Source organism: Pongo pygmaeus, chromosome 5 (genome assembly GCF_028885625.2).
Source record: "Pongo pygmaeus isolate AG05252 chromosome 5, NHGRI_mPonPyg2-v2.0_pri, whole genome shotgun sequence".
Lineage (NCBI taxonomy): Eukaryota > Metazoa > Chordata > Mammalia > Primates > Hominidae > Pongo > Pongo pygmaeus.
Genome location: NC_072378.2, coordinates 75,017,259 through 75,139,154, shown reverse-complemented (window position 1 = coordinate 75,139,154; position 121,896 = coordinate 75,017,259). Strand labels below are relative to the sequence as shown.

Sequence of the window (121,896 nt, the reverse complement as noted above, 5' to 3'; positions counted from 1 at the left end):
GGTTGAATACAGTACTTTTACATGTAAAAAATAATTTACACTGAAAAACTCAAGCAAAAAGTCTGATACTTTATCAAAATAATAAGAACAAAATGAGCAATGAAAAAATAGCAAAAGCTTTACAAAAAAATAGTAAATTCCTATTTAAATTCCTGTGTTTACACAGATTAAAAATGCTTATCAATTAACTATATGACACAGATTGTAGCATACTTTAAGCTGTAATAGAGAAAGGTAACATGGGATATTTGAAATTCAAGCTGCACTTACCAAAATTGTTTTAACCTGAGTCTTTGATGTCTTCAAAAATGCATTTGATGATAATATATGCAAGAATAGTTATTTTTTAGTAGTATAAGGTTACTTTTTTGAATTGCTCTTAACACTCTTTCCTCTTAAATATTTGTGTAAAATTACAAGTATTTATTACATTTCTTGGGTTCACTGAACACAAGGCAGTATATGAATTGAAAGGCTGTTACTTTGTTCCTGTTACACAAGCATATAAAGATGCTTAGTTCAAAATATCTTAGATTTAATATTATTTTCACATTTTGACTTATTTTAGAACAAATATAAAGGGTCAAAATATTACCATAGATATTTGAATATTCCCATGAAATATGTCACACCCACTGAGGAATTAAACAAGTTCACTAAAGAATATCAAATTAATCATTTCCTCCTATAAATATTTTCTTTTTATTTGTGTTTAGAAGTTGCAATTTTAGGTACTATTAACAGAAAATACATAACAAAAGCTTCCTAACAAGTGAAAAAAATAATTATAAATGCTGGAAAAATTGGCCTCATTAACATATTTACAGACTTTTACTTAATACATATGCCTTTGGAAATTAATTATGTGACATTTATACAAGCATCAAAATTTCCAAATCACTGAGTAGTGAGCACTTCAGTTCTTTATTGTCTATACCCAAATTTGAAAGTCATTTAGTTTCTGAAGGTAGAAATGACAAGTAACAGAAATGGTCAGTCTGAGATACTATTGACATATTGTTCTGTTCCTTCGCCTAAAGGTGCTTCTGTTGAGTAAGTGTCCTTATGCTTTTTTTTCTCTTTGCTCTGATCTTCCTGTAGCTTCAGAATTATGTTTCGGATTTCTTCTCTTTTTGTTCTCATTCTTGGTGGAGGAAACCAGTTTGCCAAATTCATAGGTAGTTCAAAATTGAGAATTGGATTCTGAAAATAAAACAATTAAATGCATATTAGAAAACTGTAATAAATAACCTTTCATTTCAATCACAGAAACATTCCAAAGTTAAAAATAAGAAAACCCAACAACTCATTCAATATGTATTTGTGTATTATCTATCACATGCCAAGTACTGTGTTAGGTATTGGAGATACAAGACACAGTTTCTATCACAGATCTTATAGTCTAGATCAGGGTTTGCCAGTGGACCAAATTCTGCCCACCGCCTGTTTCTGTAATAAAGTTTTATTGGAACACAGCCATACTAACTCATTTACATACGGTCTGCAGATGCTTTCACTGGACCACAGCAGAACTAAGAGGCAACAGAGACTGTACAGTTGCAAAGCCTAATGTATTTACTACTTTATTAACAAGTTTGCCAGCTCCAGTTTAGAAAGACAGGTAATTCAACAATTAAAACAAGAAATATGGCAAGTATTATGACAGAAGTATAGAGTACTGTGAAAATACATATCTGGGGTTTTATGCAATTCCAAGAGGAAGTGATGTTTAGGCTAAGACCTGAAGAATGAATACATGTTAGACAGCCAAGGTATGACAGAAGCAACAAAAAAGTATTCCAGGTTAGGAAATATGAATCAAGGCCTAGAGGCAAGAAAGAACACGAAACAATGGCATTCAGGTAGCTGGCTGTTGTATTAAAGCTAGAGTGAAAATGGTGGGAAAATGAGGCTAGAAGCTTAAATAGGGGGTCAGATCACATAGGTGCTTGTCAGTCATGTGAAAGATTTTGGTCTGTAAATCAACAGCCACAGGAAGCCACTATAAGATTTAAAGCACGAAAGTAACAGGATTAGGTTTATGTTTTTGGAAAACAACCATGAAAAACAGAAGGCAGGAGGCATAGGAATCTGTTAGAGATTGGTATAGTAGTTCAGAATAGTGACACTCGAGGATAAAGAAGTAAATCTATCTGACATTAAATGACACAATTCACAGAACCTAGTGGTCATCCACTGTATGGTGGATGAAGATAGGAGTCAAGATCATTGTAAAGAATATCCAAGAGAGGTTATGTGTGGTACTGTACCTCTGAAGTCAAAGCAAGAGAGTGAGGAAGAAATGGTTGACACTGTCAAAGGGTGCTGGAAAGTCAAGAGCAATTTTAACATAAGGGTAAGGATAAAGTCAGATTTTAGAGATTTGAGAAGTAGAATCTGTAGAATTAGAGAGTGAATATAAACACTTCTTAAGAAATGTATCTATGAAGAGGAGAAAAGAGGATTAAAGAGGCAGTGTGAATCATGGGAGAGATTTCTTAAGGTGGAAAGAGCTAGTAGAGAGGGCAGGTTGATTGTTCAGTGATAGAATGAGCTCAACAAGCCTTGGATTTGATGAACTGTAAATATACTATTTTTATGCCTTGAAGGTTCTTCCATTTAGAAGTTTTTGCTCCATGGAATAATTTTTGAAACAATAATTTTGAAACTCTTTAAAATATTTGCTTATTGTGTTTTTTACTAAGGTAAAGTCAAATGCACTATTTTATTATTTATTATATCAGATCCAACAAATTGAAACCCACCTCAAAAAAGCTCTCTACATACTGCAATACATATACACCACAGTCACTGAAGTTGTTTTGCTGTGGTACTTTTGGATTAGAGCCCTTCATAACATCTTTGGAAAAACTTCTTTTGCTTCCTTTTTTAACTTCCCATTCCACTTCTAAATACCTGCAATAATTCATATATATTAAGAATACACACGTATATAAATATACATAGTTCTTCATCCCCATCAGAATACAAAATAAAGTGTGAACTTACTCTCTTAAAATTTTGACAACATTTGACCGAGAAGGGCCTCGGAGTGAGTCCATAAGTAGGATACAAGGTCTGCAGGGTAAAAATGACCAAAAGTCGAATACTTCATAATATTACAAAGGCATAAAAGGATTAAAAGTGGCATATTATAAACAACCAAATTTAAAACCTTCAAAATCCCCTTTGTATGACTCAGTACTACTGAGGGAAAAAAAATGAACCCTATAGACACATATGAACTTTATAATCTAATAATACTTAAATATCTATGGATATATTAAATATTGAATTATAGAATATTAACCGTACCTTAGCTATATTTTATACTAAAATTCTGTAGTTGGTTTCTAAAAGTACTTCAAAATTAGTAAAAAGTCAAAATAATTCTGAAAATTTGAACATCCCCATATTCCAAAATCAACAAAAGAAGGGCCATGAAAAAGTATAAAGAAAATAATCCCCCCAACCTCGGCCCATTTTTTTCAGGCAGGGTCTCACTCTGTCACCATGTGAAGCGGCGTAATAACAGCTCACTGCAGCCTTAATGTCCTGAGCGCAGGTGATCCTCCCACCTCAGCCTCCTGAGGAGCTGTAACTACAGGCATATGTGACCACGCTCAGCTAATTTTTGTATTTTTTTTGTAGAGATGGGTTTTTCCATGTTGCCCAGGCTGGTATAGAACTCCTGGGCTCAAGTTATCTGCCCACCTCAGCCTTCCAAAGTGCTCCCAGCCAAAAATCTCATTTTTAACTAAAACTTATTATAGATAACAAAACAGGTAATCATCACATGAAATAATTAGTTTAGAACATTTTTTTTTCAAGATTCCACTTCAGAACACTCTATAACACTCCGTATAACTCTGTATATAAATATTGATGGCTGAAGATTCAACTTTCAGTATTTTAATACTGTAAAGTTATGTTGTAAACTCAAGTAAGGAAGTCTAATGTAGAGCCCAAATTCCTCAAACGTTAAAAAAAATCTAGGTTATTTTTTAGCCACCACACTTGGCTATTTTTTTTTTTTTTTTTTTAACTTTTTCCAGAGATGGCATCTCACTGTGTTGCCCAAGCTGGTCTTGCACTCCTGGCCTCATGCGATCCTCCTGCTTCGGCCTTCAAAAGTGCTAGGATTACAAGTGTGACCCACTGTGTCTGGAAGTGATCTAGGTTCTTCCTGCTAAAATTTTATAAAGTTTGGAGCAGATTCTTTAACTACCCTAGGTCTCTATTTTTCTGTAGAATGATGCATTTTCAAAGTCTCTTAATAGAGTGTCTGTCAACATTTTCTATAAAAAAAGTCATAGGAGATTAAACCTAGAAATAGGTAATACTTCACCTAAGAAGTTCAGCATCTCAGAAGAAACATGTACTACTGAAAATCAAAACTGACTCACTCTTATTTGGAGTTCTCAGTTGGAAAATGTCTCTTACGTCTGCCTTGGGTTACTCTACAGCCTTCATAAAGTAGCTAAGGAATCAGTGTAAACTCCAACCCCATGTTACTGTTTTGATATATAGTGATTTCTGCTCCAAAACACTGTAGGTAAAAAGGAATAGTGGTTCACTATCAAAACTTGTGGCCGGGCGCGATGGGTCACGCCTGTAATCCCAGCACTTTGGGAGGCTGAGAGGGGCGGATCACTTGAGGCCAGGAGTTTGAGATCAGTCTTGCCAACATGGCAAAACCCCATCTCTACTAAAAATTCAAAACTTAGCCAGGCATGGTGGCACGCACCTGTAGTCCCAGCTATTCTTGAGGCCGAGGCATGAGAATCGCTTGAACCTGGGAGGCGGAGGTTGTGGTGAGCTGGGATCGTGCCACTGCACTCCAGCCTGGGCGACAGAGCAAGACTCTGTCTCAAAAAATATACACATAAAAAATTTAAACAAAACAAAAGATTTGTGTGTGGACATGTGCATGTAGAGGCTGGGGTAACTGGCAAATGGAGGACTGAAATGATTACCCATTCTTCCCATTTTAATCCCTAGATAGCATGCCTCAAGTTTCCTCACTGACTCTGACAGCACTTATGAGTTTTGCTTAAGTATTTATTTAAAAAAAAAAAACTGTCCTGTTATGTTTTATTTTATGAGCATACTTAAATAAAAATTATGTAGTTTGCAAGATACACAGTTAATGCTTACTGTTTACAGATAGTAGACTTTAAATGCCACTGTCCTATTTCTGAATTGCAGTTGTCATCAGCGAGGAATCCATCATCACTGCTATCATCCTATAAAAGACAGCCTACTGTTAATATTGAAAATACATAATCTAAATAACTAATAACCTAACAAAATAGCACACTGGAGACAAAAATATTTGTAATGATTGTCAAAACTTTTTCTCTATTTAGGTGATTAGACACTAGAGATGTGGTATGTTACTTAATTCCAATTATCTAATGCTACAACATTGACATTTTAAGGAAAATAAACTACCAGAGGTTTATAACAAATTGTTACATCTATTTCCTCAATCTAGAATAAATCTTTAAGACTGAATATATTATGACTGATTCTTCTCCCACCAAATATTACTGCTCTGATTTTAGTTTATTTTTACAAAAACTTAGTTTGTTGGCTAAGACAGCTATTTCACGATACGATATAAAATAACATGTTATTTTACATGAATAATGTTTTCACATCAGAAATATTTAAAGGGTTTTTGGAAACACTGTTTTCCTTGAGAAACCCACATATCCATCTCACTTGAGAGAAGCTAACTTAAGGACACTGAGTCCTTATTCTGTAGATTCTCTTGAATGTAAAATAAACAAGGCTTTTTTGGTCATTGGTGTTCTTTGAGAAAGCTTCTGGCAACGTTACGAATGGAATAATCAATAGTAGGAATAATAGTAATAATAAAGCAGTTACATTAGCTTGTTCACATCACAGGTAACTGCTATAACCAAAAGTACCTAAGTGCTCATTATAAATCATGAATGTAATTCCTACATATGTTGGATTGAAAAGTTATATTTAGCTGCCATACATTGTAAACCAAGAGATATCTTAAAATGCCTTTTGTTCACTGGAAGATTAAGCAAAAAGGAGAGATGGTACAGTATAAAGCCATCTTCACTACTATACAACTCAGTATGTCCTAACAATTAATGAAAGGTCAGAGAATTAACAAAATGGTATGCTGTTGGATTCTTATAAACTTTTCTCAATATAAAATCCTCTTTTAACAGAAGCTAAAAAGTAAAGTATTTTCACAGATATACTTTATTCTTGGTGTTCATACTGTTTATTAGGGCAAATGAGACTCTAAGGAAAAGTCAGAATTCATCTATATTAACTTTAATTAAATATTGTCTGCTTCTGCCATGACACATATAAATCAAATCAGGAAGGAGAAAAAAAAATAACTGGAAAAATGGGAAAACAATATAATATTTTTGGTACTCATGTACCATATAACTGAAGGTTTAAACATTTGCTTCTTGAATATCAAGTCAGGTTAAAGGTTAAGTATGACCCATAAACGCTTTGAAAGAGGAAGGTAGGTATTGGTGGTGGTGGCTGAGTTAGGGTGGGTTAATTAATATTACATTAAAGTTCAGTCCACACCACAGTAGCAGCAACAACAGCATGTATACATTTATCCTGGCAACTTCTGACTTGAAAGCTGAATTTGTTTTTTAAGATATGATCCAAATCCAGAAGCCACGATAAATTACTAGTTGAAGAAATTGCTTTACAAGACTTTATAAAGTAAGATTTTTTCTTTTTCCTTTTTTCATTTTTTTTTAAGAGATGGTGTTTCCTTATGTTGCCCAGGCTGAACTCAAACTCCTAGGCTCAAGAGATCTTTCTGCCTTAGCCTCCCAAGTCACTGGGACTACAGGTGTGCACCGCCATGTTCAGCAAGAAAAACTTTTCATTAGATAAAACATTAGAACTTTTTGCCAAGCATTAAGTTTTACCTGGTTATCCTGATCTGAGAAGTCGACGAGTTCATCTTCAAGCATTTTACCAGCTTCAGGTGATTCATCGCTATAGTTTAGTCTGATTTTGCTTAAGCCATCTGTATCAATAAGAAACATTACATAATAAAAAAGGCCATGTCTATCACTCATAGTATATGAGGCTGAAATTAATGCTAGTACTTAATTAATGATACATAGTCAAGAACACAAAACCTGCCTTAGTGTATAATATCACAAACATAAAGTAAGTTATTTTAAAAACCTGGATTGACATGTCAATTACAGTTGTTTCCACTACTCAGATGCTAAAATTCATTAAAATTTAAAAACTAGGTATCAGCTATATGATTAAGTATACATATACTTAAATACATATACATATGTATATGTGTAAACAAATAAGTACTTTTGTGTTAGGCAAGTCAGGTATCTTTAGTAATGAAAGCTATGACAGTCTGAAAATAACCTATGTCCAATAACAGAAACAGCAAGTCATAGAACATAAAAGAAAATGCAACTGCATAATTTTATAATTAAAATTTCAAAAACATGGAAAATTACATAATTCAGGGCAAAAATGAACATTAACTACAAGTAAGTAATCGGTCTGTTTTTAGACAAATAATAAGCAACTATTTTGCTGAAAGAAGCTAATCACAACATGTTTCAAAGAAATGTAAGATTTACTACCAATTTTTTATTTTATTTATTTATTTTTATTTTTTGAGATGGGGTCTTGCTCTGTTGCCCAGGCTGGAGTGCAGTGGCACAATCTCAGCTCACTGCAACCTCTGCCTCCCAGGTTCAAGTGATTTCTCCTGCCTCAGCCTACTGAGTAGCTGGGATTACAGGTACATACCACCATGCCTGGCATTTTTGTATTTTTAGTAGAAATGGGGTTTTGCCATGTTGACCAGGCTGGTCTTGAACTCCTGTCCTCAAGTGATCCACCTGCCTCGGCCTCCCAAAGTGCTGGGATTAAAGGCATGAGCCACCGTGCCTGGCCTCACTTATTTACTTTTTTAAGAGACAGGATTTCTCTCACTCTTTTGCCCAGGTGGAGTCCAGTGATGCAATCATAACTTGCTGTAACCTTGAACTCCTACGCTCAAGCCATCCTCCTGCTTTGGCCTCCCAAGAGTGCTGGGATTACAGGTGCACACCACTATGCCCAGCTGATTTTTATTTATTTTCCTTTCAAAAATTTGAAAAGCATGACTTTTAGGTATTGTAGACAGGATAAAATAAATTTTGGTATAAGTTACTAAAAAGGTGTTAAGATATTAATATAAACAAGATGGGATGAAAAGGAAGCAAAAAATCTGAAAAGATATATAATCCAGACTGGCTAACATGGTGAAACCCTGTCTCTACTAAAAATACAAAAACTAGCCGGGCATGGTGGCATGCACCTGTAATCCCAGCTACTTGAGAGGCTGAGACAGGAGAATTGCTTGAACCCGGGAAACAGAGGTTGCAGTAAGCCAAGACTGCGCCACTGTACTCCAACCTGGGTGACAGAGCAAGACTCTGTCTCAAAAAAGGAGAAGAGAAAAGATACGGAAATCTAACTGTTGTGTTCGGAAGCACACTATTTAAAATAACCAATAAACCAATGAAACACTATGGGGCAGGGTACAGTGGCCTAGCATCTGTAATCCTAGCTAGCACTTTGGGAGGCTGAGGCAGGAGGATCACTTGAGTTCAGAAGGATCATCTGGGCAACATAGTGAGACCCTGTCTCTACAAACAAAATAAAATAAAGAATCAGCCAGGTGTAGTGGTGTGCACCTGTGGTCCCAGTTACTCAGAAAGCTGAGGTGGGAGGATCACTTGAGCCTGGGAGGTTGAGACTGCAGTGAACTGTGATTGTATTGCTGTACTCTTCTATGAAAGTGAGACTCTGTCTCAAAAAAGAACAAAAATCCACCACCACAACAAAAAAAAGCACTATGGGCTGAGCGCAGTGGCTCACATCTGTAATCCCAACACTCTGGGAGGCTGAGATGGGAGGACTGCTTGAACACAGAAGTTTGAGACCAGCCTGGGCAACAAAGTGAGCCCCTGTCTCTACAGAAAATAAATTTTGCCGGGCAGGTGACACATGCCTATAGTCCCAGCTACTCAGGGGGTCGAGTTGGGAGGACTGCTTGAGTCCAGGAGGTAGCGGCTTCAGTGAGCTTTGATTGTGCCACTGCATTCCAGCCTGGGCAACAGAGTGAGACCCTATATCAAAAAAAAAAAAAAAGAAAGAAAAAAAATAATGACCTCTTCAATTTATCTTTTCCAAAAATCTGTATTTTTAAGTCTGTTTAAAGCTAAAACACCTATATTTGAATAACATTTGTCCAAAATCTTCAGGCAATTCAGAATCAGTCAGTTATAATCAGGTTACTTCTAGCAGCAAATCATTACCTATGTAAACTGTGGTCATATAAATATCTATCTACCTTACACAAACTAAACTAGAAATGCCTTTCAAAAACAGGAGAAAAATAACTTAAATGATGCAGTCAATTCCCCCATAAACAAGTGATCTGGAGTAAATTGAGAGGTGATGACTTGATCAGTGGTTCTCTCAATCAGTGTCAGTTCCTGAGAACTTCTCATATAAGGAGACCATGTGAAGATGTTGAGTGTGATTCTAGAGTTTAAGTGTACACATTTTTCATGCACCATGGCAAGTCAATATTTCATAAGGTGTCAAGTGAAAAAACAGCAAGTGAAAGTAGTGATTCCACACATTGTTATTTCCCTAGTTTACTGTAAAAACCTAATTTCCACTTATTTACTACAGCCTGTTATCTGACATACGTAGTCAACACTTGTTGCCTATATGTGAAATCACTGTATGTGATTTTTTTGTGAAACATTTGTTTCAGAGGAAGAGATAGTTGATATGGTATACACATATTAAAAACAAAACAAAAATGTACAAACTATAATTCAAAAATGAGTAAATGGGATAAACAAGTATTAAGAAGGCAAACTACATAAAACAAGTTATTTTTGGCTTTGGCCTCCATTAGGATTTTTTAGGCTATTTACTCAAATTTAACTGGCTTTTACTTGACCAGAAAATTAATTTGTAGGTGAGGGCACTAGAAATCTCTGGAGTTTGTGTATATGAAGCCCTAGGCTTTTGTCCCATTGCTTTAAGTCAAGTAACTTAATTCATTTGAATTCACATTAAAGTATGTAACATTATTGGTCAAAAGGAGACTGAAAAAAGCCACACTAAAATGTAATTCACATACCATATACAGCCATTTAAAGTATACAATCTAATGTTTTTTAGTATATGCACAGCCATCATCACAACCAATTTTTAAACCTTTTCATCATCTCAAAAAGAAACCCCATACCACTTAGCTATCACTCTCTTCCTTCATTCCCACCCACCTCACCTGCCCACCCCCAAAAGCCCCAAGCAGCCACTAATCTACTCCAGATTTTCCTGCTCAGGAGATTTCTTACAAGAGCTCAACAGGTCGGGTGAGGTGGTGCGCACCTGTAATCCCAGCTACTAGGGAGGCTGAGGCAAGAGAAGACAATCTCTTGAACCCGGGAAGGGGTGGTTGCAGTGAGACGAGATTACGCCACTGCACTCCAGCCTGGGTGATTAAGAAAGACTCCATCTCAAAAAAAAAAAAAAAAAAAAAAAAAAAAAAAAAAAAAAAAAAAGCTCAACGATAGCTTTCTGACTCACTAAAATAATATAAGCTGGTATAAGTACCAGGAGTATGTTCCATATTCACAGTTTTTGATAGGTTCTTTCTGAATTCACATAATTTATTCTATGTCCTATACCAATATTTTTCATCCAAAGAAAATTCATTAGTTCCATGAGCAAGATGTTAAAAAAAAGAAGAAAAATGTATTAGATCTATTCACAGTTTAAGAAGTTTGCAAGGCACACACTATAGCATGTTATGGGTTTTTATGGAGAGGATTATTTTACTTGTAGGTTGGAGAGGAAATTATACAATTGACTTGATATCAAATTTAAGAATTTGAACAGAAACTAGTATTTTATTTATTTATTTATTTTTGAGATGGAGTCTCGCTCTGTTGCCCAGACTGAAGTGCAGTGGCGCAATCCTGGCTCACTGCAACCTCCGCCCCCGGGTTCAAGTGATTCTCCTGCCTCAGCCTCCTGAGTAGCTAGGATTACAGGCAGGCACCACCACGTCCAGCTAATTTTTGTATTTTTAGTAGAGATGGGGTTTTACCACGTTGGTCAGGCTGGTCTCAAACTTCTGACCCTAGTGATCCACCCGCCTCAGCCTCCCAAAGTGCTGGGATTACAGGCGTGAGCCACCACACCTGGCCAAAACTAGATTTAACAGGTTCTACAACTACAGAACTGACTCAAGGACAAAAATCAATTTATTAGAGCTGAAGAGAGATTTAAACAAGCAGAGATTGGACCAGTGCTCCTCTTCCCACTGAAAACAGTGAAGGAGACTGAGGAATGAAGAACCAAGCTTTAATTGGAAGGTATAGGGAAAAGAAAGAGAGATCAGACCGTTACTGTGTCTATGTAGAAAGGGAAGACACAAGAAACTCCATTTTGGCCTGTACCCTGAACAAATGCTTTGCCCTGAGATGCTGTAACTTTGTCCCAACCACTTTGCCCTAACCTCTTTGCCCCAACCTTGAGCTCACAAAAACATGTGTTGTATGGAATCAAGGTTTAAGGGATCTAGGGCTGTGCAGGATGTGCTTTGTTAACAAAACGTTTACAAGCAGTATGCTTGGTAAAAGTCATCACCATTCTCTAGTCTCGATAAACCAGGGGCACAATGCGCTGCAGAAAGCCGCAGGGACCTCTGCCCTGGAAAGCCGGGTTATTGTCCAAGGTTTCTCCCCATATGATAGTCTGAAATATGGCCTCGTGGGATGGGAAAGACCTGACCATCCCCCAGCCCGACATCCGTGAAGGGTCTGTGCTGAGAAGGATTAGTAAAAGAGGAAAGCCTCTTGCAGTTGAGATAGAGGAAGGCCACTGTCTCCTGCCTGCTCCTGGGAACTGAATGTCTCGGTATAAAACCCGATTGTACATTTGTTCAATTCTGAGATAGGAGAAAAACTGCCCTATGGTGGGAGGCGAGACATGTTGGCAGCAATGCTCCTTTGTTATTCTCTACTCCACTGAGATGTTTGGGTGGAGAGAAACATAAATCTGGCCTACGTGCACATCCAGGCATAGTACCTCCCCTTGAACTTAATTGTGACACAGATTCCTTTGCTCACATGTTTTCTTGCTGACCTTCTCCCTATTATCACCTTGCTCTCCTACGGCATTCCTCTTGCTGAGATAGTGAAAATAGTAATCAATCAAAACTGAGAGAACTCAAAGACCGGTGCCGGTACAGGTCCTTGATATGTTGAGTGCCGTTCTCCTGGGCCCACTGTTCTTTCTCTATGCTTTGTCTCTGTGTCTTATTTCTTTCTCAGTCTCTCATCCCACCTGACGAGATAGACCCACAGGTGTGGAAGGGCAGGCCACCCCTTCAGGAATGTTCACAATTATTTTGAAGAGAAAGCTTTAATTTCTGCCTTGGGCTATTTGATCTCAATTTACCAATGTGTAAATTGAGATCTAATTTGTCTTATACATCTAAGACTGCACAACTACTGTTAATGCTGAATACTGTAAATTTCCTATGAAATAAAAATAAATCCAAGTTCCAATAAATGGAAAATGTAAACTTTGTACTACAATTTCAAAATTGCACCCTAGGGGTGACAGAAGAGACAGACTACAAAAAGGGCACAAGGGGATTTTTTTTTGAGTGATGGAAAGTTCTCAGTTTTTTTGTTTTTTAATTTTGAGATGGGGTTTCACTCTGTCACCCAGGCTGGACCGCAGTGGTGCGATCTTCACTCACTGCAACTTCAGCACCCTGAGCTCAAGCGATCCTCCCTCCTCAACCTCCTAAGTAGCTGGGACCACAGATGTGCACCACCACATCTGGCTAAGTTTTTGTATTTTTGGTAGAGACAGGGCTTTACCATGTTGCCCAGGCTATTTTCAAACTTCTGAGCTCAAGTGATCTGCCCATCTTGGCCTCTCAAAGTGCTGGGATTACAGTCGTGAACCACTGTGCCCTGATCAGGTTCTCAATTTTGATTGCAGTAGTGATTACATGACTCTATGTATATACATTTATCAAAGTTCATCAAGCTACACTCATAAAATGAGTGAATGTTATTATAATTATACCTCAGTATAAATTAAAAGTAAGTTGTGTTACTATATTGTTATAAGTAAATTCTTTAAAAATTTTCTATTTATTTTTTTTTTTGGAGATTGGGTCTTGCTATGTTGCCCAGGCTGGTTTCAAACTCCTGGCCTCAAGCGATCCTCCTGCCTTGGCCTCCCAAAGTGCTGGGATTATAAGCGTGAGCCACCACACCCAGCCATTAACCTGATTTTTTTAAAAACAGGATCTTAATCCTGTTTATTAAAAAATCCAGATTATTCTGAATTTTTTCATTCTTTCAAAACATTTAGATACATACCTGTATGATGTGTGGAACTTAAACCTTCATTCTGTAGGCCATTCTCACTTTTAGTCCTATCAGCAACTTTCTGGGATGTAGATTCTCCTTTATTGAATTCTTCATTTTCACTCGCAGTATGATTTATTTTTTTCACACTGTATTTTACACTGCATATGTTTCTCTTATAACGAGGGTCACTTTCTTCCTGCCCAGGATTGGAATCAATTACAGCTATGCAATGTTTTTTGTTTAGCATCTTCTTAATTACAGGCTTGGCAGAAGAGTTTTGCGAACAACTCTCCATTTCACTGGCTGAAGAAGAAATACAACTGTCCTCTACAGTTGAACATTTCTGTATGACAGCATTTTCATGGTAATGAGGATTAGGTTCATACTTTGGTTTTTCCAAACCGGGGAAACAAACAACAGCCAAAAACCAGTGTGCACTGCAAAAAACAAATGAAATGACTAAATATGTTATTAGAAAAGTTTATTGTATTTGGCAATACATATCAATTAAAATGTTTTTTTCTAAAGTTCTTGCCAATTAATTTATTTAAAATGCCTAATTCTGGCCGGGTGCAGTAGCTCACGCCAGTAATCCCAGCACTTTGGGAGGCTGAGGCGAGTGGATCACCTGAGGTCAGGAGTTCGAGACCAGCCTAGCCGACATGGTAAAACCCTGTCTCTACTAAAAATACAAAAATTAGCCAGGCGCAGTGGTGCGCACCTGTAATTCCAGCTACTCGGTAGGCTGAGGCAAGAGAATCACTTGCACCCAAGAGGCAGAGGTTGCAGTGAGCCGAGATTGTGCCACTGCACTCCAGCTTGGGGGTGACAGAGCAAGACTCCATCTCAAAAAAAAAAAAAAAAGCCTACTTTTTTTTAGTTCTCAAATTAATCTGCTTGTTTTATGTGATCACTGATTTAGTAACAGAACACAATGTCTTTTCAAAAATAACATAGTTTGTATTAAAATTATGTAGCCTGTATTTACTTTTGCAAACAATCCCTGAACCCTTTCTTGTTTTTGGAATGAAAAATTCATTGCTTTTTCTGGCAAGTAATGCCACTTTGCAACTCGTCATTCCCCTTTGCCTTCTCTTTATGTAAAAAGATGGAAAACTATCCATCTTAAAGATTAAACTGTCGGCCAGGTGTGGTGGCTCACGCGTGTAATCCTAGCACTTCGGGAGGCCGAGGCGGGTGGATTGCCTGAGTTCAGGAGTTCAAGAACAGCCTGGGCAACACGGTGAAACCCCGTCTCTACTAAAATACAGAAAATTAGCTGGGCGTGGCAGTGTGCGCCTGTAGTCCCAGCTACTCGGGAGGCTGAGGCAGGAGAATTGCTTGAACCCGGGAGGCGGAGGTTGCAGTGAGCCGAGATTGTGCCACTGCACTCCACCCTGGGCGACAGAGTGAAAGACTCCGTCTCCAGAAAAAAAAAAAAAAAAAAAAGATTAAACTGTCTTCAACAGTCTAATTAGGTCATATGATTTTTCAACATTCTCTAAGAATTGCATATATTGTTTTGTTCTTTTTACTGTTACTGTATGTTATTAAGATAGGAAACGCTTAATATCAAAAATATGTATATAAGTAATATTTTATCTCATGCTATATTGAAATTTAATACATTAAAAAGAAATAACATATCTAACCTAGTCCTTGCACAAAAATTTAAGTATTAGTAGCGAGTTCTAGCTATCAAGTAGGTGCTTATAATTCAGGTATCACTGTTCCCAACAGTAGAGTATAGAACACAAGCAAGAAGCTGTACAGTCCTGGCTAATACTCATTTTTTGCTAGACACAGCGCTGTGTTGGGATACAATGAACAGGCTATAGATGTCAGGGAGCTTATTGGTCAAGCACAATAATATTTGTCCTATGGTAGGGTGTTCAATAAATATTTGCTGGATGAAAAACAAATTATCTTGCCATGGATAAAAATTATTCCACTTTCTCATTTTTGTAGAATATTAGAGTACCCAAGTTAGTACTAAGAAACAGCACTATCTATCTCTTCATCAAACAGCATTCAGTAGAAATGGCTGTCATAGGCTGGCTGGCTTCATCTTCAGTATTGCAAAGGCCAGATGGATGAAAGCTTGCTTCTCTCCTGTTCATTATTATTCCTTAGTACCCTATGGATTTAGATCAGGCTAACACACCAATCTCCTCATTTCATCACTTCTAACACATAGCTAATTTTATTTTATTTATAAAGTCACATCTCAACTTTAGACATTTTGCAATGTGAAAAAAATGTGTTTTAAAAATTGATGATGCCGGGCACGGTGGCTCACACCTGTAATCCCAACACTTTGGGAGGTTGAGGCAGGCATATCGCTTGAGCTCAGGAGTTGGAGACTGGCCTGGGCAACGTGGCAAAACCCCGTCTCTACCAAAAACACAAAATATTAGCTGGGTGTGATGGCACGTGCCTGTGGTCCAAGCTACTGGGGTTGGGAGCTGAGGTGGGAGGACAGCTTGAGCCTGGGAGGCGGAGGTTGCAGTGAGCCGAGATGGTGCCACTGCACTCCAGTCTGGGCGACAGAGTGAGACCCCATCTCAAAATAAATAAAATAAAATTGATGAAATATAGTATAATACAGTGACTCTCAACCTACAGCTGTAATAAAGCCTATCACAGTTCTTAACATTTCTTAGCTATGCCAATGTGGCTAAGCTACAAATTTCCTCACCTAAAAACTAGGAAAAATGCTTTTTGGCCTAAGAAGAGAAAGCTGAATCAGACAATTACTTCCATTAAGCCAGGGTTTTGCTGTTATGATTCCTTTTAATAACAGCTACATTAACTTTAACAGCAGGAGAGAGGGTAACACAGACTTTTGGCCAGGCGCAGTGGCTCATGCCTGTAATCCTGGTGCTAAGGGAGGCTGAGGTGGGGGAACTGCTTGAGGCCAGAAGTTTGAGACCAGTCTGGGCAACACAGCTAGACCTCGTCTCCAAAAAAAATTTAAAAAATTAGCTGGGACTGTGGCACGCGCCTGTAGTTTTAGGTACTCAGGAGGCTGAGGCAGGAGGATTTCTTAAGCCTAGGAGTTTGAAGCTTCAGTGAGCTATGATTGCACCACTGTACTCCAGCCTGGGCAACAGAATGAGACCCTGTCTCTAAAATACAAAACAAAACAAAAGAAAATACCTAGGCAATTTTACTTAAGATAGATTAGATCCACACATCAAATTTGTGTTTCTGGAAATTACTATAACAATTTTTAATAAACAGCTTAGAAACGTAAGAAAAAAATTAGGGCCAGGTACAGTGGCACATGCCTGTAATCCCAGCTCTTTGAGAGGCTAAGGCAGGTGGACCGCTTCGGCTCTGGAGTTTGAGACCAGCCTGGGCAGCATGGCAAAACCCCATCCTCTAAAAAATACAAAAATTAGCCGTGCGTGGTAGCTTGCACCTATAGTCCCAGCTACTCAGGAGGCTGAGGTCGGAGGATCACTTAAGCCTGGGAGGTTGAGGCTGCAGTAAGCTGACATCATGCTACTACATTCCAGCCTGGGTGACAGACAGAGATCCTATCTCGAGAAAAAAGAAAGAAAGAAAGAAAAAAAAAAAACTGGTACTACCAGAAAAAATAAAAACAAAACAGATGACAAATATATATGGCAGCCAATCTAACACATAATTGGCGTATAAGTATTTGTAGCTTTGTCTCTTAAAAAAAAAAAAAAAAGCAAAAACAAAAACAAGCTCTCTTGATTTATAGGCTATTTTTAAATCTACAAATGGTAGAGCCCTCTTACAGAGTTCATTTTCTACCTCTCACTAAAATGACTGGAAGCACTGATAATAACTTCCATGCAGAGGTATAGTGACTAAGAGGGATGTGCCTCTATTCCTAAATCGTGTATAATCAAATAATATTTCTATTTAAAATTTTTATAATTAACTTCTGACAAATGGCTTTCCTCCCTTTCACCTAGTAAGCTGTTCACATGTTACTTTACAAGACAAATTAGTACCCAGTCAAGAAACCTTCTTTTCTTTCTTTCTTTGTTTTTTTTTTGAGATGGAGTCTCACTCTGCTGCCCAGGCTGGAGAGCAGGGGCATGATCTTGGCTCACTGCAACCTCTGCCTCCCGGGTTCAGGAGATCCTCCCCTCAGCCTCCTGAGTAGCTGGGATTACAGGCACGCACCAACACGCCCAGCTAATTTTTGTATTTTCAACAGAGACGAGGTTTCGCCATGTTGGCCAGGTTGGTCTTGAATCCCTGACCTCAAGTAATCCGCCCACCTCAGCTTCTCAAAGTGCTGGGATTACAGGCGTGAGCCACCACGCCCAGCCAAAACCTTATTTTGAAGAGAATGAAGAAATTAACTAGTTTTAAATGTTATTTTAAATTTTACTATGATGATATGAATTTAAAAATATATAGCTTTGCTAGGAGCAGTGGCTCATGTCTATAATCCCAGCTACTTGGGAGGCTGAGGTGGGGGGATGGCTTGAGGCCAAGAGTTCAAGACCAGCCTGAGCAACACAGTGAGACCCTCACCTCTACAAAAGTTAAAAAAAAAAAAAAAAATTCAGAAGCTAGCTTGGCACAGCTAGGCTTATTAGACATAAACAAGCTCATAGAATACCAACTCCAGGAAAGCATATTCTGCAACCATGATAGAATGAGAAAGTAGGGCCATATCATAATTTGTCTAAGCAGAGAAAAACATAAGGTCACAGTTGGAAACCACAAAATAGCCAACATTCTTCTTCTTTATTAATGAGTGAATGCTACTTCTTTACCTAGGCAAACCACTACTACTTTAGACCCTCCCCCATATCACCCAAGGAAAGCCCAGATTCTGTCACAGGTTCTTTGAAACATCCTTTTATTGAGAGGTTCCAGAGTGTCCCATGGTGTGTGTTATTCCTTGATGCAAGTAATAAACCCAAGTTTTCCGACTACAAGTTTATTTCTGGTGTTCTTTGGATTGAGGGCATAGAAAAGCGAAAGAATATAAAATACAAAAAACTTTTAAGTCTCAATTGTAAAATACTACTATCTAGTCATTGGGAAAGAATAATAACAAATCTTTAAACACCTCCATTTACTCAGAAACTGCTTCAAGTAGTCCACATGGTTTTTAATTGAAAAATGGCATAAATCCAACCATCATTTCTCCTTTCTGGTTAAAAAAATAAGTGTATTTTAAACTTAAGATTCCAATTCCTTTATGTGACCTAATCATCTTTTTGTATAAAATAATACTTAGTTCTATAGGTTACTTGCTAGACAATAAGCACCATTTTTTTTCAATGGTATTATTTGACATTAATGAATAAAATGAGATTAGAAAGGTATCTGGTCTATTGTCTGTAAAATTCAATATCTTACATGATTCACTGTGAAACTGCATTAATTCTTGTAAAACAGGCAATACAAATATGAATATATACAAGAGATTTCAGAAAGATGTTTTAAAATGAATTCTTCACCTCATACTCATTATTTAAAAATTGCCATCATTTACATGATTTAAAGATTTTCCTTTAAAGGAAATTCTTACTCACGCTTCATTAAGGGGTACAAAAATAAAATCCTTCTCAAAAATATCTACGTGCCGGGTCCATGTTTTTACTCTACCATGTCGTTTTTGCTGTATTCTGTAAGAAAGAGATAAATTATAAGCTTCTGAAATATTTCTAGTGCTCCAGCTTATATGTAGTGATTTATAAATTAAGAAGATTCACATGTAATAGCTCAAACAGTTGCATAAAATGGTTTGACAAAGAGGGGAAAGAAAATAGAACTTGTTGGATGGAAACTAGGAAGGCATGGGACTACCCACTGTTGAATTTGGAGAAAGATATTTTACTCCTGTTACTCCATCTGAGGGGCAGAAGTTCTAGTGCTTATCTTGCCTAGACTTCTCTTTACTATTTTTATTACTGCAGAATTGGTAATGGCAACTATATTGAAAGGTGTAGCCAAGCACAACTTAGGGTAACTGGGGAGAAGACAGTAGGAAAAGTGAGCATTATCTGATGGTAGATGAAGCAATATAGCTATGAGCACTGGTCAAAACCAATGACTGTTATCACCTCTAAGATGCAACATTAAGAATTGCTGAAATAAGAGAAAATATTATTTATTATTAATTATTTATTATGCATAGCAGCCATCAATTCAAGACATGTAACACTAGTTTTAAATTTAAAAATGTACCAATTCTTAAGTGTATCTTTTGATCAATTACCAGCAAATTATCAGAGCTAGATGCCATCACTATTGGAGAGGAATTATAAAGAAAATAGGTGGGGCATGGTGGCTCACACCTGAAATCCCAGTGCTTTGGGGAGGCAGAGGTGAGCAGATTCCTTGAGCCCAGGAGTTTGAAACCAGCCTGGGAAACATGGTGAAACCCTGTCTCCACAAAAAATACAAAAATTAGCTGGGTGGGTGGCATGTGCCTTAGTCCCAGCTACTTGGGAGGCTGAGGTGGAAGGATCACTTGAGAGTGGGAGGTAGAGGTGGTGGTGAGACAAGATCGCACCAATGTCCTCCAGCCTGGGCGACAGAGTGAGATCCTGTCTTGAAAAAAAGAAAACAAATCAGGCCTACTATGTACAATAGTACTTCCTTAATTTGTCTGAGAAGAGTCACCCAAAGAGCTTATTAAGAGTATAGATTCACAGGTTCCTTTCTTAGATATTATGGATTATGGATAAACATCTAGGATAAAACAGAGTAATCTGTAGTTAGTAAGTATCTAAGTAATTTTAAAAAAACCTATTAGTCACATTTGGGAAACACTATTCTAGATATTTGACCCAGAACATTTATAAATTCCAGGTATTCTGAAAATATTAGAATATTATGAATTATATTAATTTTGTAAACTGATAAGAGAACTAAATGATATTGCCTCAATATAAATAAGTTGTTAAAAAAATTCCAAAACTAGCACAAAGTTAGTTTAAGGAAGGTGAATATGAACCCATGAAGAATGCAAATGGAACTGATTTATTTAGTGTGTCCTTTTCCTGGCTGGAGAATTTAAAAAGTAAGCAAGAGAACTGCAGAGATTTGTGTTTTCTTTCAAGTACATGATTTTTTACTTAGTTAAATGTGAGTGACTTACATCTGTTAAATATTTTCAGAGTTTGACTTACGACAGATTAGTTGTTTCATGATTTCTCCTCTCTCTCTGATTAAGGCGTTTATAGAAAAAAGAACTGAATATATGAATTCGGTCAGCGTCTTCTTTCTTCAGTTTTTCAAGCACCAAGTATCTATTTGATACAAAATAATTCAAATATAATTAATGTAACAGTTCACTTTATTTATTTATTTCTATTTTTTGAGACAGAGTCTCGCTCTGTTGCCCAGGCTGGAGTGCAGTGGTGTGATCTCAACTCACTGCAACCTCCGCCTCTGGGGTTCAGGTGATTCTCCTGCTTCAGCCTCCCAAGTAGCTGGGATTACAGGCACACACCACCACGCCCAGCTAATTTTTCTATTTTAGTAGAGATAGGGTTTCCCCATGTTGGTCAGGCTGGTCTCGAACTCCTGACCTCAAGTAATCCGCCCGCCTCAGCCTCCCAAAGTGCTGGGATTACAGGCGTGAGCCATTGCGCACAGCCACAGTTTGCTTTGTAATAAAAACTCAGTAAATCTTTTTTCTTTAGAACCATCAATCTCTCTTTAGAACCAAGGAGGTTATTAGCAAAGTTTGATAACTATCCGATTATCTTCAGGCAATGAAAATTGCTATTTGAAAATAAAATTATGACATAAAGATCTAATGTTTTAAAACAAGGAGACATTCTATGCAGTGAGCTGAAATTGAGCCACTGCACTCCAGCCTGAGAAACAGAGTGAGACTCTGTCACACACACAAAAAACCAAAAACCTTGTTAGGCTGCACACGGTGGCTCATGCCTGTAATGTCAGCACTTTGGGAGGCAGAGGTGAGCAGATCACCTGAGGTCGGGAGCTCGAGACCAGCCTGGCCAATATGATGAAACCCTGTCTCTACTAAAAATACAAAAAATTAGCCGGGCGTGGTGGCAAGTGCCTGTAATCCCAGCTACTTGGGAGACTGAGGCGGGAGAATCACTTGAACCTGTGAGGAAGAGGTTGCAGTAAGCCAAAATCACGCCACTACACTCCAGCCTGGGCATGACAGACCAAGACTTGGTCTCAAGAAAATAAAAATAAATTTAAAAAAACCAAGGGCACACTCTAAATCTAGAGTAGAGCATATGTCCCCAAATTATTCATAATAGCCCAAAAGCATAAGAAAAATGCTAACCAACTGACAAATGGAAAAATAAAGTGTTACATTTATACAATGAAATATCTGAAATAGAAATGAAGTGATAGTACATATGATATCATAGAAAATCCTTGAAAACATGCCAACTTAAAGAATCTACTCATAAAAACCACATATTTTATGGTTCTATTTGTACAAAATGTCCAGAATACAAAAAGCCAGAGACAGAGAAAAGACTGACAGTTGCATAGGGCTGGAGGAGGGATTGGAAGAAAACAGTGATTGCTAATGGGTACTAGGCTTCTTTATGGGGCAATGAAACACACTGAATTGTATACTTCAAATGGGTGAATTGTATGTTATATGTATTATATCTAAGTAAAGCTGTATTATCATTATGTATTGTTTATTTCATTTTAAACAGTTCAGTTAATAAACCACGAAGATCCAGCAGCATAGTATTTTTTATGAAAACAGAAAATAAAGAGAAAGAACTTGTACAGTGGTGAGGTGGTAACAATGACTCTGCAAAGTGATCTTACATTGGTTCTAATTTTTTTTGAGATAAGAGTTTCGCTCTTGTTGCCCAGGCAGGCTGGAGTGCAATGGCATGATCTCGGCTCACCACAACCTCCACCTCCCAGGTTCAAGCGATTCTCTTGCCTCAGCCTCCTGAGTAGTTGGGATTATAGGCATGCACCACCATGCCAGGCTAATTTTGTATTTTTAGTAGAGATGGGGTTTCTCTATGTTGGTCAGGCTGGTCTTGAACTCCCGACCTCAGATGATTCACCTGCCTCGGCCTCCCAAGGTGCTGGGATTACAGGCGTGAGCCACCGTGCCTGGCCTGGTTCTAATTTTTTATTGCCTTAGTTATTTTTTTATACATCTATAGCAAAACAAGTAACAACAGTCGTTTATATCACAAAGGGAAATTATGATATATTAAATTTATTTATGATCCAAACTTTCTCATAGGACTTATGCAAGTTCAAGCTTATGACCATATTAATATTATCAAAATGAGGACAGTCTGAAAGTCTTGTGAAATCTTACACAGAAAGAGCAAATGCTTAAAACATCTGGCCCCCTAGAGGGCATATTCTTGAGATCTGTTACTTTTATCACTAATATGCAATAATTCCAAAGCTCAAGCTTTAATGAAAATGACATAATTTAAAAGATTTCTTGCTTTCAGGCAACTCAGTGTGCCCCTACAGAAGATAATACAAGACAGTGAGTCAGATCAAGACACAGTTTATATTAATTGCTGAATTCTACAATAGTATCTTCAAAACACACTATGTAGATAAATAGCTATCAGTCCAGGGACTATACTGTAATGAGTGAACCATGAGACTTTTGCTGGCCCAAACTATAATGGCTACTTTGGATTTTTTTTTCCAGACCGAGTCTCACTCTGTCTCTCAGGCTGCAGTGCAGTGATGCAATCTTGGCTCACTGCAATCTCCACCTCCAGGTTCAAGTGATTCTCCTGCCTCAGCCTCCTGAGTAGCTAGCACTACAGGCACCCACCGCCACACCCAGCTAATTTCTGTATTTTTTTTAGTAGAGGCTGGGTTTCACCATGTTGACCAGGTTGGTCTTGAACTCTATCCCTCAAATGATCCTCCCACCCTGGCCTCCCAAAATGCTGGGATTACAGGCATGAGCCACTGTGCCTGGCCTACAATGGCTGTTTTATAAAACTTAACTGAATAAAAGGATATTCACCTTAAAAAAAGGAAATGTATTTGTGATATAAGAAAACTGAGCTGGACATAGTGGCTCACTGCAGCCTCTGCCTCCTGGGCTGAAGCCATCCTCCTACCTCTTCCTCCAGAGTAGCTGGGACTACAGGCATACACCACCACACCACCACACCCGGCTAACTTTGGTTTTTTTTTGGGGGGGTGGGTAAACATGGGGTTTCGCCATGTTGTCCAGGCTGATCTCGAACTCCTGGGCTCAGGTGGTCTGCTCGCCTTGGCGTCCCAAGTGCTAGGATTACAGATTTTTTTTTTTTGGCAGGGGAAGGGAAGGAGGAAGAGCCACAGCGCCAGGTGTGAGGGAGGAGTGGGATGCGGGGAGGATGGGGGGCGAGGGATGTGGGGCTCAGGCACTAGCCTGGGAAGCCTCCAGGATTACAGGTTTGAGCCACCACGCCCAGCCTGTGCTTTATTTCTTTCTTTGAGATAAAGTCTCACTCTCTCGCCCAGGCTGGAGTGCAGTGGCATGGTCACAGTTCACTGCAACCTCAAACTCCTGGGCTCAAGTGATCCCTCACTTCACTCTCCTGAGTAGCTAGGACCACAGGCCTGCACTACCATGCCCAAGTAATTTTTTTTTTTTTGTATGTTTTTTTAGAGACAAGGGTCTTGCTATATTGCCCAATATGGTCTTGAACTCCTTGCCTGAAGCAATCCTCCAGCATTGGCCTCCCAAAGTACTGGGATTATAGGTGTGAGTCACTGCACCTGGCCTAATTTATGCTTTTAAAGTAACTAGTTTCGTTTTTCTAATATGCACCCATAAGATTTCTGTGACTACAGTTCTAGATTTTTTAAGTGTACATGTGTTACAACTATTAACTTTAAAATAATAATCATATCTCTTATTTTAGAATTAAAGGGAAAACCCAAGCTTACTACAAAAACTTATGGGAGGCCAGGCACGGTGGCTCACGCCTGTAATCCCAGCACTTTGGGAGGCCGAGGCAGGCGGATCACCTCAGGTCGGGAGTTTGAGGCCAGCCTGACCAACACGGAGAAACCCCATCTCTACTAAAAATACAAAACTAGCCGGGTGTGGTAGCGCATGCCTGTAATCCCAGCTACTCAGGAGGCTGAGGCAGAATAGCTTGAACCCGGGAGGTGGACGTTGCAGTAAGCCGAGATCATGCCATTGCACTTCAGCCTGGACAACAAGAGTGAAACTCCATCTTAAAAAAAAACCAAAAAACAATGGGAGGCCGAGGCGGGCGGATCACGAGGTCAGGAGATCGAGACCATCCTGGCTAACACGGTGAAACCCCGTCTCTACTAAAAATACAAAAAATTAGCCAGGCATGGTGGTGGGCGCCTGTGGTCCCAGCTATTCGGAAGGCTGAGGCAGGAGAATGGCGTGAACCTGGGAGGCGGAGCTTGCAGTGAGCTGAGATTGCGCCACTGCACTCCAACCTGGGCGACAGAGCGAGACTCCGTCGCAAAAAAAAACAAAAAACAAAAAAACAAAACACAATAACAAAAAAAAACCTTATGGGAATTCCTATTTGGGTGCACCAATTTCTCTAAGTGCATATATCATTTAAATATTGAATGCTCGTGAAGCTGTTTAGTTGCTATTTCATAAAATGGAAAATCTAACAACATCAGAACTCCTTTAACTATACGATGAAGTTAAACAGTGATTTTAGGCTGGGCACAGTGGTGAGGGGATCCCCTGAGAATAGCCTGGGCAACACAGTAAGACCCTATATCTCCAAGAAAATTTTAAAAATTAGCAGAGTGTGGTAGCTCGCACATGTAGTCCCAGCTACTTGAGAGGCTGAGGCAGGAGGATCACTTGAGCCAGGGAGGTCTGGGCTTCAGTGAGTCATGATTGCATCACTGCTCTCCAACCTGAACGACAAAGTAAGAATCTGTCTTTGGAAAAAAAAAAAAAAAATTTTAGCTGGGCATGGTAATCGCCTGTAATTCCAGCACTTTGGAGGCCAAGGTGGGAGGATCGCTTGAGCCCAGAAATTTGAGACCAGCCTGGGCACACAGGGAGATCCTGCCTCTATGTAAAAAAAAAAAAAAAAAAAAAAAATTAGGCCAAGCACAGTGGCTCATTCCTGTAATCCCAGCACTTTGGGAAGCTGATGGGGGGTGGGGGGGATCACTTGAGGACAGAAGTTCGAGACCAGTATGGCCAACAAGGTGAAACCTCGTCTCTAATAAAAATACAAAACAATTAGCCAGGCGTGGTGGTGAGCGCCTGTAGTCCCAGCTACTCAGGAGGCTGAGGCAGGAGAATGGCGTGAACCTGGGAGGCGGAGCTTGCAGTGAGCCGAGATTGCACCACTGCGCTCCAGAGCCTGGGTGACAGAGAGAGATTCCCGTCTCAAAAAAAACAAAAAACAAAAAAAACCAAAACAAACATATAAAATTTATCATGTTAACCATTCTGAGTGTAGAATGTATATGCACTGAGCATAAAGTATATGCACAGTGTTAAAAACAGATCTCCAGTAACTTTCTCGTTTTGCAAAACTGAACATGTCTATTAAACAACTCCTTTTCCCCTTCCCCTCAAATCCCAGTAAACATCAATTCTATTTTCTGTTTCTATGAATTTGACTACTTTAGATACCTCATATAACAGAAATCATACTTTTGTGACTGACTTACTGTGCTTGGCACAAGGACCTCAAGGTTCATCTATGTTAAAGCAAGTAACAGTATTTCCTTCCTTTTTAAGGAAGGAAATGTATACATATTGCATTGTATGTATACACCACATTTGGTTTATCCGTTCATCAATGGACAGCAGGATTGTTTCTACCACTCAGCTATTATGAATGCTGCTATGAACATGGGTGTGCAAATATGTCTTCAAGACTCTGCTTTCTGGTTGGGAGCAGTGGTTTATTCCTGTAATCCCAGAACTTTGGGAAGCCAAGGTAGGAGGACTGCTTGAGGCCAGGAGCTCAAGACCTGCCTGGCCAACAAAGTGAGACACCATCTGTATAAAAGTGAAAAAATTAGCAGGGTGTGATGGTGTGCACCTGTAGTCCCAGCTACTTAGGAAGCTGAGGCAGGATGATCACTTGAACCCAGGAGGCTATCGTGAGCTGTGACTGTGATGCTGCACTCCATCGTGGGTGACAGAATGAGACTCTAACTCAAAAAGACGCTGCTTTCAGTTCTTTTGGACATCCAGTCACGCAGTGCTTAAGAATGGGGTTATGTTCTGAGAAAGGCATCATGAGGTAATTTGAAGTTGTGCATCATAGAGTGTACTTACACAATCCTAGGTGGCAGTGTCCTATACACCTAGGCTATATGGTATAACCTACTGCTTCTACACTATACACCTGTATAGTATGTTACTGTACTGAATACCGTAGGCAACTGTAACACAATGGAAACTATTTGTGTGCCCATAGAAAAGGTACAGTAAAAATGTTATTATAATCTTACGGGCTCACCATCACATATGGTCCATAATTGACTGAAACGTTATGTGGCACAAGACTGTATACCCATAAGTGGGATTGCTGGATCATATTGTAGTTCTATTTTTAATTTTTTGAGGGGCCTACACACTGTTTTCCACAGTGGCAGCACCATTTCATAACAGTTTCAATTTCTCCACATCCTCACCAACACTTATTTTCTGTTTTTGTTTTTTTTGTTTTTGTTTTAATAGTAGCCATCCTAATAGATGTGAGGTGACACTGTGTTATTGTTTTGATGCTGCATTTCTCTAATGATTACTGATGTTGAGCATCTTTCATATGCTTTTTGGCCACTTGTATGGATCACTTAAAAAAGAGATAACATCTTTTGACTTATCTATAAAGATTTTATTTTTTCCTTGGATATAGGGTCTTGCTCTGTCACCCAGGTTGGAGTACAGTGGTGTGTAATCATAGCTCACTGTAGCCTCAAACTCTTGTCATGGGCTCAAGTGATCCTCCCATCTCAGCCTCCTCAATAGCTAGGACTATAGGTGTGCACCACCATGCCCAGCTAAATTTTTTTTTTGAGACGGAGTTTCACTCTTGTTGCCCAGGCTGGAGTTCAATGGCGTGAACTCGGCTCCCCGCAACCTCCACCTCCCAGGTTCAAGTGATTCTCCTGCCTCAGCCTCCCGAGTAGCTGGGATTACAGGCATGCACTACCACACCTGGCTAATTTTGTATTTTTAGTAGAGATGGGGTTTCTCCATGTTGGTCAGGCTGGTTTCACCTCCCGACCTCAGATGATCCACCTGCCTCGGCTTCCCAAAGTGCTGGGACTATAGGCGTGAGCCACCATGCCTGGCCTGCCCAGCTAATTAAAATTTTTTTTTTTTTGTAGAGACAGGGCTTCATTATATTGCACAGGCTGGTCTCCAACTCTTGGCTTCAAGTGATCCTCCCACCTTGGTCTCCTAAAGCCCTGGGATTACAGGTATGAGCCACTGTGTCTGGTCAGCTATGAAGAACTCTGAAACACACCAAATGGAAAAATGGTATCCTTGAAATGGGGACACAGTTAAACTAAATAGAATATAATCCTGGGCTGGGGGGTGGGTGGGATGGCGGTTCCAAGATGGCCGAATAGGAACAGCTCCGGTCTGCAGCTCTCAGCATGACAGATGCAGAAGATGGGCGATTTCTGCATTTCCAACTGAGGTAACTGGTTCATCTCATTGGGACTGGTTGGACAGTGGATGCAGCCCATAGACGGCGAGCTGAAGCAGGGCAGGGCATCGCCTCACCCAGGAAGCGCAACAGGTTGGGGGATTTCCCTTTCCTAGCCAAGGGAAGCTGTGACAGACTACCTGGAAAAATGGGACACTCCTGCCCAAATAACTGTGCTTTTCCCAAGGTCTTAGCAACCGGCAGACAAGGTGATTCTCTCCCATGCCTGGCTCGGCGGCTCCCACGCCCATGGAGCCTTGCTCACTGCTAGCACAGAGGTCTGAGATCCATCTGTGAGACAGCAGCCTGACTGGGGGAGGGGCATCCGCCATTGCTGAGGCTTGAGTAGGTAAACAAAGCAGCCAGGAAGCTCGAACTGGGCAGAGGCCACTTTAGCTCAACAAGGCCTACTGCCTCTAGACTCCACCACTGTGGGCAGGGCATAGCTGAAAAAAAGGCAGCAGACAACTTCTGCAGACTTAAACATCCCTGTCTGACAGCTCTGAAGAGAGCAGTGGTTCTCCCAGCACGGCATCTGAGCTCTGAGAACAGACAGAATGCCTCCTCAAGTGGGTCCCTGACCCCTGTGTAGCCTAACTGGGAGACACCTCCCAGTAGGGGCCGACAGACACCTTGTATAAGCGGCTGCCCCGCTGGGACGAAGCTTCCAGAGGAAGGGTCAGGCAGCAATATTTGCTGTTCTACAATATTTGCTGTTCTGCAGCCTCTGCTGGTCTGGAGTGGAAGGAACTCCAGCAAACTCCAAAAGACCTACAGCTGAGGGACCTGACTGTTAGAAGGAAAACAGAAAGGAATAGCATCAACAAACAGAAAGGAATAGCATCAACATCAACAAAAAGGTCATCTACACCAAAACCCCATCTGTCGGTCACCAACATCAAAGACCAAAGGTAGATAAAATCACAAAGATGGAGAGAAACCAGAGAAGAAAAGCTGAAAATTCTAAATATCAGAGCGCCTCTTCTCTAAAGGATCGCAGCTCCTTGCCAGCAACGGAACAAAGCTGGACGGAGAATGACTTTGACGAGTTGACAGAAGCAGGCTTCAGGAGGTCAGTAATAACAAACTTCTCCGAGCTAAAGGAGGATGTTCGAACCCATCGCAAGGAAACTAAACACCATGAAAAAAGATTAGATGAATAGCTAACTAGAATAAAGAGTGTAGAGAAGACCTTAAATGACCTGATGGAGCTGATAACCACTGCACAAGAACTTCATGACATATGCACAAGCTTCAATAGCCAATTCGATCAAGAGGAACAGAGAGTATTAGTGACTGAAGATCAAATTAATGAAATAAAGTTAGAAGACAAGGTTAGAGAAAAAAGAGTAAAAAGAAACCAACAAAGCCTCCAAGAAATATGGGACTATGTGAAAAGACCAAATCTACGTTTGATTGGTGTACCTGAAAGTGACGGGGAGAATGGAACCAAGTTGGAAAACACTCTTCAGGATATTATCCATGAGAACTTCCCCAACCTAGCAAGGCAGGCCAATATTCAAATTCAGGAAATGCAGAGAACACCACAAAGACACTCCTTGAGAAGAGCAACTCCAAACCACATAATTGTCAGATTCCCCAAGGTTGAAATGAAGGAAAAAGTGTTAAGGGCAGCCAGAGAGAAAGGTTAAGTTACCCACAAAGGGAAGCCCATCAGACTAACAGCAGATCTCTCAGCAGAAACCCTACAAGCCAGAAGAGAATGGGGGTCAATATTCAACATACTTAAAGGAAAGAATTTTCAACCCAGAATTTCATATCTAGCCAAACTAAGCCTCATAAGTGAAGGAGAAATAAAATACTTTACAGACAAGCAAAGAGAGATTTTGTCACCACCAGGCCTGCCTTATAAGAGCTCCTGAAAGAAGCACTAAACGTGGAAAGAAACAACCAGTACCAGCCACTGCAAAAACAGGCCAAATTGTAAAGACCATTGATGCTAGGAAGAAACTGCATCAATTAATGGGCAAAATAACCAGCTAGCAACATAATGACAGGATCAAATTCACACATAACAATATTAACCTTAAATGTAAATGGGCTAAATGCCCCAATTAAAAGACACAGACTGGCAAATTGGATAAAGAGTCAAGACCCATCAGTGTGCTGTATTCAGGAAACCCATCTCACATGCAGAGACACACATAGGCTCAAAATAAACGGATGGAGGAAGATCTACCAAGCAAATGGAAAACAAAAAAAGGCAGGGGTGGCAATCCTAGTCTCGGATAAAACAGACTTTAAACCAACAGAGATCAAAAGAGACAAAGAAGGCCATTACATAATGGTAAAGGGATCAATTCAACAAGAAAAACTAACTACCCTAAATATATATGCACCCAATACAGTAGCACCCAGATTCATAAAGCAAGTTCTGAGAGACCTACAAAGAGACTTAGACTCCCACACAATAATAATGGGAGACTTTAACACCCCATTGTCAATATTAGACAGATCAACGAGACAGGTTAACAAGGATATCCAGAATCTGAACTCAGCTCTGCAACGAGCAGACCTAACAGACATCTACAGAACTCTCCACCCCAAATCAACAGAATATACATTCTTCTCAGCACCACATCGCACTTATTCAAAAATTGACCACATAATTGGAAGTAAAGCACTCCTCAGCAAATGTAAAAGAATAGAAATCACAACAAACTTTTCTCAGACCACAGTGCAATCAAATTAGAACTCAGGATTAAGAGACTCACTCAAAACTGCACAACTACATGGAAACTGAACAACTTGCTCCTGAACGACTTCTGGGTAAACAACGAAATGAAGACAGAAATAAAGATGTTCTTTGAAACCAGTGAGAACAAAGACACAACGTACCAGAATCTCTTGGACACATTTAAATCACCTTAATTTAAAGCAGTGTGTAGAGGGAAATTTATAGCACTAAATGCCCACAAGAGAAAGCAGGAAAGATCTAAAATTGACACCCTAACATCACAATTTAAAAAACTAGAGAAGCAAGAGCAAACAAATCCAAAAGCTAGCAGAAGGCAAGAAATAACTAAGATCAAAGCAGAACTGAAGGAGATAGAGACACAAAAAACCCTTCAAAAAAATCAATGAATCCAGGAGCTGGTTTTTTGAAAAGATCAACAAAATTGATAGACTGCTAGCAAGACTAATAAAGAAGAAAAGAGAGAAGAATCAAATAGACACAATAAAAAATGATAAAGGGAATATCACCATTGATCCCACAGAAGTACAAACTACAGAAGTACAAACTACGCAAATAATCTAGAAAATCTAGAAAAATCTAGAAAAAAATGGATAAATTCCTGGACACATACACCCTCCCAAGACTAAACCAGGAAGAAGTTAAATCTCTAAATAGACCAGTAACAGGCTCTGAAATTGAGGCAATAATTAATAGTCTACCAACCAAAAAAAGTCCAGGACCAGATGGATTCACAGCCTAATTCTACCAGAGGTACAAGGAGGAGCTGGTATCATTCCTTCTGACACTATTTCAATCAACAGAAAAAGAGGAAATCCTCTCTAACTCATTTTATGAGGCCAGCATCATCCTGATACCAAAGCCTGGGAGAGACACAACAAAAAAAGAGAATTTCAGATCAATATCCCTGATGAACATTGAGATGTGAAAATCCTCAATAAAACACTGGCAAACCAAGTCCAGCAGCACATCAAAAAGCTTATCCACCATGTTCAAGTGGGCTTCATCCCTGGGATGCAAGGCTGGCTCAACATATGCAAATCAATAAACGTAATCCATCCTATAAACAGAACCAGTGACAAAAACCACATGATTACCTCAATAGATGCAGACAAGGCCTTCAATAAATTTCAACAGCTCTTCATGCTAAAAACTCTCAATAAACTAGGTATTGATGGAAAATATCTCAAAATAATAAGAGCTATTTATGACAAACCCACTGCCAATATCATACTGAATGGGCAAAAACTGGAAGCATTCCGTTTGAAAACCAGCACAAGACAAGGATGCCCTCTCTCACCACTCCTATTCAACATAGTGTTGGAAGTTCTGGCCAGGGCAATCGGGCAAGAGAAAGAAATAAAGGGTATTCAATTAGGAAATGAGGAAGTCAAATCGTCCCTGTTTGCAGATGACGTGATTGTGTATTTGGAAAACCCCATCATCTCAGCCCAAAATCTCCTTATGCTGATAAGCAACTTCAGCAAAGTCTCAGGATACAAAATCAATGTGCAAAAATCACAAGCATTCCTATACACCATTAACAGATAAACAGCCAAATCATGAATGAACTCTCATTCACAGTTGCTACAAAGAGAATAAAATACCTAAGAATCCAACTTACAAGGGATGTGAAGGACCTCTTCAAGGACAATTACAAACCACTGCTCAATGAAATAAAAGAGGACACAAACAAATGGAAGAATATTCCATTCTCATGGATAGGAAGAATCAATATCGTGAAAATGGCCATACTGCCCAAAGTAATTTATAGATTCAATGTCATCCCCATTAAGCTACCAGTGACTTTCTTCACAGAATTAGAAAAAACTACTTTAAAGTTCATGTGGAACCAAAAAAAAGCCCGCATTGCCAAGACAATCCTAAGCAAAAACAACAAAGCTGGAGGCATCACGCTACCTGACTTCAAACTATACTACAAAGCTACAGTAACCAAATCAGCATGGTACTGGTACCAAAACAGAGATATAGACCAATGGAACAGAACAGAGGCCTCAGAAATAATACCACACATCTACAACCATCTGATCTTTGACAAACCTGACAAAAACAAGAAATGGGGAAAGGATTCCCTATTTAATAAATGGTGCTGGGAAAACCGGCTAGCCATATGCAGAAAGCTGAAACTGGATCCCTTCCTTACACCTTATACAAAAACTAATTCAAGATGGATTAAAGACTTAAATGTTAGACCTAAAACCATAAAAACCCTAGAAGAAAACCTAGGCAATACCATTCAGGACATAGGCATGGGCAAGTACTTCATGACTAAAACACCAAAAGCAATGGCAACAAAAGCCAAAATTGACAAATGGGATCTAATTAAACTAAAGAACTTCCACACGGCAAAAGAAACTATCATCAGAGTGAACAGGCAACCTACAGAATGGGAGAAAATTTTTGCAATCTACCCATCTGACAAAGGGCCAATATCCAGAATCTACAAAGAACTCAAACAAGTTTACAAGAAAAAAAAAACCCATCAAAAAATGGGCAAAGGATATGAACAGACACTTCTCTAAAGAAGACATCTATACAGCGAACAGACACATGAAAAAATGCTCATCATCACTGGTCATCAGAGAAATGCAAATCAAAAACCACAATGAGATACCATCTCATGCCAGTTAGAATGGCAATCTTTAAAAAGTCAGGAAACAACAGATGCTGGAGACGATGTGGAGAAATAGGAATGCTTTTACACTGTTGGTGGGAGTGTAAATTAGTTCAACCATTGTGGAAGACAGTGTGGCGATTCCTCAAGGATCTAGAACTAGAATTACCATTTGACCCAGCAATCCCATTAACTGGTATATACCCAAAGGATTATAAATCATGTTGCTATAAAGACACATCCACATATATGTTTATTGCGGCACTATTCACAATAGCAAAGACTTGAAACCAACCCAAAAGTCCATCAATGATAGACTGGATTAAGGAAACGTGGCACATATACACCATGGAATACTATGCAGCCATAAAAAAGGATGAGTTCATGTCCTTTGCAGGGACATGGATGAAGCTGGAAACCATCATTCTCAGCAAACTATCACAAGGACAGAAAACCAAACACAGCATGTTCTCATTCATAGGTGGGAATTGAACAATGAGATCACTTGGACACAGGGCGGGGAACATCACACACCAGGGCCTGTTGTGGGATGGAGGGCTGGGGGAGGGATAGCATTAGGAGAAATACCTAATATAAATGATGAGTTGATGGGTACAGCAAACCAACATGTCACATGTATACCTATGTATCAAACCTGCATGTTGTACACATGTACCCTAGAACTTAAAGTATAATTAAAAAAAAAAAAAAGAATATAACAATCCTGATGTTGAGTAGATCCTGCTGGTTGATGGTGTTGTCGAGTTCTTCTATATCCTTGTTGATTTTCTTTCTAGTTGTTCTATCAATTGTTGAGAGGAGGTACTAACATCTCCAATTTTATTTGTGGATCTGTCTGTTTCTCCTTTCAGGTCTATCAGTTTTCGCTTCACACATTTTACAGCTCTGTTGTTTAGTACACAGGATTAGTATGTTTTCTTGGTGGATCACTCCTTTATCATTACATAACATCCTTCTTGATCCCTGGTAATTTTCTTTCCTCAGAAGTTTATTTGTCAGACTCTGCTTTCTTGTGTTCAATGTTTGTATGGTATATCTTTTCCATCCTTTTTCTTTCAACCTATTTAATATCATTACTTTGACATTCCTTGTAGACAGTTCATTGATTCCTTCCTCTGTCTTTTCCATTCTGCTATTGAGCCCAGCCCCTGAAGTCATTATTTCAGTTTTGTATTTTGACTTCTAAAATTTCCATTTGTTTCTTCCTTGTTTTTTATATTTTTGTTTTTTTGTAGAGATGAGTATTTTGCTATGTTGCCCAGGCTGGTCTCAAACTCCTGGCCTCAAGTGATCCTCCCACCTTGGCCTCCAAAATTGCTAGGATTACAGGCATGACCCATCCATTTGTTTCTTCTTTATATTGTTTTGAGTTTTCATTTGTTTCAAGAGTTGTCATCATGTTCATTAAAACATTTTTATGATGGATGCTGTATCAGTCCGTTCTCTCACTGCTCTTAAAGAACCACCTGAAATTAGCTGGGTGTGGTGGTGAGTGCCTGTAATCCCAGCTACTTGGGAAGCTGAGGTGGAAGGACTGCTTGAATGTAGAAGGCAAAGGCTGCCGTGGGCCGAGATCGTGCCACTGCACTGTAGACTGGGTGACAGAGCAAGACTCCATCTCCACAAAAAAAAAGATAAGAAAAGAAAAGAAATACCTGAGACTGGGTAATTTATAAAGAAAAGAGGTTTAATTGACTACAGATCCACAGGCTGTACAGGAAGCGTAGCTGTGGAGGCCTCAGAACTTGGAATCATGAGGGAAGGTGAAGAGGAAGGACGTACATTTTACATGGCCGGAGCAGGAGTAAGAGAGAACAAAGGGGGAGGTGCTACACACTTTTATAAACAACCAGAACTTGTGAGAACTTACTCAATATAACCAGGATAGAAAGGGGGAAATCTGCCCCCAGAATCCAATCACCTCCCACAAGGCCTCTCTTCCAACATTGGGGATTACAAATGGACATGAGATTTGGGCGGGGACACAAACCTCAACTGTATCAGATGCTTTAAAATCTTTGTCAAATAATTCTGACATTTGTGTCTTCTTGGTGTTAATGTGTATTGATATTCTTTTCTCATTCAGTTTGAGATCTTCCTGATTCTGGGCAAGGCAAATGATTTTCATTTTGAAATCTGGACATTTTGAGTATTATGGTTTTTGTTTTTGCTGGCAAGTATGTAGAGCAATATAATTCTTGTGTTTTAGCAGACTTCCTCTAGCACCACACTCCAGTGGGTAGTAGGGTGTTACCTCATTATTGTGAGACAGGACTAAAAGTACATGTTCTCTACTAGACCTCCACTGATACCAGAGAGCTCCCTGTTACTGATGGATGGGGGTGGGAGGCCTCCAATAGGCCTCCACTGATACCATCTCTAATGGAGTTCAGGGGTAACTTGTTACCCCTGGGACTGGGGTGCAAGTCCAGGCTGTATAGTTAACTTAATTACCTTGGGGTCATTGTAAACTCAAAATTATATTTAGCCCTTATCTGCCCTGATCTCTGCTATATTGTTAACACTGAGTATAATCTCCTTTAAAGCTCTCACTTCCCTTCAATTTCTCTTCTTACTTCTTCAACAGCTTTGGAAATTATTCATGGGAGCCTTTTTATTCCCGGTCTATCTCTTAAAATGTAATCTCCAGGATCTGTCCATATACTCTTTTTCTCATTCTATATCCCTACCTAAGCAATTTCATTCATTCTCACAATTAAACAACATCTTACCATCTCTGTTGGTCAGAACTCAACCAAACTCTAGCACCATTTGCTCAACTGCTTATTGGCACTGTCCTTTTGTTATATCACAGACATCTAAAAGGGAACTTATCCCCTCCTAACCCAAGCCTGCTCTGCTTCTGCATTCACTGCTTTAGTGCCAACATCATTTAGCAGGTCTTTTGAGCCAGAAAACTAGGAGCTACCTGGTACCCTTTTCTCTCCTCCTTAATATCCACTTAATTAGTCCTGGAGTACTACTAATTCTATATACTAAACAATTCTACCTCATAAAACATCTCATCATTTCAACTAAAATATCTTAATTAGGCTTCTTAAATAATCTTAATTAAATTTCCTTAAATCACCTCTCATCTAGACTTCCACAATATCATGCCTATCAAAATGGTCTTACAGAAATTCAATTATGATATCATTTCTCTCATCAAAACTTTGCTCTTTATAACAATGTGTTTTCCCACCAAACTGAGTTGCAACCACCAACAGGCTATAAAATCAATTCAGCAGATTCCAGCATCAATTTTTAAAAGTTTTGTTTTGTTTAATGAAACACAGTATTAAGAAACTAGAAAATATTACAGAGAACTATGCATACTGATGCTAAGTTCTGTTTTATTTCATATACATGTCCATTTTATATCACAAACCAGTAAAAACATACAAACTGATACATGTATAAACATATTGCACATAGGCGTATACATGTGTATGTTGGGTCATGATGTATATTGGGTCATAATATAAGCTCTTCCAGGAAAGCTTCCTGGTCCCTCATATCTCTCAACCTCCAAAGATAATGAAGCATTCTCTCATCTGCTAGGTCTGTACCATGTTGATGCTTCTATCATTGCTTTAATTCTGTATTTGTGCTTCCTACAAGACCATAGACTTCTAACACTGTACTAGGCATTTTTCCTACTACTTGATATGTACGATCTCATTTAATTCTCACAACTCCTGTTTTGGGGGGTGGGTGTGAGGGTAGAGTTTGGCTTTGTTGACCAGGCTGGAGTGCAGTGGCGCCATCATGGCTCACTGCAACTTCGAACTCATGGGCTCAGGTAATCTTCCTGCCTGAGCCTCCCAAGTGGCTGGGACTATAGGTATATGCCTGGCTAATTTTTAAATTTTTTGTGAAGACAAGGTCTCACTTTGTTTCCCAGGCTGGTCCTGAACTCTTGGGCTCAAGCGATCCTCCCACCTTGACCTCCCGAAGTGTCAGGATTATAGACATAAGCCATCTCCCTGGCCCAATTTTCACAACTCTTTAGATAGAATTCTCATTTTTAAAATGTGCAAAGACAGAAACAGATTAAATAACTCCCCAAATGTCACATAGTAAGTGGCAGAAATGGAATTTAAAACTCAAAAAGCCTGACTCTGGAAAACAAAGACATAAGATATGACGGAATGTTAAAGATTTAATAAAAGATCAGTGGAAAATTAACTTACTTCAAATAAAAGTCTATAATAACATCATTTAAAAATTCTCCTTCATTTAGACAGTGCAGGTCCTCATTGGTAACAGAGATGCCTCCCTTAGCTGGAGGTGGTGGATATACTATCAACCTGTAACAAAATTAGAAGGCAAGCAAATAAACAAATCTATATATATATACACAACTGAAATGTAATAAAACAGAGAAAGACATTTAGGATCATTGCAAATATAAAGGAATTCTCTCACTTTTCTACTGGGCCAACGAAGATGGTGTGGTTTTCTCCAGTTTCTTCTTCTTCATCAAAAAACTGAAATTCTTGTTTGCTTCTAAGTTGTATTTTAGATTCAAATGATACCTGGTAAAGGAAATTAAATTAGCAATTTACAGTCAATTAGGAAAAGTTTCAATAAAAAGGGTAAGCACAAGGCAAGAGTGCTTTTCAATGCAAAAGGATTAAAAATATGGAACTAAAAAGTATGCATGATACTTAACAATTAAAAACAAGAAACAGGCAAAACTAGGGGCCACTTTCTTATTATCTGTAGCTTCTAGATAGTGACTCTCCCAACTTATTTAACAGTAATTTTTCAGTAACTTACTTCTCTAAGATCTCTACTATCTACATTAAATTAGATAATGCTGGTAAAATTCAAATAACCTTTCAAAAAAACCAAAGTGGTTTTTGCCTCTTAGTTCAATGGCTAGGCAATCTATAAGATGTAGGGGCAGAGGCTCAGGGAACACAGTCTAATGAGTTTCAGCCCTCCATAAAGCTAAGTGAAACAGGTTCCTCGGAGGAAAGAACCTTCCTCTGAAGTTTGAGTCCATCCCAGTGGCATTATGCTGCTCTTTTCTTCCTCTGGCACTGTCTCCCATGCAAACTATGCAAAAGAAAGAGAACCATTTCCCTTTCTTCTTTTGTTCTTTTCTCAACCCACTTAACTATATTTACGGCTCTTCTCTGCGGAGTCCTTGCTCAACTATCACCAAGATTGTGCTATGGATAGCCATATTTCCAAGTTTGTAGGCAGTATGAGAGATTTGTTCCCAATAAATTAGGTCAGCAAAGCTAAGCTGTTGTAATAGGAAATAAACTTAGAGTTTTAAAATTATGTTTGTATTATTTACCATTATACTATGTGTTATAGTAGTATTGTGGCCTTCGCTTCAGGTGGCTTCAGAGTTACCTAGCTATATGAATAGTTATTTTAGTACTAGATACATGTTTTGACAATAAAGATCAAATAGCATGTATTCTTCATTTCTCAAATTTTCAACCACATATGCCTATATTACATACAAATGTACACCACAGACCACAATTTCTTCAAACCTAAGACACAGGGTAACCAATCCATTTGAATGTAGCAGTGTGTGCATATATATGTTGGAAGTAGGGTATAAAGAAAAAAGGATGACAGAAAAAATGATGATGAAAAGTAAAGATAAGGATAGAATGTGGAGGAACCAAAAATGCTTCTGAGACCTGTATCAAGTGCTATTTGGCACCTACCCACCACTGTTTTGTCACAAGGTAGTTTACAAATCACACATAAAAGCAAGTAATTCTGAAATAAAATTAAAAAGATTTAACATTGAAATGAACAGTATTAAAATAAAACATATTTCCCTTTAAAACTACCCACAATTTAAGAATATTTTTAAATTAAAAAACATAATTACAGTTTTAATTTTGTTTTCCTTTTGCCCACAACTTCCTTTGATGCTCTCTTCAAAGGTTCTTGTACAGGCAACAAGTCTGCCATTAGCTTCTTCAAAGGGAATTTTCGCAAAAAAATTGGAGATGTTATTCTTTATACCAATTTCATTAATGATACTTTCAAATACCATATTTGCCTGAGGATCAAGGCCATTTTGAAAAATTAAAATTATATATTGTTCTTCTAAATCTGAAAAGAAATAAATATAACTTTAAGTCCAAAACAACAAAAGAAGTAAATAGATACTTTTAAAAGGAGTAATTATTAATTCTTTCCAGGAGGATAATCAGAAATCCCAGTATAAAGGTCCACAACAATGTCTGACATACAGTGGATACAGAACAATCACTGCAAAGACCAGTATGTGTTACATGCCAAGGTCACCTAAGTTATCGGAAGGAACCAGAATACATTACTCTAACAACAGTTCAAGAACAAATCTATTCACGTATGTAACTAATTTACTTCATCTAATAAATCTAAATCTATAGTCTTAAAGATATGTTAACATTTTTGTCAAACACAAGTAGAAAATTGCCATGTGAACTGGTAGTATCTCAAGAGAATCTAACTGCAAAACAGCTTTTCACTAATGTGCCAACTCTTGCAGATTTAGTGGTAGCTAACATTTTTTCATAATTAAGCTGAAGCAGCAATTACTGCTGAAATGTGTGTATCTTCTAAGCAGTCAAACCATGCTTTAAGTGTTAAAGGTAAAGGAAAAAAACCTGGAGAACCACATCCATGTATTATAAAGACTTAAAGCCCATTTTAGGAACTTAACAACTTCCTATTCAGGCCAAGTTTCAAGATTTCCAGATTTATATGGCTGATTTATATTTAATATTCCTATCAGTTAAAAAATTTTATTTTACTCAGATTACAGTGTTAGTTAAGAGTGCAGATCTTTTGGGTTTTAATCCACTTAGAAACTTTCTAAATCAGTAAGTCTGGGTTTTATCGTCAGCCCTTCCACTTTCTGTGAGCTTTTCCTCATCTGTAAAATGGAGAAAGTAATATCTATTTCACAAGGTGGCTGTGACAATTGCAGATAACATACATCTAAGGCATCTGTCAACGTGCACTCACATTTTGCTATTCAACAGATATTGTAAATACAATATCTATTATAATTATCTATTATAATCTGTTTTACACAACTTACTTGTTAATTTATTTATTCCTTTACAATCATTCCAAACTTTATCCTCCTTATTCATTTGCAGTTGCATGCTCAGCTTTTGATAAACGGCTGGAATTGCTTGAAGAAACACTACAGGTAATTTTCGGACATTACACCATTCACATTTAGTTAGATCAGAGGTATTTAAAATAATCTCTACAGGATCATGGTCTGGTTCTGGAGGAAAACAAATGAAATGGAAAAATAATTCTTAAGAGGGTAATAGCATGAATGAGGGAAATTGTGAGGAAATACAAGTTTAAATAAATGTAAGCACATATTTATTATGCTCTATAAATCATTACTCTTGTGGGTAATTAAAAAAATCTTTATAACTGCCTTAAAGAAGCTTTTTTATTTTTTCCAAATGAAAAGGGGTTTCTAAAAAGTTAGGCTCTGTGATATTTCTGAATGAAATTACACCAAGATATATGCCCTTTGATAAGAAGATATATGTAACAACTAACCATCTTAATAAATTCTATGAATATTATTTAATCTTTTATTCCTGTAAAGTGCTTTGGTGTAAAGAAAGCTTTGGTGAGTAAAAAGACATAAAATAGCTTACCGTCTAGCTGTATCTTGATAAAATCTAAACAAAACTAAAAAAAAAGATGAATTAGTATTGCTTTAGACTTACAAAGAAAGGCAGGCTTCACTTTTTTATTCAAATACTTAGAATGTTTCTTATATTACTCGTTTATCTCTTAAAATTCCACAGAGAAGTTGCTATAACATTATAATGAACATCTAAATATTGCTTACCTAAACTCACTAACTGTTAAACTGTTAACATCTTGCCACATCCCTTCCATCAGTCTTTCTTTCCTTTTTTTTTTTTTTAAACTTTTATTTTAGGTTCGGGGTACATGTGCAGGTTTGTTATATAGGTAAACTGCACATCATGCGGGTTTGACTTTCACTCAATGGTTTTCGCATCATTGAAGGTCCTTGCCTGAATTACTTATTACTGGTGGTTACAAAATGGTATTTTCTAACTAATTATTTCAATGTGGAAAAGACACATTAAGCCTATTATAGCCTGAATTAATTATTTTACAGAAGAGGGATTCAAAAAAGGAGGTAAGTACTTTGAAATGCATTAAAAAACAAGATAAATGAATATATACAAGGATGAATAGATATATGGAAAGCAAATACAATAAAATGCTAATAGTAAAATTTAGCTGGGATTTATATAAATGTTCACTGCAAAATTATTTCAACTTTTCAGTGTGAAGATTTTTATAATATAAAAAGAGAAAAGAAATATAAAATAAATTTAGCAATTACTACAATAATTAATTGCAAAGTCTAGAATGTCACTAAACACACTTTCTAAAGATTGCATCTGAAAGGAATGTGTTAACTGGTTTCTCTGGGAAGTAACAAATCATGTGGGGACATTAAGCATGGGTACCGGCAGGGAATGGTGGCTTTTAACTGTTATCCCAGCATTTTGGGAGGATCGCTTGAGCCCAAGAGTTTAAGACCAGCATGGCCAACATGGTGAAACCCCGTCTCTACTAAAACTATAAAAAATTAGCCAGGCATGGTAATGCATGCCTGTAATCCCAGCTACTCAGGAGGCTGAGGCAGGAGAATCGCTTGAACCCAGGAGGCAGAGGTTGCAATGAGCTGAGATTGTGCCACTGCACTCCAGTCTGGGCAAAAATAGTTGAGATACCATCTCAAAAAAAGAAAAACTTACCTGGGTATAGATGGCATGTGCCTATAGTCCCAACTACTCTGGGGCCTGAGGTGGAAGGATTGCTTGTGCCTAGGAGTTCAAGGTTACAGTTGGCTATGACTGCAGCACTGAACTCCAGCCTGGGCAACAAAGAGAGACCTCATCATTTAAAAAAAAAAAAAAAAAAAAAAAAAAGAGTACTGTAGCTTGCGAAACATTCTAGCATACGTGGATGTTGACATTATATGTTTTGGAAAAATGTTAGCTGATTCAAAAAGTGTCAATAAAGATGACATAAAGCATTCACTCATTCATTTATTTGAGAATGAGTCTCGCTCTGTCACCCGAGCTGGAAGGCAGTGGCACAATCTTGGCTCACTGCAACCTCCACCTCCCGGGTTCAAGTGATTCTTCTGCCTCAGCCTCCCTAGTAGCTGGGGTTACGGGTGCACGCCACCACACCCCCACTAATTTTTGTAGTCTTAGTAGAGATGGGGTTTAACCATGTTGACCAGGCTGGTCTGAAATTCCTGACTTCAAGTGATCCACCTGCCTCAGCCTCCCAAAGTGCTGGGATTACAGCCACCACACCTGGCTGACATAAAGGATTTAAATAAAATTGTTGCATAAGATAAAGGAATTGAAGGAAGTTATATCTAAATATTTGTCATTTAGAAATATCTAAGTAAGTCACACATTAATATTACAAGTAGACACTGGGCTGGGCGCGGTGGCTCACACCTGAAATCCCAGCACTTTGGGAAGCCAAGGTGGGTGGATCACCTGAGGTCAGGAGTTTGAGACCAGCCTGGCCAAGATGATGTAACACCATCTCTACTAAACATACAAAAATTAGCTAGGCATGGTGGCAGGCACCTGTAATCTCAGCTACTCAAGAGGCTGAGGTAGGAGAATTGCTGGAACCCGTGAGGTGGAGGCTGCAGTGAGCCGAGATTGCGCCACTGCACTCCAGCCTGGGCTGACAACAGTAAGACTCGGTCTCAAAAAAAAAATAAAGATAGACATTGGTCTATTTCATCTACATTGTGAAAGTTTCTAAATTTAAACTGAATGAAAACCTTGGTTTTATATCTTCTCATGTGAAAAATGAATTTGTGTATATGTGGTATTCCTAATAATATATGCCATTTTACTTCTTTAAAAAAGCACTTGCTTTTAAATAAAATGGACGCTTCTAAATAACGCCAATTGGCCGGGCACAGTGGCTCACACCTATAATCCCAGCACTTTGGGAGGCCGAGGCGGGTGGATCACGAGGTCAAGAGATCGAGACCATCATGGCTAACACAGTGAAACCCCCGTCTCTTCTAAAAATACAAAAAATTAGCTGGACGTGGTGGCCGGTGCCTGTAGTCCCAGCTATTCAGGAGGCTGAGGCAGGAGAATGGCATGAACCCAGGAGGCGGAGCTTGCAGTGAGCCGAGACTGTACCACTGCACTCCAGCCTGGGCAACAGAGTGAGACTCTGTCTCAAAATAAATAAATAAATAAATAAAAATAATAATGCCAATTATATCACTTAGCAAATTAAAATGATTAAATTATCTAATACTAAACAAGTGTCAAATTTTATAAAACATTAAATATAGTAAAAAATTTAAAACCTGTTTCTCAGATTAATCATAACTTGGCAGATAAATCATTTCACTACAAAACATAAGGAAGTTATGTTCAAGAAGAAGAAGAAAATATCAAATCATCTTTTTATTTACACAATCTGAAGAAGATACAGATCCACTAATTATTCTTCAATGAAGAATGCCCTTTGCGAAAAATCTCATGCTACAAGTAAGGTTAATATCACACTGCAAATTTCCACATTATATTTTTTGGCTGGAATATTTCATTTAGCATTATAATTTTTTAAACTGACACATTTTATGTTACATACACTGCCTTTTATTTTTTTAACTAAATTTACAAAGTTTTTCTTCACTGTAGCAAATATAACCTATTAGAAAAAATTCATCCAAATTTTAATGTAGTTCTTCATAAACAGCTTTAAGACTAAATATGCAACTTTCTAATTAAATGTCTAAATCACCAGGAAAACCTTACTCATCACACTGAAGAGTTATAAATAACAGCATTAATGTAGGAGAAAGCCATAAAAGTTACAGGGCACTCCTGAAAATTTTTGAGGTGCAAAGTGACACACAGTGACATTTTTGTTAATTGACAGAAACCAGGAAAGACAGTCTACAGTATGAGGGCTGTAACAAAACACAAATTTCATAAATCCCTAAAAACACTGAAATATGTTACAACATTATTGGGCAATAAAGGGTAGACAATTTATATGTAATTTGCTTTGAATCTCCAGGGTACTTCTGAAACTTTAGTTTTTAAATTGTGAGAAGCTTAGGGTTTTTGATGGAAAAGAAAAATTTGCTGGATTCCCATAGAGCTGTGCTCTGCTAAGAAATCAGGTTCACATTTCATTTTCTCCTATAAACAATTTTTTTCTTTTGATCATATTGTATCCTAGAACCATGAACCTTTACCAGAAAAGAAACAGTTATTATTCATTACGTTAGATAATAAAATACCTTACAACTTTCCTGCTGTGATATAATTATTTCTCTCTTTTTTTCTGTTTTTTGAGACAGTCTTGATCTGTCACCCAGGCTGGAGTACAGTGGCGCTGTCTCGGCTCACTGCAACCTCTGCCTCCCAGGTTCAAGCGATTCTCCTGCCTCAGCCTCCCGAGCAGCTGGGACTACAGGCACACGCCACTGCCCCTGGCTAATTTTTCTATTTTTAGTAGAGATGGGGTTTTAGCATATTAGCCAGGCTGGTCTCAAACCCCTGACCTCGTGATCCAGCCGCCTTGGCCTCCCAAAGTGCTGGGATTACAGGCGTGAGACATCGCGCCCGGCAATAAGTTCTGTTAAAGACAAGTGCTTTATGTAAAAAGGACAATATTAGTTTGAAAGAAGAGATGGAAACAAATAGGGACATCAAGTTAAGGCATTATAAAATAAAGGCTTACAGAACACATACAGTGCTTTACAATTAATCTAGCAACAATGTTTAGAATACATTAGAGAAAAAAATAATGACTAAGAAGGCTACTTAAGGAGATTATATTAAAATTTCAAACAAAACAAAAACCTGGATTGGTGGCAGAATAGTAAGTACACAGGTATGATGGATAAGATAAAGTACACAAAGTTCTTTGGGCAGCCATTATAGTACAATAATCTATTTCTAGGAGTCTTGGTGCTATAATACATTTTCCGGCAGACCCCAAAGCTTCTGGAATCTTCATTCACTCACCACAGTTCTTTAATATATTCTTTTCATGCACTTAGCTGGCATGATACTAAAACAGTAACATATTGGAAGGTTTTCTAACTCATTGAAAGTTTCATGCACTAAGCTGGCATGATAATAACATATTGGAAGGTTTTCTAACTCATTTTAATGGTGAGGAGCTACTATTTATATACTCTTAAAGCAATGTGAAATCTTGAACTAATTTTGATATTCTATTAAATATTTTAACTTATAAATTTTAAATATTATATATTAGCTTTACCAACGGAATTTTTAATGTTATAATTGGTATAGTAAAGAGCTTAAGAATGTACTTACAATTACAGGCTCTATTAACAGCCGGAAGAGTGTTCCTACTCGTATACTTCGACAGTTTAAAATGACACTGTCAAAGGAACTTTGGCAGCTTAAAGCTAAAGGACCTAGAGGTTCTTGAGAAAACACTTTACGACGTTTTAGAGGTGTGTTGATAATAGAATTGCCAAACTAAAAAGGAAAAGAAAATGTTCACTTAATAATTTACTAAAATAAGGCTGCACACTAAGTATAAACATATGCAAAGACCCAATATAAGAAATGTAAATATCACAACATAAAATGGATTTCCCTTCAACAGTGTTAGATAAAATTAAAATTCATGGTTTTTATATAACAGTAAATCCTTGTACCTTATTTAGCTATACTTTGGTTGTTATTTAAATTTGAGTAATAGTATGGCAGTCAGGAATAGTACTCTGGGAATCAGACTGCCTGGATTCAAACAGCCACACCACCTTTTAAAGATGTGATCTTGGCCGGGCGCAGTGGCTCACACCTATACTCCCAGCACTTTGGGAGGCCGAGATGGGCAGATCATCTGAGGTCAGGAGTTCGAGACTAGCCTGCCCAACACAGTGAAACCTCGTTTCTACTAAAAGTACAAAAAAATTAGCCGGGTGTGGTGGCAGGTGCCTGTAATCCCGGCCACTCAGGAGGCTGAAGCAGGAGAATTGCTTAAACCTGGGAGGTGGAGGTTGCAGTGAGCTGAGAACGTGCCACTGCACTCCAGCCTTGGCAACAAGATCGAAATTCCTTCTTAAAAAAAAAAAAAAAAAATCTGATCTTGTAAAACTTAACAACTTACGTAAGTTTTGGTTCCCTAAACTCTAAAATATGCAGAGTAGGAGTACCCACTCAACTGAGTTAATGCATAAAAAGCAGTTTAGCAGAGTGCTTCATGCACAGTAAAATGCTGCTAGTTATAGTGGCAGTGATACTTGAATTAAATCAGCAATTCTTTAGAAAGCAAGCAATTTAGGGGAATTGTTATTTGCATTACAAAATAACCCTTCCTTATATATTTACATATTTTAAACTATTTTCCTCTGTTAAATTATGATTCCAGTCACTTCCAAATAGAAATTAATCATAAACACTTCATATAGGTATGTAATTTTAATTAAAAGTAATTATATTAGTATCTTTATTATCATCACAAGAATAAAACAATATCTTGACAGAAAATAAGGGAAAAGAATGTCCACCATTCCCATTATCCTTCTAAAGGTATTTCTACCATCTATGTCACAGAAAAAAAATGTATTTTAAACAAAATATGATCATATATATGACATAAAATCATATATGATTTTGTAAACTGCTTTTTCAGGCTTATTAACAGATTTGTCATTAATATTTTCCATTATTATTATTTTTTGAGATGGAGTCTCGCTCTGTCGCACAGGCTGGAGTGCAGTGGCATGATCTCGGCTCACCGCAACCTCCACCTCCCTAGGCGGTTCAAGCAATCCTCCTGCCTCAGCCTCCCAAGTAGCTGGGATTATAGGCACACACCACCACGCCTGGCTACTTTTTTTGTATTTTTAGTAGAGACAGGGTTTCACCATGTTGGCCAGACTGGTCTTGAACTCCTGACCTCAGTCAATCTGCCCACCTCGGCCTCCCAAAGTGCTGGGATTACAGGCGTGAGCCACCGCATCCCGCCTATTTTCCCTTATTATTAAAGAAACCTGTTAGAGAGATTTAAAAGTGTTTTGTTTTGTTTTTAGCTGTAGAGTTATATCTTCAAATGAGAGGTTATTTAGCTCACTAATAAAACAGGAAAGAGCTGCTCCAGCTGAATCTACAGTAAAGGATTTAGTCTAGAATTTGTATGGTCCACACCCTCCATGGAGCATCATCAAAGACAGTACACACTGAGGTACCCTTATGATTCAGTGTGCCAGTCTGAAAACTGCTCATCTAAAAATTCCATTACATGGAAATTCATCATTAATTTAACTGAACTCATATGCTGGACATCTAAGTTCTTTCCAATCTCTTGTGATAGCAAACTATTCTTCAAAGAGCATTTTTGCAGTCCAGTCAGTTGTGGTACACATTTAGAATTACTGCCAAACTGCCCTCAACAGTTACACCAACTTATACACTCAACATTCCAGTTCTCCAAACACTGATCAAGATTGAGACAATATCATAGTTTTAAAATTTTCAGCAATCTGAAGTTCACAAAACGTATTTTAATTTCATTTTCACTACTTTGATTACGATGTGTTTTTGAATTCTATTCATTTCCTTTCCTTATTTCCCTATGGTTTGCCTCTATTTCTTGATTTTTTAAAAATTAAAAATATATAAAGGACCACTTTAAACTTTGTCACATAGCTTACTATTTTTCCATTTGCATCTACCTATCAAACTGTGTTTAGAGTGTTTTGCTACACTGTTCTACTTTTCATTTAATCAAATATATTCATCTTTTCATTTACTATTTTTGCTTGTGCTACCATGTGGGAAAGGCATTCTGTAAGATTATATAAAAATATTAATCCAGCCGGGTGCAGTGGCTTGCACCTGTAATCCCAGCCTGGGTGATACAGCAAGATCCCCCCCCTTTCAAATAAGTAAGTAAATAAATAAATTCATATATTTTTCTATTATCCTTATGATTGCTTTTGTTGTTTTTCATTTTTTAAGGTTCCCATCTTAATAACCAAGTATATATGTTCCCATATTTGTATCTGTACTCCTATGAACACTGACATGTATAAACACATATAGAATTTAACATACGTTTATTATTTTATAAAAATATTCATACCAAAGTAATATACACATATTTCTTTATTTTGGTATTCTCACATAACAGTACCATGCAGAAATCCTAAAAGTCACTGATATAAGTTCTAATTTTTATTTTCAATGGCTGCATCATATGGATATACCATAACTTCTTCAGCCATATCCATATGAACAGGCAACGATTTTGTTTGCCAATAATCATGTTTGCATATAAAGCTTACATACTGGGGAAGATGGAGTCTAAGGAATTAATTATTTGGTCAAATACTACACATTAAAAATTTTTTAATGGTCATTTTTACATTTCTTTCCCAAAAGATCATGGTAACTTTCTTTTCCATCAGCAAACTGGGAAAGTGTCCTTTCCCTTGGAGTCTTGACAACAGCACATATTAATTGATTTTGTAACAATTTTTAAAGTCCATTGAATACAATTATATTTTATTTTTCTTAATTTGCACTTTTCATGTGGTAGTTTACCACATGAATTTTCTATTTTTGTTCATTCTTATCCTTTGTTCATTTTGTTTTTATCCTGTAATTTTAAAGAGTTCTTAGTCTATTACAGACATTAAAATATTATGTCATCTGCATTACAAATAGTTGTTCTAGATACATTGTCTATTGACATCGTTCATATTACCTTTTTCCATGTGAACTTTTTGAAATTTTTATAGTAAAATATAAAACATAATATAATGAAACATAGTATTATAGTAAAATATATCTGTTAAAATGACTTCTCTCCTCTGCTAGATGTTATAAGAAGTTTTTGTACATACTGACATTTTATTGTAAGGTTGATACTGTGTTTTCTTGTTGAATTTTTTATACTTTAAGCCTTAAGTTTAATTGAAACTTATTTTTGTATATGGCTTAATGTTCTTCCAAATAATCTCTCATGTGGTATTTAAGCCCCACTTAATGAATAATCCATCATTTTCTCCTGGCACTACCAAACTGCCTTCTAAAAAAAATTTACACCCCAAAATGGAGGCATTAATCTGAACAAATGTCAACAAATGTGAAAAGTACCTGGTCTTTCATTCTTGCTTTTCTTGGCAATGTAACTGTATTTAACTCTGAGTCTTCTGGAATGCTTCGTAGTTCACGCTCTACTCTGCAAGTATTTTCATTTAGCGCTGCTTCTACTTTTCCAGTGGATGGTGCAGGGGAAGAACACGCTGAATCAGCAGGCTGAGGAGATACGCTTTCTCTTCTGTTAGTTCTGTCGTTGTCATCATCATCATCACTGGACAAAATGACTAAAAGTATTTTAATAATTTATAATTTATATTAAAACTATAGTTATAATTTTATATTTCATTTCTGTCCATTAAAAATGCAAATAAATTACCAAAGTGGAAAATATACTAAATTTGCTTTGGACCTCCTCCAGATCTAAAATTAATAAAAATGAATGAAGATACAATCCACTCTATCTGATAAAAAGTTAAATCTGAAGAAAGCATTAAGACTTGGTATCTTTTAAAAAATATGATACAAATATAAAATTTGATTTTACAGTCCATCACCACTCAACCAAACAGCAATATCAGCAAGTTACAAGAAGAACAGTAGGTCTATTTCAGAGTCCCAAAAAATTTAAGGTGTAAAAAATAATTTGCATACAACTTGTTCACAAAATAGCATGCATTGTAAATATGTGTGAAACTCCATGTAGTCAAGTATATATATATAAAATATATATGTAAAATATATATAATATATAAAATATAATATATATAAAATATATATAATATATAAAATATAATATATATAAAATATAAAATATATATAATATATAATATATATAAAACATATAAAATATATAATATAATATATATTATATATTATATATATTTTATATATTATATATTACATACTATATATTATATTATATATATTTATATATTATATATTATATATATTTTATATATTATGTATTATATATTATATATATTTTACATATTATATATTTTATATATATATGTTATATATATATATATACTTGACTACATGGAGTTTCACACATATTTACAATGCATGCTATTTTGTGAACAAGTTGTATGCAAATTATTTTTTACACCTTAAATTTTTTGGGACTCTGTAATAGACTTACTGTTCTTCTTGTAACTTGCTGATATTGCTGTTATATATATATATATTATATATAAAAAATATATAAAATATATTTTATATATATTATATATATACATATATATGAGATTCCATCTCAAAATATATATATATTATATATAAATATATATTTTTTATATATATATATATATTTTTTTTTTGAGATGGAATCTCATTCTGTCACCCAGGCTGGAGTACAGTGGCGCGATCTTGGCTCACTGCAACCTCCGCCTCCTGGGTTCAAGTGATTCTCCTGCCTCAGCCTCCCCAGTAGCTGAGATTACATGTGTGCACCACCACACCCAGCTAATTTTTGTATTTTTAGTAGAGATGGGGTTTCGCCATGTTGGCCAGGCTGGTCTCGAACTCCCGACCTCAGGTGATCCACCTGCCTCAGCCTCCCAAAATGTTGGGATTACACGCGTGAGCCACCGCACCCGGCTGTAGCCAAGTAATTTTATCTCACACAGGAAGTTACTAAAATCTTAACTGGTCCTTGGAAAAAATCTGGACCAGTGCCTAATGTTCAGTAAGTCTTGTTGAGTAAATGGACGTGAGCAAGAAAAGACACTATGATGGTAATTTGCTCTTATACCTTGTACTCATTATTGAATCCTAGCAAATCTATCTCTATATCTTAATTCCACAAAGCCACTCACATTGTATTTGAGTCAAATACAAACTCCTTGCTATAGTTTATAAATTTACATAATCTGGCCCCTGCCTATTTATCCAATTTTCTCATAATATTCTGTTTTTGTCTCTTTATCCTCCAGGCACACTAGCCAGTATTTCTGTCCCTGAAACACCACAAGCTTGCTCCTGCCTGAATTCTACTTCCCTCAATATTATGCATTTTGGCCACCAAGTATTAGTTTAAATATCACTTTTTTTTGGGGGGGACGGAGTCTCACTCTGTCACCCAGGCTGGAGCGCAGTGGTGCGATCTTGGCTCACTGCAAGCTCCACCTCCTGGGCTGATGCCATTCTCCTGCCTCAGCCTCCCAAGTAGCTGGGACTGCAGGCGCCCACCACCACGCCCAGCTAATTTTTTATATTTTTAGTAGAGACGGGGTTTCACCGTGTTAACCATGATAACCCAATAAAGTAAGCACACACACAGTCAAATTAATTGATTTAAATTTTCTGTTGTTCCTTGTTGCGGATGTTCACTTGCTTATCTGTTTCTCCCTGCTACACATAAAGTATAAGAGAGCAGGGACACTGTCTTGTTCACTGCTATATTCCCAGGCCTGAAACAGCCTGACACAGAAAAAGCATTCAAAAGTCATGCGTTGACTTTATTAGTATTTCAAACACAAATGCTTAATTTTTACTGAGTAATGTACATGTCCCAGAGAAGTATCATCTCAGTATTTCTCTACCTGTCTTTTTAATTTTACTGTCCAGTCTCAAGAACAAATATTGAGCATGGTTTCTCTTTCAACACTGGTCTTTTATTAGCAGAAAACCTAACAGGCCAGATTAGACGATCTAAACAGATTTACATATATAGCATTTGAGAGGTGGGGTTTTGCCACTTACTGGTTATTTGGCTCAATTTCTCTTCTCTGTAGAATTAGGGACAATAAGGGTATCTATTTCACAGATTGTTGCAAGAACAACTGGTATGTAAAATGCTTAGCACAGTACCTGACATATATAGATGTGTATATATATACACACATACAGATGTACGTGTGTACATGTATATAGATTTTTTAAAAAAGGCCCATGAACTATATTTTTAATGAAAAAGTACACAAGTATAGAGTATACACACTGTATACTCTAGTCAACCAGTTCCCAATAATTTCTAATCTTTTGCTATTTATTATAAACAAGGACTGCATGCCATACACATACACACAAGAGTAAAAAGACAGGATACAGATTTACGAACAAATGTGGTAAGGATACCGTATGTCAAATATTTTATTGGGCTATGCATATTTTATGTTATTTTAGCCCCCCCACCCCCCCAACAAAAAAAAAAAAACACTATCAGCAGGAAATATAACCATTTACAGACAGAAAGATTAAATTAACCTGGCCAAAGTCAGAATGCTGGTTATAACTGGCACTTCATCTAAGACCAGGGTCAAGTTCTGTGTGTGTGTTTTTTTTTTTTTTTTTAACTATTTAAGATGGACAGGATGAGAACAGGTTAGTTTTAAGCTCACACTTATATTAAAAATATATATGGGGTTGGGGAGAGTGGTTGTAAAAATATATCTGAAAAATACTGGATTGATATAAGCAATGTTAAAGGGAGTAAAATACTTACTTGGATCATTTAGGTCTGACAAACTTGTTTTCCTTTCTTTCAAGTTTGTGATTTTGGGTATTTTTGCCCCAGGTAAAATGACTTTTCCATTAGTCTGTAAATAAGTGTGTTTACTGTCATCACAATTCACAATAATATCAATTGGAACCTTTTCCACACTGTTGCCATAAAACTTCTTGGTTGTTAATCCTGTGTTTTGTGACTTCTGTCCTCCAGAATTCTGATGAATTGACGTTCTTAATAATGGTCCAGTAGACTCATTCAAAGTAATAGCTTGTCTGCAATTTCTTTGCAAATCCTTAGAAAAAAGAACACCACAACTTTGGCATTTGGTCTGATTTTCTTTTTCTTTTCCACATTTTGAACATTCACAGTGTTCAGAAACTTTATGTTCCAAAAGAACAAAAGAAATAAAAGATTTTGGCATTTTATTGCATCATTAAGGAATCCCCTCAAAGTCTCAAAATTAAGTCCCTCTCTTCCCCATCATTGCCATCATGGCTACCATGAGATCCTAAATAAGTAATGTTAGCTGGGATTTAATATCAAAATGCTGGAAGAAATTTTCAACACTATCTAGTCTAGCAGTCAGCTATATGTAAACTAACTCTGTCTCCAAGAATCTGAGGATATGATCAAGCTGAGTACTGACTGGCTCCATTACTTTAGTGTCCATAATAAAAGTAAAGAGGGCATATCTAAATGAAAAGAATTCCATGGAAAAGTGCTGTTTCCTCTCATAAAATTGATACTAAAACAGAAAAAACACATTCCAACTATTAAAATCCTCAATATTAAAATATGAAAGGAAGTATGTTCTGAGCTATTACCATATGCCTTCCATCAGCTAAGAAACATTTACCTTGGAACTCTGTGAGAATTAGTAAGAAAATGCAGATACACTACACTGAATAAGATAAAAAAAATTTTCATGATAAAAACTAGAGATTAACATTTTATTAACCTACTTCTCTAAAAATTAGAATCTCAATACTGCTCCGTTTTAGTAGCGAATACTGTAAAGTAATAAATTTTCATAAAAATTTTATGTTAAGTGTAGTTTCTTTTGGAAAACAAAAGCTGACTAAGCCTGGACATGGTGACTCAGGTCTGTAAGCCCAACACGTTGGGAGGCTGACACAGTAGGACTCTTTAGGGCCAAGAGTTCAAGACCAGCCTGGGCAATATAGTGACATCCAATCTCTCCAAACAAAAAAAATTGAAGAAAAAAAAAACTGATTAAAATCTCATTCCCTGCTTTGGTCAGTAGAAGTGCAAGGCTTTTTACAAAATTAAATAATTCCAAATTACATATCACGTACTATCTGCAAGACTCTACCCATAAATAACCAACTGCACTTAATAAGTCTTTGAGACTATGTCATTTTTATTAAATATCCTAAAGATGTTAATCCCATTAAATTCACAGATCTTGCTTTCTTTTTCTTTTATTATTATTATTTTATTTTTTTTTTTGAGAAGGAGATTCACTCTTGTTGCCCAGGCTGGAGTGCAATGGCACAATCTCAGCTCACTGCAACCTCTGCCTCCAGGGTTCAACAGATTCTCCCGCCTCGGCCTCCCAAGTAGCTGGGACTACAGGTGCCCACCACCATGCTCAGCTAATTTTTGTATTTTTAGTAGAGATGGGATTTCACCATATCGGCCAGACTGGTTTCAAACTCCTGACCTCAGGTGATCCACCACCTGCCTCGGCCTGCCAAAGTGCTGGGATTACAGGTGTGAGCCACTGCACCCGGCCCACAGATCTTGTTTTCTTACAAGTGGTACATAGTGTAGAATTTCAGAGACTATACGTGGAAAGAAAAAACCACTAACCTTGTCTAGGAATTAAAGATTACATAGAGGCTGGCTACAATTCTTTATCTCCACTAAGAAGAAAGTAAGAACAATTGGCATAGGAATAGAGTAAAAGAAGGAAGACTTCTATTAAAAAACAATTATTGCTGTGTTTAATACCTAGGTGATGTGATGATCTGTGCAGCAACCACCACGGCACACGTCTACCTATGTAACAAACCTGCACATCCTGTACATGTACCCCTGAACTTCAAAAACAAACAAACAAACTGAGGTTTTCAGTGGGCATGTCCAGTGGACGAAAGATGTTGTATTTAGGGAGGGGCTTTCCTCCTCCTTTACCTAGGCTAAGCAGTAGGTGGTATCAGCATGGCCCGAGCCAAACTTAGGTTGGCATGGCAGGACATTATCACATAAAGAAAAACTAAGCTAACAGGTAAATACACCAGGGGTGATGGGAGTCAGGTTAATCACTTCTGGAGAACGGAGTTACAAACATGCAACGTGGGAAAAATTAAATAAACTCGGTGTTGGACTGGAATTAGAGTTATCAGTGTGAACTTATGGATTCTAATATAGATTAAATATTAATACACACAAATGTATTTCTTAGCTTTGTCCACTGAGAAGGCCGAGAAACAATAATACCCATGTGAATGAACATAACTAGTGCCCAAATACGTTCCCTCCACTTAAAGGAGAAGATATTTCCTTCTCCTTGTATGCATGGCTCCTCGGAGAAATGAATGACTCTAGGGCTGAGACAGAAATACAAAATAATGGCCGGGCGCGGTGGCTCACGCCTGTGATCCCAGCACTTTGGAAGGCTGAGGTGGGTGGATCACGTGAGGTCAGGAGTTCAAGACCAGCCTGGCCAACATGGTGAAACCCCATCTCTATTAAAAATACAAAAATAAGCTGGGTATGGTGGCAGGTGCCTGTAGCCCCAGATACTCAGGAGACTGAGACAGAAGAACTGCCTGAATCGGGAGGTGGAGGCTACAGTGAGCCGAGATCGCTCCACTCAACTCCAGCCTGGGTGACAAAGCAAGACTCCATCTCGGGAAAAAAAAAAAGAAATACAAGATAAGTTAAGACCATCTTGTTATACTAAAAAGCAGAGAAGTGAATGTCATGAATGTCTTCAAAGAATGATAGGGACATGTCAGAAAAAACAGAGGCCAGCTTGAAGGGACTCACATGGAATCTGGGATAATTGAAGCATCAAGGTAAGTCATGAAACATCAGGAAAGTTACAGACTATAACCCTTTTGAGTAAAGTAACTATTCATATGTACATGCTGATATAAATGAATATATAAATGTGGGATAAGAAATACTTCTAGCTCATGTTAGAAATCTTATTAATGAATTAGTCAAAATACCTATTAACTGACATTGCAGTGAAGAAATCTAGACATCTCAACTAAGGTAAAATATCATTAATGTGAAAATCAACATCGTATGTCTCCTGATGTAATGCAGTAAGATTACAGCATCATTTCTGAAGCATTCTTGAAAACTACATACATCATTTACAAACATCAGACAAACCCAATTTGAGGCACAAAGTAAATGTCCTATACTCCTCATCAAATGCCAAGATTATGAAAGATGAGACTGTGAAATTATTTCTATTGAAAGACACTAAAGATTCACGGCAATTCAATGCAGCACATGACCCTGAATTCAATTCTATACCCATAAAGGACATTATTTAGGTGAAATTTGAACGGGACTTGTGCATTAAATGGTAATTTTAGATCAATGTTAATTTTGAGATTTTGACAGATGTATTCTGATTATAAAAAACCAAAAACACACATACTTAAGTATTAAATGGTAAATGGGCATCATGCTTGCAACTTCAACTCAAACAGTACAAAAAAATACTTATACACATGTTTATGGGTAGGCAGGAGGAAGGAGGGAAAAAGGCATAGAGAGTGAGGACAATAAAGCAAATGTGAACAACAAGCAATCTGGGAGACAAATATATAGATTTTCTTCTACTATTTTTTGTAACTTTTTGGCTTCTTAAAGTTATTTGAAAAAAATTCTGGCAGACAGCAATCATTTGAAGTATGTTGCAGGGAAGCATTGATAAATTCTTTACAGAAAAATAAATTCTATATTTTGAACAAGCATAAAAATGGTCTACTGAAGGCAGAAAAAGCTGCCTAAACTTTTCCAGGTCCCTTCTGGTCCTATGATAAAAGATCACCTAGAATTTAATAAGTACTGAAACTAATATTAATAAAAACACAATCTGATTAGCAACAAAGAATAATTTCTCTATTTACCTCTAAATGGGTTAAACATTTTTTTGAAGCAGGAGATAGAGGAGGAGTAGGCTGATAGGTACTACAGTGCCGTTTCTGTTGTACTTTCCTCTTAATTTCAGGTTCCACTTGTGATTCGGACTCTTCTGTTTTCTTCATTATGCGTTCTAAAGGAAGGAGAAAAAAATAAACTTTAAGTTTTAGTTAAAATAAGCTAGTGTTTCAGCAAAAAAATAATCAGAACATAAGACTAAACCAATAATTATATCCTGGCTTACTCTTCTCTTATTTATTTTTCACTCCTCAGCAGGATCTCCACAATGTGGGCCACTTCATCAAGTGTATCAATATCCTCTTCACTTTATTTTGTTCTACTAAGGTAACAGAAGCCCTTCCTGTGCCTAACCACTCACCCAGGCCGGAGTGCAGTGGCATGCTCATAGCTCACTCTAATCTCAAACACCTTAGCTCAAGTGATCTTCCCACCTCAGCCTCCAAACTAGCTGTGACTACAGGTACACGCCACCACACTCAGCTAATTTTTTTTATTATTTGTAGAGACAGGGTCTCCCTATGTTGCCCAGGCTGCTTTCCTTCTTTTTTTTCCAAGTCACTTATTCTAAGAGTAGTAATCAGAAAAATTTGAATTCAAACAGTACAACTGTTTGGGTAAACGAAACTAAACTAAGCCTGCCTCAAGTTAATTTTCTTTTTTAACTTCGGAACACACAAGAGAATTTTTCTCGATATTTTTTATGTAAATTTAATAATTTTCATTACAAATATAATTATAATGTTTAAATGATTTGATGAACTCCAAAACAGGCCAATTTAAAATTTACCATAATCTGACTTTATCAGCAAAGGATTAAGTATCCAAGAGGCCAAACATGTTTCTGAAACATAAGTGAAGAATCTGTAAACCAAAATAACCTGCACAAACATAGCTTTGTTAAATACTTCTAGTTTCCTATATTTAATATTCTTTTATCATTTGGTTTTTAAAAATAAGATTATGTAGACATAAAAATCAATATCATATAATATTTAGTTTGATATACAACACCATCTTAAGAAACCTATATAATTATTCTTGCTTAGTGCAATCACAAAAAGTTTCACTAAGTGATCATCATCCTCTCATTGTTTGCACGTCTATTTTCCTAGACACCAAAGCTAGAAATTTAAATAATCGATGACTACTCCTTGTCCCTTCATCTTTACTTCTAAATAGCTCTTAAGTTTACTCTGTCCTCTCCAAACCCACTGCCACTACATTTCTGATGCTTAACTCTTGCCTAAACTGATGTCCTCTATCCCAATTTTGCTCCCCTTAAATCCTTCCCCACTACTGCCAAAGTGATCTAGTTAAAAATTATGACTTTGTCATTCTAATACTCTAATTAAATTCCATCTCTTGGCAAGCAGAAGTTCCTGTTTCAATCTTACTTCCACTTAAACTTTACCTCACAAAGGTTCATTTCTTCATGTGTTCTCTCTTTCACCCTTACATATGCTGTTCTTTTCACAAGTGAAGCTCTGCCTATGTGGTGAATTCAAACTCTTCTTTGTTAAGAAGCTGCCTCTGCCCCACTCTAGGCACAATTAATCAATCCTTAGAGTTTTCACAGCTCTCATTTTATTGTTATTTGTACTTCTGTTCCCCCATTGTATTGCCAGCTCTGGGAAGAGCAGAAATTATGTTTTAGTCATGTGTTTTCCCAGCATCTAGAAACTACACAAGGGCTTAATAAATGTTTCCTGGATTAATGAATTACATGAGAAACATAAAACTATATGACACATAAAAAAATGAAATTACAGGGGTCGGAGGAAGAGACATTGTCACTATGTCATCTCTGAAAATGGCATTACCTTTGTGACATAGAGATAATGATTCATACACAGATATAGAACAATTAAGGACTTAGCCTCTGGCCAGAGAGTAACTAAAAAGTGCTTTTTTTCTCCCGATGTCTAAAATCTGAGGTTACAGAGCAGCTGCTCCAGTCCAGAGCATCCAGGTATTATTATTTTTATGAAGGCTAAGTTACTTTGTTGAAGAGCTATGATGTGACACTACAAAAAGAAGGCAGACATTTTGGAATTCGGAAAATAAACAGTTGTCTGAAACACACAACCAATTATTTGAAAAACTTAATTTACAGTAAAGCAGTCTTAAAACATAAGCCCCTACAAGCTTTTTTGGCCTTACTAAATTTGATAATGTACCCAAAGGAAAGCTTTTTCCTTATAAACATACTTCATTAATCTTTTTAAGCCACACAGTATCTTTGCACATTATTTTGCTCAAACATGTATCTAATTAGTTTTCTGCAGCATCCTGGAGACTGACATTTAAAAAAACAGTATCATTTCATCCTGATTATGTAATCACACTCTTCTCTTCACCCTACCTATATCATCATGTCTATGTCACATTTTCTCTACCATCATAACAAAGAGGGAAACAAATGTCCCAAGCTTTGATATAATTCAAAATTTTAACTGATAATAGGTAGAGAAAAATGACATTAAAATTCTGATCCCTTCCTAAATCAAGGTTATTTATAAGGCTCTGAAAGAAAGAGAAAAAAGGAAGGAATGACATAATTAAGAAGGTTAAGCTGAGACTTTTGAAACCAATGTCATGAGGAGAAATGGTAAATGATTGATAGTATTATAGGAAACTAGAGTAGATCTATAGAGAGTCAAGAAAAAAACACAAAAATGTTAGCCTCAGGGTTAAGAAATTCCATTAGGATTCCATTTTCTAGGGAAAGAAGAGAAAAACACTTGAGAAGATTTGGTAACTCAAGTAAAAATGAACTAGTCTAAAATTACAGCAGAAACATAAAATGGCAAAAAGCTTAAGATTGGACTGGTTCAAGGATGGCAAATACTTAGTAAGTGGCCTGTGAAAGTTTTACTAGCTAACTGATCACAGAAGTGATTTTTGCTAGGTTGATGTAGCCTCAAATTCTCAACAGATTACTCCAGAGAAGTACTTAAGATGAAAACCATGTGACATTATGCTTGAATCCCTCTTACAGGGATGAGAAAGAGAATAAAGAGTATTTACCAAAGACCCTGTGGTAGGAACATGAAGATTAGGATACTCCCTGCTAGATATCCTAGCTCAATGTGTATTCTTTTTTTTTTTTTTTGAGACGGAGTCTTGCTCTTGTCGCCCAGGCTGGAGTGCAGTGGCACAATCTCGGCTCACTCAACCTCTGCCTCCCAGGTTCAAGCAATTCTCCTGCCTCTGCCTCCTGAGTAGCCGGGATTACAGGCATGCGTCACCATGCCTGGCTAGTTTTTGTACTTTCAGTAGAGACAGGGTTTCACCACCTTGGCCAGGCTGCTCTTGAACTCCTGGCTTCAGGTGATCCACCCACCTCGGCCTCCCTAAGTGCTGGGATTACAGGCATGAACCACCACGCCCAGCCTAGCTCAATGTCTTTTTAAATACACTACACTATTTCCAGGTATGCACAAAAGGGGAGACTATGGAAGATATTACTGGGTAAGAGTGATCTATACATAGGTTGGATATAAATAGAAGACATTTAAAAAATCAAGTTGAAAAAAAAGATCCTTCATAAAAAGAATGTTCATTGCAGCTTTATTCTTAATAGACAAAAACTGGAAACAACCCAGGTGCTGTTTATCGATTATTTATATTATCGATTATCAGGAAAATCGATAAATAACTTGGTATACTCATACAATGCAATGTTAAAAAGAAACAAACTATTGATGCAAGCAACAGTATGGATGAGTCTCAAAATAAGATCCTGAATGAAAGAAGCCTCACATAAGAGTATATAGTGCATTACTCCATTTACATGAAGTCCTAGAACAGGTAAAATTAATCTGTGCTAGGAAAAATCAGAACAATGGTTACATTTGAGGGGGAAGAAGTAGGGACTAACTGTGAAAGAACATGAGGGAACTTTCTAAGGTGCTGATACCATTTCTACTATGTCTTCGTGGGGATTTTGGTTAGAAAGGGATATGTAGTTTTCAAATTTTATATACTTAAGACTTTTGTATTTAATTGTAGTAAATTTTATTTCAAAAGAAAGAAAGTGAGGGCGATCAGGCTGCGACATCTGTCACCCCGCTGATTGCCAGGGGTAACTGGGCTGATCTGGCTGGCTAGGTGGGTGTCCGCTTCCTCCCTCATCGCTCCATGCGCATCCCTTCCAAAGCTGCACACTGGGTGAAAGAGGACGACCATCCCCGCTAGAGGAGGACCGATCTTGGGTCAAGGGTATACAAGGAGCTGTGCTCCACTGCTAGAACCTCCAAACAAGCCCTCAAAAGAAAATAAACTGTAAACAAATATTGAACTCGTTAATAATATGACCACTGAAGTGTTTAGAAGTATACCAGGTGTCTGCAATCGACTTTAAAATGCATCAAAAAATAAGATGAATTAACGTATAAAGGGATGACTAGATGGACATGTGATAAAACAAGAACAGAAAAGTGTTAATTATATCTATCTACCACATAGATATACACATGTTCACTGTAGAAGTCTCAACTTTTCTGCATAAACATTTTCATAATAGAAGTTGTGGGAGAAACAGGGTGAGGAAGAGGCTTAACTTTCTTATGAGATTTTAGTTGTGATACTACTAATATGCTGAAAAATAAGTACCCAGAGGACAGTGATAGAATACAAACCGTTATCTTTATAATGGTTATGTATTTGCTTTTACATTATTTTTCATAATTTTTCAAGAGAGAAAGACAAACTAGAAAAATGGTTTTCTCCATCATGTAGATGCTACTGACTGATTTTCAATGTAAAATAAAACTAAAGTCATGTATCTATCACATTCTCATTATCTTCTTTAAAAATCACTTCTGGCTAAATACTATACTTCTGGCATACAGGATTTTGTAAAAACTCTTTAGCATGACAATCTACCTCTACCTACTTCTATGGGTTCAACTCTGGCTATCCTCTACCCATTCTCCAATCAAATACATTATTTGTTCAAATAAGATGAGACTCTTTCACCTGTTGTGCCTTTGCATTCCATACTCATTAGGTGCAAAGCTTTTCCTCCTCGACTTGGTATGCCAAACTCCAATGATTCAAAACTCAGCTTTACTTATGCTTTGTTTTTGAGATAGGGTCTCACTCTGTAGCCCAGGCTGGAGTGCAGAGGCGTGATCACAGTGCACTGCAGCCTCAACCTGTGCGCACTGCAGCCTTCACCTGACAGGCTCAAATGATCCCCTCACCTCTGCCTCTTGAGTAGCTGGGACTACAGGTGCTCATAACCACACCTGGCTAATTTTTCTATATTTTATAGAGACAGGGTCTCACTATGTTGGCCAGTCTGGTCTTGAATGCCTGGGCTCAAGCGATCCTCCCACCCTGGCCTCCCAAAGTGCTGGAATTACAGGTGTGAGCCACCATGCTTGGCCTCCTCTTTGTGTGTGAAGATTTAATTAAAACTCCAGAAAAGGGCAGTGACCACTCCTTTATGATGCCACATTTTAAATTGGCTTTTACATACTACTTTCTGACTCTACAACAGTATGTTTACAAGTTTGTAGTCTATCTATCCCTGGAGTTTCCCAACAACAGACACTGTCATTTTATAGGGGCACGAGGCAAGCTTGAATTAATAATCATACCTAACTTTAAGATACCAATGGAAAACTTACAAATATATTTGCAAAATAAACTAGTTAAAAAAAAAACCACAACATTCCAAAAACATGAGAAAAAATGTTGAAATTGATTCCTAGAGCAATTTATTAAACACTTCAGCAGGCATTCCTGACATTCACCCAAATGCATTGAGGGAAAACAAGGTTAATAAATAAAATAATGCTGTTAAATAAAAATGATTTACATGTAAAAACATCTAAATAAATAAAAATAAATCTACAAGGACTTTTGGAAAATAAAGGTGAATGTTTTTAAAATTCCAGGGTTGGAAAAGCTTTACTAAACACAATACTAAGGAAACCCAACTTCAGCAACAGATTCAACTATAATGTACTATTTGACAACATAAAGTAAGGCCAGGCACAGTGCCTCATGCCTGTAATCCTGGCACTTTGGCAGGCCAAGGCGGGGGGATCACCTCAGGTTGGGAGTTCGAGACCAAACTGACCAACATGGAGAAACCCCGTCTCCTCTAAAAAATACAAAATTAGCCAGGCAGAGTGGCCCAGGCCTGTAATCCCAGCTATTCGGGAGGGTGAGGCAGGAAAATCGCTTGGACCCGGGAGGTGGAGGTTGCGGTGAGCTGAGATTGCGCCATTGCACTCCAGCTTGGGCAACAAGAGCGAAACTCCGTCAAAAAAGAAAAAAAAGAAAAGAAAAAAGTAACAGAAAAACCACAAAATGGAAAGATATCTACATCAGAGCTAACAAAGAGTTGCTAAATAAGTAATAAATAGGCAAAGGACACATAAATAAATGGGCAGACATAAATAAAAGAAATTCAAATGGCCATTAATCCTGTAAGATATCTCACCAGTTATGAAGAAAATGTAAGAAAAACATTTTGATCAGACTGGCAAAGACTAAAAGAATGATAATAATCTAATGTTGCTGAAAAGCAGGAGAAAATAGGCCGACTCAAATAATACTGTGTTGGGAGCCAATCACCTTTACACAAGGCATTTTTTCTTTCTTTCTTTCTTTTTTTTTTTTTTTTTTTTTTTTGAGATTTTTAGTAGAGATGGGATTTCACCATGTTGGCCAGACTGGTTTCAAACTCCTGACCTCAAGCGATCTGCCTGCCTCGGCCTCCCAAAGTGCCAGGATTAGAGGCGTGAGCCACCGCCCCCGGCCACACAAGGCATTTTGGCATTAACATATCAAGTCTTAAAAATGTGTATATCATTTGTCCCCCAAATTTTATTTCTAGGGATTTGATGCAAAGAAATAGATCAAATATATAAAATGCATGTACCAGTACAGTAATAATATTTTAAATGTCAAAACATTGAAAACAAATTATGCCACATAAATATAGTGGGCCACAACACACTTACTTAAAAAAAAAAAAAAAAAGATTATAGAAACTTGGATATAAAAATTTGCAGCTGGGCGTGGTGGCTAATGCCTGTAATCCCAGCACTTTGGGAGGCTCAGACAGGCGGATCACGAGGTAAAAAAAAATTTGTAAGGAAGTCCTCCATAAATTTAAGAATCCACTTGATTCTTTTTATTTTTGTGAGATATGGTCTCACTCTGCTGCCCAGGTTGGAGTACAGTGGCGCGATTGTGGCTCACTGCAATCTCGACCTGCTGGGCTCAAGTGATCCTCCTGTCTCAGCCTCCCAAGCAGCTGGGACTACAGGCATGCGCCACTATACCCGGCTAATTTTTATATATTTTTGGAGAGTTAGGGTTTCACCATGTTGCCCAGGCTGGTCTCAAACTCCTGGGCTCAAGCGATCCTCCTGCCTTGGCCTCCCCAAATGCTGGAATTACAGGTGTGAACTACCATAGCTGGTGCATTTGATTCTTAAACTTTCATTAATTGTGTTTTCCATGCTGGTTCTATGTCTGTCATCTTTTAATGAGAGTGTAAAAACTAGATATCATAAAGTCAAAAAGCAAGTTACATACAGAACAATACAGACAGTATGAATATTGTGTATCAATTTAAAAATGAGTATATGTGCATAGAAAAGGTCTGGAAAATTATATATTAAAATGTTAACAACAGCTACCCTGACTGGTTGAAAGTTAGTATGTGACCAGAGCAGTGGCCCAAACCTGTAATCCCAGCACTTTGGGAGGCTGAGGCGAGCACATCGCTGGAGCCCAGAAGCCTGACAGCAGACTGGGCAACACGGTGAAACCTTATCTCTATAAAAAATACAAAAAATTAGCTGGATGTGGCAGCATGCACCTGCAGTCCCAGCTACTTGGTGGAGGTGGGAGAATGATGTAAGCCTAGGAGGTCGAGGCTGCAGTGAGCCATAATCATGGCACTGCACTCCAGCCTGGGTAATAGAGCAAGACCCTGTCTCAAAAACGAACAAAAAGCAAAAGTTAACGTGTGTTAAGCAGTGCTAAATTAGGTGACTGAGTTGTAATTATATAATGTAATTACATGAAGAATATAATTAAATGTACATTCAGGGACAATATATGTCTGTTCTCTCTAACAAGGAAAAAACACGCTGAAAAAAAAAAAGGGAGTTTAAGAAACAAATGAGAGTAGGTGGGGAGAAAAATGAGATCTTAACGGTTGTTATTCTGTATGTTTAGAAAAAATTTTTAAAGCAACTAAATAAAAAAGCAACAGGACATGTGGTCTGACCAAAAATTACACTTAATGGTTTACAAACTTTAATTTTATAGTAAAGAACTGCTTATCATGCTGGTAAGTACTGATATGTGGCTATAACTTATAAAAAAACATACTAAGTGCCTGAAATTCAAATTAAAGAAGGCAAAGAGAACAATAAAGAAAATCACCTTGAGTGTTAACTATAGAAAGACCATGATATCGTTTAGGAGAAAATTATGCTCAGTGTTATGCAAGTAATTAGTGATCCTGTGGTTTGAAATCTCAATGTTTTAAAAATTATCTCCAAAGGAAATCTTGAAATAAAATGCAATCTTCATATAACAATATATACAGTATTATTATAGCATTGCTGTTTATCCTACACCCAGGAATACATGTACCTACCTAACACAAAAGAAGCTGAAAACAAAGTTTACAAGTTAAATACATCAACATTCCTCTCCTAAAGTTTACAAGTATTACTCATAAAACCCTCATTTATTAATAATGAGTCCACAGGTATAAATAATTAATAATCATCAATAAATATATCAGGAAGGTACAGATCTTCCCTACAGAAGATTTCCAATCAATAAATGTAAAAGAAATGAAGAAAACAGAAAATCACCATTAGACAAACATTAAGCAGTAACTAATGCCAGAAAGACCCACCAATGGATGCTAAAATCAGTGGGTGAAGGTTTGAAGAAAAACAGGATATTTGTACAGTTTCAGAGTATATCTCTTCTAAAATCTTTATTAAGTACCAGGGGAAAAACAGTAATTTTACAGTGAAAAAACCCAGCAGAGAGTATCTTAACCAAATGATCATGGTTAACACTACCAATCCTAAGACATATTCAACATCATGTAACCCCTAAAATGATGCACTGAGAATGCCACAACATCATTTCTGTGGAAGTCTTGCCCCAAATGCATAGCCTTAATCTAATCCTAAGACATCATCATCACCAAATTGAGAGGCATTATACAGAGCAACTGACTAGTCTTCAAAATCATTAAGGAAACTAAGAGAACATGACAAATGCTATGTGGGATCACAGAATGAATCTTGGAACAGAAAAAGGATATTAGTGAAAAGCTGGTGAAATCTAAATAAGTTCTACAGCTTAGTTAAGAATCTTATACCAATTTCTTAGTTTTGATAAGTGTAGGAGGATTATAAAATATTAACATTAAGGGAAGCTGTGTGAAAAAATAAACATGTATGTCTCTGTATTAAATCTGCAAATTTTCTCTAAGTCTAAAATTATTTCAAAATAACAGGTTAAGGGCTGGGCGTGGTGGCTGACACATGTAATCCCAGCACTTTGGGAGGCCGAGGTGGATGGATCACAAGGTCAGGAGTTTGAGACGAGTCTGGCCAACATGGTGAAACTTCGTCTCTATTAACAATACAAAAATTAGCTGGGCTTGGTGGCAGGCGCCTGTAATGCCAGCTACTCGTGAGGCTGAGGCAGAGAATTATTTGAACCCGGGAGACGGAGGTTGCAGTGAGCTGAGATCACACCACTGCCTTCCAGCCTGGGCTACAGAGTGAGACTCCATCTCAAAAAACAACAACAACAAACAAACAAACAAACAAAACCCAAGTTAAAAGTACAGTAAATAAGCATGCTCTTTTTTCTTTTAACTTGAGTATGCTTATTTACTTAATGAATGCTGTTGAATAAACTTTAAAAATTATTTGTAACAAGCCTGGCTGATTGGCATCTAAAACCATTATTAGTGGGCCAAATCACTTAACATCTTTGAAACGCTTTTTTTTTTTTACTTTTGAGACCGAGTCTCACTCTGTCACCCAGGCTGGAGCGCAGTGGAGCGACCTCAGCTCACTGCAACCTCTGCCTCCTGGGTTCAAGCGATTCTTGTGTCTCAGCCTTCCAAGTAGCTGGGATTATAGGTATGTGCCATCATGCCCAGCTAATTTTTGTTTTTTTTTTTTTCCAGTAGCGATGGGGTTTTGCCATGTTGGCCAGGCTGGTCTCGAACTCCTGACCTCAGGTGATTGCCTGCGTCGACATCGTAAAGTGCTGGGATTACAGGTGTGAGCCACCATACTAGGCCAGAAATGCATTTGTTAAAATAAAAATAATACCTTTTGTACAGTTTTGAGGATTAGAAGTAATCTTCTTTGTGACAGAGCAAGAATATAGTAATGTACAGTGTTTAAGAGTGGGATTTGGCATCAAACAGACATGGGTTCCAATACTAGCTCTGTCATTTACTAGCTCTATGTCCTTGAGGAAGTTTTTTAGCTTATAGGGACCTTCAACAGAAAGCTAGGATAAAAGTAAATAATGAATGCAAAGCACTGGACTCAGCATATAGCAGAGCAAGAGCTCAATAAACATTTAAGGTATAACAGAATAAATGTTGAAGAGAGTAGTCACTATTACTAAACTTAATAAACCTAGTAAGCATAACTATGCTTAGTATGTAAAGTATAATAATTCACATCTATAAAGACTGTCCATTATTAAGAAAGGATGGAATGTTTGGAATATTCTCTTTATAAAATAGAGAAATGTTCAATACATGCACAAAAGATTTTCACCCAAAGTAGAAAAAAAAACTGTGGGTGTTTTTTAAAAGCACATTCTAAGCTATCAGAAAAACCTAGCTTTTAAAAATTATTCTATTTTGGAACTAAGAGCCATCAGAGATATTTAAACAAACAAAGGCCTCAGAAAAACAAGATGGACACACATTAAGAATCATTATTCCAGATAATGAAAACTGATTTTATGATGATATATTTTTTATAAATGTTATTTGCCCTTATTTTATTTTTTGGATTAATAATCAGTATATTGAAAAATATTTCAATATGAATATAAATATTTACTCACAATGATTTTCCAGTATCTACTATTAACACAGTTTTAGCAGGTGTGGTCTCTTTTTAATTGAGTGTTTCCCTAAGGTATTCTAAATTTTAGGAGCAAAACCAGTAAGTGGAAACACAATTACATAATACAACATTATAACACAGTTCAATAAAACTCAATTTCAAAGCTATAGCTCAACTACAGTTACACTATTTGCAAATTTGTAAGATAACAAAAATGCTAAAATAATCAAAAGATTTCAAACTGTAATCACCTAGCTGTGCAACTGTTCCAGGTATCAGGTTACCATTAAAGAAATTCTCAAATCAGTTACAAAAAAATGGTTTTCTACATATATATCTATTATACCTGGGAATATTCTACAGCCAGCATCGTATCTCTATTGTACTTTTCATACAGCAATTTGAAATCCTTCACAGGTGTAACAAAACTGCACACTTACCAACACCTTGGAGCCGACTTAACCTTACAGGATTAATTTCAACTTTTTGGACGTGAGGTGGGTATTCTTTCCTAAAAAAGAAATTTATGTAGCTTTATTCTAACAGGAAATACAGTTTTCAAAATGAAAAAGTTAATGGCATACTTACAATAAACCTATTAAAAGCAAATCATAGCTTCTTTGCCATATAAAAAGTGATACTATAAAATAACAAAATCATACCAATAAATGAAACTCAATTTGTAAAATTTTACTGTGTTTTTTAGTTGTTTAAAAACAAATTAATAAATAAAGGAATAAATGTTGAATGAGACTGTCTTGAGGACAATTCCAAAATCAGAACAAAAACGTTACGTACAAGACCAGCAATCGTGGAACAAGTATTTAGTCTTGTAGTATGATTACATTATGTCAGGGGCTATAAAGTATGTTTGTTGTAAAGTATTAAATTCCTCTCTTAAACTTCAAATACATACAATATCAAGGATTTTAAACATAATCCTCAGTAACTAAGTACTATATCTAAATACTACATCCAAATACTGTATCTATTTAAACACAAATAAACACTAATTTTTGGGGAAAAAAGCAAAATTTGGGGGGAAAAAAAGCAAAAACCTTATAGCTAATTGTAGGATAAAAGCGCATTATAGAAGGGGAACTGCAAAAAGTGCAACAGATCAGGGAGCTACAATAGCTACTTTCCTACTCTAAATAAACCACATAAAAATAAAAGAGGCTATTTATTTGTAATTCTATTCACACTGGTGATCTAGTAATGTAAATCACAGCTTTCATTTCATTAAAATCATTTTACTCAAACAAAAATTCCAAAGAAATTTTCTTGCAAGAATTTCAAATTCTTATATTACAAAAAGTCAAAGCACTTGAAGTGAAAACAAAACATGAAAATAACAAAAGAAAAAATAATATGGGTGGAGACAGTAGTGTACTTACTTTTTTTTTTTTTTTTTTTTTGAGACGGAGTCTCGCTCTGTCGCCCAGGCTGGAGTGCAGTGGCACAACCTCGGCTCACTGCAAGCTCCGCCTCCCGGGTTCACGCCATTCTCCTGCCTCAGCCTCCCGAGTAGCTAGGACTACAGGCGCCCACCACCACGCCCAGCTAATTTTTTGTATTTTTAGTAGAGACGGGCTTTCACCGTGTTAGCCAGGATGGTCTTGATCTCCTGACCTCGTAATCCACCTGTCTCAGCCCCCCAAAGTGCTGGGATTACAGGCGTGAGCCACCGCGCCCGGCTGACAGTAGTGTACTTATAATAGCAGTCAGAAAATAGCATCATGTGCCATGTGTGCTTTGTATTTATTAATTCCTTTAATCCTCACAATAATCTTATATGACATATTAATACTTCATACATGAAAAAATTGAAATTCAACGAGGTTAATCAACTTGTCCACGGTCACACAATTATTAAATAGCAATGCCAGAATCTGAATCCCAGCAAATTGCACCAATATCGAGCAGAGCAACATTTGGTACAACTGGGCAATTTCCGCCCTGAAAAATTTGAAATTTGTGAAGAAATGCATTATGAAAATGAGAATTTCCCTGAGATGTAGTAGTAACAGTCTTATAAGAAAGAAGGTAGGTTTTTAGTTCCTAACTTGGGATTAAAATAAAATGATTATTTTCAAATTCCATACACTTTCACACTAAAGAGAATATAATATAGTCTTATTTCCAAATCCAGGTTTACCTAGATTTAGTAAAAACAATTGACATAAATCATCTGAGACAGTAAATCATACATACATGTATAGAGATTGATGAAACTGTTATATTAATGCAGTGCTCTTGCAATTTGAACCTGTATACTGAGCCATCCTTTGCTAATGAGGGACAACATGCTGAATACCTCATATGATAGCCACAATCTTACCAAGTATTGTAACATTAAACTAATGTGTATACTTCCCTGTATTTCCAGAATTTATGGCCACTGTTTTCAATATTTGCTATATTTTTTCCTATAAAAGCAGGGCAAATTAAAGTTCTGTTTTTTAAAAATTATAATAAAGAAACAGAGTATCTTAAATTCAAGAATATAAACATTTCAAGACAAAAATATGTTTGATAAACTACCTAGCCACATATTATTTTCTCCAAAATTCAGTTTTAAAAACTTTTTGCTAGATGATCTAAAATGAAAATTTACATTAATTTCTTTCTTTTTTTGAGACAGAGTCTGGCTCTGTCACCAGGCTGGAGAATAGTAGTGTGCGCAATCTTGGCTCACTGCTACCTCTGCCTCCCGGGTTCAAGTGATTCCCGTGCCTCAGCCTCCTGAGCAGCTGGGATTACACATGTGCGCCACCATGCTGCGCTAATTTTTGCATTTTTAGTAGAGACGGTGTTTCACCATGTCAGCCGGGCTGGCCTCGAACTCCTGGCCTCAAGTGATCTGCCTGCCTCGGCCTCCCAAAGTGCTGAGATTACAGGTATAAGCCACTGCACCTGGCCAGCATTTACATTAATTTCTTAATTTGAGGATTCCATTACTCTTGCAGGTACAAATTTCAAACTCCAAACTCTTTGAAAATCAAGCCTAGGATTTAATCTCAAAGTGGCTATTTCTTTTCTACCCCTAACCAACCAGAGGCAGAGAAACTCTACTGTCATCTGCTGTCTTCCTGTGTAGGTGGGTAGAATTTTTGCTTCTTAGGGTTTGTGTAGCTTCAGAGGTCCCATTTCATAAACCCAAGATTTTTACAAGCTGTTTAAAATGAACTAGAGAGCATTTATTTCTCTATCCTGAATTGTTTAAATAATATCAGAATGCTCTGTTCATTAAAAGTTCGATAAGCCTCAGTGGTGCAAGTCTATTTTTTGTAGTAAACTAAGTTTGAAATAATTTTAGATTTGCAGAAAAGTTACGAAGACAATTCAGAACACCCTTGTATCTCTTACCCTAATGTCAACACCTTAATATTGCCATCACACGTCAAAAAAGAAACCAACACTGGTACACTATTACGAACTAAACTCTAGCCTTAGAAATTTACCGGCTGGGCAAGGTGGCTCATGCCTGTAATTCCAACACTTTGGGAGGCCAAGGCCGGCAGATCACTTGAGGCCACGAGTTCAAGGCCAGACTCGCCAACATGGCGAAACACTGTCTCTACTAAAAATACAAAAATCAGCCAGGCATGGTGGTGCGTGCCTGTAATCCCAGCTACTCAGGAGGCTGAGGCACAAGAATCGCTTGAACCTGGGAGGCGGAGGTTGCAGTGAGCCAAGGTCGCACCATTGCCCTCTAGCCTAGGCGACGGAGCCAGACTGTCTCAAAGAAAAAGAAAACAGAAAAAAAAAAGACAGAAATTTACCAGCTATTTATTAATACCCCATTTTTGTTCCAGGATCCAATCTAGGATACAATGCATTAAGTCATCATGTCTCCTTAGTCTCCTCTCTTATGTTTTTCAGTATTTAGAAGAGAACTCGTCAGGTATTTCATAGAGTGTCCCTCGGTCTAAGTTATAATCCAATTGTTACCAGTTTGGGCATTTGGGAGCTCTTTTAGTTGGCTCCTGTTTCCCTTTGATGTAACTACATCCTTTTGGTGTTTTTTTTTTCTTTTTTACTGTGATAAAACATACATACACAGTTTACAAGAACATGAAATGCTTTACTAATTCGTGTGTCATCCATGCTAATCATCTCTCTATTGTTCCAATTTTAGTACAGGTGCTTTTGAAGTGGGCACTCTTAATTTTTTGAACATTTTCTAGGTTTCTGATACAATACTCATTCTGTGTCTTACCTATCACAACCCCAGAATCAGCCATTTCTCCAAATTCCTTTTAGTGGAGAGTGGTATTTAGAAACCAGGATCTGGACACCATTTCTGTTTTTGTTATGGTTGTTTGCCTTGCTTTAATGATAGCTCTTTTTATTAATTTTTCCATTATTATAAAAGATGGCCAAATACATAAATTTCTATGAAAATGAATCAAGTCTTATTTATTTTACAGTTAAAATTCATTATTCCTATTTAACTGATAAACCAGTTTAATTTTCAAGATGTATTAAAGTCTCCCACAATTGTATTCTATTGTTTTCATTTTTTGAGATGGCGCCTTGCTCTGTCACCCAGGCTGGAGTGCAGTGGCACTATCTTGACTTACTGCAACCTTCGCCTCCCAGGTTCAAGCAATTCTCAACCTCCCGAGTAGCTGGGATTACAGGCGCATGCCACCACACCTGGCTAAATTTTGTATTTTTAGTAGAGGCGGGCTTCTACCATGTTGAATTTCTTGAATTTTAACTATTCTAGGGGAGGCTTTACATTTATTTGTTATGTTCCCATAAACTGTGCCTATTACAAAATGTGCTCCTTTATCCTGTCTACTGCTTTTAATCCTTAACTCCATCTCCCTTGTTATTAAAATTCCACTCATGCTTTCTTTCTGTTTGCATCTCTTGTGGCTCTAAACTTACTTTCCCATTGTTATTTTAGTATGATGCTTGTAAACAATGTAGTATAGCTGGGTTTAATCAAATCAGCATGTGTTTTATTAAATATACTGACTACAGTTATTATAACTACTGATAGGACTTGTTTTCTTTTCATTTTACTCTATTACTTTCTATATTTCTATTTATGTTTATTATTTCATTTTGTTTCCTCTTTTCTCCTATTATTATACAACACTGTTTGCACAACATACTCTTTCGCTTCCTTACTGAATTTAACAAATGAATATAGTTACCTTCCCTCTCAATGCTTATTACAGTTACCAAGGTTCAAATGATTTCCTCAAGCCAATTATATCCCTAATGGGATGAGACCTTCAAAATCTTTTTATTTTTCCACCTTAACCCTCCCAATCCCCACCTCCCCCGCCAAAAAGATTGGTTGTACCTCTGTCTTTCTACCTCCCCAGCTCCTAGACCTTGCTGAGATAGTTTTGAGTACTTACAGACTATTATTGATTTTCCTTTGTAACACACCTCTATTTAGAGAGGAACTTGCCCAGCCTTAACTGACTGCCACTGATTTAAACTTCTATTTATGCCAAATTATAAACCAAATGCAAAAGACTGTGTTTAAAAATCTCAAATATTTATCAGGTAACAATACTTCCCTACCTTAAATGCTCTGAAAGCTTCTATCGCACTAATATAAAATTCAAATGCTTCAGATCACCTTACAAAGCCTTTTATGACCTAGGTCACAGCCAGTCTCTCCAAACCCATCTCATAACATTGTCTCCTTTGCTCTCTAAACTCCAGCCTTAGTGGCCCCTTTTTTCTGTTCTTTGACATGCCAAACTCATTCTTGGATTAGTAACTTAGCACAACCTCTTCCCTATCTGGAAAATCCATTCTTATGATCGTGGCACTGCCAATTCCCCATTTAGTCTTTAGTTAAATGTTAGCTTCATAGTAAAGAGTTTCCCTGAATATGCAATTTAAAGAAATCATACTGTCAGTCTATCACATCAACCCATTACACTTCTCTACATGGAAATTATTATTTCATGTTTTACTTGTTCAGTATCAGTTTCTGTCCCATAAGAATGTAAACTACAGGACTGCGGGGATCTTGTCTGCTTTGTTCATCACTGTATCCTTATGCCTGTAACAGTAGGTTCGATAAATACTTGGAATGAATAAAAGCGTATGCCTAAAAGGCAGCATGTAATCAAAAATATATTTACCATTTCAAACAACTGTAGAATCATTGCTGTCCATGTCATCACCAAGGATGGTAATGCTGTCAAAACTGAAGCACTGGCCACCATGTCCATGCAGAGCCATCACATAACAATTCAAAATATTAATCTAATCCATCAGCTGATGTACAAATGTCAAAATTCAGGCATTTGAAAGGCACTATAGACTCGTTTTTTTTTTAACTGATTCAACAGTTTGGTTGGAAATTAAAAATAGCTGGACTTTCCAGTTTGTTTACTGTTTTACTACCTACACCAGGCCAATTATTTTATTTTTTTTGTAGAGACAGGGCCTTCCTATGTTGCCCAGGCTAGTCTGGAACTCCTGGGCTCAAGAGATATTCCCGCTTTGGCCTCCCAGAGTGCTAAGATTATAGGCGTGAGCCACCTTGCCCAGTCCAGAGAAGCTACTCTTATGGATACCCACTTTAGAACAATTATGATCATTTTACTTTGAAATGTTCAAAGAAATGTGTTTTCTTAAACACTTTTCCATGTCATTTATACCATTCAAATATCCTCTAACGGAACAACATGTGTCTGCCAGTGTTCTTACAAAGAGAACAAATAATGATAGAAGACTGATCACAAAATTCTCTTACAAACCTTTCAGTCAGAAGAGAATACACTTGATGTTTAAAGTTTTAACTGTAAGCTTAAGGTGTTCTAATACATTTCCCTCCCCCTCCCCCAGTCTATTAAAGCATAAGAACAAGAGTATTATCACTAAAATATAATGACAAAGATTTTGATGATGTAACTGAAAGCAATTTTACTACTAAAGCATTGAAATAGTCTTTTAAAAGAAAGTAGTCACTTATTAGCATAAATATATATAACCATTATAGAAAAATGTACATTCAGAATGAGCCTCAAATACCACCTATATAAGCCAAATACCATGTTGTACTGTCAACAAGTTTCCTTTTATTATAGAGAGTAGAGCTGTGGATACTATAGGCTGAGAAGGGTCGGGGAGGAGAGGATGGAGAGAGGTAGGTTCACAAATACAAAATTACAGCTAGACAGGAAGAATGAGTTCTCACTTTCTGTGGCACTATAGGGTGAATATGGTTAACTATAATTTATGTTTTCAAAAAGCCAGAAAAAGGGACTTCGAATGCTGACAACACAAAGAAACAAAAAATGTTTGAGGTGATGGATATACTAATTACCCTGATCTGATCATTACACGTTGTATACTTGTATTGATATATTACTCTGTATCCCATAAATATGTACAATTATTACATGTCAACTAAAAATTTAAAATTAAAAAAAGCTTTAATTATAAACTCTAATTCAACAAATATTTTTCAAAACATATAAATAATTTTATATTTTACCACTATATCCATGCTCTAATTTCTTCAATATTAAGCTTACCTTTCTTTTCGGTCCAGACTGCTTAAAACATGAAAAAGAAAAAAAATGTAAGAGGCAAGACCTCATTGTTGATATATCACTGTAGCTACAGTAACTATAGTCATTAAGGCAAAACTATAATGTGATCGACTTGTTTTAAATACATTATATATATAATATACTATGTTTTGAGTCATGTCTAAATTGTTTTTTGATTTCTGTCAATATACAAAATAAACAATCTTTTTAGATATTTAACAGGAAGATGAATACACAAAAATATTTTAAAAATCTTGAAAGGGCTTCAACTATCAAATACTTGAAGATACGTCATAATACAATATTCCCTGCTATTCTCTAAGGATCCTTTCCAAGACCCCCAATGGGTGCCTGAAACTGAGGATAGTACCGAATCCAGTATACCAAAATGAAGCATTGGTAAAAACATTTCATAAACAAAATGGGTGTCAACCACACTTTCTGATTACATTGCCAGAAGACGAGCAAATGTTTTTGTGAGCACATGGGTTTTTTGCTCTGTATACTACACCTGGTTTTATTATTGCCCGAGAGTGTTGCTACATAGCACAAGAGTTAGCCTGTCCTTTCATGTTTAATGCCAAATGGTACCTCCTTTGTACTTTTATAAATAGTATGTACTTCCCTCACCTGAACATAATTCCCAATATCTGAAAAATTCAATAATGATATCATAGCAAATTTAGAAACAATCTCAGTATCTACTAATAAGGGAATGGTTAAATCAAAACCACAAATAAGGAGGAGACTACTGCTGTTACAGAAATAGTCTTCAAGAAACAACAGCAGTTCCTAGAAGTTATAAAATTTTTATTGGTTCCGGACTGATCCTAATATCAGGTATGATTATTTCCTTTGGAGTAAGAAAAAAAAATTTTTAAGGCTGAAATTTTTGCACAAAGTCTTAGATTAAATATGGTATATGATTTGGGACACAAGGAAAGGCCTATAATTTAAAATCATGGCTTCTTATCACAAGTCCAATGTATAAATGTTCCACCCTTCTCCATAGTTCATGAAAACTCCAAAAACCTATTAACATCAATTACTCGAGAATGAAATTATATAAGCCCTCAATTAAGAATAAAATGAGATTCATGTCTAATATTATTTAACCTTATTATAAAAGGAATGAAATATTTGGAACTAACCGTAAGCAAAGCATAATTTACAAAATCCCCAAATTCCTATATCAATTCTTATACTCCTATCATGTGGAGTATGCAACTAAAATACCAATTTAATCCTAGCAAATGAAGAAAAAAATATATAGTAACTTGTTTTTACATGAATGCATTAAAAAAATACAAATGTTAAAAAAATTTTCAAAAGGAAAAGAATCATTATAAATGTACATTAATATATCTGAAATTTTATCTTTGCTATTAAAAAAAACACATAAAATGTTAGATAAATGACAGAAAAACAAGGGAATATAATCACATCCCTATTAAAGAAGCGAAGCAAAATATAAACATAAAAGTTTAAATCTAGTCTGTTCTATCCTATGTATTTATTTCTTATATAGCTGTATTTCCAGAAAAAGTAAAATGAAAACCAAAAGTTAGGCATTAATACCTAATGTAGCCACTTCCAATTCTATACTGCTGTGCCCAAGAAATAAGAACAGTTTAGTACTATCTTGTTTTTGTTTTTGAGATGACAGGGTCTGGCTCTCTCACCCAGGCTGGAGTGCAGTGGCACAATCACAGCTCACTGCAGCCTTGATCTCCCTAGGCTCAGATGATTCTCACACCTTGAGCAGCTGGGACTACAGGTGTGCACCACTATGCCTGGCTAATGTTTGTATTTTTTATACAGACAAGATTTCACCATGTTGTTAAGGCTGGTCTCGAACTCCTGGGCTCAGGCTATCCTCCTATTTTGCCCTCCCAAAGTGTTGGGATTATAGGTCTAAGTCAACCACGCCCAGCCTCTGTTGTTTTTTATACTCACCTGTACAGAGGAAAGGAAATAGATAGAAAAACAGAAGTAGAAGAAACGGGTTAGGTATAATACTTCCCAATAAGCCAAGAGAGTTAGGAAAAGGAAAACAGTAAAAAAAAAAAAAAAAAAAAAAAAAATATATATATATACACACACACAAAGACACACACCAATGCTCATTTTTCTTATCCTTGAGAAAAAATGCATTCATTATAATGTATCTGATTAACAAGTCATGGCATTCTTACAGGTACCTTCAATATGTGTTTTTATCAAGTCCTGCCCTAGAGTTGCTTACATGTTAAAATAAAACATAAAAAACAGTGAAAAGTCATTATTAGTAATGTAGGACTTTGTAAAAATGTCAATTTACATTCCTGTTGGACTATTTCATACAATACAGAAAAGAAAAATTACCTTCGATTAGTACTATAACTGTGGCCTTTAAAAAAAAAAAAGAAAGGAAAAGAAAGAAAAGAAAAGGAAGGGAAAAAGACTAATAGATAAATTCTGGTATCAATGACCTCATTTACAACTTCAAAAATTCTCTCAAAATGGGCCAGGTGTGGTGGCACAAGCCTGTAATCCCAGCACTTTGGGAGGCCAAGGTAGGTGGATTATTTGAGGTAAAGAGTTCGAGACCAGCCTGACCAACATAGTGACACCGCATCTCTACTAAAAATACAAAAAAAAAAAAAAAAAAAAAATTAGCTGGGCACGGTGGCACACGCCTGTAATTTCAGCCACTCAGGAGGCTGAGAATTGCTTAAACCTAGGAGGTGGAGGCTGCAGTGAGTGGAGATCATGCCACTGCACTCCAGCATGGGCAGTAGAGCGAGACTCAGTCTCAAACACAAAAAACCTCTTAAAATGGTGCTTTTCACTAATAATTAAATATTACTTATTCCAGGAGCCCATATTCCTATTTATGAATTATATATGGTTTCATAGACATCCATTTCCCCCTAAGGGTGGGGGGAGACTTAAAAGATAAAGATAAAGACTTAAAGATAAAGAAATTCTTGTAATTCTTATAAGGTTCTTAGAAGTCTTTTTATCTATACTTAATAAAAAGTCAAAAAATGTGGAAGTGTAAGTAAAACATCAACCCATAAAATGTGTTGTTTCAACAAGTCAGATTGAAGTTAGGGGCAGGGATGGTATGAACTACAGACTTTTAAATTTCTGCATTTTTTTTCCATACTTCTCTATCACTATTAGTGTATAAACAATCTATCTTTTAAATATGAATTTAATTAACATTTGCAATAGCAGTAAGAAAATAGATTGGAATCTTAATTATGTCCCAAAGACTAGCTAATCTAATGTGATATTTTAACAAACTTCACCATTCTGTTTAGATAAAAAGATGTAAAGCACTCGTTCCCATATTATTACTAAAGAACTACGAATTACTCAGATTTTAGCAGGTCTGATTTACTTAAAAGACAAGATATACCACTCACCCCAAGAATACACTATGTATGAATTACCAGATGGATGGCTTTTGTTTTCATTTCAATTATAAGACTTGAGACAGGTGCAGTGGCTCAGGCCTGTAATCACAGCACTTTACGGTGCTGAGGCAGGACTGCTTGAAGCTGGAGACCAGCCTAAGTAACAAAGCGAGACCACGTCTCCACAAAAAAAATTTTTTTAAAGTTAGCCTGGTGCGGTGGTGCATGCCTGCAGTCCTAGTTACTCAGGAGGCTGAAGTGGGAGGACTGCTTGAGACCAGAAGTTGTGGCTGCAGTGAGCTATGACTGAGACACTACACTCCAGCCTGGGCAACAGAGCAAAACCCTATCTCTATAATTAAAAAAAAAAAAAAAAATTAAGACTTCAGAAAATAAGAAAATTTAGGAGAAGCTGTAAAAGCCAATGTGTTTACCCTCACCTGAAGTCTAACAATTGTGCTAAATCCCTGGAAGCAACAATCTTAGTTAACGCCTTTCTTTGTGCCTTTGAAGACGTGATTCCTACTGCATGCAGTTTCTTCTTCTACCTGGTAAACTCAAAAACTCCTTTAATGTTTCCTTTATAAATTCTTGTTCCCTTCTCTGTAGTTTTACTACACATATTTTGTATATCTCTACTGCTGCCCTAACCATGCATGTAATCATTTGTTTACTCGTCTTTCTGTACCCTAATCAATCTCTACTGCAATCAAACTTGAGCTTTACTGGTAGGGATTTTATCATATTCATCTTTATGCACTCATCTATGCCTGGTATGTAGCATAAAATCATTCAATGTCTTTGAAGGAAGAAAACCGAAAAACTCTCAATGACTTGTCTTTGAACATCAAAATCTTTTTAGTGACAGTCATACTGCAGTTGGAATAAGAAAAGCTTATTATACAGAATAAATAAAAGACAGATGTAAGTAGAATCTGTCCTGCTGACTTGTTTATACAGTTTTCTTTACTGCCCCTAATCGTTACGAATTTTTCAATCAGGATTATTTCTTAAATACAAATTAACTCAGGTTGTTGTTTTTAAAGAAACATTTTACCAGTATAAACTAGTTCATATTAACTGAATCTAATCTTTTATGTAAATGAGCGATAATACACATGCAAAATGTTATAGGTGTTGAGACCTAGAGTAAAACAAATCGCAACCCAATTTCCAGACTATTAACGGTTTTTTTTTTTTTAACATTACCAGTGAGGAAATGAGGAATGGAGAATAGGTCACTAGTAATTCCAAACTAACAGACAACTTCAAAAGCAAAAATAATGTAATAATTTTGGCTGTAAATGAATCACCTAAATTGATTATAAGGTTTAAATTAGTATTTCAAACTTAGACTACATTATCAGAATATTAAGACAGCTTTATCAGCAATGGTTTCTATTAGTATGATCAGTGCATGAGAATGTGTCTACTCTTTTTCTCTTCCCTAATTACTCTCCTTTTATTGTTTATTCTCATGTTTTTGCCATATGTAGGCCAGAGAGCTTGATTTGTTTGTGTACTTCGCAGTAGAGTAAGCCAATTTTTGGTCTGCACAGTAATTTGCCCTTTTAAGTTTCTCAAGCATCTTATGTGAACACTATTTGATACAATAATATATTTAAGGCAAAAAAAAAAAAAAAAGGTTGGTTTATCATAAAGTATGAGGTTACTTAACATTTTTAAGTAAAAGATCTGATAGCACATCTATGTAAACAGAAAAATATTGCAAGGTTCAGGACGTGTCTTCTAAATGAGGAGCAGTCTAGATTTTACATTTTTAAAAAATGAAGAACAGCATCTAAAATATATGCCAAATTTTTAAAAGTTACTAGTTATAAGGAACTGTTTATAATGCAATAAACAGATGATTTATTTAACTCTTTTAGCCTAAGAATTTCAGTCAACTGAAAGGTCATGTAACATTCCAAAAATGGTTCCCCAAATGTTACTTTCATTATTTCGAGTCAAGCAGTACTTTCAAGATCAATGAGAACTCCTAAATCTAACTACAACCACAAAATAACATTTTCTCCAACATTTAAAACTAATGTGACTTGTTTTGATGCTATGAACTCTTATAAGCCTTATAAAGAAAGTATGGTATTAACTGTAATTTTACTCTTCAGAGCTAAACTACCAACTGAAGATATCTCAGTTAAACACTTTAAGGTCAATACTGTAAATCAGTTTCAGTATCATCTAGATTCTCTGGATTATAATGCAATAGAATGGGTCTTAGTGAAAAATTCTCTATTTACAGAATGTGATTACTCAAAAGCAAATATAAAATAGTATAATTTCATGTCATGAATTATTTCAGAGATATATCTCTCTACAGACAGTAAAAACAGTAAGGTTTCACAAAGGAAAAAAATGGTTAAAAAAAGTGAAAACCTATTGAAGAGGATGCCATGTATATACTAACCAAAGACAATTAGAATTCTTACCTTTGGGCTGCTGTTTTTACTACTGGTATCTGTGCATGAGCATGATGAAAACGTCTACCATGAACTACAGTTCCAGAACATAATGACGTATTTTGCATATTTTCACTGCAGATTCAAGAAACAAAAAATAACTTGAACACGGAAAAATTATATACACATTTATAAAAGAAATCTTTTAAAATCTGAACAACACACAAAAACCTTTACCAACAACAACAAAAAATTTATGGATAAACCCAATTGTCTTTTGGGAGTTTTCCATTTCCTGAATTTGTCTTTCAAATGTTTCCAATCCAATTAAAGAAAATTTTAAAAATAGCAGATCACCTGAGGTCAGGAGTTCGAGACCAGCCCAGCCAACATGCTGAAACCCCGTCTCTAATAACAAATACAAAAATTAGCCGGGCATGGTGGTGGGCATCTGTAATCCCAGCTACTCGGGAGGCTGAAGCAGGAGAATCACTTGAACCCGGGAGGCGGAGGTTGAGAAAATTTAAAAAATAAAGCAGAATACTAAAATAAAAATCAGGAGTCCTAAATACTATTTCTGATTTTGCCACTGACTTGAAAGTTACTGAGCTTCTATGTACTTCATTTGTCTATGTATAAATTGAGACAGCAGAAATAAAAGTGACTTTCAACCCTATTTCTGAGTTGCTACTGATACCCAATCCTACCAATAACAGTGGTTCACTATTGTAAAAAGGAGGAATAAGAAATTTTTAAGTCCCCTATTGAGACAATCCTGATTAGTGTTTCCTAAAGGAGACATGACCACACCACTCTATTGTGCTTCTTTAAATATTATGACTGAGATTCTACTAAATGTATGGAAGCAAAATCATGAGATCCCACCCTAACAAACTATTTCTTGCAATGTTTTATTCAGAAACAAGAGACACTGCAATCAATCCTACTCCTAAGAGTCAAAGCAAAGAATCCACCTACTGGGACCATGCTACTTCTTGGCCCTATTGACAAATTCAGAAGAAAAGGTACAGGTTGGGCCTATTAGCTTCTAAGTTTTTGGTGTCAAACTCTTCCTTTATCTTTTCTGTAGGAATGTGTGGTGAAGTGCCTATACCTCAATTTCTTATTGTTGCTCAACATGTTAAGTCCAATTGGGTTGCCCTTCAAAGTTTTAAAACTTTCAGACTTGTTTCGTCTTACATATGTCTTCAAGATGAATTCACCAGAGCTATTAGCAACAATTTCAGATCGGCGATTTAACTGTAAAAAAAGATCCAGAAATATGAGTCAAAAATGTGATAATCTATCAACAACTATTTGAAAACCATTTAAAAGTAGTAAAAACATACAGCTTTTGGGAATGATGGTCGATAGCATTGGCGTGGATTTAAGAATAATTCAACTGCCTACTTTTTTTGCCTAAAGACTGCAAATTTGTAGGAACATGGAGGTTTATTGTATTACTTTCTTTTCATGTAAATCTCTCCAAAGATATTTGAGACAATTAGGGTAGAGGATCTTAGGATAGCTTTCTCCAGAGAGTAAAAAGTAAGCATTTCCCCTGCTTATCAGGCCTTGCTGCTATCTGGAGAACACTACAGCCAAATACGGCAATCGGCTGTCATTTCAACTTGTGTTTTTGTATAAGAACTTTTGCCTTAGTATCAAAGTTTCTGTACAGGCAGAAATTGATACTTTATACTTCAATAGATGCAAATAATAATATAAACATATCAGTAACAATCACTTTAGAGAGATCACAGTATATAACAGGCAAAAGGAGCAAAATAAATTTGTAAAGATTCCTTTATCATACAATTATAAAATTACAGGACACAATTTCAGTTCCCAGAAAATTCAGAGACAACTGTTGAATTAAAATACAACATATAAATTATTTTAGAATCCTGGCACATCTACTCACCTCCTAATTGTTTTGATTTTCCATCATTTTATTTGTGCTCCTAATTTGGTAATCTACATCAAATTACTGGGAGGAAATAAGGTGTAAATAAGTTTTTAAAAATTTATGGCTGATTATCTCACAGATTAGAGTACTCCCATTAATAAAATCATGATGATATATTCAGTCTGGAAGTCCCTAAAACTTTAAATCCACCGCCCTACCCCAGCCTAAGACAGTTTTCCAGGTAACGCAAGCACAGCATCAAGAGAACTACTGTGAATAGATGAATCCATTTGTTCGAAAAGAGATCAAATGACTAGAAAACCAATTACAAACATGGACCTCACTGATGTCAGACCTGCAACTATAAACATTATTTGTAAAGAAACATCAGTTTACAAAGGTTCAATAACACTGCATTTAATAATAACAAAATGTAGCTATTTTCAGAAAACTGCTAGTGTCATATACTATGTGAATTACATCATCTCATATAAATCTCATGACAATTCTAGGAAGTAGACAGTTATTGGCAAGCCTAGAGTTTGCTATTCTGACTGGTTAACATAGGACTTATCCAAAAATACTACATAGTAGTCCCCCTTTATCAATGGTTTTGCTTTCTGTGGTATCAGTTACTAACAGTCAATTGTGTTCCAAAAAAATTTTAATTTAACTACTCCGCTATTAGTAGATACTAAGATTGTCTCTAAAGTTCTGCTAAGGTATCACTTAAATTTTTCAGAGATTATGAATAATGCTCAGGCAAGGGAAGTACATACTAATTCATAAAAATGCACCAGGGCATAAAACATGAAAGGACAGCTTAACTCTGGTACTATGCAGCAATGCTGTGGGGCATATGATAAAGCCAGGTATTACTGTCCGGAGTGTTTAAGAACCCACACGCTCCCAAAAACAAAAACAAAAAATATCTGCCTGTGTCCTGGCAACACAATCAAAGTGTGGGTGACAGTCACTTGTTTATGGAATGGTTTCATCAATGCTTCATCCTAGGATATATATCCAGTATTCTCTGGGGTCTCAGTCATTCACTGGGAGTCTTCAAGGGGGCCTCCGGAGATCAATCTATGAAATACATTTATACAAAATAAACACTGATACAGGGATCAGCAAACTTTTTCTGCCAAGGGCTAAAAGTAAGTATTGTAGGCTTTCTTGATCATATAGTCTCTGTTGTATCTACTCAACTCTGTCCAAATATTCAAATCTGTTGTTGTAGCACAAAAGTGGCCATAGACACTTTATAAATAAGCATGGCTGTTTTCCAAGAAAACTTCACTTACGGACACAGATTTGAGTTTTATATTATGCTCACATGTCATGAAATAGAATTCATCTGATTCTTTCTTCCAAGCATTTAAAAACGTAAAAACCACTGTAGCTAACAGACAATAGACTTCAGGGTAGAGCCTTAATGTGACAACTCCTGTTTATAACATTAATCATTAAGTAACTAATAAGCATAGCAAGTTACTAGAATTTAAGTTCCACAAGAACAAAAAAGTCTGTTTTGCTCCAACACTTACACTGTGCTCAATATGTATTTGCTGCATCAATGAATAGTTCATTGAGAATACTAAATATGTGAAAATTATCAATGTTATCTTCCACTCAAAATTATCACATCATGTAATTTAAGTAAAGTACTGATATTCAGGAAGTTTAGCACTGAAGAATATCAGATAATAAGAGAACCTAATAGAAACCATTAAGTTAGAGACATATGTATGCTAAAAGCACTTAAATTCTGAAAAACAAAGAATTGAAACAGTAAAAAATTAGACACACTATCGAAAATACAACTTTCAAAGAGAGCCAACAGCAGTTCTATAAATGATAAATGTCATTGAAATTTTTAAAAAGTAAAAAAAAAAAAAAAAAATCCAACGTATGGATTAAAAATAGCAGCTTAGATAGAGCTAAAGATAAAAGTAAATTGGAAGATAGAGCTAAATAAATTACTCAGAATATGGTACAAAGATATGCTTCTTCATTCCATTAGCCATTTTTTTTTCCTTTTTTGCTTTTAAACATAAAATATAGGTTACGGGATTTTCTTTTTTAAATGATGGTTTTATGTCTATTAGGAGGTCTAGAAATAATAATGTAGAAAGGTAAAATCCACAGAGATAATGACTAAAATGTTTTCTTAACTAACAAAATATATAAATCCCTTAAAAGAAGCACAGCGAAACTGCAGAAGCCCAAAGACAAAGAGAAGATTCTGTGAAAGAGAAGGGGAAAGATATGAAGACACTGTGAACTAAAATAAAGGATTTCTCCTAATTCCACACTCATTTTCAAATGGAGAAACCAGTCTATAATAGTTTAAACCAATGATCCATATGGACCTGAGAAAAGAAAAATATCTAAGAGCAGTCTGAGCTCTGTGAGATATGCAAAATTTATCAGGCTCAGAGAGACATAAGTAAGGGACTTCAGTCATAGCCCCTGATCATTGCCCAAAGGCAATCATTTAAAGGTGTTTTGTGCTTTTTCTTGCCTGTAGTTTCCTGACTAGCAGATAAATTACCTAAAATGTTGGCCGAGCAGCTCACGCCTGTAATCCCAGCACTTTGGGAGGTCGAGGCTGATGGATCATCTCAGGTCAGGAATTTGAGACCAGCCTGACCAACATGGTGAAACCCCGTCTCTACTAAAAATACAAAAATTTGCCAGGTGTGGTGATGCATGCCTGTAATCTCAGCTACTCAGGAGGCTGAGGCAGGAGAATGGCTTGAACCCAAGAGGCGGAAGTTGCAGTGAGCTGAGATCATGCCACTGCACTCCAGCCTGGGTGGCAAGAGTGAGACTCCATCTCAAAAAAAAAAAGTTATCACAAGTTGCACATTGTGGCCCTCATTCATTATCTTCATGTGCCAGGAATTTGTGATACAAAGAACAAAGTATGGCCAATTAGTATCTATTGTTAGCTATTTTAATGTAAATTCTTGGTAAACAACTTAGGAATAGTCTCTTCTTTTTTCCTTAAAAAACTCACTCATAACTGCTGCTAATCAAAGCATACATGTGGGACAACCTAAATCCATGCTCCCAGGTTGCAGTCCTCAAATGTGGCTCACATAAACTCACTATATTAATTTTTACTCTATTAACTTATTAACTATATTAATTTTGCTTCAGTTTCTTCCTTTAGTTTGACAGACCTCTACATTACCTGTAAGCTATTCAAAATCTAAGTAGATATATGTATATATCCCTGGGACACACAAAGATCTTCTGAAGGATTATCAAGCATGGTAGCTTTAGTCATGGTTATCAACTTTTAAATCCTCAATCTGGCTGGGCATGGTGGCTCACACCTGTAATCCCAGCACTTTGGGAGGCCAAGGTGGGTGGATCACCTGAGGTCTGGAGTTCGACACCAGCCTGGCCAACATGGTGAAACCTTGTCTCTATTAAAAATACAAAAACTAGCCAGACATGGTGGCACACGCCTGTAGTCCCAGCTACTCAGGAGGCTGAGGCAGGAGAATTGCTTGAACCTGGGAAGGCGAAGGTTGCAGTAAGCCAAGATCGCGCCACTGCACTCCTGCCTAGGGGCCAGGAGACTATCTCAAAAAAAAAAAAAAAAAAGGCTGTATTGGCAAAAGCATATAGAAATTAACAAGATTTCAGTTTTTCCAATGATTTCTGAGAGTATTTGGTTAAAACAAAACAAAACAAAGAAACCTAAAAGTAACAAGTATACTACCTATTCAAATCTTGGTAAAGCTTTTTTAGTATATTTCTCCAAAATCTGGAAGGCCAGTACCTAATGACTGGATTACAAATTATTTTTAATTTTTAAATGTTTGATTACTATGTAATTTTTGGCATTTAACTCAAAAGGAAAGAACTGTGGCCAGGCACAATGGCTCATGCCTGTAATTCCAGCACTTTGGGAGGCCAAGGTAGGTGGATCACTTGAGGTCAGGAGTTCAAGACCAGCCTGGTGACCAACATGGCAAAACCACTAAAACTACTAAAAATACAAAAATTAGTCAGACGTGGTGGCAGGCACCTGTAGTCCCAGCTACTTGGGAAGCTGAGGTGAGAGGATCGCTTGAGCCTAGGAGGAAGAGGCTGCAGTGAGCCAAGATTGCCCCACTGCACTCCAGCCCGGGAGACAGAGTGAGATTCTGTCTCAAATAAAAAAAGAATTGTATGATAATACTATAGCAAAACTATTTCCATATTTATCTATTTAGAATGTAACCAGGATTTCTCAGCACTTGTATCTAACAAAAAAGTTTAAAAAGAAATTTCCCCCCATAAATAGGTACAATTGTTATGTGTCAATTTTTAAGAAAGAGTAAAATTGTTCTGAAAGTTTCATTCAGGTAATACAGATTCATGAATAGATGAACTAAATGAATAAAAAGGGAAACCATCAGCCTCACCCATTTTAAAAGATAAATTTCCAATATTATTTTGCATAATAAATTTAATAATTATAAATATCTGTAATAATACTTTTTAGATCAAGTGTTCATTAATAATTATAACTCAGTTTTTAAAAAAACAAACTTTAGTAGCAGGAGTTTTACTTAATGTTAAGCTTCAGTGAAGTTTATCTTCAGTGAAGAATATCTCTATTAAATAAAGTGTGACAGGATAATATAAAGATTTTCAATTACATAAAAGTATATCATATTAAGATTCTATGGGAAAACTGAACAGAAGAAATATGGATTTAAGAGGGAAAAGGCACAATATAAAATTTCTAATTGTTAAGAGATGGTCCACGTATACTTAAAATAGATGATACTATCATATCAGAATGATGTTTAGAGTTCACTAAATAAATCAATGTGTCCTGTAGGTTTTACTTTAAAACATAAATATTTACATTTAAAAAATATGTAATAGAGCATACACTTTTACAAAAAATCATAAGAAATCCGAAAGCAGGCCAGGCGCAGTGGCTCACGCCTGTAATCCCAGCACTTTGCGAGGCCGAGGCGGGCAGATCACAAGGTCAGAGTTCGAGACCAGCCTCACATGGTGAAACCCCGTCTCTACTAAAAATATAAAAAATTAGCCGGGCGTGGTGGCGCACGCCTGTAATCCCAGTCACTCAGGAGACTGAGGCAGGAGAATCCCTTGAACCCAGGAGGTGGAGGTTGCAGTGAGCTGAGATCACACCACTGCTCTCTGGCCTGGGTGACAGAGCAAGACTCTGTCTCAAAAAAAAAAAAAAAAAAAAAAAAAAACAATCTGAAAGCTACGTATGTGTACATGAAGACCAATGCCCTATATAAGTTAGTGATAGAAAATATCTTTTATTTTTTATTTTTATTTCTGGTAGAGTCTCATTTTGTTGCCCAGGCTGATCTCAAACTTCTGGCTTCGAACGATTCTCCCGCTTCATCCTACCAAGGTGCTGGGATTACAGGTAATAGACACCATGCCTGCTCACATCTTATTTTCATCTACCAAGTTCACTCCTTTTTTTCTACTTTTTTCTTGTCTATCTAAAGAACACCTAAAAAGCAGCACTTCAGGAAATCCAGATGTTAAAATAAAAGCTAGGAAAACCTGCAGTGGGAAAAACCTTAGAGTTTTTCAGCATGAATAACTTTATAAAGAAAAACTTAATGGTATTAAGAGAAAAACATCAAATTCAATAATTTCCTCAGGACAGGCACAGTGGCTCACGCCTGTAATCCCAGCACTTTGGGAGGCCAAGGTGGGCAGATCATTTGAGGTCAGGGGTTCAAGACCAGCCTGACCAACATGGTGAAACCCCACCTCTACTAAAATACAAAAATTAGCTGGTTTGGTGGTGTCCGTGTGTAATCCCAGCTACTCAGGAGGTTGAGGCAGGAGAATCACTTGAATATGGGAGGCAGAAGTTGCAGTGAGCCAATATCGCACCATGCACTCCAACCTGGGCAACAGAGTGAGACTCAGTCTCAACAGATAAAGAAATAAAATAAATTTCCTCAAATTATGACAAAATAGAGCTGTTGCAGAGGGAAAAAAAACCCCAGAAAGACAGGGAAAAAAAGTAAATGTTAAAAGTTCTTTAAATTCTTACACTGTAAATACAGGAAATATGTGAAGGTGCTATGTTCAGATCAGCAAAAATTCAAGTATGACTACATATTTTGCAAGATTACAGGGAAATAGGGTCATACACTGATAGTGGGAATGGCTAATGTTAACACCTTTAGATAGGGAATTTGGCAGTATCTAGCGAAACTACATGTGAATGTCACCTCTGAAATGGCAACTTCAATTCTAGGAATCTATCCCACAAATATACTACACAGATATGAAAAAAATATATATGCACAAGGTTTTAGTGGAGTCTTATATGTAATAGCAAAAGACTGGGGGAAAAAATCTCTATTCATCAGTAGGGACAAACTGAATATCTACAGTATATCCATCCAATGAAGTACTATATAACAATAAAAAGGATGATAAAGATTTGTAAATACTTTGCTGTAGAGTGATCTACATAACATACTGTCAAGTAAAAAAATCAAGGTGTCAACAGTGTGGATAGTTTTTCCAAGAATAGTGGTATATGCTTACATATATATATATATAAAAAAAGCTAAGCCACATAATTTTTAAAACAAGTCACTTATAGGGAAAAAAGAATAAAGGGAATCAAGACAAAATTAGATTTCTCTGAAAATTACTTCTTTTGAGATGTGATGCTGAAACCATCCAAAAAATTTACATAATAAAAATTAAAATGAAAATAAAATGCAATTCCTCACTATAAAAAACAAAACAAAACAAAAAAACAAAACAAACAAACAAAAAAACCTAACTCTCTATTCAGCTGGTAGAATACCAAACAGAAATAAACAATTTCAAATTACTTAAAAATATACTAATTTAAATACACATCCCTAGTGGGACTATACATATACCTGCTAGTGTCATCAAAAACAAGGAAACAAAATAATTTGAAAATCATTTTATTAGTAATTACGTTGGTATTACTATTGTGAAACTATTTTATATATCTAATAAGACAAAGCAAATAAAAGTGGGTTTTTTTGTTTTGTTTTTTGTTTTCTGTTTGGAGACTGTCTCGCTCTGTCACCCAGGCTGGAGTGCAGTGGCACAATCTCAGCTCACTGCAACCTCTGCCTCCTGAGCTCAAGCAATTCTCCTTCCTCAGCCTCCCATGTAGCTGGGACTACAGGAGCCCACTACCATGCCTGGCTAATTTTTCTATTTTTAGTGGAGACGAGGTTTCAACATGTTGGCCAGGCTGGTCTCGAACTACTGACCTCAAGTGATCTGCCTGCTTTGGCCTCCCAAAGTGTTGGGATTAATGGCATGAGCCACTGTGCCCAGTCCCAAATAAGTTATTAAATTAACATCATTGGGAAAAAGACAGTAGACTCAAAAGCCTTTAAAAGGAAAATGATACATCTGATGATATAAGGAAATATATTTTCCCCATGGCAACAGCCACCATAAGCAAAGACAAAAGACTAGTGAAGAAACTGAGTTAAAATTTTAGTAATGGCCAGGCGTGGTGACTCACGTCTGTAATCCCAACACTTTCGGAGGCAGAGATGGGAGAATCACTTGAGGCCAGGAGTTCATGACCAGTCTAGCCAAAATGGTGAAACCCGGTCTCTAATAAAATACAAAAATTAGCCAGGCATGGTGGTGTATGCCTGTAATCCCAACTACTTGTGTGGCTGAGGCATAAGAATTGTTTGAACCCGGGAGACAGAGGTGGCAGTAAGCTGAGATTGCGCCACTGCACTCTATTCTAGGCAACAGAGCCAGACTCCGTCTCAAAAAAAAAAAAAGGACACACACACACGTATATATATTAGCAGCTAGTATCACAGCAAAGGGCCAATTTCTCCAAAATACCTTATTTCATCAAACCTATAACATTATTATAAAATACACCATTATTGTATGTACTACAGTGCAAAATTTTTTATTTTTTAGAGATGGAGTCTCACTATGTTGCCCAGGTAGTCTCAAACTCCTGGCCTAAAGCAATTCTCCCATCTTGATTTCCCAAAGTGCTAGGATTATAGGCGTGAGCCACTACACCTGGCCAAATACATTTTTTAAAAATAATTAAAGCATATCACGCTATCTCAATAAGATGCATCTAGATTTCAAAGATGTCAAAATGTGAAAAAAAGTGTGTCTCAGACTAAATATAAAAATAATTCCTATGAATAATATTCTAAAGGCCAGACAGAAAAATGGGCAAAGGATATTAACTGACAATTATTTTAAAAAAGAATGAGACTATACATATGAAATGATGTTCAACCTCACAAAAAATAAAATGGAAATTAAAACTACACTGAGATACTAGTTTTCATTGGCAAAGATCAAAGGTTGATGACATTATGACAGATGTGTGGGGAAACAGATACGTTCAGATATCGATGGAACAAGTGTAAATCTGGTATGCCAAAATTAGAAATGGACCTGTCCTGATAAAGCAGTGCAACTTCTAGGAATTCCTTCTACAGATATGCTTGTATGTATGCAAAATAACCCATATAGAAAGCTAATTTACAGATTATTTTAGAAAAAAATTAAAAAGTTGACAACACTGTAAATATCCATCAATAGGTGGAATTGGTTAACGGTATATAATACAATGGAATACTATGCACTCACTGAAAAGAATGAGATGCTTTTTATGAACTCTTACAGATGGTCTCCAAGATAATATATTAAGTTAAAGGAAGATCAGAAAAACCATGCACAGTATATTACCAATTGTGTAACATGGGAGGTGGAAATATTTCTCTTCTTTATAATGCATGGAACATTCCCAAAGTGATAAATAACAAATTGGGAACACCATTTGCCTCTGGAGTGGAGAAAGTGGGTAACTGGGGTTTATAATTTAAAGATATGAAATCTTCTTTTGAGGTAACAATTTTTTTGTATATAACGTAAAAGAAAAAAATAATTTAAGCAACACTTGCCTTTTTTCCTTTTGAGGTTTCAGAATCCTCATCTTCATCCACACTGAGCAGATTTGTCCCACTACACAGAAAATAAGGGGAAAAAACCTTAAGTAGCAATCACAATCCTTATATTAAATTCTGAGGTTTTATCCTCTATGCTCACCTAATTCAGGGAATCAGCAAACTTTTTCTGTAAAGGGCTAGACCATAGGCTTTGCAGGCCATATGGTCTCTGTAGCAGCTACTCATATGCTGTATGAAAACAGCCATAAACAATATATGTGGCTATGTTCCAATAAAAATTATTAACTGAATTAGGTGGCACGCAAGATTAGCCCACGGATCATAGTTTGCTGAACCCTACAATAAATGAACACATAATTCTGTTTATTTAGTTATGGATTTTATATATTCTCATTCATTTTTCCTTTTTGTCTTAGATTGAAAATTAAGGGTAGAAAGATAGACAAACAAAGAAATAAACTGAAAGGAAAGAAAGCCTTAGCTAATGAAAAGGAAGTAATTCCAGTGGTAGTACCATGGTAAAATAGTTATACTTCTACCACTCTTGGAAATATCAACCCTTCATTGAGAAATCACTGGCCTGAAATTCTAAAAGATTAAACTAATGTATCTATTAACAGGTTCATGTTAATAGATACATGTTCAAAAAGCTGATGTGCCTGAGACTCATGATGAACCAAAAAGTACAATTCAGAAATGAAATGTACAGGACAGCTAGCACTGTAAAGACAGTTTTTAAAAAATGTACAACTACAGTAAATCTGCCACCAAAGAAAGTCAAATACAACCTTTTCGAAGACAACTCAGCTATTTAAAGTCCTAGATATTTACACAAAAATGTAAAATGTTTTATTACTGTTTATATACATCCCAACTTCTTTTAATGATTAAAAAGTCTCTCGTAAACCTTTCACAAACATGTTTAAAAAGTGGTATATTTTCTATGCAGCTTAATTTCAGATTTAATTCTAATTTTTCAAAACTATATGCATACTGAATATAATAATTGTTTTATATTTTAAAGTAATCAGAAAAAGTATAAAAGAAATGAAAGAAAGAAAACCATAAAATACTGACTTTAAATGAGAGACTTACCAGTTCAAAGCTCTCCTTCAAATAAAACTTCAAATCAACATCTCATCGGTGAAGGCACATAAAGTGGTAATGATGAAAACGGAGCTGTTGCCCAGACAGAAGTGAAGCACCTACAATATTTAGCCAATATATTCTGAATGACTTCTTGTATAAAAATTTCTTTAACATATTTATAGTTTTGGTAGAACTTTGTGTGTATATTTGTGTATCTCTGAATTTGTTGTTTATTTTGGCCAGCAGAAAACCAGATCAATAAATCAAAAAACTAAAAACAATGTTTTTTTGTTTGTTTTTGTTTTGTTGAGACGGAGTCTTACTCTGTCGCCCAGGCTGGAGTGCAATGGCATGATCTGGGTTCACTGCAACCTCTACCTCCCGGGTTCAAGTGATTCTCCTGCCTCAGCCTCCTGAGTAGCTGGGATTACAGGTGTGCGCCACCACATCCAGCTAATCTTTTGTATTTTTAGTAGAGATGAGGTCTCACCATGTTGGCCAGGCTGATCTTGAACTTCTGACCTCAAATGAACCACCTGCCTCGGCCTTCCAAAGTGTTGGGATTACAGGCATGAGCCACTGTGCCCGGCCAGAAAACTAAATGTTGAATTTTAAAAACAAATCTCATGACAAACAAAAAGTTATATTAAAACTATCATTTAAAATTTTTACACAACAGTCATTCCAAGTAGATTAACAAAGTGTAATGAACACTTTGCTTAACTTCTGTCTGGGTAAACACCTGTGTTTATCATTTATAATGGTTCTGCTTTCTCTGGTGAGAATCTGACCTAAGATGGATGTGGTAGGGGTGGTGGTCACAACTGGGGAAGAAAGATACTGTAGTATTTAAACTTTCATACAAAATGCAAGGGTCTTTTCTGGGTTCACTTACTCATGATAAATGGTGGATTTCCAAATTGCTGCCTGAACAGAATGCCTTTTTAAAAAACAAAAAACAATTTCCTTATTTTGAGGCCTTCCATTGTACAGTCAATTTTTAATTGTAAGGTTACATGTACTACAAGCATATATTTATACATTTCAAAAGATGGAGAAAATAACAGTAAAATTATTTACCAATAAAGAATTGCTTTTTCTTTCCTTAAAGCGACTGTGAAAGAGTTAAATGTTTTCTTAAGAATACCATACTCCTAAAAATATTTCCATAGAATAGAAATTGTTTTTCTAATGAGAAGTTTTATTCTTATAAAATATCTGAGGGAAAAAAAAATCCTTACTCTTTATCTGTATCTCCTTCACTTTCTTCTTCATGATCAAAGCTCCAATTATTTTTAAAACCTCCATCTCTCTTAGACTCTGATCTAGCCAAAGCTGAAATAAAAACAAACTGCAGTAAGTATTCATTAATAGAGCTATTCAATATAAAACAAATATGTACATTTCCCAAGCTCTTTGATTATTCTAGATTTTGTTTTAATTTGCTTGCCTTTGTCTATTTTTTGTAAACATCTGATTTCCTCCAAAAGAAAAAGAAGACATTAAAATCTGTTTTTACTAATTCATAACCATCCATACATGTGCTTGCTACACAAAGAAGCTCAGATTAGAAAGCTATAATAAAAATGGAGGGCACATGAATATGTATGAATATATATAAAATCAGCCCTAAATCTCATCTTTGATCACTGATTCTAGAAATAAATACCTATAAATAGTTTGCTTGCCTTCTTCATGAGAACTATATCCAGACTGCTAGACTCTCCCTTAAACTCAATGATACCTGCCTTTTAACAGAAGAAAAACAAACAAGGTTTTCTGTTTTGGCAATGTGGTTAAAACTTGACAACCTGAAAAACTCTAGATCAGAACACTAAATGTGCTCATTATGAATTTTAAAAAATTTTATAACTGCATGGCTGAAACCCCTTGAAGCCATTAACAACTAGAAAGTGGGAACCCAGAGAGCTAAATGAAATTCCAAAGATGGCATTTCTCTCCTGGTACCGTATGACCAAAAACCCGATGTCCTAGAACCCAGGCTTTATTAGGTTAACCTCGAGGCCCCAGCAAAATGAGATGTCAGACTGAAAACCAGAGAAGCTGAAGGGCAACACTCTGACTTGGTGAACTAGGGAAAAACAAAACAGAACAAAAAACTCACTGAAAAGGCAGTGGGGATAATTCTGATGTCTTACGCTTGGCTCTGGCTTTTTGAGTTGTACTAAAGACAAATAAAGTACATCCACCCCATGGTCAGTGCTATGGTCTGAATGTTCCCAAATTTACATGGTGAAATCCTAACCCCGAGATACAGATGGTATTAAGAGGTGGGGCCTGTGGGAGCTGATTAGATCACGAGGGCACAGCTCTCACGAATGGGATTGGTGCCCTTATCAAAGAGGCCAATGGAGCTCGTTTGCTCCTTCCATTCCGTGAGGAGACAGCCAGAAGGCACCATTTGTGAAAAAGTGGGACCTTACCAGATACTGAATCTGGACATCTTAATCTAACTTCCCAGCTTCCAGAATTCTGAGAAATGTGAGGTTTAAAGGCTACTCCAGTCTATGGACTTCAATACAGCAGCCCGAATGAACTAAGACAGTTAGGAAATCCCTAATCATAAGAGATCACAATTAACTAGGGTTTGTAGCCAGAATTTTCACAACTTACAGGGCCATGAAAAACCCATAATTAAAATATCCTCCCATGAAAAGATGCTCAGCATCACTAACCATTAAAAAACACAAATCAAAACCATAATGAGATACTACTTCTCATCCATTAGGAAAGCTTTTTTCCCTTTTTTTTTTTTTTTTTTTTTTTTGAGGCAAGGTAGCCCAAGCTGGAGTGCAGTGGTGCCATCATGGCTCACTGCAGCCTTGACCTCTCGGGCCCAAATGACCTTCCCGCCTCAGCCTATGGAGTAGCTGGGATCACAGACACATGCCACCACGCTCAAGTAATTTTTAAATTTTTTTGTAGAGGTGAGGTCTTGCCATTTTGCCCAGGCTGGTCTCAAACTCCTGGCCTCAATCCATCCTCCCTGCCTCAGCCACTCAAAGTGCTGGTAATACAGGCGTGAGCCACCCTGCCTGGCTGCTATTATTTACTTTTAAAAATGGAAAGTAACAAGTATTGGCTAGGATGTGGGAGAAACTGGAACTCTTGTGCATTGCTAGTAGGAATGCAAAACAGTTCAGGCACTATAGAAAAGAATTTGGCAGTTCCTCAAAAAGTTAAACATAGAATTACCATATGAGCTAGCAATTTCACTTCTAGGGAGACATCTAAAATAACAAAAGCATGTATTCAAACAGACACTTGTATGCCAATGTTCATAGTAGCATTATTCACAGTAAGCTAAATGGTGGAAACAACCCAAATTTCTATCAACGGATTAATAAACAAAATACAGTATGTGTGTACATATGTACACACACACACACACACACACACACACACACACACACACACACAACGGAATGTTATTCAGCCTTAAAGGGATACAAATTGGATACAGGATACAAGACAGATGAACCTTGAAAACAGTTACTAAGTGAAATAAGCCAGATGCAAAAGGACAAACATTGTATGATTCCACATACATGAAGTACCCAGAATAGGTAAATTCATAGAGACAGAAAGTAGAATCAAGGTTACCAGAGGCTAAAGGAAGTAGAGAAATGGAGAATTACTGTTTAACAGGTACACGGTTCTTGTTTATGATGATTTAAAAGATCCAAAAATAAATATTGGTGGCAGCTGCACATTATAAATGTACTTAATACCAATGAACTGTATAAATAAACACTTAAAAATGGTTAAACAGTAACTTATATGTTATGTATAGTATACCACAATAAAAAACTGCTTTTAAAAGGAAAAAAAAAAAAAAAAAACAGCCTGAAAGTGACTAACACAAGCAAACATAAATCCTCTCTAAAAAATATAAAACTTCAATGCAAGCCTGAAAAAAAAAGTTTCAGAAATATCATGAACAGGAGGAAATAAGTCTTAATGAGCAAACCATCAGTATACGTGAAACTTCCTAACATGTATACTGGGATTGAAAACATAAGTAAATAAATAGTAGATGATGGAAACAAGGTTTCTCCCTGTCAAATAAAGAAGTTACAAATAAGAGAGGAAAGACAGAATGAACCCTATGGTGCTAGGTTAGAGTCAGACATACCAGCGTGAACTCACATTTATTTAATACATACACAGATGTACAGGTATGTTGTAACATGGGTTAGTATAGAGAGCTAGGGCTGCTTTCTTAGAGGGTCTAGAAGCAGTGACACCCCAGTAGCAACAAACACACCTACAACTAGATCTTGGTTTCTAAATACCATTCTCTCTAATAAAAGGAGCCAGGGCTCCTAGAAGAAATGACTGATTCTAGGCCAGAGGCAGAAAAAACACCAACATGAGCCTGGTATAACTTACAGGGTCAGAATGCAAGAAAATCATTATTTTTTTTTAAAGACGGGGGCATGTCAAAAGGTTACAGAGCCAACTTGAAAGAATTCCCAACAGCCAAAGTTGGAACAATTTTAGCAAAAATAAATAACATTGGCATTGGGTTATAACTCCTAAATAAAATAAACATTCCCGAATCCATACTGATAAAAACAGATGATTGAATAAATAAATAAATGGAAAGAAGGGACACATGTTCCTTACAGAAGAATTCCAAATAATATAAGCATATACTCCCTTCTCCAAAGATAAAAATGAATTTTCCTTCCCTTGAGTATGGGCTCAACTTGGTAACTTACGTCAAAAACACAGACATAAAAGGGAGGAAAACCAAACTGACAATGGAGAAACCTGACAAACACGACCTCAGCCAAGTGATCATAGTTAACATTCATAGTGATATGTCTTATTCATGGCATGTACCCTTTAATACGGTATGATGAAAATAGCACTTCAGCACTGTGATCCTTTCCCTAAAACTCATAATCCCAGTTTAATCATAAGAAAACATCGGACAAACCCAACCTGAGGGACACTGTATAAAATACCTGTATACACTATTTTGTACAACTGTCAAGGTTATGAAAAACAAGGAAAGATTAAGAAACTGTGAAAGAACACAGTATACTAAGGAGACAAGACAATCAAATCCAAAGTCCTGGATTGGACTCTCGAATATGAAAAGGGTGTTAATGGAATTACTGGTGAAATCCAAAATAAAGTTTGTAGTTCAGGTAATAGTAATAATACTATCACACAAATGTTAAATTTCATAGTTGTGACAAACATACACTGGCTATATTTGGTGGCAACATTAGTGGAGGCTGAGTAAAAGTTATATAGAAGTTCTCTAAACCGGCCGGGCGCAGTGGCTCCTGCCTGTAATTCCAGCACTTTGGGAGGTGGAGGCGGAGACAGGCGGATCACCTGAGGTCGGGAATTTGAGACCAGCCTGACCAACGTGGAGAAACCCTGTCTCTACTAAAAATACAAAATTAGCCGGTGTGGTGGTGCATGCCTGTAACCCCACCTACTCAGGAGGCTGAAGCAGGAGAATCACTTGAACCCAGGAGACGGAGGTTGCAGTGAGCCAAGATCACGGCATTGCACTCCAGCCTGGGCAACAACAGCGAAACTCCGTCTCAAAAAAAAAAAGAAAGAAAGAAATTCTCCAAATCATCACTGAAACTTCTATATTAATTTAAATGTATTCCAAAAGAAAAAGTTTTAAAACACCAAAGGCTAGGTGCAGTGGCTCATGCTTGTAATCTCAGCATCCTGCAAAGCTGAAGTGGGCAGATCATTTTAGCCCAGGAGTTTGAGACCAGCCTGGGCAACATGACAAAATCCTGTCTCTACAAAAAATACAAAAAAATTAGCCTGGCATGGTGGTGCGTGTCTGTAGCACCAGCTACTCAGGAGACTGGGATAGAAGGATTGGACGGAGGATCAATTGAGCCTGGGAGGTTGAGGCTGCAGTGAGCCATGATCACGCCACTGCAATCCAGCCTGGGTGACACAGCGAGACAGTCTCAAAAACACATAAATAAAAATTAAAAAACACAATGTAAAATGAACCTATGTTTCAAAAGTCAAAAGAGACGTCGTAATATTTATGCACTAAAGGAACTGGGGTTCTTTACACACAATTCCTTTTTTTTTTTTTTGAGATGGAGTCTTGCTCTGTCGCCCAGGCTGGAGTGCAGTGGCGCAATCTCAGCTCACTGCAACCGCCGCCTCCCGGGTTCAAGTGATTCTCCTGCCTCAGCCTCCTGAGTAGCTGGGATTACAGGCGCATGCTACCACGCCTGGCTAATTCTGTATTTTTAGTAGAGACAGGGTTTCACCATGTTGGTCGGGCTGGTCTCAAACTCCTGACCTTGTGATCCACCCGCCTCGGCCTCCCAAAGCACTGGGATTACAGGCATGTGCCACCACACCTGGCTGTTTACACGTAATTCTAACAAATTCAATCATACCCTAATTGATATTAGATTAGAACCTCCATGGAAGTAATAATTTCCAGTGAGAGAGAAAAAAAATTATAAAAAGAAAAGAGATTTTTAAAAGTTTGGGGGCAACCTGGAGTGGGGACAAAAACTTAAAATCTTCAAAAGTCCTTGAGAGTATCACTACATTTCAATAACTTGTTATGGTTGACATTTGTAATTATGAAAGTAGAAAATTATGGCCACTGTATTCTAGTTAGAAAATTAAGGAGATGGAAAGAAAAAGGTTAAGGAGAGATCCCAGTTAAATATCACAAATTAAACACATAAAGTTTTCTCCATATCCTCCACTAAAATGACAATAATGGAAAGAGGAAGAAAAGTAGCAACACATAAGAACAGAAAGAACCAGAGAGGAGATAATAGTAGAAAAGAGATTAACAAAAGTGAAAAAAGATAAACATTTGGTGGATGAATAGGAACTAATATGGTTGACCAAAGAAAGCAAAAACCTAAATGTCTATGAGGGCACAAGTTACCAAATGAACACAAGAAGCAAAAGAAGATTTTTAATACTGCTATATCAATAAAATAAATTGAATTCATTATGACAAATCTTCCCAAAAAAGCAAAACTCCGGCTCAGAAGACTTTGCAACTAATTTCTTTCAAACTTTTAAAAAATAGCACCAATCTTATCTGAACTTTTGCAGAAAATAAAAAAGGAACACTTTGCAGCTCATTTTATGAAGTCAGAATACTTGATCCCAAACTTGACAATGACATTCAAGGAAGGAAAACTACTGAGGAATCTCACAAAAAGACAGATATAAAACCTAAACAAAATATTAGCAAATCAAACTCAGTGATATATAAATAACACATTACAATTAAGCAGGGTTTATTCTAAAAAGTAAAAGTAAACATTTGAAAATCATGAATGTAATTTACAATATCCACTCACAACAAACAAAAATTCTTAGCAGGCAGGGCACGGTGGCTCATGCCTGTAATCCCAGCACTTTGGGAGGCCGAGGTGGGTAGATCACTTGAGGTCAGGAGTTTGAGACCAGCCTGGCCAATGTTGCAAAACCCTGTCTCTACTAAAAATACAAAAATTAGCCAGGCGTGGTGGAGCGCACCTGTAATCCCAGCTACTCGGGAGGCTGACGCAGGAGAATCGCTTGAACCCAGAAGGCAGAGGTTGAGTGAGCTGAGATCACGCCACTGCACTTCAGCCTGCACGACACAGCAAGAGTCTGTCTCAAACAAAACAAAACAAAACAAAACAAACCTCTTAGCAGGATAGGCGAGATAATCCCAGCGCTTTGGGAGGCCAAGGTGGGTGAATCACTTGAGGTCAGGCATTCAAGACCAGCTTGGCCAACATGGTGAAACCCTGTTTCTACTAAAAATACAAAAATGAGCTGGGTGTGGTGGTGCATGCTTGTAATCCCAGCTAATTGGGAGGCTGAGGCAGGAGAATTGCTTGAACCCAGGAGGTGGAAATTGCAGTGAGCCGAGATCAGGCCACCACTGCACTCCAGCCTGGGTAACAAAGTGTGTGAGACTCTGTCTCAAAATAACAACAAAAAAACTTGCAAACCAGGAATAGGAAGGCACTCCCTTAATCTGAAATAGGAATAACTCCCCAAACCTTCAGCAAACATCTAACTTCTCCCCAGCAATAAGCTATCAGCAAGTCTATTCAAGTACGTAGTGAAGGTCCTATTGTTGGTGCAGTAAAGGGAGAAAAATCACTTGGGAACCATTATATTAATAATTGGGGGATTCAGGCATGAATCATCAATGGATGCTGAACCAGTGGATGAAATCTGACGAGAAACAAGTTATTTACAAGGTTTCAAAGTATCTCTCCACACAATATTTATTAATTTCAAAGAGAAAGATAGTGGCTGGGTGCAGTGGCTCACACCTGTAATCCTAGCACTTTGGGAGGCCAAGGCAGGCGGATCACAAGGTCAGGAGTTTGAGACCAGCCTGGCCAATACGGTAATTCCCCATCGCTACTAAAGATACAAAAAAATTAGCCTGGCGTGGTGGTGCACACCTGTAATCAATCCCAGCTACTCAGGAGGTTGAGGCAGGAGAATGGCTTGAACGTGGGAGGCAGAGGTTGCAGTGAGCTGAGAATGCGCCACTGCACTCCAGCCTGAGATGGACAGAGCCACACTCCTCAAAAAAAAAAAAAAAAAAAAAAAGATAGTAACTTTCTGCGGGAAAATCTGGTGAACACCACCTTAACTAAGTGATCAAAGTTAATCTGCCCAACAACAAGGCAAATTGACATCATGGTCCCCTCAATATGACACACAGAGAAGAACAAAAAAATCATTTTTATGGCATTCCTTATATTTTTAAAAAATGCATAACATGACTTGAATCATAAGGAAACATCAGATAAACGCAAATCGGGATTAAACTACAAAATAACCATCCTGTTTTCTTAAAAAATGTCAAGGTCAAGTAAGACAAAGTCTGAAAAGCTATTTCCAGATTAAAGAAGACAAACGGGACATGACAATCAATGCAATACATCATTCTGTATCAGATCCTGAACAGAATTTTTTCTCTTTTGCTATTAAGGAACATTTTAAGGTCAACTAATGAAAGTGGAAAAATGTTTGTAGATCATAGTATTGTATCAATGTTAATTTTCTGAGTTTTATAACTACACTGCAGTAATTTAAGAGAATGTATATTTCCTAAACAAATAAGGGTAAGTTACACAATAAAGTAATTACGATTAAATGAGCAGCATGTCTGAAATTTACTTTCAAAGAGTTGAAGAAAAAAAAAAAAGCTAGTGCTTTCATTTTCATTACCATTTAGTGCTCCATAGTATAAATATAATCGCTTATTTATACATCCCCCTATTTGTGGAAATTTAGGTTATATTCACCTTTTTACTATAACATACATTGCTAATATGAACATTTTAGTATGTCTCATATTGCTATTAAGAACTTTTTTTTTTAAGTTTGTTTCCTTGTGCATGTGTGTTTTTCTAGGGCAGAGGTCACCAGCCCTTTTCTGTAAAGGGCCAGACAGTAAATATCTTACACTGTGTAGTCCATACAGTCTCTGTCAGTTACTCAACGTTGCCATTTCAATGAGAAGGCAGGGATAATGCAAATAGGTATTGCTGTGTTGCAATAAAACTTTATTTAAGGGCAGTGACATTTGAATTTCATGTAATTTTCGTGTGTCATGAAACATTCTTCTTTTGACTTTTTCCCTCCAGTCATTAAAAATATAAAAGCCATTCTGAGCTCATGAGCCTCTTAAAAACAGGCAGCTGGACAAATTTGGCTGGGTCATAGTTTTCTTTTCTTTTTTTTTTTTTTAAAGACAGAATCTCGCTCTGTCATGCAGGCTGGAGTGCAGTGGCACAATCTCGGCTCACTGCAACCTCTGCCTCCTGGGTTCAAGCAATTCTCGTGCCTCAGCCTCCCAAGTAGCTGGGATTACAGGCATATGCCATGATGCCCGGCTGATTTTCGTATTTTTAGTAGTGATGGGGTCTCACCATGTTGGCCAGGCTGGTTTTGAACTCCTGGCCTCAAGTGATCTGCCTGCTTTGGCCTCCCAAAGTGCTAGGATTACAGACGTGAGCCACTGCGCCCAGTCTGGGGCACAGTTTTCTGACACCTGACCTAGGGTATCCTTTAGCAATGCAATGATTTGGTCCTCGGGCATGTGTATTTTCAAGTTCAATAGGTATTGCCAAACTGATCTCCAAAGTGGTTTCAGTACTGTTTTTAAGTTTTCCTGTTTCCTGTTTCTATGCATCATCTCCCACTGTAGTGATGTTTTAATTTCTACTAGTCTCATGGGGTTATCAGACAGCTCACACCTATAATCCTAGTGTTTTGGGTGGCTAAGGCAAGAGGATTGCTAGAGGCCAGAAGTCGAGAGCAGCCTGAGCAGCATAATGACACTCTGTCTCCACAAAAATAAAAAAATCAGCTGGTTGTGGTGGCACATGCCTGTAGTGCCAGCTACTGAGGAGGCTGAGGCAGGAGGATCCCTTGAGCCCACGAGTTTGAGACTGCAATGAGCCATAAGTGCACCACAACAGTTATGAATATGAGAAAAACTTATAAGAAAAATGTAACTTAGAAATATAAATGCAGCAAAAGAAAATATAGAGAGAATTAAATGTGAATGTTAGAAAAGCAATTTTATGTGGCTTTGTAGGGCTACAGCCCAAGTCTTTCTCAAGAACTATCAAGATTTTCCAAAGCCTTGAGTCACCATGTTACAAGTTTGAGTATCCTGCTGCAGAGGCCATCTGAAGAGGTCTTTAGACTGCAGACATGGAACTTCCCGACCAAACCACACAAGCCACCACCAAATCAACCCTGCAGATGCTACATGAAGAAGAAAAATTACCTAGCTAAGCCTTTCTCAAGTCCCTGACCTTCAAAACCTGTATCTTTTGGTATAGAAGACAAACCAATAGATCACTACTACCTCAAGATAAAGTCTTTAAATACTATATTTCTAGATGTAATATTAAATTAGACCCCTCTGTAACCTACCAAAACCAAAATGTTCTTTTCCTTAGGACCCTAGCTTCACTAGTCCATCTACTTCTATGTACCTTTCAGCAAGATGATAGCATAGTCAGTTCAGTTCGTTAGTCAGGCAGCAGTTTACTGCTACAGGTGTTGCTGGAAACTCCTTAACTTTCTATGGAATGAAAAAGTCTAGCAATGATACCTATTCCAAAGTAGTGCAGTTGGTGCTACCTTTACACAGAATACACAATCTCTTAAAAATATACTTATCTCAAGCTGAAGCACACAAACTTCTAAAGCCAGAAATTAAACTGAGAAATGACTGCATGAGATAAGTAGTTCCAAATGTTCCTTATGCTTTAAAGTGAGAGGATCATCAAAGTGTCAGGGAATTCACTATTCTGTGAGACAGACCAATGAAACTTGAGAAACACTTTAACTTTGAAAGTGCAAACATGTAATTCAAGAAGATGGACAGTTTCATAAAAAGCTTAAATTAACAGAGACTCAAGAAATAAGTGAAGACTGTAAATGGTGAAAGCAAAAGAGACTGAGGAGCTGATACCCAAACTTGTGAAGGAGAAGCTGATAAACAGCCTCAGACTTAACTGCTATTATGATTTACTAAATCATTCTTTTATATCTCCTGTGGTTAAAAAATGAAAACCAACCTGGGCTGAAAACAGAAGACTGAATGCCAAAATGTTTGGAATCCCACTTCATTCAAATAGTGACCGCTGGGGTTATGAAGAAAGAGAAGTTATTGGTTTCCACAGAAGCAGAGTCAGCAGGGGTCATGGTAGTTAAGAAGTAGTACCTTCATCTTGTCTCCAGAATTTAGTGCTTCATTCATAAGCAGGAGGTTATGAGGGTAGAAAGTTTTAGATTTTTGAATATATGAAACAACAAGGTTACTAAACAGTTTAAATTCTCCAAGCCTAGGAGAATTTCTAGTTCCTCGTCGTCCACTCTATTAAAAATGAAAAGTGAATTTACCATCTATTGGATGCCAGCACTGTTTGTTATTTTTTTTCTCCCGTTCTGTTTCAAAAACTGTAATGCAGTGAATTTGGGAGGGGAAAAAAATGCATCTTCAAGAAGTATAAAATGTATTTGATATAGCAAGTCCTCCCTCACCCCATCCCCAAACAAACAAAAACAACCTCCAAAGGCAAGATCAGAACATAGCTGTTGTCATACTACTCCAAGCTGATTTCAGATGGCTTCAAGGTAGCTGTTGTTAAACTAGGACAAGGCAGAGTGTCCAAACATCCCAGTTGCCTGGGACTATCCCAATTTTAGCACTGAAAGCCCCATATACTCTGAAGATAATAGTTCCTAATTTTTGCCAATGGATGCAGAAGATTCTGGGAAGTACAAAACTCTAAGGTAGACAAAAAAATTAGGGGCCAAAAGCAACCCTGTTTTTAGTGTCAAATGGATATGGCACAGATTATCTATCACTTTCTGTAATTGCAGCCATTGTTTTATTACCTGATGATGGCAACCATCATTTGCAGTTCACAATAATGGATTATCCATTGTTGCATCATTCTAAGTAATATGACTTAGGTATACAACTTAAGTGTGCTGTAACTGTGAGCATTAACAGTCTGTGACTTAGTGGATTAACTGGCACTTTGTATCAAGATACTGTTTTATTTTTAGTATCGTGAATAGTATGACCATTTCTAAGAGCTTAAGTAATGAAAATGAGTGTATGACCCAGGCATCACTAAATGAAAGAAAAAACAAAAGGAAGGAAAAGTTTCTAACATTCTTCCTTTTTTGTCCATACTTATGCTTGCCTAGTTTCAGAAATTACTGAATCCATTCCCAATCAACTAAAAGTTAAACTAAGGCCAGGTGCGGTGGCTCACACTTCTAATCCCAGCACTCTGGGAGGCTGAAGTAGGTGGATCACTTGAGGTCAGGAGTTTGAGACCAGCCTGGACAACATGGGGAAACCCCATCTCTACTAAAAATACAAAAATTAGTCAGGCATGGTGGTGCGCGCCTGTAATCCTAGCTACTAGGGAGGCTGAGGAAGTAGAATTGCTTGAACTTGGAAGGCGGAGGTTGCAGTGAGCCAGTGAGCTGAGATGGCACCACTATACTCCAGCTTGGGCAACAGAGCCGAGACTCCATCTCAAAAAACAAAAACAAAAACAAAAACAAAACATTAAACTAATGACTGTTTCTATGCTATTTGTATCTTTGAAATAAATTACTAATTAAGTTCCCCATTTTGTTTTGTCTTTCTTTAGCTTCCCAAACTGTCCAAAAGTTGGATTTTGGGTTTCATAAGAATTGTCATTTAAAACACCATATGACTGTTGAAAAATACTATGACTGTTGAAAGAATGGGGAAAAAATACCAGGTAGGTATGGGAGAGAAAAGATGGCTTTATAGATTAAAGATAGCTGCAAATTATTTGTCATTCTTCCCACTGAAGGGTGGAATCTACTCCCTCTCCCCTTCAATCAGGGCTGACTCTGTATTCTTTTGGCCAATACAATGTGGAAGACGTTAACACTGTAAATTTCTGAAGTTGGACCTCAAGAGATTTGTGGCTTTCCGTTTTTGCCTTCTTAAAAGTGCTGCTTCATCAATAAATAATACTTCTCCATAATAACTTATTATTTTTCCTTCTCTTGTTCAGTCGCCCCTTCCTTTAGGGGGAGGTACAGGAAAAAGAGGTAAGAGTAAGAATAGGGAAGCAAAGTGATGAGGAAGAGGGGGAGAAAGAGAGAGGAAGGAAATGCTGAAGAAAGCTGAAGCTATTAAATCGGGTCCCAGGCTACAGTCTGACTTCCCCAATAACTTACGCTGTGCCAAACAACCCTTGTATACCTCAAGTTCCTCAAATATTCAACATGCTTTTCTAATAGCAACAGGAATAATCAATTTATGAAAGTCTAGACGTACAAAGTATGTAATTTCATTCTCTTTCCTCTCTCATTACAACACTGGTCAAAATCAGCTAATATCTAGAAAAAGGGAGTCAGTGAAAGAAAAACAATGCAAACTAAAATTCAAATAGAAGAGAAGACAAGCAAGGAAAGGAAGCTCTTTTTCTTTTCTCTATCTGCTAATAAAATAAATAATATCAAGTAACACGGAGTGCTTATATGCCTGGAATTGCTTTAAGTAATATATATTACCTCAAACCTCATGGCAATCTTATAAGGTAACTACAATTATTATTTTTTAACGACAATTATTACCCTTGTTTTACAGCTGAGAAAACACAGAGCGGTTAAGTAATCTATCCAAGATCACATAGCTAACAAGTAGTAAAGCCAGATGTTGAACCTCAGCATTCTGACTTTTGAGTTCATATTCTCAATGCATTTCTAGCGAAAATCACTTTCTTTTCTCCTTCCTTTCCTCCTTTCTTTCCTTCCTCCTTTCCTCTTTTTCCTCTTTTCTTCCTCCCTCCCTCTCTTTTTTTCCTTCTTTATTCTCAGCTCTGTCACCCAGGCTGAAGTGCAGTGTCATGAACTGCAGCCTCAACCTCCTGGGCTCGAGCAACAAGCAATCCTCCCACCTCAGCCTCCTGAATTCCTGGGACTTCGGGTGCATGCTGTGACATCCGGCTAATTTTTGTATTTTTTGTAGAGATGGGGTCTCGCTATGTTGCCCAGGCTGGTCTTGTACTCCTGGGCTCAAGCAATCCTCCTGCCTTGGCCTCCCGAGGTGTTATCTCAGGATAACAGGTATGACCCACTGCACTTTGCCTGAAAATCACTTTCATTCCAAGTGAGGTTCTACTTTACTGTTTCAAGTACATGAACTCATATGATAAACAGAATTTATCACTTTAACTGGGATGAAATCAGGAAATAAACATACTTAAGTAAGGAGTAAATAAGGAATGACACCATGATGTAGTTTCCAAAAGTAATGCAATCAAAAGAAAAAGAGGTGTATTCCCCTAAGTAGGCAGAAACTAGAAACCCTGTTCATATTCCATGGAATGCCAATCGTTTGGGAGAAACTGTGCTCTAGTTCAACAGACAGTGTTAGGTATTTACGGTCTCCAGTAAAACTGGCAAACTGACTGGGTTCTGCACTGAGTTTATATATAACATAAAAGACTGGCTAAGGCGAAATGGAAAACACTTTTCATTTGGAGAGAGAAGCATTTTTGCTGGTATCTGTAGAGAACAACATTGCATGCAACAGTTTAGCATCACTCTTTTCAACCTAGTAGACAAGGTCCATAAAGGAAGACAGGCTGAAATGAAAAGGAAAACAAACTAAAGTAGTAGTATATGTATATTAGAAAGGAAAGGCAGAAAAAAGTTACTTCAGGAAAAATGGGAGAAAATATAGGAGAAAGAATTCACTTGGTTAAAAAAAAGGAAAAGAAAACTAGATATGAACAAGTGCAGTACAAAAATGAAGAAATGTATAAGAGAGTAGGTAGACTTGTTAGAGCCCCCAGAGTGAAAAAAAGAAAAGGTAGAATATCAAAAGAAAGTTTATAAGAACAAGCTAGCTACCATCAATCACCTTTGTCCTCTATTCCAATCATCTCCTAACTGGATAATCTGTTGCCCCTCTCTGAAGCTCTCTCCATGTAGCAGCTGATGACCTTTTTTTTTGGGGTGGCAGGGTCTCGCTCTGTACTCCCAGGTGGGAATGCAGTGGTACGATCATGGCTCACTGCAGCCTCACCCTCCTGGGCTCAAGAATCCTCCCTTATCATTTTTTATTTTTTTGTACAGACACGGGCTCACTATGTTGCTCAGGCTGGTCTCGAACTCCTGGGCTCAAGCAATCCTCTCACCTCGGCCTCCCAAAATGCTGGGATTACAGGCGTGAGCCACCATGCCTGGCTGTTGACCTTGTTTGAAATAAATCTGATGTCACCTCCAGTATCATCTTGCACCGCTCTCCTACCTGACACCATTATTGTCCTTCCTTAAGTTCCCCAAACATGCCGTGCTCCCCTATTTTACTCTCTCTGCCTAGAAAGCACTGCCTCTCTACCTTCTGTTCTCTAATACCCACTTCAAACCACCCTGATTAGACCCAATTCTCATGATTTCAGGTTAAGTGTCCCTTATCTGAAATGCTTGAAACTAGAAGAAATGTTTCAGATTTCAGATTTTTTTTTTGGATTTTGGAATATTTGCAAATTTTATTATATTATCCCAACTGAGCATCCCAAATCCAAAAATCTGAATTGATTCAATGAGCATTTCTTAGGGGGGTCATGTTGCTTCAAATTCTGGAGGATTTTGGATTTCTAAATTTGGGATGTTCAACTTGTATAAACAATCCACCATTGATTGCTGTACTTGTCAGTTGTAATTTTACATTTAAAAGTATTATTTTATTATTTTTTACTTTCCTCACTAGACTGAACACTCTATGAAAAAAACATGGTTTCTTCTCCCTCACTGTTATGTCTCTCAGTGCAGTGCCACTGCCTACAACATAGTAGGTGTTCAATAAGTATCTGTTGACTGAATAAATACAGGGGAGCAACCTGCCAAAACTCTATCATAAGTGGAAAAGGGGTATGAGCAACAGTTAGTGAAGAGAAGTGAAAGAAACAAGTCAAAGAGGGGAGAGGAGAGTAAAAAATTGTAACACAAGCTTGGCTTAATGAAATCCATACAATTTTAGTGTGCTTTTGTATAAATAAAGAAGACAACCAGTAGGTCTCCTTTTCCCTAGAGAAGCTATAAAAAGAAATGGAATTAGAATCTTAGTAGTTATAAAGATATAAAACATACTTCAGAGCAAAAATGTCTAACAGGCATCTCAAGTTTAGTATGACCAGTGTTGTTAATTTCCTTCTCATTCTTCTATTAGTCTACTCCATCTCAGTAAATGGCAGTACCACTAATACCTCAGGCTAAACAAAACCTTTTGATTCCTCTTATTCTGACACTCAATGTACAATTCATCAAGTCCTGTAAGCTCTACATCCAAACATATCCTCAACCTATCAACTTCTCTTCCCCAATCTCCACTGACATCATGCTAATTGAAGCCCCACCACTTCTACCTTGACTACTACAATATCATCCTAATTTATTGGCTTGCTTTTAATCTTGCCCCCTAATTCATTCCACAGAGAGCAGCCAAAGTTTTTTTTAAAAAAAGATAAACCATATCATTACACCCCCTTGCCCCAAACTCGTCAATGGCTTCCCACTGAGAAAGATATAAAAATTATTCATGATCCTGCATGAAAGATGTGCCTCTCATATCACTCTCTCCTTTGCTTTCTAATTTCAGCCTTTTTGTTTATCAAATGAATCTTTACACACATCCCCTCTGCCATATTCTGACGTGTCTCTTAGTTAAGGTGTTTACTTAATTAAGTGTAACCTCCTCAGGGATGCCTTTCCTGACTTCAATGCTATGTAAAATGGCTTCCCCATCATTGCTGTTTATGTCTTCCGTATTTATCATACTGTTTATCATCTGGTTTATTTCATTAACAACAAATATGTTTCAGGTGCAAGAAATATGATGGTGAAAAGATAAAGTCATTACTTTTTCACAGTTTATTGCAGAGATATGCTTTCACAGAACCTAAGATAGAAGACTAAATAAAGGCAGAGTCCTTGACTCTCTTATGCACTGCACCGTGTACACTGACTGTTAGAGTAGGATGCTGTAAATGTGATGAGCTAATGAAAACCCAGTTTAGTTTTTCAAGGACTCGACTGGAAAGTAAAGAAAGTGTAATATGTAGATGTCTTAATATTAAATCCTAGGAGCCTATGTATGGGGAAATATTTTGAACACTTATAAACCTGATAATACAAAATATACAGCAAATTATGGTGGAATATTTTATTATTATTTGAGATGTAGTTTCGCTCCTCGCCCAGGCTGGAGTCCGAATGGTGCGATCTCGGCTCACTGCAACCTCCAGCTCCTGGGTTCAGGTGATTCTCCTGCCTCAGCCTCCCGAGTAGTTGGGATTACAGGCGCGCGCCACCACGCCAGGCTAATTTCTGTATTTTTAGTAGAGACGGGGTTTCACCATGTTGGCCAGGCTGGTCTCAAACTCCTGACCTCAGGTGATCCGTTCATCTCGGCTCCCAAAGTGTTGGGATTACAGGCGTGAGCCACCACGCCTGGCCGGAATATTTTATTATTATTAAAAGTGTAAGACACCAAAAGAATCATGGGAAATTAAGCAGAAAACATCAGTATTAAATATCATTTATTTGGAAAGATTCAATATAGCATATGAAAATTGGTTATGAGGAACTAAAATTGTTCCTTTTCCTTATGCTTTTTTTTTTTTTTTTTTTTGGAGACAGAATCTCGCTCAGTTGCCCTGGCTGGAGTGCAGTGGCGCGATCACTGCAACCTCTGCCTCCCGTTTTCAAGCGATTCTCCTGCTTCAGCCTCTGCAGCAGCAGGGACTACAGGCGCACGCCAACCACAAACGGCTACTTTTTGTATTTTTAGTAGAGTGGGGTTTCGCCATGTTGGCCAGGCTGGTCACCAATTCCTGGCCTCAAGTGATCCGCCTGCCTCGGCCCTCCAAAATGCTGTGTGCGATTAAAGGCGTGCGCCACCGTGCCCAGAACCCTTATGCTTATGCTCTAAAGAAGTTACCGTTTGCTTGCTTTATAAAAATGCTTAAGACATGGTGAAACTCGAATTTATCACACCTGTACATTCAAAGACCCTTAGATTAGAATAAACTAAAAGGAGTAGTTTGAAACTCACATTAACTCTACATCTGTGGCTTTATTTGTGCTTGTTTTAATCCTCCCTATGTTCATCCAATTAGAATTTTAACTCAATCGGGCCTATAGAAGCTGGAAATCCAGGATAGCACAAAAGTATAATCATCTGCATACTGAAGATAATAAGCACGAGTAAGCCATCTTTTGTTTCCAATTTCAAAAAAAAAACAACACACATAGCACTATCTGTAACACAAGCTGCACCCTCTCAGCCTTGACAGGTACCCATTCCGCAAACTGGAATGGAGGTAATACGAAATGAACTCAGAAAAACTCAGAAGCTTTTCTTACTCTTAGTAGGAAGTCTCCTGTAAAGTTCTCATCACTTTTAGATAAAGGCTGGCTTGTACGGTAAGATTTTTTTTTCACTTTACTCAAGTAAAAAGAATTAAGAAAAATTACGTCTATTATTCACTATTCTTTCACTAGACTAACAATGAGTACCTACTGTGTTCCAGGCACTGTTCGAGGTGCTGTTAACAAAGCAGTACCAAAGCATTCCCATTCCTCAACACCCTCCTATAGAACCTGTCTAGGGGTTTTCTTAATTTTAAGCTAAATTGTACTTTCTTGATTCAGTAATCTTTCCGAAACATACTAAAGTTATTTTTTGAAGTAAAGCTTATGACATATTGCAATGAAAATCATCTTTGCAAAATTATCCAAAGAGTAGTTAATTCTTTTTAACAAAAAGAATGAGTCTCTGAGCAGCAGAGACTCATTTTGCTAAACAAAGTGTAAACACTGAACCCACAGTCAAATTAAGTAATATAAACACTTCTTGGGCTACAATTACCATAACATTTAGCTCTATTTTGGAGGTCCTTATATATTCATAGACCAAAAAAATCAATATTGTTCCCCATTACCACCTTCCCCAACAAAAACATACAGCTTTTCTTGAGGCTGGCTTAGTCTACTTACAGCAAATGTTTAACTTTCCCTCACGAGTGAATAAAACACTCAAATTGTGTCAACAAGCTTTAGTTACGGCCCCAAAATTGACACTGTAAACCTTACTCTTTTTCCAGATAAATTATTTTACAAAATATTTTTATGAAAACACATTCCGAAAGAATATCAGACAAGGCCAGGCCTAATCTGAAGGCTGGCTGCAAAAGCAAGCCTGAAACTCTGACAAACAGACCAGAGGGTATAAAACACACCTCAATGAAACTCTGTCCCCTCCCTACTTAGATTGGTCCCCAGTTGCACCCAATCTTAGCAATTTGAAACTTTTCATGAACACCAAACAAGATGTGAATGCTGGCTGCTCTCATCCTTAGGCCACCACCCCAAAATTTTTTTAAATGTCAAAGACTTCAGCGCGCACTCTCAAAGGACGCCCACCAACTCTGGCTCGCAGCTCAATCCACCCGCGCCCCCTGGGCCGAACCGGCTAGCAGCCGAGCCCCTCGCCTGGGCGGACTCGAACCAGGCGCGCTCGCAGCACACTCCCTCCCCGTCATCGCTCATCCCTCGTACTTCACCGCCCCCCAAACCCACCCAGCGCAGATAACTGAATATCCGGGGTTCTGGGGGCCACGTTTTCCAGTATACCCTCCCTTCTCCCCGTCAAGGGCAGAAATAGACGTACCTTCCAGAAAAGTAATCTCCCCGGCGCTGCCGCCGCTCTTGCCGGCCGCCATCTTCCTCCTCCCACGCCGCCTCCTTCTTAATCCATGGCCCACACCGCCGCCGTGCTCGCCGGGATGAGGGGCCGCGCCGGAGGAGGGTAGACGCCGCAGGGTTGCGGACCTCGGGCTCAGCCGTCAGGCGGGCTGCGCTCCCACGTTCAGACGGGCCTACACAAAAGCAGGCCAGGCGCGCCCCGGCCTGTCCGCGGGCTGGCGGGCAGCGAGGCCCGCGGCCCGAGCTTCTCAGGCCCCTCCGGGGGAACGCGAGCGGCGACGACGACGACGGCGCTTCCCGGGCCCGGTTCCTCTCGGCCCACGACTCCCCATCCACCGCCCACCTAGGCTGCCTGAGAAACTTCCCCCAGCCGTGGGTTCCCAAGAAAGGAGAACGAAGGCGAGCACACAAACACGCCTCCCTTCGTCCCAGGCCGTAAAATGGCCGCACCCGCCGCGCCGGAGCGGCGAGGTCCCTGCGACCGTCAGGCGCCTCCAGGCCCCTAGCTCGTTCTGCAGCCGTCGCCGCTACGGCCGTCCGCCCACCCCGCCCAGGCGTGAATGCATCAGCGGAGGCCTTTGCGACTGTCCATGTGGACAGGGGTGGGTCTCCTCTGCCACCGCCTCGTGTCGGTCGCCACAGCAGCTCCAGCCGCCGCCGCTACCGCTCCTCCCCCACGGGCGCTGGAGCTGCCGCCCGGCTCCCGCCCCCGCCCCGACGCCGCCGCCCCCAGCGCGGCTCCCCCTCAGCAGCCCGGACTCGGCTCGCGGGCAGAGCTGGCTGCGGCGCCGCACCGAGCCCTGACTTGTGGGCGCCCGCCGCTCGGGTTTTCGGCAGGGTCGGCCTTTCACGGCGCGGGCTTGGCCTAGACACGTTACATCCAAAATCCCCACCGCCCAGGGCCCCATGGCAGACCTGGCGTGTGCGATGGGTTTGCTCCTCTGGCACCACAGATGCCTAAGAAATGTGAAAATGTCATTTCTTGAGGAGGCCTTAGAATTTAAACTACAGCCAACTGAAGAGAAAAGGTAGTGAGCTACTGGAATCACATGTTTAGTAAATGATTCGTGGTCTACATTTATTTTTAAAGAAGTTTGCAAAATAATTTAGCAGGGAAGATCCTACCAGTCAGCTTTAAATGGCAGTGTTTTTTTGTTTTTTTAAAAGTCCCTTGTCATTTACGTGCCTGAGACTTGAAAAAACCATACCCTACCTTACAAGTGAGGCCTTTTTTTTTTTTGAACTTCTTTTCCTTTAAAAATTTTCTCATATTATAAAAATAGTACATTATCATTCGAGGAAATATGGAAAGCACAGAAAATGATTATAATGTTTCATGACTGAAACTCAACTCCTGCAGGTTTGTAGTCCTCTGATAGCATTTTTCTTGTCTTTCAGTATCGTTCTTTAAAAAACAAAAATAAGCAAAAATCTATGCTACATGTCAATGAAAAGTCAACAGCAATTAAAATGATGCAGAAAACCGACATGATTAAGTGCAGTCTTTGGGGAATGGACTGTTCTAATTCAGTTGTGCTGTTAACGAAGGCCTAAGCAGAAAGGCTTATTGTTTAAAACGTCCTTTGAAATCTTTTTCCTAATGCGAACCAATAATCTTTCCTGATTGGCAAGAGCAGTGTAATGAATGTAACTTATTTTTGTTGCCTGAGGTTATTGCATGATCCTGTTGTGCTGTTCTATGACATCGTCTGTGCCAATGACAGTATAATACTGAGATGTGTAGGTAATAGGCAAATGTGGGTAACTGGCCATTTGTACAGACTTCAACATGTAGTTTTAAAAAAATCTTTCAGGCCGAGCGCGGTGGCTCACGCCTGTAATCCCAGCACTTTAGAAGGCCGAGGCGGGTGGATCACCTGAGGTCGGGCGGAGTTCAAGACCAGCCTGACCAACATGGAGAAACCCCGTCTGTACTAAAAATACAAAATTAGCTGGGCGTCGTGGCACATGCCTGTAATCTCAGCTACTCGGGAGGCTGAGGCAGGAGAATCGCTTGAACCCGGGAGGCGGAGGTTGCGATGAACGGAGATCGTGCCATTGCACCCCAGCCTGGGCAACAGAGCGAAACTCCGTCTCAAAAAAAAAAAAAAAAACTTTCAGCAGCTTGATTCCATTTGGAAAAATTGTTTTTTTAATTAAAAATAAATCTTTGCTTTTAAAATGCATATATGCTGGCTTTGAAAATGGAAGAAGGTGCCAGGAGTCAAGGAATGTGTTTGGCCTCTGGAAGCTGGAAAAGGCAAGAAAATCTATTCTCCTCAAGAGTCTCCAGAAAGGAAAACTGACACTTTGACTTTAGCCCAATCAGAAAGGTATTGGACTTCTGACCCTACAGAACTATCAGAAAAAAATTTGTGTTAAATTGCTAAATTAGTGGTAATTACCAACTGTTACAGCAACACATGGAATGGGAAACAAGGTAAAGTGTGTAGAAGATTTTTGTTTGTTTGTTTGTTTTTTGAGACGGAGTTTCACTCTTGTCGCCCAGGCTGGAGTGCAATGGCATGATCTCGGCTCACGGCAACCTCCGCCTCCCAGGTTCAAGCGATTCTCCTGCCTCAGCCTCCCGAGTAGCTGGGATTACAGGCGCCCGCCACCACGCCCGGCTAATTTTTGTATTTTTAGTAGAGACGGGATTTCACCACCTTGGCCAGGCTGGTCTCGAACTCCTGACCTCAGGTGATCCACCCGCCTCGGCCTCCCAAAGTGCTGGATTACAGGTGTGAGTGACCGCGCCCGGCCCCTTTCCTGGTTTTTTTAGCCTAGTGAATAGCGTTGTCATTTACTCATGTCATTCATGCATTTCTGGTTTCACAAGCCAGAAAACTAGGAATCACTCATCTCTCTTTCTCGCTCCTTCTCTCTCCTCTTTCCCCTCTTTTTTTAAATCTCCTTCCTGATTATCTTTTGAATCTATTCATATTTTTTCCAGTTCCAGTGTCTCCCCATCAATCTTAGCCACTATAATCTTTCAGCTATACTACAATAATAGCTTCAAACAGGTTATTCCTTAATCTCTCTACCCCTTCTCTAATCCATTTCTCACACAAAAGCCACAATAATCTTTTTAAGAATTAATTAATTAATTGTTATTATTATTGAGACAAGGTCTGGCTCTCTGGCTCAAGCTGGAGTTCAGTGGTGCAATCTCGGCTCACTGTTAACTTCTGCCTCCCAGGTTCAAGTGATCCTCCTACCTCTCCTACCTCAGTCTCCCAAGTAGCTGTGACTGCAGGTGTGCACCACCATGCCTAGCTAATTTTTTTTGTATTTTTTGTAGACAGGGTTTTACCATGTTGCCCAGGCTGATCTTGAACTCATGAGTTCAAGTGATCCACCCACCTTGACCTTCCAAGGTGCTGGGATTACAGGTGTGAGCCACCTTGCCTGGCCTCTCTTTTTTTTAATGTAAATCAGATCAAAACACTTTACTCTTTAAAACCACTCAAAGATTTCCCTTTGCTCTTGGGATAAAGTCCTAAATCCCAGGCCCTCCCTACGTAACTCACTGGCCTCCTCCTGCAGCATTCTCATCTTCATTAAGCTCCAGCCATTTTCAATTTTTTGTTTCTCTTTTCTACATTAGAGCCTTTGGACATGTTTTACCCTCCATCTGCAATGCACTTTTTGTCTGAATAGAATCTTGCACCAATAGATATTAATACATATCTGCTTAATGAGTAAATAATAAAAAGTATCAAAAATAATTTTTTCCCAAGGAAAATTTAGAATCATAGAATGCTAGAACCCAGACTCCTTAAAGACTATGTGATATAATCTTCTCAGAGGTTCAGAAAATGTCTATGCCCCAAGTAACATTTTGGTAGAAATCGAGGAAAGATACTCTAAAAGGGATCAGCAATCGAGGTGTGAATCTAGGATTTGGATTTGAAGATTATAATGCTATAATACAATCTTCTCAGAGGTTCGGAAAATGTCTATGCCCCAAATAACATTTTGGTAGAAATCCAGGAAAGATACTCTAAAAGGGATCAGCAATTGAGGTGTGAACCTAGGGTTTGGATTTGAAGATTATAATGCTGAAATAACCTGAGTTGCTCTGAGGGGGCTGGGAATTGACAAAACGAAGATTTGAGTTGGTTATAGACACATAACAAAGTTTTCTCTTTGTGTATGTTATCCCTAAAGCTGCAAATTCTTTTGTATCATAGGGGATGTTTCCTCTATTTTAGCCAAATTTAAAGTGCTGTGTATAAAACTACTTGGATAAACTGACCCATATTCTATGCTGGTAGAGCTTAATAATGATTAATAAAATAGTAACTGTTTTAATACGTATATTTCTTTGAAAACATAATTATCAAATCCCGTTCTTCTAGGCACCACACTGAGACATGCAGTATATAGTTAATCCACAACTAAATACAAGTTTCAGGAGACAATAGCAGGTTCTGCGATTTGTGACTGGTTGATGGTTTTTCAAGAGCTAAGTGTATTTGTGCCAGATGAAATGATGAGCATTATATGAAAATAGTATATTCAGTTCTGTTATAAGGATGTAAGTTTCTGTCCTAACATAATTTCTACATTATCCCATTTCACTTCCAACTTGCTGATTATCTTATTATTGTTTTTTTAATCTTACCATATTTTATGCTCATTTTTAATTTCCAGTTCTTCTCTCTAGTCAACGATTTCTGCCCCTGTTACATGTTGCAGATTTTTGTCCTAGGGTTTTAGCAGGTGATTTATCAGCCATTTTAGTGCTTATAATTTTAAACTTTTGATTAAATGAAGCTCAAAACTAATCTTTTAAAAATTGTAAGTGAATATATCCTCAAAATGGCACACATTTCTTCTACATAGTTCCTACCAGGCTCCTTCAGCGTCAACATTTATAAGTGAACAGAGAAGTTTTCAGGTGACTAGGGCTGCATTATGACTTTCCTGGGCCCTAAGCACTATGACTTCATCAGGCCCTTCCTCCACAGGAAATATATCAAACTTTTGGCCAGAGTTTAAATGCTATATATAAAACTACATTTAAAAATTTTAAATTAGTTAATTTTACAACTACTTTGGTATAAAGATAAAATATAACCCAGACTGGATTTGTTATTATATACTTATTATCATTATGTTTATTTTTTCTTTTGATTAAAAAAAATTAAAACATTTTCATAAGACCTTAAAAGTGTCATGGGCCCTTGGCACTGTGCCTCTTGTGCCTAGCAGATAAATTGGTCCTGCAGATGACCACTAGATCCTTTCATGTTCATTAATGGAACTGATCACATGGAAATAATTTCTAGCTGATCTCCGAGGCAGTAGTTCTCACACTTTAACATGCATAAGAATCAACTAAAGAGCTTATAAAGCAGTTTCCTGGGCCCTGTCCCAGACCATCTGATTACATAGGTCTGGGTAGGATCCATGAATTTGCATTTCTAATGAGCTCAAAGGTGGTACTGATCTGAGAACCACACTTTCAGGATAGTATAGCTATTTTATTTTTGTAAAGGCAGTACTCTCAATATGATTTGGTAGGTATACTATCCAGATCTCCTAACCAACATTTACTGAACATCTACTGTCATTCTTTTTTTTTTGAGACGGAATCTCACTCTGTCACCCAGGCTGGAGTGCATTGGCGCGATTTCAGCTCACTGCAAGCTCCGCCTCCCGGGTTCATGCTATTCTCCTGCCTAAGCCTCCAGAGTAGCTGGGACTAAAGGCGCCAGCCACCACACCCGGCTAATTTTTTTTTTGTATTTTTAGTAGAGATGGGGTTTCACCGTGTTAGCCAGGATGGTCTTGAACTCCTGACCTCGTGATCTGGCCACCTCGGCCTCCCAAAGTGCTGGAAATACAGGCGTGAGCCACCACACCTGGCCATTCTTATTTTATAAGTTAACATAGACTCAAAGGTTAAATGACCTTGCCAAGGTGACTCAGCTAGAAAATTGTAGACCTAGGATTTGAGCTCAAGTCCATCTAGACTCCAAAGTTCATGGTCTCTTATTATCATTATAATGTGGTGATGATAGGTAGAATATAATCCATGGACCTAGAAGCAAGTATTTAAATATGAAATAATGCATAAAAGTGGTACTTTCATAGGTCATCATTGTTGTATTTTCCCTATTTATTTGAGTCTGCTGTTGGCTGCCTTCTTTCTTGGTATTTTTTCTTCACTTCTTATCTCCAGTTAATAACAGCAGAAGGAATGCACTAATGGGATGTAACACAGTTTTCTGAAAGTGCTGTTCTGTTCTTTTTTTTTGAGACGGAGTCTCACTGTGTGGCCCAGGCTGGAGTTCAGTGGCGCAATCTTGGCTCACTGCAACCTCTACCTCCCGGATTCAAGCAATTCTTCTGCCTTAGCCTCCCAAGTAGCTGGGACTACAGGTGCACACACCACGCCTGGCTAATTTTTGTATTTTTAGTAGAGACAGGCTGGTCTTGAACTTCTGACCTCGGGTGATCTGCCTGCCTCGGCCTCCCAAAGTGCTGGGATTACAGGCCTGAGCCAACACGCGCAGCCCGAAAGTGCTATTCTTTAAAGCTGACTCCAAACTAAATCTGATTAGGATTTTGTATTTTTCATTAGCTTCACTTTGCAAACAGAACTGCTTCATTACTTCTGCAGGTTGACAAACTTTAGTTTTCAGAACACACACAAAAAAGGATTAAGTAGCACTCTGAGCTTTGGACTTTAAACGCCTTTGCCTTAGGAGGTTAAAAGACTCATTTTATAACTAGCTTCCTTATCTATTCTTCTAAATATAATTTTATTATAAATAAATACATGTGAGATAATTACTTTATCTTTCTCCCTATTTGTATGTGTACATATTTGTAAATTTCATTCTGCTTTTCTTTCTCTGATTCTTTTATTTCTGAGGAACATAGTCTAATACAAATGTTGGCTATTTTCTAAAGTTATATTTTTCAAGAAGATGCTTTGATGACCTCAAAGTTTGCCAAACCATTGTTCACCACCCCAGTGTAAAGGGGCCACAACGTTTTCAGCAATCACACAAACGTTAAGTATAGGGAAAAAAAAGTATATATATATATAGTGTATATATATATACATAGTGTACATATATACAGTGTGTATATATATATAGTGTATATATATACTGTATATATATATACATAGTATATGTATATATAGTGGATATATATATATAGTGTGTGTGTGTGTGTGTGTGTATATATATAATATATATATATATTTTTTTAAGACAGAGTCTCACTCTGTCACCTAGGCTGGAGTGCAGTGGCATGATCTTGGCTCACTGCAACTTCCGCCTCCTGGGCTCAAGCAATTCCCTCACCTCAGCCTCCTGAGTAGCTGGGATTACAGGCATGTGCCACTAGCCTGGCTAATTTTTGTATTTTTAGTAGAGATGGGGTTTTGCCAGGTTGGCCAGGCTGGTCTCCAACTCCTGACCTCAAGTGATCAATGCACCTCAGCCTCCCAAAATGCTGGGATTACAGGCCTGAGCCACCACGCCCAGCCAAATATGGAAAGATATATTACAAGGATAGAGAAATTATCAGATACACCATGGAACATCTTTTTGGCAGAACGCTTTGCAGCTATTTAAGCCAGTGAAGTAGATCCATTAGTACTGAAAAAAGTTATGGATATGAGGATGTATTTTTGGTAAAGAAGGTTAAAAAGAACAGAGAATAATTTTGTATAAGAAAGATTCTTGTATGGTAAGTTTTTGTCCTAAGGTAAAATGACTAGTTAAGAAAGAGAAGTATAAGACAAAGCAGAAAATTCAAGCATGTCATCAGTGGTCTGAATAAGTTGTGATAAGGTTTGTGAAAGCGAACTTTATGAGAGGAATTTTGTTTATGATCAAGTTGGCTATAATTAGAAGGCAATTATTTATGAGTCTTTGTAAAATTGAGCTTTAATATTAAAAATACA

At 37.5% G+C, this 121,896-nt stretch overlaps 1 protein-coding gene and 1 pseudogene across 8 annotated transcripts; both read right to left on the bottom strand.

Annotated features, from left to right (window-relative positions):
* Positions 1-678: 678 nt before the first annotated feature.
* Positions 679-115,439, bottom strand: SENP6 (SUMO specific peptidase 6). 8 transcript variants are annotated; one of them, XM_063666336.1, is made up of 25 exons: positions 113,932-115,439; positions 94,904-94,997; positions 94,558-94,602; positions 92,568-92,628; positions 82,804-82,949; positions 81,720-81,824; positions 75,848-75,868; positions 68,765-68,835; positions 57,186-57,331; positions 53,062-53,359; positions 49,671-49,900; positions 45,873-46,040; positions 41,133-41,166; positions 40,547-40,741; positions 39,344-39,570; positions 37,906-38,015; positions 37,671-37,787; positions 20,606-20,725; positions 19,004-19,096; positions 13,479-13,906; positions 6,948-7,048; positions 5,158-5,246; positions 3,010-3,078; positions 2,766-2,916; positions 679-1,203 (listed from the first exon to the last, which is right to left on the bottom strand). In XM_063666336.1, the coding sequence occupies exons 1-25, from the start codon at positions 113,981-113,983 to the stop codon at positions 994-996; spliced, it is 3,381 nt and encodes a 1,126-aa protein (XP_063522406.1). In that variant the 5' UTR covers positions 113,984-115,439; the 3' UTR covers positions 679-993. The 8 variants fall into 8 exon arrangements, with proteins under 8 accessions (XP_063522406.1, XP_063522408.1, XP_063522409.1 ...); XM_063666338.1 differs by having other exon boundaries at positions 75,848-75,865; XM_063666339.1 differs by lacking the exon at positions 75,848-75,868.
* On the bottom strand, positions 72,396-72,489 carry LOC129039733 (U6 spliceosomal RNA; annotated as a pseudogene).
* Positions 115,440-121,896: the final 6,457 nt, after the last annotated feature.

Bases quoted from the DNA above. Each gene is read 5' to 3' on its own strand.
- SENP6 (XM_063666336.1), bottom strand. From the start codon at position 113,983: ATGGCGGCCGGCAAGAGCGGCGGCAGCGCCGGGGAGATTACTTTTCTG. The intron at 81,825-82,803 runs GTATAGGCACTT...TTGAATCTGCAG, and splicing joins AGCAACAATAAGAAATTGAG to TGAAAATATGCAAAATACGT. The intron at 37,788-37,905 runs GTGAGAGAATTC...ATTTTGTTACAG, and splicing joins TTCGTTGGCCCAGTAGAAAA to GTTGATAGTATATCCACCAC.